The sequence below is a fragment of the Mustela lutreola genome, chromosome 6 (genome assembly GCF_030435805.1).
Source record: "Mustela lutreola isolate mMusLut2 chromosome 6, mMusLut2.pri, whole genome shotgun sequence".
In the NCBI taxonomy this organism is placed as follows: domain Eukaryota; kingdom Metazoa; phylum Chordata; class Mammalia; order Carnivora; family Mustelidae; genus Mustela; species Mustela lutreola.
In genome coordinates this window covers 102411384-102555562 of record NC_081295.1, presented here as the reverse complement: position 1 = coordinate 102555562, position 144179 = coordinate 102411384, and the positions used below count along the sequence as shown (strand labels likewise).

At 35.4% G+C, this 144179-nt stretch overlaps 1 protein-coding gene and 1 pseudogene across 2 annotated transcripts; both read left to right on the top strand.

The window, feature by feature from the left end:
* The first annotated feature begins 2569 nt into the window (after positions 1-2569).
* On the top strand, positions 2570-6853 carry LOC131834644 (small ribosomal subunit protein uS8-like; annotated as a pseudogene).
* Positions 6854-23668: 16815 nt separating this feature from the next.
* On the top strand, positions 23669-139345 carry BMP5 (bone morphogenetic protein 5). Of its 2 annotated transcripts, none has more exons than XM_059178289.1 (7): positions 23669-24881; positions 80960-81152; positions 99823-99971; positions 120775-120969; positions 132210-132286; positions 133606-133716; positions 137515-139345. In XM_059178289.1, the coding sequence occupies exons 1-7, from the start codon at positions 24392-24394 to the stop codon at positions 137662-137664; spliced, it is 1365 nt and encodes a 454-aa protein (XP_059034272.1). In that variant the 5' UTR covers positions 23669-24391; the 3' UTR covers positions 137665-139345. The 2 variants fall into 2 exon arrangements, with proteins under 2 accessions (XP_059034272.1, XP_059034274.1); XM_059178291.1 differs by lacking the exon at positions 137515-139345 and adding an exon at positions 136084-136819.
* The last annotated feature ends 4834 nt before the right edge of the window (positions 139346-144179 follow it).

The window sequence follows — 144179 nt, the reverse complement described above, 5'->3', positions numbered from 1 at the left end:
AAATGAGAAATAACCATGTTTCCATGGTATTGGAAATGGCATACTAGCGATCAAAAATCAAGACTGAAGTGAATTGTGGAAAATGAATGTTAAAGTTTTGCCCACCTGAGTGTATGGCTTAACATTATGACTTAAATTTGTTCAATTACAATATACTTCTTCATATTTTTCAAGAGGTTCCTTGTAAGCTTTAGGATAAAGGCTCAAAATTATAGCATGAAATCCAAGACCTTTTCAGATCTGGGTCATACTTACCTCTCCAGCTTTATCCTTGGCTACAGTCCTACCCTTCAATATTGCATCCTACCTTTCAATATGCATGTTTTTTTGTTTGTTTGTTTGTTTTGTTTTGTTTTGTTTACCTCTAGGACCCTGTATTTGCTCTTACATTTTCCTAGAACATTTTTCAGCCAAGGTCCATTTGGTTCTCATTAATTAATTCATTCATAAATATTCACCAAACAACTAACCATTTACATAGCATTATCTAGCACTGAAGTCCCCAAAATGAAAAAGCAAAAAATCCCTACTTTCAAGGAGCTCCTTATCTATTGGAGGAGACAGGCACAAGAGGTAAGGGTATTGATGGTAAGGATACTGACAGAAATATATCACAGGTGGTATCCCTGGAATTGAGGGAAAAGTTTGGGAAGGCTTTTCCTAAGAAGTGTACATATGAGAACAGCCCACAGTAGTCTCCTAATTTTTGATGGTCAGGAATTGCTTTCCTATGTTTAGAAAAAATTTTCCCCTTCTGTAGTTGACCCTGGTTCTTTCCAATGAAGGAGCTATCAATAATATTCTAAATGAGTATGGAGGTTTAAAGTAGGGAAATTTGGAAAGATAAAATGGTTTGAGCTCCACTGTGGCCCTGCTGAATCAAAATCTTCAGTTGGAGTCCAGGCAGTTTGATTTCAAAAAACAGTTCTAGAGGTCATAGTGATATACATACAAGGTCAAGTACTATTGTTAAATAATCTCAAAGAAAAATGAACAGGATCTCTTTTAGTCATTTGCATTTTGTTTAGAACACAGCAGCTTAGAAACCATCCTTTCAGAAATTCTTCTAGGATTATCTTAATTCTGAAATAGGCATCCACAACAATCTGAGCTAAGCTCTATCAAAATACACAAAATTGTGTACTTCTATCTTCTCCACTAGACCTAAAGGTAGAAACTATGTTATTTGCTAGGGGTAGAAGCTGCATCTTATATCTTGGTATTACCAGGCTTTCTATAGTATCAGAGTAGAGAACACTTAACAGATAATGACTAAAATGTAGAACACTTAACAGATTATGACTGTTTATGGTATAAAGGGAACTCGGATCTTGAAGGAGAACAAATAAATTTCATTTTGCATATATTGAGACCAAGGTGCCATGAGTTTATTGAGTTTTAAATACTCAACAACCAACTAGAAATGTGGGTCTTGAAGTGAGAAATAAGTCAGAACTAAAACTGTTAGTTGGGTAATAATCTTCAGCATGATATTAGTTGAAACTGTGAAAAATAGACCTTATCTGTTTGAGAAAAGTGAGTCTAAAAGATGACAAATCTCAAGAGTCTGGAGGAATATATATATAGAGACATATATACATATATATTACTTATGCATATATTATAGAAATCATAAGTATTACATATATGTATACATACATATATATTTAGGGGTGCAGTAGAAGATGAAAAAAACACATCAGAAGCTTTCAGAAATATACAAAGGGAAGCAGAATCAGTGGCATATAATCAAACAGATAAAAAAGTATCATGGTGAAATAATGAGTTGATGTTAAATACTGCAATTACAGTGTCAAATGCTGTTGTCAGAAAAGCCAAGAGTGGAGGAAATTCATTCTATAGTATAAATAGGATATCAGAGTTGACATGTAAAGAAAGAGTTTCAGCTCTACGTGGTGGGAACAAAACTTTAATACTGGCACTTGGCAAAATGCATAATGATAACTAAGTGGAAGTTTATATAGGAAAGAGAGTGAATGATAATTTGAGGGATTGATAGGTGAACACAAGAGTTTGTATTATGTTGAGACCAACATATATTTGGAAGGAAGGTCTATTTGTCCAACAGTTGACAAAGGCAGATGGTGGAAAATATTAAAAAGGGAATTGGTGGTGGAAGATGATCTTAGGCAAAGTAGGATATGGTATGGGATCATTCCAAGTGTAGGAGATGGGAGAGGTTCAAGGCAACTTTTTGCATGACAAAGTAAAGACAAAACGGATGAGGTTACAGAATCATTTTAAGATAGAAAGGGAATTAATTTCAGGTGTGTGAAGAGTTCTCAGTAAATTATGACATCAGCTGAAGAAGGTCTTAAATTGGGATGGGAGGTTGAGATGATCAGGTTAGCCTGGAAAAGCCACTGTAAAGATGTTTCTGTCAACAACCTGGTAATAGTAATAAATGCTTTGGGGTGTAGCGAGGATGGCCCAACTGCTATGGCATGACTCTGGCATACCAGGAGCACATTCAGCTGGGGGAGCACATTCAGCTGGCAGGACCCAAAGAAAGAAATCTGTGAGATGAGAACATTAAAAGTGGAAGGAGATGAGGAACTCAGATACTTTACGAAGGGTAGTTTGGAAGCACGTGATTATTTGGACTGTGATGGGTAAGACGACAGTGAGCAAATGCTTTGAGAAATACAGTATAGCGATCAGAGGTAAAGGTCGGAATAATAGGTTTAGTAGCTGTGAGGGTAACAGTAAAATACCCATTAACAGGCAATAGTAGTGAAAGGAGACTACTTTTGTTGTTTAATGAGTATCTTTTCATGTTTTCACTCCTCTAGTGGCCTGTATGGAAGTGTTATCATTAGATTCTGTGTGATTCCTAGACTTTTTGATTTCATAAGCCAATAAAATTTCTAATTGTACTGATATAAATTTGCCAGCTTTCAAAATTTTTATGTATTTTTGACAATTAAGGACAATAAAAAAGTCCCTGCCATCTGCTAACACTATAATGTGCTAACATAAAGTGTACTTTCATATTATAAAAACGCAAGAAAGGCAAAATCTCAGAATAAAAAAATAAAAGTGGTCTTTCTCAAGAAAGCACATCTTGCAATTACAGTAATGCCTATTCTTAAATTGATTTACACATGCATATGCATCTATTCATCTATCAATTTATTGATCTATATTTTTGTTTCATGATTTCCGTAGCTCCTTAGCTGTTTTATTTTGTCATAAAAACCTTGCTATGGACTGATTCTAGACTGATAACCAAGAAACCCTGGGTTTCTTGAAAGTGGTATTTCATACAAATTCCTTGGGAATGGGCATAATTTCAATGCAGAGGTATATTCCAGAAAAGGAATCCAAGTAGAAGGATCAGCAGAGTAAACGTCCTGTGGCAAGAGAGAGTATGGCCAGTTTGAGGAGCTGAAATCATGGGACATGACTGAAAGGCCAAGGCTGGCTTAAGATGAAAATGTAGAACCGAGTCTGAAAGGAGAGTAAGGAGTCGGGGGAGAGGTTGAAGGGGAAGTGACCAGAATGTTTTCTTCTCATTGACTGCTCACCTCCTGCACCACTAGCTACCTTCTCTGACCACTCTGGGAATTTATATGGTGGGAAGTAGTGGAGTGTAGGGAGTTCAGTAGTATCCAGAATTCATGTTCACTCAGGACCTCGGAATGCCTCTTTAGTTGGAAATAAGGTATTTGTAGGAGTATTTCATCATAATGAGGTCATACTGGCTAAATCTAATATGACTAGTATCCTTATTAGAAGAAGTGAGACAGATACACGATGGAGAAAACTGTGTGAGGGGGGCGGGAGATATTGGAGGGATACATGTGCACACCAAGGAATGCTGAGGATTACTGACAACCAGGAGAAGCTGGAAGAGGCAAAGAAGGCTCCTCCCCCTACAGACTTTAGAGAGAGTAATGGCCTTGATTTTAGACCTCTAGCCTTCAGGACTGTGTGGTGTGCATTGTTATAAACCACCCGGTTGGAGGTAATCTGTTATGGCAGCCTTAGGTAACTACTGTAGGAAGCTAAGAGCAGTAGGTTGCAAGTTTCCATGTGCTTGCTTCCTATTCTCTGGGCCTATAGATGTTCAACATGGACCCTTTATTTTTGAAAAGCACATTTGTGGATTATTTAGGCCTGCTGTTACTGTCCATCACCAGGGTCACTTACTATCTTGATGTAAGTGGTGCTTTCACTTGTGGTTTCTTTCTTTTGTAGGCTCTAAGAGCCTGGGGTGGCTTTTAAGTTCTACTGACCTTAGCCAGGTCATTCCTTAGGTAGCCTTTGTGGTCTGGGCTCTAACACAGCTCAGCACTCTGACTCTCCCTGTTCTGTGGCCCAGATCTGGTCTACAGAAAACCCACAAAATATCTTTTGCTTTATATCAACTTCTGGGAATACAGGCCCATCTCAACTCAGCCACCACTCTTTGCCCATCCTGAGAGGGGTTAGCCTGCAGTTTCTTGCTTTTATGTTTTCTAGATCATAGTAGTGTAAGGGCCTATTTAGCCAGAGCAGCCCCACCTCAGTTGAACAGCCATTTTGTTGTTTATGCAGTAAAACTTAAATTGACCCTGACCCCTACCCCCAAGGGGAACTTATTTAAAAGCAAGTCAGAAAACCAGTCCCAGGTTACAAAGCCCAAATACAAGGGTGGATCAGGTCAGGTAGAGATAACAGCCCAAATGCAGGGATGAGTCGGGTCAGGTGGAGACATCCAATCAGTAAAGCGTACATACTGTCTCCCTAGCTACCAAGGAGTGTGGGCCCCGTCTTTGGGGGGCCAATTCTCACCAAGGTGATAGGCTAGTGCAAGTGTCTACTATGGGTTGAATTGTAGTTCAATTGGCCACCCGTGTATGACCTAGCATGACTGTAGCTTTCTCTGTGTATTGCAATTTCATTGGCAACCTGTGTGTGGCCAGGCTCAATCACATGGCCTTTGCTTTATAAAAGTTAGTCTGTGAGGCAGGGAGGGGTTGCGCTCTCTGTAAGAGGCAGCCCTGACCAGTCTGTTTGACAGTCGGTTTGATTCTTGATGCTTGGCGCGAAATTTTCAAGCTTTGCTTGACCTTCGCTTTATATCAGTCTCGCTCCTTTGACCATGGACCCATTATTGGGGGACCCAACACTGGGGATCCAACAGTAGAAGACCAGCAACTGTAACTCTCAGCTTTAAGGCATACAGGACTATGTTCTCTGAGGGGACTCCCTGAAATTCTTGTAATTAAGTTTGATGTTAGAGGCAGACACCCTCCCCAGTTTTCTCCCCAAAAAAGGAGGAGAAATTCACAACACACCAGCAGTTGTTTTTTTTTTTTTCAACTTTTGATCCTTGTTGATCCCTAAGGTAAGGGACTTATGGGATGTTTAACTTGTTTTTATAAACCTCCTTTGAGAATTTTTATATTTAGCACTTCTCATTGATGTCTGATCATCAACTTCTTATTGATATCTGCCATCTTAAGGTGTTGGTTAAAACTTCTGATCAACTTCTTGTTGATATCTGCCATCTTAAGGTGTTGGTTAAAACTTCCACCTTAGTTTTTTTTTTTTTCCTTTTGATCCATGTTTAATGTTTGCTTGTTCCTTAGACAGCTACTTCTGTAAGAGCAGACACTTTTTTTCTAACAAGTGTATTCTCAGTACCAACCTAAAAGCTTACCTTATGGTAGGACAATAAATAAATTATTTATGGTATGAATGAATGAATGCAATTATGGAATAAACATATTTCCCTGGTACTAAATTTTATTTTATTTTGTTTTTATTTTTTTAAAAAAATTTATTTATTTTAGAGAGAGAGAAAGAGAGTGTGTGTTAATAGGGACAGGGGCAGAAGGAGAGAATCCTTAGGTAGACTCCCTGCTAGTGTGTAGCCTGTCCTGGGGCTCTGTCTCATGACCCATGAGATCATGATCTGAGTGAAACCAAGAGTCAGATGCTTAACTGACTGAGCCACCCAGGCGCCTCCCTGGTACTAAATTTTAAAATAAAAATGTGATGTTTTAAATAGGGACATGTTTAGATGGAACAGTGTTTTCAACATTAGCTTTATAGAAGTTCTAAGCTAACATTCTAAGCTTACTTCATACCATATTTTTACATTAATTTTTAAAATTTTTATTAACATATAATGTATTATTTGCCGCAGGGGTAGAGGCCTGTGAATCGTCAGGCTTACACATTTCACAGCACTCTAGATTAAATTTTCTAAAGGAATATATGGATGGCATGTCCCTTAGATTATCTTTTTTAAATAGTTTGTTTCTTAGCCACTTTTTAATAGAGAAAACAGATTTGGGTACTAATTTCTTTGATGAATAAAAAATGTTGATATCTGGTACCCCTGGCTATAAAAATATATGTTTATAAAAAATAAAAAATTTTTAAAAAAGTAATAAATGCTTAAAACTCAAAAAAAAAAAAATGTTGATATCTGTAGCTCTTTCCACCATCTTTCTGCTCCATTATACTAGTGTGCATAAATGTGCTGGCAGATGCTTTCCCGAGCATTAACAATGCCATAAAGAGAGGCAGATGCCAGATTCTTATTAGGCCATAGTCCAGTTTCTAACTGTGATGTTGAATCTTGGTTACATGGGTGAATTTGATTGCCAATGATCACTAGCTGGGAAAATTGTTGTGAACCTCATGGACAGGTTAAACAAGTGTGAATTGTTCAGCCCTTGATTTGATGCACAACTCAAAGATTTAGAAAAATGGCAGAATAATCTGCGCCTGTCCTGCCAGTTTGGTTTTCCTTCCTGACAACCTCACTGGCATCATGGATCATGAAGAAACGAAACAAAAACACACAAGAGGGAAAATCTCGGGATTCTTTTTCTAGGAATATAATACATGCAAATAAGATGCTTCAGTTGAAAAAAATTGTTAATATCTCTAGAGCTGATCGATGGCAGACCCATATTCTTGAGAAACTGGATTATCAAGTATTGTTATTTAACATTCTAATATAAATGTTGAGATACTGATACCAATAATTTTCCTAAGTTAAAGGAAGTATTACTCACATAAGAATCAATTTAAATGCAATCTGTATCAAAATACCAAAAACATTTTTCAGAGAACTAGAACAAACAAAACAAAAATGTGTACGGAACCATAAAAGACCCTGAGTGGCCAAAGTAACCTTGAGAAAACAACAAAAACAACAACAACAAAACGACAGCAAAAAACCAAAGCTGGAGGTATCACAATTTCAGATTTCAAGACCACAAAGCCATAGTAATCAAAACATTATGATAACTGGCACAAAAATAGGTACATAGATCAATAGAACAGAATAAAGAGCCCAGCAAAAAACCTATGCTTGTATGGTCAATTTATGACAAAGGAGGCAAGAATACACAAAGGGGCAAAGACAATCTCTTCAATACATGGTTTTGAGAAAACTGGCTGGTTACATGAAAAAGAGCGAAATTGGATCACCGTCTTATACCACACACAAAAAACCCCTCAAAATTAAAGATCTAAATATGAGACCTGAAACAATAAAAATCCTAGAAGAGAGCACAGGCAGGAATTCCTCTGACATTGGACATCACAACATTTTTCTGGCTATGTCTGCCAAAATAAGGAAAACAAAAGCAAAAATAAACTATTGGGGATATATCAAAATAAAAAGCTTTTACACTGCAAAAGAAGCAATCAACAAAATAAAAAGGCAACCAATTGAATGGGAAAAGATATTTGCAAGTGATGAATCCAGTAAGTGGTTAATACTTAGAATATATAAGGAACTTATACAACTCAACACCAAATAAATAATCTGATTAAAAAATGGGCAGAGGACTTAAATAGGCATTTTTCCAAAGAAGATACAGAGTTTGCCAATAGACACATGAAAAGTGTTCAACATCACTTAACATCAGAGAAATGAAAATGAAAACCACAGTAAGATACCACCTCACACTTATCAAAATGATAAAATCAAAACCACAAAAAATAGCAAGTGTTGGTGAATATGTGAAAAAAAGGAACCCTTCCTTGTGCACTATGGGGAGTATAAATTGGTACAGCCATTGTGGAAAACAGTATGGAGGTTCCTCAAAATATCAAAAATAGAAATATCATGTGATCCAGTAATTCTACTATTGGGTATTTACTCAAAGAGATTGAAAACATTAATTCAAAAAGATATATGAACTGCTATGTTTTTGTATCATTACTTATAATAGTGTTTGATAGGTGAATGGATAAGGAAGATGTGATGCTTGTGTGTGTATATGGATGTATGTGTATAAACACACATGCACACATAAATGCACACATATCTATACTGGAGTATACTATAGCCATTAAAAGGATGAGATCATACCATTATGACAACATGGATGGACTTATAGGTATTATACTAGGTGAAATAAGTCAAACTAAGAAAGACAAATAGCCTATGTTTTCATTCATACATAGAATCTAAAACAACAAAAACAAATGAAATAACAGGCAAGCAGAATCAAATCCATAAATACAGAGAAAAAACTGATGGTTTCCAGAGAGATGAAGGATGGGCAAAATGGGGGAAGGGGATTGAGAGGTGTAAGATTTGTGTATGGAATGAATATGTCAAAAGAATAAAAGACACAGCATAAGTCAATGGTATTGTAATATCGTGATAGATGATAGCTACACTTACGGTAAGCATAGCATAACATTTAAAGAAGTTGAATCACTATGTTGTACACCTGAAACTGATTACATTGTATGTAACTAATGTATAATTTAATGTATTTAAACTAATGTATTAACTACTATATAAAACTAATGCATTAATTATACTGGAATAGAAAATTTAAAAAGAAGAAACTATCCATTGCTACATCATAATCTCCAAATTTAGAAGCTTAAGACAACAAACATTTATTATTTTATACTTTCTGTGGATCAAGAATGTGATCCCAGCATAAGGATATTCCCGTGGCTCAAGGTCTATCATGGGGCTGCAGCTGTTGGTGGTACCTGTTGGTTGAACCTGAGGTATCATCCAGTGGTTTGACGGAGATGGATGGAGGGGAGAGATTTACTCCAAGATCATTGATGTGATGTGGATAGGCCTCAGAAGATCTATGTCCAAGTTCACTCATGCAGGCTGTGTGAATGTCCTCACAATGGATGGTTGGTGTTTCACAGGAGAGCTAGACAGTGAGAAAGAGAGAGTAACCCAGATGGAAGCCACAATCCTTTTTAAACCTAATATTGGAAGAAAGATCCCATTACTTCTGTATATTATTCCTTAGAAGCAAGTCCATAACTTCAACCCACACTGAAGGTGGTGCTTATTCAAGGGCATGGATAGTTATTTCTGAGGCTGTCTATCATACTCATGATGACCTAAAGCAGAAGCTAGAATTTTCACAAACAATTCAAGTTTCTCCATTGTAGAATGTGTGAAAATTCTTAACTTTAGTAGTTTGAAATGCATGTTTACTATTAGACAACTTGAACATAAAAGTTTTTCTACAATTATTTCAAGCAATATTTGAGAGTATAATAGTAGTGGATATTAGGATAGTTTGTCTTGAAATTGGTTCATAAATATTACACTGAGACAAACACCCTAAGTTTGTTGAAGAGAAAGCTGCCATTATGTTTTGCAGAGATATCCACTGCTTCATTTTTATGTATCTTCTTCTTCTTCTTTTTTTTTTTTTTCTTGGTAGTATAGATGGGTAAGCTTCCTAGATCGTCTAGTTAAAATTTTCTTTCAGCTGTGTCCATTTGGTCATTTAAAATCACTCATTGATTTTTTAAAAATTTTAAATTTTTAAAATTTGTTTAAATTTTTTGTTTCTATTAATTTATTTTTCAAATCCTCCTTTTCCCCCCCAGTGTCCTGGTGTGTATGTGTTTAAATTGTGGTTTCTGGTTCTTTTGCTGTCTCTTTATTTTAAGCATAGTTTTGGGTTTTTTTTTTAAGATTTTATTTATTTGATAGAGATCACAAGTAGGCAGAGAGGCATGCAGAGAGAGAGGAGGAAGCAGGCTCTCCGCTGAGCAGAGAGCCTGATGCGGGGCTCGATCCCAGGACCCTGAGATCATGACCCAAACTGAAGGCAGACACTTTAACCCACTGAGACACCCAGGTGCCCTTTAAGCATAGTTTTTAAAATAGTCTATTTCAGATGATTTCATTGCCTCCAGTTTTGGGGTATGTTATACTACATGCTGTTTTATTTGATGACTCCTGCTTATGTTAGATCATTTCTTTGTATGGTTTGTAGTTTTGATTTTGAAGTTCTCTTCAATAAGGAGTTTACTGCCTGTTGGAATACTGTGGACTGTAAGTTGTTGAAGGGATGCTATGTACTCATAGCATGTGCTCATGTTTGTTCAGTTGGTTTAGGACTAGTTTTTAATTTGTTGACTTGAGGAGTCTACTACCACCCTGAAAGGCTACCATGAAGTCTTTGGCTTTCATCTTTAGAGGAGAATTTTATTTTTCCCCCTTATATCCTCAGGCTAAATTAAATATCCTTATTACTTCTCCAGACTTCCCTAGGTGTAGTGATGCTATTCCTCCCCTCTACCATTCAGGTGTCACTCTTCAAGTCTTTGGCTTTTTATAGGGAGTTCAGGTTCTACACATAACCTCATATAAGTCCCAAAGTCATGTTCATATCCCAAATGGACTTTTAATCTTCAACTCCGAGAAATGAGGCTTTTCCTGAGCCTGATAAACACTTGAATATCCGCTGTGTCACTTTACAGATCTCTAATTTTACATTTCTTCTTTGTTGCTGGAACCTAAGGTTTTCCACATCTTTTATTTAAACTCATATATATATATTTCTTATTAACTTGACTGTATGTTATTTATTGTTATTCTACTTTTATAGCCGAGGGGCTGTTTATCAGTAGAGTCAACCAGGTTGTGGGAACTGGACTGAAAAAAATTGTATAATTTGCTGTTCTACTAGTTCCTTTATTTACCTTATTTATTAAGGTGCTGTTTATTCTCCCACCCTTAATTTTCCTTGTTTTGTTTTGTCCCCAAACTTAGACATCATAACTTCAGATCTTGCCCTAAATGAAATCTATGCCTATATATAGCCCTTCATTTATTCTCACCTACCAATTACTCCTTATATGTGTCTAGGCACCTACTGTATTGTTTTTTTTTTTTTATCCTGTAATTTAAAACTATACATAGAACACTTCTGGGGTGGGAAGGCATAAATCCTTCTAGCTGAAAGAAATGCAATTAGTGCTTTGGGGAATTTGAGTGTGTCACTGTAAAATCCTGTTCTGTAAGGTATGGTTTGGTATAAAGAGAAGTAATAGAAATGTTTATGACAGAGCCCTAGGATATAAAAGTCCCTTTGTGTTTTTCATTTTGAGGTCATTATTCACCCTTCTTTACAAAATAAACAGGAAGAATTGTTTCCAGGTACTAAAGTTCAAAAGTTTGGGGAAAACCTTGCAAAATGAAAATTGAAATACTTAAATAATGATAACTGAGAAACAAAATTGAAAGATGGATACTTTCATATCAACAAAGATAGGGTTACTATTTCTAAAAGCAAGTATGTCCAGATATTTTCATTGAAAAACCCTACAGTAAATGTCTGCAACTTTACAATTTATGTAACCAAAAGGTGGCAGTGTTCCATTTGGTTTCCTTCGGAACCTCATTTGCTAGAGGTATGAATTTAGACAAGTACTCTGCCTCTAATTTGCTTTTAAAACAATATTGAGTAATACTGCTATTACCTCATGTGCCAAAAAAATAATTATGATTAAGAAGACAAATATATTTTGCAATAGGAGTTTGAAAGAATTAATTGTATCAAAACCTTAATTTGAACAGCCCCAAAAAAGACATTTCTAAAATCAGTATATGGGTGTTTCACATCTTAAAATATTTCCTCTGTTGTTAGATTATCTCTTTAGTGTTCTACTCTGTCTTGACTACTGATTGATATGTTTCATAACACTATGCAAGCATTGAATTATGTTCAGCTCTAAGTAATTAATGAGAGAAACAATGTGGGTTTTGTGTTCATAGCAGATAATACATTTTTATCAGTAAGAATAAAAGTTTTCTTCACAGAATAAATAAATATTTATGGCCATTGATTAGTAGGTTAGAGATCTACACAAATACGTAATTTTATCATGTTAGTGTGACAATGAAAGCTAAAATAAATGGCTGAAAAAGATTTCAATCCCCAATTTTAAATCTGGTCCAAAATCTTAAATGAAAGCTTACTTGAGGCAAAAATTCTTTTTTACAAGTATATCCTGGCAAGAACTGACCTAACAGTCAATTATTATAAACAAAGTCCAGGTTTCTTAATTAAAATACAAAATATTGGCTCGCCTGCTTAGCCTGAAAGAAGTTATGTCTTGAGGAGACTGCAATTATGGTGGCGCCTTCTAGTGCCACTGATGGTCAGGGCCTGTCAGTGTTTGTATAAAACCCCCCCTTTTTTTTTTTTTTTTTTTTTTTTTTCAGCTTTGCAACAGTGCTGTGGATTGTTACTTCATTAGCTCAAAATTGGCATAAAAATTCTAAAACAGAAGTTGAGGGATTTTGTTTTGAGTTTGGTCTGAACACTGAAAAAGTTTCATTTTTATTCTCATAAATGTGGGAAAAATAAACTCTTCCATTTATTCTGGTTACATTTTTGGACTTGGGGATTTAATCTCCATCTGCCTACTGTATATAAAAGTTAGAATTGGCTCTATTTGGCAAATAACACTAAATACAAATTAGTGGACCGTTCACGGCACTTTAAATTTTAAAACGACTTTTACAGAAAGTCTTTATGTGTTTGATAGCTATTTTTAGCGGCTGAACCAAAATTTGTTTTTATGACTGATTTTATCAAAATGAATAAAAACTCATTTTTCGGTTATCTGTGTTAGTGGTAAGGACTTCTTAAAGGGGTTTATTCATTCCTTTAAATCTCCTTTACCACCTAACCTAGGAAAAATGTCGTGTATAGAACAGGTTTGACTAGTTTTAATTTCATCTTTTCTATTCCCTCGCCATCCAATGGAACGAATGCAAATGACGGTGAAGCTGTCTCCCGTTGGTCAGTGAGAGGAAGAGAAAGAGTCATAAACTGATTGTTTTATCTTGGGCTCATATTACAGTTGTTTACTTCCGCATAGTATTCTCAAGACATCTGTAATAACGTGAAAAAGTAAAACCGTATCTCGTCATTTCCAGAAAACTACTGTTAAAAGCACATACTTCTAAATTCATATGTATTATAGTTTATCTGGTGAGTTTGGCTAGTGTTAATGGGTCCCATGGGCGTGAGAAAATGTCCTCCAGGAGATCAGCATTTTGACCTTTTGTGTTTTAAATTGCAGGATGAGTTTTGTTGAGTTGTGTTATCAATGTTAATAGCAGTCTGTGTGGACCCACAACGTGACTACATTTCTTAGACTTTAATACTATATTGGTAAAGTCATAAGATATGTGAATATTTACTAATGTTTCTTTTAAAAGTGGGTGTTATTTAGCTACAGGTAAATGCTTAGTAAATATGTTTTAAATAAATGAATGCGCATTAACTCTTGGACATCTATCTGCCAAACACTGTACTAGGCAGGGGGATATAATACATTAAAAAAAAAAAAAAAGTCCTGTCCTCTAGGAATTGGTCACTAAATAGTGAAATCGAATGGTACCTGGTGTTGTGCCAGGTCCTATGCTAAGTCTTTTCACATTTATTAACTCATTTAACCTCATAAAACCCTGTGTGGTAGGAACTGTTATTGTCCCCATTTTAAAGATTGGAAAACTGAGGTTGAGTGCAGTTACATAGCTACGATATAGGGAAGCCAGCATTTACGTTCAGTCTGGTTCCTGAGCACAGGCTCTTAGTCACTGTTTAATCTTGCCTCTCCAATTATAACATACCAATTAATTATTTCCCAAAATATGCTAGTTGAAGATCAGTCCTAGGATATGTTTTACCAAATACCAATCATTTCCTTAAATAAGTGACTCTGTGGTAAAGTTTGCTTGGAAAATATTGTGTACTACCACCACTGCCATTAAAATATCTTTATTTATTCTAAATGTGTACCAGCAAGCAAGTTCTTTGGACAGTCTTATAAAAATTGTTTAGTATTCCTCTCAGTGACAGTGTTCTGAATATTAAACTTGCCAAATGCTATCATAACAATTGCTTTGCATTTATGGAAGAATATTCATATAACAGTATTCTAGAATACATGTTAATATTATCCCAGTTTTGTTTTGTTTTGTTTTGTTTTTTAAGAGGGGCACTGCTGGGGGAGAGATAAAGAGAGAATCTTAAGCAATCTCCATGTCTAGCACTGAGTCTGATGGGGGGCTTGATTTCATGACATGAGCCGAAATCAAAAGTTGGATACCTAAATGAGACCCAGGCACCCCAATATCCCACTTTTTTTTTTTTTTTTTTTTTTTTTTTTTTTTTTTTTAGATTTTACTTATTTATGAGAGAGTGAGAGAGCATAAGCAGGGGACTCGGCAGAGGGAGAGGGAGAAGCAGGCTTACCACTGTGCAGGGAGTCCAGCCTGGGGCTCGATCCGAGGACTCCGGGATCATGACCTGAGCCTAAGGCAGACGCTCAACTCACTGAGCGACCCACGCGCCCACTCCCACTTTTTTAAGATGAAGAAGCTCAAGTGGAGGTGTTGAGTGTCCTTTCTTACATGTAACAAACTAGGCAGAACCAGAATTACTGCTTGAAACCACTCTGATCAAAATCCAATGCTGTACATTGTGAAAAGTCAATGTCCCCATAGTGGAATACATTTTTATAGGCATGACTATATGCTTTGGACCATCCTTTTTCCTTTTCATATGTTGCTTACTCAAGTCAAAGCTTAGCAATCTAATTCTTCCTCTCTTTTCACTCAGCAAGTTCAGATGTGGACTACCTGATTTACACTAATGAAAGACCTCAGGGTAGATGTGCGTTTAAAATATTCTTCCTTAAAAAAAAATAATAAAGTGTTCTTTCTTGTACAGTGGAGGAATAGTTAGTTAATGAAACTTATTCTTCTGCCACTGCAGTGGTCTACTACTACAAGAACAGATTTGAGATGGACTGATAGATACATAAGGAGGCAATATTACTACAGAGAGACATGCTTTATGATCCTCAAGATGTTAATAGATTGTGCATAAAGATGACAGCATGAAATTCCTGGCTTTGTCTAACTTGTCTATCTGTAGACATAACATCTGTAGACATAGCATTAGGGAATAATATTTTCGTGATAATTGTTAAGTGTTTTTCTCCCCATCAAGAGACTAAACAGGAATATAAACACTGAATTTCAGTGTATCAGTGAGGACCAACCGCTGGAGAAGCTTACAGGAATCCAAATTCTACTGCGACATGTGCTTATGATAATAAGCGACAAAACACACTGATTTTTATGAAACAGTTTCTCATACAGTCTGTCATTTTTTTTTTTAAGATTTTAGTTATTTATTTGACAGAAAGAGAGATCATAAGTAGGCAGAGAGGCAGGCAGAGAGATAGGGGGAAGCAGGCTCTCTGCTGAGCAGAGAGCCTGATGTGGCGCTTGATCCCAGGACCCTGAGATCATGACCTGAGCTGAAGGCAGAGGCTTAACCAACTGAGCCATCCAGGTGCCCCTCAGTCTGTCATTGTAATGGGTTCAACAACCCCATGGTGAGCTATTTTTCCCATTCACAGGTGAAGAAACTTAGATTAAGAAAAGTAACTCCATCCTGTTACTCTTAGTCACATGATTACAAGTGACTTTTCCAAGGTTATTCAGACAATAAGTGGCAAAATCAAGATATAAATCTAGTTTCCCGGTTGACATTCTTCGAGTACATGTTAAGTGATAAGGTGTAGTCAGTACCTACTAGAAGATTCAAGCATCCAATGACAAGGTTACTTGCAAGGAAAATAGTATACATGTTATAGGGCAATGAGTTATAAGCTGATATGCCATGATTTTACTGAATTTGTCCTTATAGGTGATTCTGATTCAGTATATTTAGATAATTCAATAATTATGTTTGGTAGAGGAATCACACCCATGTATTTTAGGGCTTATAGTTGTAGAATCAAGCACCCATTGACATCTATAGATTTAGAACAGAAAAAGCTCAGACTTGCCAAACTGTTCCAGAGTTCCATGGAAGTTGAGTTTTGCCACCTAGAGAGGGCATGAAAACTTGACCAGTTGTAAATGTTGACATCTGTATCATTCCGTTTAAGGGACATTATCAGATTGGTCTTTGTCCAATAAGTCTTTTTCAATGATTTAAGAAGCATGTTTGAAAATATATGGAAATGAGCAGCATATCCACATATGAGGAATTCGTGAATTACATTAGAAATTATAGGTGACTTCACTTAATTTTATTTACTTAAAACTGGTCAGAGGATAACATATAATTGATAAGCATTAATTCTAGAGAATTTTCTAGAAGTCTTAAAAGACATTTTAGAAGACAGTATTGAATGTTACTGCATGTTGGATTAGAGCCTCCTATTTAGAGAACTGTGTTTCATGCTAAGAATATAAAAATGTTGAGAGTAAAATGTTCATACTTTGGAATCAAGGTAATAATCCAGTATGCTAGGTGTGGACTAGCACCTGGATATAATTTCAGTTACAGATTAGGTTATTTATTTATTTTTTGTACTTTCAATGTAAGGCTGAATTTTAATATTTCATTAAATATTCATTAACATTGTTATTTTTTTGGCCATGAATGTTAAAAAGCAAATGCTTCAAAAGGATTTATATATGCATCTTAAAACACCAATCTAGTGTTGTGTTGATAAGCTACATATTTGCATCCATTTCTACAGAAGCAGTTTAAACATTAAATGCATTTATCGATGGGAATAGTATTATTGTACTGCAATTTGATGCTATCAATGCCTTGCTAATAAACATGCAGTGATAGAAAATGCAACTGTTCCAGAAGGAGGAAGAAAGAACTGGAGATTAGGAGGGGGAAGTAGGATTACCCTGAAGGAAGAGAGAGCTTGTGAAAGGTGAGAGATAAAGAAAACAGTTACACACTTGAAGAGAGTTCTAGATAAGAGACCTAGGAGGATAGTCTTTTGAAAATGGAGACACAGATAAAGAGTTTATTGTAAAATGGAGGAACAAAGATATCAAGAGAATACCAGGTTGCAGAAGTGAAAATCAATAGCGCTTAAATATAGAAAGTAAGTGGGGAACAAAGATGGAAAGGAGATTCAGTACAAGAGGGAACTTCAGAGGTACACATGCACACATGAGGTGCGTCCAAGCACGCACACGCATGCGCACAAACACACAGCCGTTTCTAAAAACCAAGAAGGTAGGAAAGTTTCCTAACTGAACATTTCCAGTGTAGGCAGGGAAGACACCAATGAGCTCAGGTGAGTGTTTTAGTTGAATTTAAAGAGTTATGTTGTTGTGGTTCACACTGTTACAACCCAAGATAGAGCTGCATGCAGGGGCGCCTGGGTGGCTCAGTGGGTTAAAGCCTTTGCCTTTTGCTCACGTCATGAACCCAGGGTCCTGGAATTGAGCCCCACATTGGGCCCTCTGCTGCGCAGGGAGCCGGCTTCCCTTCCTCTCTCTCTCTGCCTACTTGTGATCTCTGACTGTCAAATAAATAAACAAAATCTTTAAAAAGAAAGAAAGAAAGAAAAAACTGCAGCATAGAAGAGCCAAGAGGACCCTGTGATCACAGATGTCACTTTGAAGAATATATTCTTATTCCTTCTGTAATATAATAGCATTTTCTGTATTAGAAATGGAATTTTAAGCTCAGTGTCCAAATACAAATATCTAAGGAGGTTGTTCTAGAACAACTGACCTCTAAATTGGCAAGAGGAGGGATGGCATTTTATTATTGTAGTGGGTGCTGAATAAGCTGTACTTAGTGTCTAATGGATGCAAATGTTTTTGTGGATATAAGCATTGTGTATTTGTTTAAGGAATTTATTGCTTAGCAGCAATCAAGGAAAAATCAAAGGTCTTGTTCTAATTTGGAAACACTATTATTACACTGAAACATACTCTTATATGTGTGTAATGGTTTAGATATTTCTAAGACTATCTGTTAGTGGTTCTTAACTCTGGCTATGTATTAATCAGTACTAAAAAATACTGGCATCTGTGACTGTCCTCGAGTTATGATTTAATTAGTCTTTGTTGTGGCCCAGTCATTAGTATTTCTTAAAAATTCTACCCGTTCCCTTTTGTGATTGTAATGTGCAACTTGATTTGAAAAACTTTGCGTTAAAGGAATTTTATATGTTTATGACTTGAATATTGATAATGGTTGTCTGTCCTCCTCATTATCAGTTATATTTCTTCAGCATGTTATGTCTTAGGAAAAAGAGTTCATATCCTCTCATGTTACAGAATATTAATGGGTTTTGGGTGACAGATGCACACATTTTTTTCTGTTGCTAATGGACAATTTTTGTGATACAGTTGGAGTTAATTTATTAGGCTCTAAATTTATCCTGAACCTTTGGATGTGGATTCTGTGAAATATTGTCTGTTTTGTGGGGGGAAAAAATATGTTATGGATAAGTAGAGTCATTTATTTAAAAGCATTGCAGATAATAGTAAATAAGCTATCAAGGCAATTTTACATTAGATAATCTTTAAATTTCCTTCAGATTGTTTTATTGGACATATCATGACTAGCACCATTTATGTATTTTATTTTCCACTGAGGGTTAATTTGCTCTTCATGAGAATTATTGGGGTAAATTGACAGGTGTGCTCTTCCTTGAACTTTAACACTCCCACAGATTTTGCATCTGTCAGTATGCTGGTAAAGTTTTCATCTGCAAAAGTGTAAGCTATAGAAAGTATGAATTTAGGGATGCTTGGGTGATTTGGTCGGTTAAGAGTCTGTCTTCGGCTCAGGTCAGGGTCCCAGTGTCCCGGGATCAAGTCTCCTTGCTCAGGGGGGAGCCTGCTTCTCCCTCTGCCTGCCTCTGCTTGGGCTCTCCATCTCTCTGACAAATAAATAAATAAAATATTTTTTTAAAAAAACATGAATTTAGAAGCTTTTATTTTGGTATTCTCCAACTTGTCTTATCTAGTACCTTTCCCCATGTCCAGGCTTTTTCAGATCTCACCTCATCCCAGAGTTTCCTGGGTTTCTCAACTCTGTATATACCTGTTTAAGGCTTAGCAGGGGTGGTGTTAATGGTCACTTTCAGGGTCTCCAGCATTACAATATAGGCCATAAAAACAGAACCAAAAAAAAAAAAAAAAAAAAAACCAAACCCTAAAACAAAACAAATAAGCCATTGCAATTCAAAAGAATGAGGTATTAATTGACAGAAGTTGCTCTTTTGGGTCAAGGAGGACATTAATTCAATAGACAAAACCTAACCAGCTCTTGTTGTAATGATAGACTGAGGCATTTTGCAATTGTTAATGTAATGATGCTTTTCCTTCTAAGTCATTTTGATTGTCTAGTATTGACAGAAGTTTGTACTTCAATTTATAACTGGGAGGAGGCTCCTAATAAACCAATTTCTTCATGAAAGTAGTAACCTTTAGTGTATCAGGTGAGCCTACCTACTAAGAGATACAGTGATTGCTCAACTTATGTGCCTAATGAATCCTTATTCCTATGTTTCCAGAGAGCACTGTTTAAAAAAAAAAAATCTCTGGAATATTGTTCATCTTTGTTGAAAAATATGTTGGGTGACCTGTATTATTTGAGTTGTTAGTATGTACTGTTTGACTTTGGTGAACCAAGTAAATCAACCCCCTACTTTTACACAACATTCATTCTAGTTAATCTCTCAAAAAAGTTGGAAATAGCTTGATTAATAGCCACATATAAATAATTTTATGCTATTAAATCAATTGAAATGACAATGTATGATTATAAACTCTGAGGAGACAAGAGCTTTGTTTGAAGTTTTTGATATAGCTAAAGATAGAGCATACAGTAGTCACATAGTAAGCATTTAGTAACTATTCATCAAATGAATAAATAATTCCAAATGGTGGGGTATTGTGATGGAGTTCTTAAATTCTAAATTGCTCTGCCAATGAAGACATTCTTTCGTGGCTAACTACGTAACTAACTGCTTAATTGTCACCTAACTACTTAAAATATTCTGTCATTTGGTTGAGGGATAAAACATCTAATCTAATATCTTGACCAATTATTCTGAAGTCAGTCAATTGGGAGTCCATTTGTCAGATACAGTTCTTAGGCCTTTCATTAGTAGTGTTTGATTCAGAATAGTTAAAATGTTGGTTTGTTCTACCTTAAGTAACTATTAGGAAGCCTACTCTCATGAAATGATGCAAAACAACCTTAGGAATGTATAATAATACAAAGCATATTGAAAAAAATCCTCTTTTCACTTCAAAATATTCACTAATTTCATCATTTATTAAAAATAATACTAAATGTTGAATGCTTCTGGTGACTGTATTTTATTATTAATTTCCAAGTTTTCCTTAAAAGATATTCCTTAGACAAAAAAGTGTAGGCTGCCCATGATTGCAACCCGTTTCAGTTACTGCAGGCAAATCTAAGGCGGGGCGGGGGTGGGGGTGGGTGGTGGCATAGCACCATTATACCATACATAGCAGGACCACTGCTATATATGCCATATTCTCTCTTTTACATGTGCTATGTTTTCTTGGCTCAAAAAGAGTGAACTGAAGGCAGTTTAATATCACAGAAGCTGCTGTGTTCTGCCTGTGCATGTGTATTCACCAAGAAGATTCTAGAAGGAGATGTTTTCCCCGAAGACTCCCATTACTGGGAGTCTTTCCAATCTTCTCAGCAATCTCCTTTCCACCCTTTCTCCTCATGCCCTCCAACATGATCCAAGATAGCTGCTGCTTAAGGATTTTATGATTGCATTAACATTATTTTGGACTATTTTCCAAACTTGAAAGATAATTTAGGAATGCAGATATCATGTATATTAGGTATCTGTCTTTAACTGCAGTCATGTCTTTCACTGAGGAACTTTTGTTTCAAGGAGAAACCAGCAACGAAACCAGAGGTGAAATATAAAGACACTTCCAGAAAAAACAGATTTACAAATGTTTCAACTTTCTTTTGAACAAGTTTCTTCTGAAAGTTTGTCTCTTGGATGTCGGTGGTTTACATATTCGTGGACTAAATGCATCAAATTTTGGTGAGGAAAGAGAAAATGAACAGAAAAAATGACAGTGGAGATGTACCTCTTAGCTGGATTCAGTTGTCTCTGTACCCCACCGGAAGGTCACTCCCATTAGTATATAGCCCAGGCAAATATTACATTATGAGAGGTAGGTTTCTACGCAGGTTCCTCTTCTTGAAATGTAATTATCTTTAGGAACAATTCTTGAGATGCTTTGGGTGTTTCTCCAGTCCCAACTTCTTTCTCAGGATATATTTATTCAGTATGTTCAATGACTTATACAACTTTTAAATACATACTCTGAAATTTGGAATGTTTATACTTTGCAGTTACAGATACTTTGTCTTTCAAATTGCTCTCATGTATATAAATACACATCTACCTGGGAATCCAAATTATGTAGTAAAATACATTTAATTGAAAATGAATCTGGCTTTTCATTTGGTGGTTAGCATTTCCCCTTTATTCCTGGCAAGTTTTTTTCTTCTTTATTTTCTTTCTCTCATTGCACATGTTGATCCTTTTGAAAAATGAATGTTTGCCAAATCTAGTCTGAGTTGGAAGGGAAGGTGGGGGGAGGGTGGATACTAAAGATTCTGACCAGAAATACTGGCATCTGATTTCCAACACAGAAGTAGGCTATATATGCCTGGTTAAGTGGTTAAATCACAATGACACTGATTGATATTATAAATCATGCTTTGGGAAAATGAGTTTTTGTGACTTGTGACACCTAAACTCACTTTTATTTTTCATTTGTATCTTAGGGAAAAAAAAAAAAAAGAAGCATGTGTGGAAGATAATAAACGTTTCTTCCTCTAGTTTGGTCAATTTTTACTTGTAACTTTATACTGTACTCTAGAGACATGAAGCATGTTCAGAACCTTGATCATTTATTTAAAAATGTAGAGTAAAACTGTAGGCTTTAGTTGGGATTGGTTTTCTAAACAGAGAAAAAGGTTTTGGTTTTTGTTTTGTTCTTTTTTTTGGTCTCAACGTACTTGATTTGAATCCACAGCAATGACCAAAAATTCTTAGGTTAGTTTGGATAGGAAATAAACAACTTCAAGAAATATAGTGGTTTAAACTCTTTCTTATTGAAATAGTATCCCTTCACTTGCTAACAACCTGCACTATTACTCTTCATGTGATATCAGTTTTATAAAGGTGCTCCATGTATGTTGGTTCTTGGGTCTGCCACTGTGTGTCCGACATGGCTGCTAATAAAGGAATCTTCAGTAGGGCAAATATGAAACAGCATTGTCAAGTTTTGGGGCAGTGAATTTGTATAAGAAAAATGAGGCACACAGTAAGATTCTGCCAGCTCTTTCAGATATCTTGCCTTCACCAACAAACTGAAGACTTGTGAAAAATACGCCTTCGCTTTAGACACTCAGAGGAAATATTTAAAAAGAGATTAAACAAGAAACCAGGCGCCTCTAGGTAGAGTAAAAGAAAAACATTAAAATTTCATAATAGTTCTAGAATTTGCTCGATAAATCTACGCTGGTATCAGAATAATGTCCCAGACAATGAAAGTACTGTGAGCCCTAAGGTTAAGTGAGAGCTTGTAAGGAAAATTATAGCTGCACAAAAACAGTGTAGACTTCTAAATTTTAAAGGCATTAAACATAAAGGATAAACACATACTTTGCTCATTTCCTTGGATTAAGTATGGTATTTTAGAAAGGTGTGCACTTTCCCCATTATACCCATCAAATTTTGAAAATGCAAATTTCAATCTGCATGTAGTCATAGAGAATATTTGACTTGTGTTTATTTGCATGGGTTAAAACAAACCAAAATACTGAGTATAACTTATGGGAAAAATCTAATTTGTAAGTCTGTTTACATTTCAACTGAAATGTCTTAAGAGTTAAGAATCATGACACTGTATCTTGGGGTATTTGTCTTTCAACCGTAACTGACTTAATAAGAGAAATGGAAATATATTTTTCTGTTTAAAATTTTTGTATTTAAAGATCATTAAAGCTGGGCTATCTCATCATCATTATTAAATTACTATAACTACTGCTTTGGGAGCTAGAATATATTTACTGCTGATTACTTCTCTACTGTATTTTATTCTAAAAAGATCTGACTGTCATTAAGAAACAACAAATTAACTTCAATTTACAACTCTTCCTTTTATGTTTTAAGAAGTAAATTTTAATAACTCATAAAAGCTAGAAATAACCTCAAATATAGAACTGAGATTTATGTTAATTTAGCCACAACCTGAGACTTAATATAAGAGTGTATTAAATGTGTACTATGAAAAGAAAGATATAAAAGAGTACTCTATAAAACTGGTGGCAAAATTTTCAGTGTGCTGCTTAAAACTGGCTTTGCCCCCACCCCAGGACTTCTATGCCCCATGTATCACTGTGCTGTGTTAGATGCGTGGCTATAAAATTGTGAAAATGAAGACTTTTCTGGTAGCAAAAGGGTTAAGTTCTTTTTGCTTTACCAGTTTCAAATTACAATGAGAAGCCTCTTCTTTCCCAGCAGGGTTGTGCTTACATTACTCTTTAGATCTCCCTTGAAGAGGGCTGGTATATTTGTGCCTGCTGGAGGTGGAATTAACAGTTAGAACGAGAAAGGGATTGAATGGACTTACAGGAAGGTTTTCAAGTAAATTCAGGGAAACACATTTACTTGAATAGTACAACCTTGAGTCTTATTTTACACTAAGACGACACAAAAGATGTTAAAGTTATCACCAAGCTGCCGGACAAATATATATTCCAACACCAAGGTGCAGATCAGCATAGATCTGTGATTCAGAAATCAGGATTTGTCTTGGAAAGAGCTCAAGGGTTGAGAAGAACTCAAGAGCAAGTGAAGATAACTTTGGGAACTACAGTTTATCAGAAGATCAACTTTCCTTGATTCAAATACCAAAGGCCTGATTACCATAAATTCCTATAGGAATGCATAGGTCATCTGATCAAATAATTTTATCCGTCTTCTGCTACATCAATGCAGCAAAAACTCTTAACAACTGTGGATAATTGGAAATCCAAGTTTCAGCTTTCTTAGAAATAACTACTCTTGACATATTCCAAAATATTTAAAATAGGACAGGAAAATCAGTGAGCATATTATGTTCTGAAATGTCACTGTCATGAAGAATAGGTAAATTTGTTTTTTCAGCTACTGGGAAAACGCACCTCCTAGGAACTTAGATTTTTTTTTAAAGAGGACAAGAAGGACTAAAAATATCAACTTTTGCTTTTGGACAAAAATGCATCTGACTGTATTTCTACTTAGGAGTATTGTGGGTTTCCTCTGGAGCTGCTGGGTTCTAGTGGGTTATGCAAAAGGAGGTTTGGGAGACAATCATGTTCACTCCAGTTTTATTTATAGAAGACTACGGAACCACGAAAGACGGGAAATACAGAGGGAAATTCTCTCTATCTTGGGTTTGCCTCATAGACCCAGACCATTTTCACCTGGAAAACAAGCTTCCTCTGCACCTCTCTTTATGCTGGACCTATACAATGCTATGGCCAATGAAGAAAATCCCGAAGAGTCGGAATACTCAGTGAGGGCATCCCTGGCAGGAGAGACCAGAGGAGCAAGAAAAGGATACACAGCTTCTCCCAATGGGTACCCTCGCCGCATACAGTTATCTCGAACGACTCCTCTGACCACCCAGAGCCCACCTCTAGCCAGCCTACATGATACCAACTTTCTGAACGATGCTGACATGGTCATGAGCTTTGTCAATTTAGGTATGTTGTTCTTTTATTTGTTAAACGATGTTATTGCTAAGTGGAAGTTTTTCTAATAGTAAAGTAGCAGCCTGGTAGGTGGTCATGTTTATATAAAGTCATTTTCTGTAACTCTCTTCTCCAGCTTCTGTTTCCTTTCTCTCATTGATACAAGGTAAGATTTTGCTTTAGGCAACAAAGTCATACACACAGGTACATATATTTAATTTTTTAAATATGAAAAGCTAAAATTAAACACTTACAGTCAAGTAGATTTAGGTCCTTGAAATCTTGTTAAAATTTCAGTCATGCTTTAATGTGTGAATAAATAAGCAGTAGTCTACAAAAAAGGAAAATTTATGAGGATAGCTGTGCTATGGGCAAAAAAATAATAATACAAATAAGAAAGAAGTGTTTGTAGATTGAAAACTAAAGTGTCTTTTTGGAACATTTTTTTGTTAGCAATTTAACAAACATGTAAGTATACATTTATTTGCCACCTAAAAACTCTCATTTGGCCGAGTCAGTTATTGTGAAAATATCAACATACAATTAACTAAGATCAAATAATTCTGAAAAAGATTACTATCAAAGATTTTCAGGGAGAGATTCTGAAAGTGTGAAAAACACTTTGGAAAAGAAGCTTCAAATTAATATTTCTTAACTTCTTAATGATGAAACGGTATCATACCCATTTGATTGTTTCCAGAAGCAAGAGAAATATAAAACATGCTATGATGTTCTCTACTTATACAAAATCTTCCTCTTCCTTTAGGATAAAAAATGAATCAAAAACTTCTTTGATTAGCAGCATTATTAAAGAATACTTTTTAAAAAAATTATGTTTTACTCAAAGCTGGTATTTTTGTGGCAGATTTAAAATATTGACAATATCAAATGGTAAATTAGTGCCCAGTATTTCATCTCTTAAAAGTATTAAGGAGTTACCAATTTAGGGTGATTTCACAGGGCTGTATTTTTAAAAATGTTTTAGTAGAGGCTAAAGATGAAAATTCGCTATCTTCAGACATTCAAAAAAATAACATAGTATATAGTCAGTTTTGAAGACAAAATTTTATGAACAAATGTAATCAACTTGAAAGAATTAGAAACATTTTAATGTAAGAACTTTCAAAACTTTGTTTGAAAACTGCAATCTGTTTTGACTTAAAATTGACATGTTTTATTATACTTAATTAAAAACTTCCTTGTATAACATCTCAAAGAAAATAGTCTTTGAAAAGTCAGATAGCAACAAATCCAAATACATGAATGCTTTTATAAAACATGTTGCTTCATATGCTCTGTTCATTTGCTCTTCGCAATCCTAGCATGAAGGATAAGGTGCTTAATAAATCAAGTTTCGTGTTGCTAGAGACAGAGCTCTCATTATTATAAGTTTCTGTAAGTTATCATTGGTTGCCCTAATCAGGTGTCCTGGAGGCCTTTTCTTCTACATATAATTAACAGGTTTCATTTGGAACTTTCAAGCCATTGAAATATGGCTTAATTCTAAATTAGTTTGATTGCTTTTTCCTAGTATAAGTGATATGCAATGTGGCTCATGGGATATTTTACTTTGTTGCAATTTCTAAAGTATTATTCAGTAATTTAAAGGAGTTTTAATATTCTAACAGAAGAATTTCAATCTAGCATGATTTACATATGCATAAAAAATATCACTGAAAAAATTAGTTCCGGTCACCTAAAATCTGACAGGGCAGACTGTGTCATGTATTTTAAAAAACAATGGCTCAGCCATGAATCTCTTCTAAAATATATATTTTATTGAAATCAAATATTTTGATCACTCACAAAAGAAATATATTTGTTTTAGGAAGGAATTAAGTAGGATTTTTGAATCTGTATGCCATTACTTTTTAAACATTTACACAGAATAAGAAAACCAAAAACAATAATAAACAGTTTTAGTCAGTGACCTTTAGGGCCATTTTTATCATTAAGGTATACTTATATTTTTAAATCAATGAAGTTTTGGTTGTATTGTTTGGATTATAACAACAAAACAGTTTACTAACTATACCATGAAACACAATTATTTATTTTACTCTAGAGAAACAATATTAGATATAAACTTCAGAAGATATTTATTTTTATCATGCTTGAACTGCTGAATAGTGATTTATCCTCAATAATGAATTGTATTATTTTTTTCTCTATTTAATAATACAAACCTAAATGTCTCATGTGAAATTACTGACAAATTGATTCTGGTACTGAGATTTTCCTAGTAGCCTCTGAGGAAAATTGAACCACAACTTTATTTTAACCTTAGACTGTGCCTTCTAATATATCCAAAGCTTACAATCAAACACTACTTAGTAAAAGGTTTTAACTTATGTATTTCTTCCATAATAAAATAGGTCAAAGCAGACTTAGAAAAGGTTAAAGTGTAATATCATGATTAACTGCACTAAGAATGTCAGTGGTTCTTAATGTAACATTCATTAACAAATAGTATTTTTTTATGTTCTTAGAAGACTCAGGAGGATTTTGTTCATTTATTTATGTTAGAAACTTAAAAGATATGCATATTGTGGAAACTAAGGGCAAGTGATCAAATTAGCCATAAGCAAGGGATTTGTATTGAGGAAGTCACCTGGATATTTAAATATGTGAAAAGAATCTGTTGACAGTTCCCATAATAAGCTGAATTACACTAGAAAGATATGTCCTTTATATAAACACAAATCTGTGTCATTTTCAAGTCAAATGATGGATTTTCTAGAATTACCTTGTCATTCAGAAAGACATTTTTTTCTAATGTTAGTTTTGCTCATCAAGAGCAATTAAACTCTGAATCATTTAACAAAATAATCTATTTTTAAAAATTCCAGATGAGATTATTTTTTTTCATAAATGAAAAATAGATGAGAATTTCCTAAAAGAAAAAATAAAATGTGAATAAATTGCCTTAAGGCTGATGTAAACAACTAAACATGAAAACAAGCACCTTATTTTGACCTTTAAGTTGTTTAAGTGATTTGGGCACTCTGAAGAGACAAATATTAATTATTGTGTGAAGAGAAACTTTCCACTCTATTGGATTCATTATTTTTAGGCCAATTTTTTTCAGTGTCTAGTGTCCAGCTTTTGCAGGTTGACTCTTCCGCTTTGTCCCTAAAACTGTTGACTATTCCAGGCGTCCTTCTCAGTCAATACCATGTCATTTCATTGAGAACAAAAATATCTTTCTGGTAAATCTTTTCTTTTTTAACCATCTTTTTCAAAAATATTAAGGATTAGTTTATATATCAGATATCTATGCAAATAACAGGAAAGAAAGGAAAATCTGCAATTTTTAAATAAATCTGTTTACATTAAGATAAACATGTAGTGTATTTCTAAGATCTTTTACAATTTCGTTTGATTACTTGGCAATAGTACAATGAAAATGATACAACACTGTGGATGTTTTAGAGGAAAGCACAAAAAACAGTGAACACAGGAAATTTATTTTCATGGTGTTCCCTGTCTACATATATTTCTCTGATAAAGATGGAGGGGTTTTTTTGTTTTTCTGTTTTTTTAATGGTTTCTGGTCAGTTGACTTGGAGTCAAAAACTTCTTAGATATATTTTAAGAACATGTATTAATTCTAAGGGATAAAAGTACATGAATGTGTTGCTTGGATTTTTTTCGTATTTTATAACAACATATTTAGCATGATAAGATATGAAAGAGAAAAAAAATACTTTCAAAACTTTGAGTTAAACCTTTATCCTTTTACTTCCCCAAATCATTAAACTCTCCCAGTACTGGAAGAAAAAAATGGTTATGTTCTCGTTTGACAGGTTTGAAAGACATCATTGATATTTATTGTTGCTTTTGGCTGACTCGAGTGCCCAGTGGAGAGGAATTTATACACAGATCTACCTAAAGATGCCTATCTGTGTAGTCTCTCCAACAAGGTTATTAACACTTGTGTAACATAAACTTACCTATAAACACATGCAAGATTTTTTGGGGAGAGGGGGCAGTGATGGGAATGTTGACAAGAGGGTCTAAAACCATTATAGTACATATTCATAGATATGCCTGGAATAACAAATGCTAATATTGGGTGAAACAATACTTCTTTTACACCTTTAACTTTTGAGGAGAAAAGATGCTTGGGAGGGTGGAAATCTTTTTACTCTCTTCTTTAACAACCTTTTGCCTTCATGATTTTGACCCAAGGGATTCTTGTTCTTTAAAGCCGTATTATTGTCAAATGACAGGCATGGCTGCAGTGATAGGTATAATCATATAGTTTAATTAAAAGATTTTTCCTCCTGTTAATAGCCACTCACAGCCAGTTGTAAAATTTTATTCAGAATTAACACCTGGAACTGTGAAGGTATGATAACATAAATTCAGAGGGCATGGGGTGGCCTCACCCACTACTTCCAGTTCCCTCCTTTCATCCATTTTTTCAATATTGCCTCCCTCTCTCAGCCCCTCCCTTCCCATTACTTGGCCTTTCCTCTTTAGTTCGATGGTCTCTACCTCCAGGCTTTCTTGGCACTCCTCTCTTTCTGTCCCCACCCCTTCCTGGGGTCCGCTTTTGGTCCTTGTTTCTTCATAGCTGGAGGCTGAGATTAGCTGAAAATCAATTAGTTACAGCGTGATCATTTAGGTACAGTGTCCTGTTTCTCTGGAGTTGAGAAGGAAAAGGTTATGACGTGCCAATTGCAGCCTCCACCCATCAGGAGAAAAGCTCCCCGGGGCATCAGAACTTCTCTGGTTGTTGCCATCCTCTGGAACTGTTCCTCCACTGTCCCATGCTTCTTTGCCTCCTCACCTCTCCCTGAGGATCCCATTGACCGAACTTAATTGTTTTTGCCTTCCCTATTTTATTACATAATTAAAATCTAAAAGGGGAAATCTAAGGGAAAGTTAGAAAAAAGTAAGAAAAAACTGCAGCGCTGAACGAAGATGACGCACAAACATGCAGTTCTGTTCGTTTATGAAATGCTTTCGCTTACGTCATTTTTATTTCACACGCATGGCACATCCAGGGAGAGATTAATTCCTGTCTTGAAGTTGAGAAGAGAGGAGGACGAGGTAGGATAAAAGGATCAAGAGCAGAGAACAATGAGGAGGAGACAGAGACAGAAATAAAATACAAATTTTTTTAAAAAGCCCTTGGGAAAAAGAAAATGAATGAAATGAGTCCTCAGAGCCTGGTCTTGGGGTGTGCAGGTGGAGGGCGTGTTGGGAAATCCTCAGTCTACCTCACACTGACACAGCAGCTAATTCCACATCCCAACCACATCAGCTCCAGGGGAAAACCCTTTCATCCTTCCACCCGAAAATACCAAAGTGGGGAAAAAGGAGGGGGCCCTGTGTGTGTGTGCGTACAAGGAGCGTACAGACGAGCTACTCACATTTACAGTCATAAATAATGTAGTGGCTCAGCTTGAAAAAACCACAGGTTAAAGGAAGAGGCTTCCCTGACGCACGGAGAGGGGCTGAGATCAGAGGAGCCACTGAAAGGGTTGGAGCCAAACAATGAATCCCTTGTTCGAAGCCATATTTATGAGTGCTTCTTTGCACCTTAAGTTCATATTTTATTGGCTGGGCTGTGGGGTTTCCCCATTTGCTCATCTCTTAAAATAATACCCTTGGCTGAGATCTCCTTTAAAATGCACCAGTCAGCCCTGACAGATGGCTCGTTTATTTGGGGAAGAGGGGATGGTATTGTGATTTTTTTTTTTTTTTTTTTTGATGTCTGATTGGAATGTGTAAGGTCCAGTTGTGGATCTGAAAATGGTGACAGTAAGATAAAAATAATAACTGGAGTAGTTACCTGCCGTTCTCCGAGATGTCTGTAAGAGTCCACATAATCAGGTAGTCACTCTTGACTGGTAGGAGTTTTGTCTAAATTAATACAATTATAATGTCTAAATGAGTTAAAATGGTAAAATTATAATCTAAGAAAGTGAAAACAGAATCTATTGAAATGTGCGACGTTTAATATGAAGGGAAAAAAAGATCTCTGATTAGTCAGAAGGATCTCTAGTGGTTTTGGGAGAAGGAAAATGACAACAGCCCTCCATACCCAAGGAGAGGAAGGCAGTGAGCTGTGTAAACATTCTATTATAAAACTGAAAAAGCAAGACCTTGTCTGGTTCTAAATAATTTGATATAGAGACTAAACTAGGGTATGCGCTGTTTTATAATTTCTAAACACTGAGGATTCTTGTCTTCATGATGATGTGGCCTTTCGTTTTACTTTTTATAAGCTGCAAAATATTGGTGCCTGCAGGAGAAGAAACAACCCTGTATTTTAGAAATACGTGAATCTAATTAAATGATCTCTTCGTGTGTTTACTTCCTTCTGGAAGTAAATAACTTTTATTGTTCTTGTTGTTTCCCAGCTTTCCTTGAGTTGTTAGGAGTAAAGAAAAAAGATTGAGAAAGGCAAGAGAAGCAGATTTGAGTCTCATCTAGATTTTATTCAGAACTAAGAGGTCAAAAATCAGAGGATTTCTTAACATTTACAAACCTGTTCAGCTCTTCTTATGCTGTATGATATGAAAAATTCAATTTCGCTTGCTATGCGCAAGTGTTTCGTCCCTATTGTGACTTTGTGATTAGCCTTCCTATGTAGGAGACACTGTTATTGCCAGTCTTAAGTGCATGCCTATTGCGGCTTACATGGCTTCAGGATTTAATTATAGGTTAAATGTGATTGTGTTCCTTTCGGTGTTTCTATCGCAGAAGTAGAGTAGCAAAGAAGAAGCTCCAATGCCTGGATTGGAATCCCATATTCTACACCTTTTAGCAGTGTGACCTTGGGCAGGTTACTTAAATCCTCTCTGCGTCCCTGGTTCCTTACCTAAAACGTGCCAATAATGAGCATGCCTTCCTCTTTGGGGGTGGAGAGGATGAAATGAATGAATACACATGTAATTTTAAGAATAGCAGTTGGACATAGTGAGCCCTCAGCCAAGAGCTGTTAAACTGTTACCAGCGTTGCACTTATCCCAAGTCTGCTCTGGCATCTGCAAGAGTGGCCAAGTAGTCTGTGGAGCCCAGTGCAAAATAAAAATTTGGGGCCTCTTGTTCAAAAATTATCAAGCACTCCAGCCTAGTGGCAGCAGATCATAAGCTCAGGCATGAGGTCCTTCTGAGTGTGGGGCCTGTGCAACTGCCCAGGTGATCTTCCAGAGAAGCCAGCCCTGTGTATTTGATTACATGTTGTGACGGCAGAAACCATGCCCTATTCATCCTTTCTTATCCCCAGGGGTGGATCAGTGTCCCAGAAGGAAAGAGAGAGCATGTGCAAGCTGAATCATCTGAGGAGAGTTTACCTAATGCTGTAATGTTGATCATGCTGTGGGTAGAGCTTTCTGGCAAAATAAGGGATAATGCAGCTCCAGAACAACAGAGGAGCCTTCCAGCAGTCCTTCTGGGCAGGGAGCAGAAACCATTACCAGAAAACTCAGAGGAGAGCTGCGTGGGGAAGATATCCTGCCAGGAACTATGGCCTTTGTGAGAGGAATGCCATGCGGCCAACCCTTAAATACTCAGCAGGGAGGGAAACCAAGGACTAAATATTCAGTCTCTACTTTTCCGCCATGTTCTCTTCGGCACCAAAAGCCACAAGGCCCTAGAGGCTCCTGGTGGAGCTTATGGCAGTCAGCTTCCTGGTGCTGAGAGCAGAGGAGAGAAAAGTGGAGAGTGGTTCTCGAGGCACGAAATCGGTAAATGAATATTAAGTGTTTAGTCAATGGAAGTTCCAGAATCACCTCAGTTTCAGTGCAAGTTAGTTATATGTCTGTGTGTGTCCATGCATATGTGCACACATATGTTAACCTTTACCCTACTAATTTATTATAAAATTCAAGATATAATCATGATTTCGTGTAGGAGTTATTAACTTCACCAGTTGGTGAAGTGGCAGAATAGACATGATGTGTTGAAAAACTCTTAAATTGTATAGAGATCAGCAGGATCACATGATATATTAAAACTATTTTAGAACAAACTGAAATTAACAACAAAAACCAAAAATCCCGGGAGAAGCAGCTCTTGCAGATCCCATGACAAACCGTGGACTGCGAATAGAAGTCACAACCAGAAAACTCTGAATAGAAAGCACCAGTTCATGCAAATACACAGAGCAAATACCAAGAACAGATGATTTTTTCAATCTTCAGGTCTGCTCGTTCTCAATCTTATGTCTTCCTTCCGCAAGTGACCCATGACTGTGTGTTAAAGCGTTTTGAATTCCGGGTACAATCTGACGATCTCCTCTCCAGGGAATGTAACAGGCAGCAATGTCAGGATGAGGCAAATTGGGATTATTGTTGTTCTTTGCTACCCTCAATCTTTGGCAGCTTTCTTGGGACTCAAAGCCACCCCCCGCTCGGCCCCATCCTTGAATCACACACAAGCGCACAGGAGAACGGTGCCTTTCCCATATGGTCTACGTTCCCCTTCTAAGTGCTAAGGATGGCAATTTTAACCCAATTTTACATCTGTAATTACCACAAGCTGTGGAAGAGAGGGTTCAATTGGAAATTGTGTAGGCTCTTCTACAAATAACCTTGATGCAGACACTGAAGACTGACTTACTGAGGAAGAAGGAAGGTCGTCAATTAGATAGGCTTAATGGTTCCTGTCTTATAGATGTTTTTCTTTGCTCAGAGGGAACAGAGATCATTTAGTTCTTTAACTGTCTCCGTAGGGTGTAAGTGTAGGGGTTTGGGGATACCAGCTTTGCACACAGCTGCATATCCTTGAGCAAACTATGTCACTTTACTGGGACTGTTGCCTTCTCTGTCAAGTGGAGATCCTAATACAGAATTGTACTTAGGTGAGGTTAGAGGCCTGTAAGTCTCGTGAGAGAAGTACTCAATGCACAGCAGCCACTCTTGCTACAACCACTTGTACTAGAATTGAGTCTGTGGTGTTCTAGTGTCAGAAGAGATCAACACCCAGGCCGCCAGAAGGACAAATAAATCCTTGCTGGGATTGTGGAATATTATGCCCATGACTTTTCCTCTACCCAAAAGAAAGTGAACCCTTGAATTTCCTTGACTCTATCTTGGAGTTGGACTGTTGGTAGATTGCATTCCCTCATTCACGTATTCTGGAAAAAGAGGCCAGTCCTCGACAGAGCCTATAGGTAAGTGTGGGCCTTCCCTTTGAGCTCCCAAAGGCAACAGTTTCTGTGATGTACCACTCAGAGGGGCTTTTCATGTTACCTTTGCTCGGATTCTTTGAATGAACCCATGGTTTTACTTTAGTTCCAGATACTGCCTGTCCTATTTGTTTGTTATGGGGAAGTGGAAACTGATTGCGGCCAAAAGGATAATATACAATTTGAAAATATTTGGTTGTGAAGGCATGAGCACTCTCTAAAAGACCCTTTGAAAGAAGGAAAAAGTGTCTTGAGTTTTAATGCTAATTTTCATAAGTCAACTTTTTTTTAGTTTTAATTTTTTAAAAAGTTGATTTATGATGAAAATCTCGGTGAATAAACTCCTGAACTGTAAATAGAGAAGCCACTCTGTTCGAATGATCACTCAATCCAGGAAATTTTTATATTGTATGTAACTCAAATCATGTTTGAATTTATGTTTTTCTAATTTGAGTCAGTTCTTATTACTATTTGTGTTATCATAATTTTGTTTCTATTTAATACCATTTTTTAAGTATTTTGACTTTCCTAGACAGGGCTGTTTTGTTTTGTTTTCAGATGGCAGTCACATCTTTTTATTACTTTTCTTGAATTGCTTTCTGTTATAATATTTTGAAGCAGGATGGGAACTTATGGGTTTAATCAGAAAAATCGAACAAACGGCATACATGTTTACAATATACATATTGTAAAGTCATCACATTGACTTTTGATATTTTATAATACATTGAGTGAGGAAATCTAAATTTACTGGGTTTTTTTCATTATTTGATAGCATGCTGAAAGATGATCTAATATTTAATTGTGATGAGTAATGTTCTTAAAATATGGATTCTAACTATATATATATTTTATGATCTATTCAAATCAACATGTAAGATTTTTCTCTTCCATATTGCTGTGTCAAAACAGTTATCATTCTACTGTTAACAGTTACTCTGAGGAAGAATTTATCCAAATTAAGCAAACCATTATCATTCCAGCATGTGTGCATGTGATATATTTAAAGTATAAGACATTGTCACATCCGTAGCATTTAAATTATAGTATAATTGTAGCAGTAGTAATTAAAGCAACAAAAACAACAATAAATATAATTCTTGTGCCAGAAACTGGACTGAGTGATTTGCATATATTATGTCAATTAATTTGCATCTCAACTGTATGCATAAATATTTTGCTTCTCCTATTTTGTTGATGTGAAAATTGAGACGTGAGCAGAGATTCAATAACTTACAAAGGTCGCCCAACTGATAAATGGAAAAATCCATACTGGAACTGTAATCTGTCTGGCTACTAGGATTTAGCTTGGTAACCTACTTTTGAAAAAGGTGTAATTTTTAATCGCAATGACGATAATGGTTTATACTTCTGGAAAGCATCATTATGTACCTTATGTGGTTTTATCTGCATTGTCTAGCCCTCGTGGAAGTAGATACGATTCCACAGTTGACAGCTCTGGAAACTAGAGCTCTGAAAGGTTATCCATTCAGTTGTTTGACAAATAGAAACTGATTACCTACTATGGGGCCAGGCACTGTGCGAAAGACTGTGCCTGTTTCACTGCCAACATCACAAGGCAAGAGGAGCGAGGTCTAGACCCAGAATCCCTGGTTCTTGTGCCAGGATTTTTTTGCTCAATGTCACATACTTTGAAAAAATCCACACAAAAATTCCAGCACCCTATACAATTAAAAGCACTCACTGACATTATCTGCAAGAATGTGTTTTGTTATTTAAATAACCGTGTATAATGAACCTTCTGGGTATAGGGAAAATATTTTTTCAAATCTCAATCCCTTTACATTAATTTAAAATAAACAAACAAACAAATTAAAAATAAATAAAAGCCTGTTACCAGCGAACAGAACATTGGGAAGACTGTTAGTCCAAAAGGCATAGAACACAGATAGAACCCAGCTTCAGCAAAGCTTGGGGGCTCTTTCAGAAACCTGTATTTTTTAAGCTGTGGGTTTTTTTTTTTTTTTACTCATACGGAGGCTCTGGTGATTTTAAAGGTAGTATCTAAAAGCACTGTTTGCTTCCTGCACATTCCAGAGCATACATTGGGCTTAAGCACTCATCGTTTTTGTGTGTGTGTGTGTTGTACTGAGGAAAGAAGGGCAAAATGTCATAGAGTTTTTCAAAAAGAAGTTGTTTGATCTGGGCTCCATCTTGACCCCTGACCTTCACTTACTTCTTTGTTTGTGTGCTAACAAGGTTGTGTCCAGTGTTTACTTTGTTCCTGTACACACTGAACATGATGTGGATTCAAGCGATCCTCTGAGTCAGTGGAGACACATTTTCTAAAGTCAAAATGGGTAGAGAGTTCCAAGAATTGGTATAAAGACCTCTTTGCTTCCATTGCTTTGAATTTACTCAGGATATTAGCCATTAGGCAATTATTGCTTCACGTTTGACGGGATTATGAGGGAAAATGGATTAATATTTAATAGTGGGTTACTCTTCACCATCAGGCTGCTGGGTCTGTGGAGTAAATATTGCAGCAAAACACAGATCCAAGTCTGCTGGCCCGCCATCACGGGAATAATCATCATAGCTACAAAACACCAGATTCCCCAAGTGAAATACTAAGAAGAGGAGAAGAACTCGAGGCAGATCATGATGTCTGCTCTCCTTGAAATTCATGTCCCCCAGGTAGCCCATATCCAGGGCTTGGGAGGCGCCAGACAGGGCACTAACAGCATTTCAAGTGTTCACTCAATTAACTCTCACAACATGAGCCCAATCAGAGATGAGGAAAGTGACACCTGGTGATGTTAAGTCATTTGTCCCAAGTCCCACATCTCATAAGAGGAGGAACTGGATTCAGAGTCCAAGCTCTTCACTACTGTGCTGGGTCATCTTTGTGAATGCATTGGGGAGGGCTGTCACTGGGGCATTGTTTAACCTCCATGTAAAGTTCTATATATTTCCCCATCATTTCATGTATTGGGGTATTTTCACTTCATTGGTCATGTTTTATATTTTAGGGAAAAATTGTGAAATAGTGAGATTGCTAAGAGTCTTATCCCTGGAGGTGGGCTCTTCCAGGCCTTCCTCAGAACTGGGATGCTGTGGCCTTTGGAAAGAGGCAAATACTCACAATTCTCACAGGCAGAGGAACAGGCAGCACTCTGCAGACACCAGTGGTACCGACCCTGGAGCTTTGCAACCAACTGAGGGAAAAAGGAAATGTGATCTGTATTGATTTCCAACTTCAGAAGATAGACATGGCATGAAGAGGAGTTACACTTAGCAAAATGGAAGAGAGGCAGAATATCAAAGTTACAAACAGTAAAAGACCTCAAAAGCTGTCGTCGGAGACTGGTGCAAACCAATAGTGGGTTCATTTGGATGCTGGGCAACTACCAGTCTGCTGGCCAGTATGAAGGCCCCTGGAGTATGGTGTCCAGCCTTGAATAAATGTCCTTGGCCTACCTTTTCTGACCCAAGCCTGTATTGGCCAGATAATCTCATGAGAAGCCTGCTGAGTGAATGTTTGGGCTCCAGGACCCCCTACAACTTACAGATTAGGAAATTCCTCTTGCTGTAGGTAACCTTGGCTTTGTACTACTAGCTATGGCTGACATCTCCTCTGTGTTCTATCCAACACTGAGCCCTCCACGTTTAATACATATCTCTTAATCTGTGTAGCAGCTACAACTTGTGTGTGTTAAATGAGCTCACTCATTTCCCCGAACCACATGAACACTAAATACATTCTTTCTCCTCCTTGGGTGTATTATGAATTAGAGGCTAAGGCCTTGAGACAATTAATTTTTTTTTTTTCCCAAAAGGAAGCATTTTGGTTTGACAACATTTCTCAAAGCAAAGTGATGAAGCTTATGAAGATAATTCATTTTCAGCTCTCCTCAGCAATCAAGAGGAATTGTAAAAAGCAAGTATCATAGCTAACATGTCAACCTGTATCAAAACTCCTGACCATTAATCTCTGCTTTGCAAAGCAAGCCAAGTGGTAGCTGCAGAGTAAAGATGGACATTTAGGATGTCACCTGCTAGTCTGTGTAACAATTCTGTCTCTTTATCTCTTTCTCTATTTGGCTTTACCTGACCACACCTACACAACCTATGGATTGTAACATAAAAAGTATCAATGGTCTCAGTATTTGATTTTTAATTATTCAAACTGAGATGTGCTTAGGAAGACATGCGATAAAATGATTGCTCAGGAAGAGGTCAAAAATCATGTTTAATTTTAATTCATCTTCAATGACGATGACTAAACTAAGACTCACGTTGACTCATAATTATTTAAATCTCTTGGGCACGATCAGACTTCTTTGTCATTTTCTTAAATGTACTTTTTTAAATTTTTTAAAAGATTTAGTTATTTGAGACAGAGTGTGAACCAGTGGAGGGAGGAGCGAGGGGGGGGGGGGAATCCTTAAGCAAACTCGCTGCTGTGCACAGAGCCCCACACAGGGTTGTTTCTCACTACCTGTGAGATCATGACCTGAGCCAAAATCAAGAGTCTGCTGCTTAACTGACTGAGCCATACAGATGGCCTTCCTAAAGTATATTTCTTTGAAGGCATTGCCATGTCTTCTTAAGAGTTGTTATCTGAAATGTGATAGTCAAATCATTGTGGACTTTGCTGAGAAATGGTAATTAAATCAATTTCGATATTTCCAAGAGGAGACTTCTCAGTATCTTTATTGTGCTGATGAGCATTGTGAATCTCCACAAGGAGCAATGATCGTATGGTTTCACAAGCACGTTATGCTCTGGGACTCGCCTAACAGAGCACCATGGTGCCTAGTGTAATGGGGAGCTCATTCCGAGAAATGTTCTTGCATGTGGAAATACCAGTTCATAAAAGCCGTTTTGGAGATAGGGCAAGCAGGGCATTAAGATTATATATTTGTTGATTCTGTGGTTACTTTATATCCAGATTAAAATGAAGCAGGAGAAACATTTTAATTCCACAGTCTAGAACCAACCATTCTTCAAACTTTTATATATTTCCTTCTATACTTTAAAAAATCCATCTTTTTCATCAGGTTGAACAATGTTTGCATAATGTATTATACCCTTTGTTCTTTAAAAAGCTTTTTTTTTTTTTTAACCATTTAAGTATCACAAATATACAATGTTATATTAGTTTCAGGTACAGGATATGGTGATTTACAATTCTATACATTATGCAATGCTCAGTACAATAAGTACAGTTACTTTCTGTCAACATACACAGTTATTACAGTATTATTGACTGTCTTCCCTATGCTATATTTCTCATCTCCCTTGACTCAGTTATTTTATAACTGGTAGCTTGTACCTCTTAATCCCCTAACCTATTTCACCTATCCCCCCACACCTCACCCCTTTGGCAACCACCTGTTTAGAGATATATAGAAATATAGAGGTATTTCTGTATCTCTGAATCTGTTTTGTTTTGTAGATTCCACATATAAGCAAAACCATACAGTATTTGTCTTTCTCTGTCTTATTTCACTTAGCATAATACCCTCCAGGTCTTTCCATGTTGTCATAAATAGCAAGATTTCATTCTTTTGTGTGGCTGAGTAACACACCACATCTTCTTTATCATTCATCTGTCAATGGGCACTTATGTTGCTTCTATATCTTGGCTATTGCAAATAATGCTGCAATGAACATAGGGGTGCATGTATCTTTTTGAATTAGTGTTTGCATTTTCTTTGAATAAGTACCCCATGTGGAATTACTGGATCATATGGTGTTTCCATTTTTAACTTTTTGGGAACCTCCATACTGTTTTCTACAGTAGGTGGATTTACATAGGGAATTTCCATTCCCACCAACAGTGCAGCGGGGTTCCCTTTTCTCCACATCCTCACCAATAAGTTTTATTCCTTGTCTTTTTGATACTAGCCATTCTGACAGGTGTGAGGTAATACCTCATTGAGGTTTTGATTTGCATTTCCCTGATGATGAGTGATGTTGAGCATCTTTTCATGTGTCTGTTGGCCATAGGGGTCTTCTTTGGATAAACGTCTGTTCAAGTTGTCTGCCCATTTTTATTTGGATGTGTGTGTGTGTGAAGTTGTATAAATTCTTTACATATTTTATTTTTTATTATGCTCAGTGAAATATTTTAAATGTTAACCTCTTATTGGATAAGTCATTTGTGAATCTCTTCTCCCATTTTGTAAGTTGCCTTTTTGTTTTCTGGATGGTTTCTGTAGCTGTGTAAACCTTTTTATTTTGGTGAAGTCCCCATAGTCTATTTTTCATTTTGTTTCCTTTGCCTGAGGAAACATATTTGTAAATACGTTGTTAAGGCCTATGTCCAAGAGACTACTGCCATATTTTCTTTTAGGAGTTTTATGGTTTCAGGTCTCACCTTTTAGGTATTTAGTTCATTTTGAGTTTGTTTTTGTGTATGGTATAAGAAAATGGCCCAGTTTCATTCTTTTGCATGTAGCTGTCCAGTTTTCCCAGAGCCATTTATTGAACAGACTCTCTTTTTCACATTATATATTCTTGCCTCTTTTGTCTTTTTGTCCATAAGCATGAATTTATTTCTGGGTGCTTAGTTTTTCTTAATTTTTTAGTATATGATTTTTCTTGTTTATTCATTTGTTCTTTATGAGCATATTTTTGATGACAAATATTTCACCTCAATAATTCAGCATTTATATAAACATTCTCTCATTACAGGACATGAGTTTTTCCAGTTTTTACTATCATATACTCTGTTACAATGTTTATCTGTATATGTAAGTTTTGTAAACATCGCTGACATTTTCTGATCATTTTCTTAAAGTATGTTCTTAGAAAATGAATCATTCAATTATTGTTTTTTAAATCTCCTGAAATATATTACTAAATTGTTTTAGTAAATTTGTTTCTTTTACACATGCAACAGCAAGTAAATGCTAATGCTGTTTTTATCAAACTGAAACCTAAATTATATGATATGTTTATATTTTTAATAATCTAAAACTCATGTTTTTTAAAAAATTTATATTTCTTCTAAGAATCATGTTTTTTTTTTTTTTTTTTTTTTTTTTACATGTCTGTTATCCACTTATATTTTCTCTTTGGGAAGTTCTATGTTATTTTTGTTCATTTTTTAATTTGCCTTATTTCATGGTTGCTTATGCTTAGAAATCCCTCCTGTGACTAAATATTTAATAATTATTCACCTTTTTCCCATTTTTATGCTTGATTTTTTACTTTCCCTCTAACTTGTCATTTGCATATAACAGTCACATAAAAACATTTTCAAATACTTAAGAGTTTGTAAAATCTATCTCCCACATTCCATTTTAGAAAGAATTGCTTGAAGGCATGCCGTGGCAGATTACTGAAATAGAAATTAAGAAGAATGGGGAATTCCTGGTCTTTGAGGAGACCCAGTTTGAGAATTAAAATCAGCTGAGCAAATGGATTTGATCTAAATAAACTTATGCCCAAATGCTCTGTAATTTAATTATAAAACATACAGACACATGACCTAAGAACAATTGGAATGCTGAAGTGTCCCAAGTATCTCATAGATTATACTACTTTAAAGACTCATTTTGGGATTGCAGAGAAGGAGTACTAAATACATGCATGTATTATGTTTTAATGCACAAGCAATTACCAACATTTGGCCACAAATTACATCCCCCAGTTTAGTATCCAAGTTTGATTTTTGAGTCTGAGCCTTCATTGCTTATAATAAGCCCGAGATATTTCAGAATCACTTTTTTTTTTTTGTCATCTGCAATTATTGAGATGATCCCAATAATTGTGGAATATTCACAATCCAATTTCATCACCTTGACCTCTTTTGCACCTTCTAGGTTGAGAGGGATATCTGAGGTTATGGAAAAATCCCAGGGTACATCTGTGTATTTGTTAGAGTAAAATATGGTCTCTAAATTAATATTTATTTATTATACACATTCATCATTTTATCAACCTCTCTTGGCTTTGAAAAGTTTCTGTCATACCTAGTAACTTTTTGAGTTTTGACACTGTGACATGGTATAGTTTTGAAAAGACATTTCAGAAACAGAGATCCAAATTTAGATATGATAGTGTGCTAACTACAATAGTAATTGGACTGAAGTGACCATCAAATAATTAGATAAATTCTGAATCAAGGGATACAGACAGTGTCTGAGGGCTGTGCAAGTAGAAGAAAGCAGGGGTCGGAATTTTATGATAGCAAGCCTAGAATTCCAAGGAAAATAAATAACATGAAGCAGAACCAGTCACTATGATCACAAACCATATAAAACTCAACGAAGCTTCAGCCCTGTTCTTTATAAGGAAAGTGAGAAATCAAAATGCATAAAACATCCAATTCTGGAAGGATGAGTATAAGTTGGTAGAAACAAAATTGTTATATGAACTCCTACCACACATTTAAAACTGCATAGTAAAGCACATATACAAAAATAAAGTAATGATATACTTGAATAATGTAATACAGTTACATTAATTGACACATCTCAAGGATTGTACTTTGAAATATATTGATATGTGTCAGATGGCATAAAGATACACATTTTTTGAGAATCCATGGGATGTTTAGATAAATCACTAATCCTATGACATACAAATTCTAAAATATAAAAGTTATGGATAACCAGAAAGCACCTAAAACCATGTTTAGCATCATCTGTCATTAGGAAAATATTAATTAAAACTGCAGTAAGATACTGCTATGTGTCCTAGAAATGGCTAAGACGGAAAAATGAAAAAAATAAAAAATAAAAATACCAACCAGTGTTGACAAGGTTATAGAACTCTCATAAATTGTTGGCAGGTATGCAAAATAATAGGACTATTTAAAAAAAAAATCATGAGTTTCTTGTGCATTACACATACACTTGCCATTGTGATCCAGAAATCTCACTTGGAGATATTTACTCTAGAGCATTATCCTAGGTCACAGAAAAACCTATACATAAATGCCAATAAAAGCTCTCTTCATTATTACCCCAAAGCAGGAAGAATTAATTGTCTTCCAATAAATGAATGGTTAAACAAATTTTAGTGCATCCATTCAATGAAGTTCTCAACATATAAAGGAGAGAACCATTAATAAGTAGTTATATCTGTTTATCTAAAACAGATAAATCTAAAACACATTTGGCTAAGTGAGATATATCAGACCCAAAAGGCTACATATTGTATGGTTTCCTTGTATTAAATTCTGGATAAAACAAAACTCTAGAAATGGGGAACAGATGAGTGTTTTGCCATAGATTAAATGTAGGCAAGGAATTGACTACTAATGGAGCTTCAAGTCAGTGACAGAACCATTCTGTATTTTGATTGTGGTGGTGGTCACAGAACTCTGCATTTGTCAAAAGCCATAGATCAACTAGTATGTTTCATTTGTAAAAGTAAATTACAGGGAGAGCTTGGCTGGCTTAGTCTGTAAAGCATGAGACTCTTGATCTCAGGGTCCTGAGTTCAAGCCCCATGTTAGGTATAGAGCTTACTTAAAACAAAATTACAAAAATATAGGCATTTCATATGTCATAATTATAATTACATATTCATAAAATATAGATTAATAAATCTTTTGGCTAAATTAAGAGAGAAGTTAAATGTTTAAAGAATAAGATTTAGAAAATGCTATAATACATGAAAATGTATCAAAACAACAGTGGTTGCCAAAACTAAACTCTGTGGTAAATTCATGCCTTCAGAGCTTGTGTCCTAAAAGGAAAAATGGAAATATATACATAGATAAATAAATTAAGTATTCTAGGCTGGCTCAGTCATGATCCCAGGGCTTTGAGATGGAGCCCCAGGTCAGGCCCCCTGGTCAGCGGGGAGTCTGCTTCTCCCTCTCCCTCTGCCACTGTTCCTGCTCTCTCTCTCTTGCTCACTTTCTCTCAAATAAATAAATAAAATCTAAAAAATATATAATTAAGCATCTATTCAATTTACCCCATAAATCCTAAAAGAGTGACATATAGAAATAAAGACAAAATTACTGAATGAGAAAACAAACTGTAGAAGTAATTCATCTTAGAGCTGTTAATTCAGAAGACCAAATAACCAACAAGCTTCTGGCAAATATTAGCAAATAGAAAAGAAAAATAATACAAAGAGAAATAATATATAATTATAAATATTGATTTAACACTTTATAGATTACTACATTAACTCTATGCTAATCAGCTGAAAATCTTAATGAGCTACCTCAGCAATTGAGAAACATGAATAAGTGAACAACATTGGTAATTATTAAAAGTTTGCCCAAAACATTATTTTTTCAAAGGTTTGAAGCTTTGTCATTTGTGGATGGGTGGGAAAAAAAATGAAACAAAGTGAATGCTGCATAAACTGGCCCAGAATCCTAAAAATATGGCTATCTAGAAATTTTTAATAAATCAGCATACTTGGATAAGTAGATAGGAAAAAGAGAGAGCTCCTTTACCGCATGGCAGAAATCTTAATTAAAATTACTTGCAAATCAAATTTAAAAAATCCTGTGACAAAATCTTAATTAAAGTACTTGCAACATGAAAGTAAGTGTAACTTCAAATAGTCATTTAACTTTACCATTTTAGCTTGATCCTAGAAATGAAAGGATGATTTAGTATCAGGGAATCTGCTAATTCAATAAATTATATGATCTTAGTTGATGGCATACCTAGAAGGCTAGACACTCAGAATAGATCTTTTTAACATCTTGCTTCTCTCTGTGATGGATTATTTTCAGTAATAATTGTGAAATGAATCCAGTAAAATAAAACCACAAAAATACAGTAAAACTCTTTTATTGAATGACATATATATGTATACACACACAAACACACACACATATTAGTATATATGTATGTTTGCCAATAAAATGATTTAAAAATTACAATATAGGAAAAGAGATACTAAATTAACATTTATAAATCATATTAATGTATTTTTTGGAATAAAAATAGAGAAAAATACTGACCAATATCAACATGTTGGTCAAAGATAAAAAAATAACATTAGAGTTTCTGTTTTCAAGCTTTCTGCAAATGATTTTTTTAAAAAAAACTATCTTAATTATGTTTGGCAGCAGTAGAGTTATATTTGTCAATTTGTTTTCACTCCCACTTGATTGAAGAATAATTTCTATAAATTTTAATTTTGAGAAGTTCCATTTCATACAACAGACATGCAAATAGTTAAGGAAAGTCATAAACATATGGTTAAATCTATTTGAGATTCACAAAAATCCTATTTCACTTCTCTAGACATTACAACTCTATCCATCTGTGTTTCCTTGGATTACTTTTTCTATTGGCTTTCAAGTGTTGTCATGTTTGAAATATTTCTGCTGAAATATCTTCCCCAGAAAATTCATAATAAAATTCTGTTATTTGGTAAAAACATCTGAAGTTCATAATGGTTCAGAATCATTTGAGCTTGCTCTGGGTGCTAGTTGTGTCACCAAGTCATGTGGCACTACGTATTTCTGCATTTAAACAGATTAGGTATAAATAATGGAAGCACAGTGATTGTAAAGGAAAAATATAACTGAACTTAAGTTCTTACCCATGTGCATCGGGGTCGACTATCTAACCAACAGTTCTCCATATTAACCTCTACATAATACAGTGTTTATTAAGGGATAAATAATAAAAAATGTGCTAATTTAAAGTTTACATACATATTAGGAAAATACAACAGTAACAATGGCAACTTTTTTGAACTTTGATCAACACAAAATTATTTCTGGGAGGAATATTTTATCACTCACACTGTTTAGAGTTGTGGAGGTCTGGTGATAATAAGAAGCAGAGTGACTTAGGGTTGGTTGTGTTATTGTCTTTTAATGAATCCCTTTCTTTCCTGGCCCTGGTGTGGATTGCTTCAACTGCTTACTCTTGGGACACCAGTGGTCTTAATAGAAAGTTAATGGCACACAATAAGAAGTCAATCTTGATTTTGCTGGAGAGAGAAAGCTAGGAATGGAAAGATATTTTACTCACATGGCAAAGTCTATCACAAATTGACAGTACATATTTCAACACTAAAGACCTGTCTATTAAAACAAACAAACAAAAACAACTAAACAAGATGACAGCATCGTCATCAGTCATTAGCAGGTCTGGAAGTCCTGAAAAATGCAACAAGTCCAACCATATACAGTTAACCTTTTTGTTTACTTTGGGAACCTACTGAAATTGTACTAAAATACATCGGTTTGGCTAAATGAGCATACATAATTCTAAAACTAAAAACATACAGAGTTCTTGAATATAAACAACCAATTAAAAATCTGATGAGAAAATTACATCCCAATGACAGTGGAAAAACTAACATAAAGACATGAAAAGTTTAATTGGAACCCTTAGCAAGAACATGTACAACCTTTATGACTAAAACTTTACATAAATCAAAAAGCTTTAAATAAATTCAGAAGCAAACCATTTTCCAAGTGAGAAGAGAGTTGGAAAATATTGTCTTTGTAAATGAATATGGATTTACTATTATTCTGATTAAAACTCTTAACTGAATCTTTCTTGGATTTTGACCAAACATACTCAAGTTCATCTTGAAATGAAAATTAGCTAAGATCTAGTTGAAAAGAAAGTCTAGGAATCTTCTTATGAAATCTTAACATATATTGTAAGGCTTTATCAAGTATTACAACACATTATAATGAGGTAATCAAAGAAGCAATGCAATATTTGTATATAACGACATATATATCCATGAAACAGAATAGCTAAGAAAGAATAATTACTATGCACAATAATTTAGTATACAATAAATGTGTACTTATAAATAAAAGTGGCATTAATACTCATTTAATTAACTTTGTTTTGATAGATGACATCGTATTCATTGTATTTGTGTAGCATGATTTTCATATACGTAAATATTGTGGAATGATTGCCATAGTCTACTTGGTTAACCTCTGTCACCACATAGAGTTACTCTTTTTTGTGTATGTGCTAAGAGTTTTTAAGATCTACTCTATTAGCAAGTTTCAAATATACAATAGAGTATTTCAACTATAGTCATCATGTGGTGCAGGCTAATGTTTATTTCGAAGTATTCATTAGGGGAAAACTTCGACATTTAATGGAAATGGAAAAAATCTTGGAAAGAAGAGATAGTTTTTACTATATCACAAATGAGCATTTTTTCCACCTAAGAAGAATAGAATTAGAAGATAAATATCAATTGATTAAAAAAATTGTAAAAAACAATAAATAAAATATAAATGTTACAAATGTTACAAATTAAATGTATAATGAGCTTCTATAAATTAGCACAAGCACAAGGCAGGGAATATAATAGAGATATGGATCAAAGTACTGTTAAGGAATAAACAACCACTTATGTATGTGTTTTGAAAATCTATCACAAAATTCCCAGGAGGAAATGACCAGTTTTCTCCAGAGAACTTTTTCTCTGGGAATTTAATTGGTAGTGATTTTCTAGTTTTCTTTCTTGTATTTGCTACCAGTTTTCAAAATGGCATAGAATGATTATGTATTTTTATCATCAGAAATATATCTTATTAAAATACCTATACCAATTTACTTTCTGTATTTTATATAGGCTCCAGAATTTTCTGCATGCCTTTCACTCATTCTTATTGAGCAGCTATTATTTGCAGATCAAGATTTTTTATGTAGCCGGCTTCCTGAATTGGATCAACTTCAGTAGAGTTGAGGGTAGATAGATAAACAGAAAAAATTGCTGAATTTTCTTAGGAAGTGCTTGATACATTAAAAAAAAAGTTTATCCTTAAAGACTTTTTTTTTTGTAGTAGGAGGTATGAAAATCTGGGTCAATGCCTTTTTTTCTGCATTGACTGGAAAATTAATAGAATCTCCAACCCTCTTGTAGACTTATGCTCAAGGTATTTTTGTTCAATATGGTATTTTGCTCTTATATGCGCAAGATATTTTTACAATGAAATATACTTAAGGATCTGATATAGCCCAAACTTAAACAAAGAAGCCTTTTCATTCTTTTTAAGGCACATTTCCTTATGATTTACTAGAGGAAACAGGTAGAATTCTTCTATCAGATGCTTTCTATGACATCTGATCAGAGTATAAACAGCCATAACTAGTGTTTAAAATTAACAAGTACTTTTTGTAGTACTTGATCCTTTTATGTTGATTTTTATTTCTATCAAAATTATACATGCATATGTTTTAAAACATTACAAAGATTTTTTAAGAAAAATAAGAAGTACTCTCTATTTTCCAAGCCCACAGATTCCTTTGAATTTTGATGGCTTTGCTACCCATATTCCTCTCCAGAAATATTCTAATAATATTCCCTGGGGTTGGAGGCCTGTTTTCCATACCCCTTCCAGAAGTATTACCACCCCATACCTTCAAGGAGGAACTGGTTTTGGATCCCCTCCATAGTCTTGGGAAATCTTTCTGTTCCATCTTGTTTCTCCTATTTCCCCCAAAACAAACAAGCAAACAAACAAACAAACAACAACAACAAAAAACAGAAAGAGAAAGTATGGGACCCAAACCTCCTTAAGGAGTTTATAGCCTTTAGGAAAGGTTAAAACAATAACTCTGGTAATAACCTCCTAATACTAAATACCTACATGCTTTCCACAAAATGCTGGAGGGCTGTGTGTGCATTTTATCATTTAAACCACTCTATACCCTGTCAGGTGAGTCCTTTTTTTTTTGACTCGCCATCTATGGATGAAGAAGTCAGAGCTTGGAGAGGCTAAATAAATGTGGAAAGTCAGACAACTAATAAGAAGATGAAGTTGGAACTTATTCTACCAACCACCATATCAGACAGTTTTCAGCATTAGTAGATGCTAAATAAGTATTGAGCATGGATATTTAATGAAAGAATTTGTGATAACAGATACGTAGCTTATATGGCAGTGCTGTGGTCAAAAAATAAATTATTGTTGTGAGGGTTTTTGTTGAAAAACAGCATGATCACTGTGAGCAGAGAGACAAGGGTGATGGGAAACATGCACAGAATAAGGCTCACACTGGGTAAGGTTTATATTGTCAAGAATTTGGGACTGCAGGCTGATCTCTGTGGCATCGAGTAATGGCTTGAGTAGTGTGAGGATATAGGACCATGCATGTATGATTGGGATCCAGAGCTTCCGGTTATGGAGTTGTGAGGAGGAATGTTGGAAATGCATATATAAAGTAAATAATGCATATATATAATCTATAAATGAATAGACATATGCCTGAATGTATATATGTATATATGTGTGTGGTGTGTGTATGTGTGTATAGATATTTTCTGTAAAGTGAAAACGGTTAACTTTTTTGGCCATTAATGAATATTTTATTTTTTATTTTTTGTTTTTAACAAATATCCTTAATCTGTGAGCAACAAAATATTTTTTTCTTTATAGGCATTAACTCTTTTATTTGAATTTCTGATTAATTATGTTATGTAAAATACCTAACTTTTATATACTGCTTGCCATTTATCAGGCATGTTCTAAGCAATTTCTATCTGTTATCTCATTTAATCTTTAAAAAAGATTTTTAAGTGCTATTATAAATCCCATTTTATGAATAAATAAAATAAAATATACAAAATTTAAATAATTGGTCAAGGTTGTACAATTGGTAAAGGGCAGATGGGGTTTAAATCCAGGTTATCTGAAACATGGTGATGTATTAGAGATAAACCTGACATTTCGCTCTAGGTCAAAAGAATAAAAATACAGTCCCGGCAGATTTTGACAATTACTTTGTGTACCATGAGAGACTCCAAGATGTTCTTTGGCCTTAAGTTCAGAAGGAAACAAGTTGATAGGCCCACCAGAAAATGTACTGCAAGTTTAGACTTTATTAATAGATTATCAAAAGTAGGGTGGGGCAGCTGGGTAACCCAGTCCGTTAAGCTGCCAGCTCTTGATTTTGGCTCAGGTCATGATCTCAGGGTCCTGGAATCAAGACCTGTGATGGGCCTCACAATCTATGTGGAGTCTGCTTGAGATTCTCTCTCTCACCCTTTGCCCCTTCCCCTGCTCGCTCCCTTGCTCTCTCTGTCTCTCTCTCTAAAATATATTTTTTTAAAGTAGGGTGGAAATAATTCTATTCTTATTGTTGACCAGATCAATCTAGGATTGTTTTCATTAATTTCTAGTCCCCATGGTTTAAAAGACAGGTAGGGAAAATTCAGTAAGTTCACGTGGGGTGAATGTAGGTTGTGAGGGTCGTTATCCATCCATCACTTCTAGTCATTGTTATTGCAGTTTTCACCACTAGAATATGAACTCCATAAGAACAGGAACTTTGTCAGTTTTGTTTCTGGCCATACACCCAATCCCTAGAACTGTGTCTGGCCCATAGTGGGCTCATAATAGATATTTATTGAGGGAATAAATGATGACCATTTAGCCCAGAGAAGGGAAAATGCAGTGAGGTTAATTATTACCATCACAGATTTGAACTGAGTTTGTATAGAAGTGTGGTTAGACATAATCTGGAAGAGCCCTGAATGATTATCACATTCGAGCTCAAGGTGAGGAAGCATTTTGTAAGTATCCCAACCACGCAAAGATAAAATAGGCTCTTACAGGTAGTGTTCATTCCCTGCTACCAAAGGTACTCAAATAGTGTCTACGTAATTTCTGAGTTAAGATTGAGAGGGGATCGTGGGCAGACTAGATGCATTTTAAGAGCAGGATTAACTCCACATTCTTTCATGACCAAAAAAGAAGAGGAAAAAAATGACTCCAGCAGCATCCTTTGTCCCACTTGATGTGTGGCCCTTATTTAGAATCATAACATTTTGGGGTCGACAGACACTAGAGATCGTATAGAAAATGAAGTTGAAAACTAGGAAATGATATTATCCCCCTGCAACAAGCCCTCCATGGTCATCCACAGACCACAGCATAAAGTCCCAGCTCCTCAGTCATCAGCAAAATATTTATTAAGTTCCAACTACATACCAGGCACTGTTTTCAACCCTGGGGTCATAGCAGGAAATGAGATAAACAAGGACTTTCTTCTCCCTGTGATGCCATCCGCCATCTGGTAGCTGCACTTACGTATATGTGTATGAATGTATGTGTGTATATATTGAATTTATGAATAGTAGGAATATATTGGACCATGAGTAGCATGCCCATCAGCTAAACGTTGTGTATTCCTTAATGACAGAGATAGAGGATAAAATGTAGTGACTGGGACGCAGGGCTTTCTTTGTTTACAAATTCACATTCTTTTGGCCTTTGAGTGATTATACCAAAGTGACAGCAGTTGGTCAACCAGAAACCAGGAGTCAGCCGAATTTTTGCAGGATATTTATTCATACATTAGGGTGGTCTTCCAGGAAACAGAACAACAAACAGAACATTTTACAAGCAGTGTTATAGAAATATACACAAAGAAGCATTCTGGTTGAAAGTAGAAACTTTTAGCCTTACACAGGGATGTCTAAATGTAGCAGTTTTGACCCAGAAAGTAAATAGGAGTCTTTAGAAAGTTGCTTTAAAAATAAAGGTTTAAGAGTCAAACTGGCTATGTTCAAGTCATTTATCTTTATAAAAAATATTAACTGGAATATAATTAAAAGCACTTTTCATTGTAAATGTAAATGATCTCTAAAAAAACACTGTAATAGTGATGTGATTTGCCCTAGGAGTCCTTTCCAAATTTTGGAGTGCAGTCTTTAGTTTTAAAATATTATTTTAAAAGATTTTATTTATTTATTTGTCAGAGAGAGCACAAACAGGGGGAGCAGCAGACAGAGGGAGAAGCAGGCTCCCCACTGAGCAAGGAGCCAGATGTGGGACTCAGTCCCAAGACCCTGGGATCATGACCTGAGCCGAAGGCAGATACTTAAAGGACTGAGCCACCCAGGCGTCCACACATTCACAATATTGAGACATATCACTGATATTTTGTGAGTGGAGTATGAGACACCCAATAAACATTTCATACAATGAAGAATTTTCTGCATCTTAACACAAATTTCTTTTCTTTTTTTTTTTTTTAAAGATTTTTATTTATTTATTTGACAGAGAGAGGTCACAAGTAGGCAGAGAGGCAGGCAGAGAGAGAGGAGGAAGCAGGCTCCCTGCTGAGCAGAGAGCCTGATGTGGGACTTGATCCCAGGACCCTGAGATCATGACCTGAGCCGAAGGCAGCGGCTTAACCCACTGAGCCACCCAGGTGCCCTTAACACAAATTTCTGATCCCCTATCAGACATGTCCTGTAGATGAAAAACTCAAACCTGGATTCTAACCCCATTTGACATCAAAATACAAAATACATTTACATTTTTACATAGATTGGCTTCTTCATTAGTATATTTATTTTATTTTTATTTATTTTTATTTATTTTTAAGTATTTTATTTATTTGACACAGAGAGAGAAATCACAAGTAGGCAGAGAGGCAGGCAGAGAGAGAGAGAGGAGGAAGGCTCCGCGCGGATCAGAGAGCCTGACACGGGGCTTGATCCCAGGACCCTGGGATCTTAGGCCTTAACCCACTGAGCCACCCAGGCACCCCAGTATATTTATTTTTTATGTCAAATAATGATTCTAATTGCTTGTCTTTGTTGGGTTCCAAATGTTCCAAACATTCCAAAATGTTCCATTTTGATAATTACCAGGGTTGATGGCAGTGCATACATTTGAGGCTGTTGCATGCCGGGTGATGTGCCTTCTGATAGATTCTACTGGATAGATTAATTACTGTATCATATTGACTTTATTTTGATGTTTTGGAAACTATGAAGGTAGGTGGGATACAATATCTAAGAGTTTTATTTCAAGATAGAAAAGGACACATTACAACATATTTAGCATGAAATGAAACGTTGGGTCTGCCTGGGCAGTCATGCACGTAAATCCTGGGCCCCCTAAAGAAGACTACAGGGGCTCAGGTGCATTTTAGAATGTGATGACTGAACCCAGTTCCTGTATTTTCTTGCCGTGCAAACTTGGGCAGTAAATCTCTTTTTTTGGGGGGGGGGGCAGTAAATCTCTTGAGGCCTCTTAGTTCACATCTATAAAATAGGAATTGCAATTCTCACTAAGTGAGAAAGTAGAATTGTAGCTATACAGAGCTTGGGACAGATCTGGTCCAGAGTTAGGCCCTGGTGGTTGCTTTTTCTTTCCCTACTTTAGGCAAAGGATTTCACCTTGGAGCTACCTCTTAACTACAAATATTTACTTTCCTGATGTGAATATTATCAAAACAATATAATCTACCCACACCTAATTATAACATCAGTTAAGGCTTAAATGTAATATAATGGAAGAATAAAACATAATTTATTCTTAAATATTATATAGTTAAATATGTAATGAGTTGGGGTTTACTTCAGTAGATGAAATAATAAAATAGAAGCTTGTACCTTCTCGGAATGAAATATTGAACTTAAGACACGTAATATCAAAAGCCATTGTAGTAAAAAAACACACTGAAATAAGAGAGCTGACATTCAGGGGAATCTGAGCATATAAACTTGTGTTAGGGTAAGTAACGAGAGTAGTAAGTTAGGGTATAATGATGTTATGAGACTTTCAGGTTGCCATCTTTTCTAATCTCACTTTGGGCAGCATTTTTCTCTAATAATATAATGAGGACCAACAGAAACAACTATTGTGTGTCTTTGATAACATTCAACAAAATATTAACAAAATGAAAATTTTGTTACCAGTCAGTACTGGTATGTCCCTTCCCATTTTATTTACTATGGACATATCACATTTAAATTATACGTTGGCTACAGGACAGAGTATCAAGTAAATGATTCAATAATTTCAAGTCAGCACCTTTATTCCCCTTATGCTTCCCTCTCTATGTTGAACTTTTGTTGAATTACTCATATTTTCATGTAAGTTCTTGGGAAAACTTTTAGTATTACTGTGTACTAAAGAATAGCCAGTCTGTATTTATGAAGGTTTAGCTTGGTGGCCATTCAAAGGCAATGTGGGGCCTGAAAAAATTCTTCCCTGCGAGAAACTCTTGGGTTCCTCTTTCTGCTAAATGACTAAGCTCTGTACATTTCTCAAGCTCTCTGTAGGAACAGCATTGCTTCTTCTGAGATTTTCTGCATGTTAGAACATTGGGGATTCGGAGTGGAGTTGGGGAGGAGAGGGAACTGGATTTGCTGTCCTTCTTCCCAAATACATTGTTCTATAAAGGTAAGGGCATGAGGAACTAAAATAGCTGCTTAATGGTACAATATATGTTTTCCAAGAAGACTGACATGGGAAAATTTGATAAATGGAGCCTAAAGGCTTCATAGCTTATCTTCCAAGTTCGGGTGGGACAGAAGCACCACACCTTGCTCAGTGAATGACAGAAGACCAGTTCTTGCTTCCCTGTGTTTCTCTGAAAGTCTTCTTGCTGTGGTTTTATGATAGCTCAACCTCATATTTTAATCCAGGTAAATAGATTGGCTATTTAAGTAATTTTAAAGAACACTTTACTATCACCCATAGATCTGCCTAGTAAATTAAAAAAAAAAAAATCTTAAAGCTAGTGGGAGATGCTCATCTTTATAGTAGATGAAGTGTTGCATATTCACACATTCCATGGAAATCTCACCACCTTTTGATTATATCACTGTATCAAAGCTTCCAGACCATAATTTTGTTTCAAGAGTTGCTCCAAGGACCCATTTTAGGTTTAAGGTAAATTTTCTGCAGAGTGATTTAGTTACTCGCAGATGTCAAGTAATTTGTATGGTAAAATCATAGCTTGGAATAATTCATAAATTTTCATGTTTCTTTTTTATTGTCTCAGCATATCTGATTTGTTGTGAAACTCAAGTTTCTTGGCAAAAATATAAATCTCATTATAAATATCCATTGAAGTAAACATGACAGCTCTGTTTCTTATTATGTGCATGTGCAGTGTAAAGATATTAGCCATAAAATTTGGTGAATGTCCTCTAGGGGATTTCAGATTTTAGTATGTTTTAAATAACTTGGAGAATAGCATTTGTTTATAGTTTTTCATGTGTATAGGAAATAATAAATACAATTGACAGTAATGTACATGGTAAATTAAACTGAAGCTATATGATATATATATAAGGTGTCAGTTCTTGGCTTTTGAAATGATCTTAAAATGAATTTAATGTGTCAAAATCAATATTTCAAAATGTGCATTTTTTAGCTAAACATCTAAGTCTTTTAGAAAATATTTTGGTAGGTGTTAAACAGCATAGTTACTTTTTTCTTATATAAGTTTTTGTCTTGAATATTTTACTTGTTATGAAATCGTAAGTACTTTTCTGTATAATTTCAAAATTATGCTAGAGTTAAACTCTATGTTTGCTAGATTTTAAAGAGCAAGAAAGCAAATTTTCAGTAGATTATGTAATTTATAAAATTATTAATGAAAGCATTGGTATTCTATTTATCAAATACACATTGAATTTTAGTGATCTTCTATGACCTATTTTGGAGTCTGAAGTTTGGGGAGAAAATAGTGTAATCTGCTAATGTGTAGGTCTCACAAAATAACCCTAAAGAAATAAGTCTATTCTAAAAAGGAAATTTCTTCCAGTTTAAATATATGATATTAAAAGCGAGTTCACAAATATGCATAATCTGTTATAGCTATCACATGGCATAACTTCATGATCCTATATCTTCCCTCTGCTATAGTTTTTATTTTTTAATTGAAAAAAAACCCTTGCTGTCTTTAGATTGATATTTATAGGGAAGAAAACCTGACAATGTTTTTATTCCATTTTCCACATCAAAATTTGATTAATGAGGCACGATGACAGCAGCACAGTTAAAAGAATTGATAGATTACCAGTGGGCTGTCTCTAAATTCTGCTGCTTTTCCTTTTCTGACTGCAAAATCTTTCTGGGGGAGATAGCTTAATGGAATGGATGGAACAATCAACTTCCAGGCTCTTGCCGTGTTCAGATGCTTTATCCAAACGGTGGTGGAAGCTTCATTAAACTCAAAGCAACTCATCCTGTAGCACCAAAACTGATTGATATGTAGGCTTCTCCCTCAGTCCCTTTCCCTCAGAGTATATGTTGGTAGAGATGTGAAGGGAGCTGTTCATGGTCAAGTCTGACTTTTTGTGAGAACCCTGGGACTGATACTTATTTAAAATTTAAGAACAATTCCTTTGTAGTCAAACAAAAGTGCCATAATCTGAATTTTAAAATTATTCAGAGAATTCAAGTTTCTTTGCAGGATATTAAGGCTATTATTTAGGGCAGGATATTAAGAGTACCAATTCTGGAGTCAAGCAAACCTGACTTTGCATCTTGGCTCAGACAGTAGTGGAAAGCCTGGTTAACTCATTCAATATCCATTTATTAATTAAGTGAATACCATGGGCCAGAGATTGCATTTGATATGATACTATGCCAGATAAATCATTTCTGCTGTTTCAGATTAGTTAATTCAGACTACTCCACTGCACAATGTAATAATTCCTCCATCCTATAAAATAGTTATATAAAGCTTCACTTCAAAGCTAGTATTTAATTTTTCTTATCATTAGAAGAAAAAAAAATCCACCAATGTAGAATCTAAGCTATAACTTATTTCAATTTTTCCGTTATTAAAATTGAAATAATAAAACCCAAAAAACAAATGTAACAGATTCCATCAGTGTTCTCAAATTACCTTTAGGTAGTAACTTAACTTATTACAGATCCTTTTATCTAAAAGTATTTAAAGCTTATTTGGCTTTGACTATTCCTGATGATTGTGCTTGCAAAAGAGCCATCTAGTTCTTTAAAGAGATAGAGGCAGGGGAGCCTGGGTGGCTCAACTGGTTAAGCTCTGGCTTTGGCACAGATCATGACCTTGGGGTCCTAGGGTCAAGCCCCCTCTTCCTGCTATGAGCCCTCCAAGGAGCCCCCATGAGCCCAGAGCCTATCTCTACACTCATCATGGAGCCTGTCTCTCTCTCTCTCTCTCTCCCTCTTCCCCTTCCCCCAGCTCCTGTTCTCTCTCTTTCTCAAATAAGTCAATAAAATCTTAAAGAAAAAAAAGAGAGAGAGAGAGATAAAGGCAGGCTGATCAATGTGAAATCTAAGGGCCTATATGTTAGGGCTCTGCATGTACAGATTGAGACTCTGTGAGGCCTAGCAGAGAGCGTCAGCTCCAGGAATGACAAACAGATGGTCAAGTGATGGGACATGCAAGAGACCCACCCTACTCTAGTCCGGTAGGAGTGTGGAGAAATTGCTGTCTTTGGACATGCAGCTAGCAACTCAGAGAGGCCACACCTTAGAAGCAAGGATACGTAAGATAGGGTTTATAACTAGAAGTAAAGATAAACTAAAACAGATCTACTTTGAAAAAAAAATCGTAATTTATAGGAGTGTGGGTGGCTCAGTCGGTCAAGAGTCTTCCTTCAGCTCAGGTCATGATCTCAGTGTCCTGGGATAGAGTCCAGCATCAAGGTCCTTGCTCAGAGGAAAGTCGGCTACTCCTTGGCCTCTGCCCCGCCCCCTGCTCACGCTCTGTGTGTCTGTTTTTCTCTCCTCAAATAAATAAATGAATAAATATCTTAAAAAGAATAATTTTATATTAATGAAGGCTGACAGGATTAAAAGGATTAATCAGAAATTGTCTCTCAAAACAAATCTCAACAGATATTAAAGAATGAAAATGTACGAACTCTCTAAAATATAACATTCATAATCATGGCTAAAATAATGATGTACTCTAGAGGAATGAATGTGGAGATATTTCAAAGCAAGGCGACTTGCATTCTAAGAAACTCTAGAAGAAAATATTCAAGGTCAGGCGAATGATATTCACATTAAAAAGGACATCTACATAAAATCTCCAGTTAACATTATACTGGGAGATGAAATATTGAGATGAAATATCATCTCCCTCTGAGATAAAGAATAAGGTAGGGCCTCCTGGCTGGCTCGGTTGGTAGAGCACACAACCCTTAATCTATGGGTTGTGGGTTTAAGCACCATGTTAGGTATAGTGATTACTTAAAAATAAAATCTTTAAAAAGAAAAAAAAAGAATAAGATAAGAATATCTATGATTATTATTGTATTAGAGTACTTAGCCAGTAAAATACATCAGGAGAAATAAAAGATACAAAGACTTAAAAAGGAGAAGTAAAACACTTTATTTGCAGACAACATGTATATGTACAAAATCCTTTAAAAAGTTCTACACAATCACTAACAAAAATTAGTGGATTTAGCAAAGTCACAGCATAGAAAGTCAATATAATAATTGTAGTTTTATATCTTGGCATCAAATGATTGGAAATTAAAATTTTAAAACGCTGTTTACTATAGCATCAAAAATAAATTTAACAAAATATGTACAAGACCTTTGTACTAAAAACTAAAAAACATAACTGGAATAAATTAAAGAGATTTAAACAAATGGAGAGATAGATTGCCTTCATGATTTGAAAAGCAGCTAATTTATACATTTAATGCTAAGACAATTAATAAACCAACCATCTGGTGAGTGCTGTGAAGTGTGTAAACCTGGTGATTCACAGACCTGTACCCCTGGGGATAAAAATATATGTTTATAAAAAATAAAAAAAATTAAAGTCTAAAAAAAAAAAAAAAAGATCTAAATTGATAAACTGCCTTTAAAATGCATGTGGTTATGAAAAAGACCTGAAATAGACAAAGTAATCTCAGAAAAAGAAGAGCAAAGATGGAAGACTTGTGCTGTCTAGTTTCAGGATTTAGTATAAAGTTACAGTGATCAAGACAATGTGCTATTAGGGGGGCCTGGGTGGCTCAGTGGGTTAAAGCCTCTGCCTTCGGCTCAGGTCATGATCCCGGGGTCCTGGGATCAAGTCCCGCATCGGGCTCTCTGCTCAGCAGAGAGAGCCTGCTTCCCCCCACCCATTCCCCCATCTCTCTGCCTGCCTCTCTGTCTACTTGTGATTTCTGTCTGTCAAATAAATAAATAAAATCTTAAAAAAAAAAAAAAAAAGACAATGTGCCAATGGAGTAAGAACAGGCAGATAGAGCAATGGAAGAGTACGGAGAGTTCTGACATAAACGGGCAGAATTACATTCAAAGAGTTCTTGACTAAAGTGCCAAGGAGGAAAGGAAATTCAATGGGAAAGGAAAGTTTTCCCCACAAATGGTGCTGAAACAACTGGATAAATGTACTGAAAAAATGAACCTCAACTCCTCCCTCACACTCTACATGTAACCCGTGCGGCATCGTATAGATTCATAGCATGAATGAATTCATAGAGTCCATACAGATGGATCACAGAATTAAATGGAAAAAAAATGATAATGCTTTTACACCAAGATAGGACAATATCTTTATGACCCTGAAAGAACTAAATAACTTGTAACACTCTCTCCGTCCTTTTCTCTTTCTCTTTCTAGATAGATAAATCGAACTTCACCAACATGAAAAACTTCTCTTCATAACACACCACTAAGAAAATGAAAAGTAAAGTTGTACCCCAGAGTAAACATTATCAGTATACACATCCAGCCAAGGAGTTGCATTTAAAATGATTATTGTATTCCTACAAACAGTTAATAACAAGCTAAACCAATATCCAATAGTATATTAATGAGAAGACTGAATAGACACCTCAAAAACAACAATGGCAAAAAACATGAATATGTTTATGCATGTATTAGATGTTTATGAAAATGTATATAAATGGGAGAAACATGTGAAAGTATGGAATATCATTTGCTATTAAGGAAATGTAAACAAAATACACACTGACTAAAATAGCATAATTTTAAAAAAGCAGCTGATGTTAGTAAAGATGCAGAGCAGCTGGAACACTCATGAGTGGGAGTACAAAATGGTACAACTACTTTGGTACACTTTCTGGCAGTTTCTCAGAAAACTAAAAATGCATGCAAGATCAGCACCCCTGCTTCTAGGTATTTATTTAAGAGACATTTAAAAAAAATCTATGTTCACAAAAAGACTTCTACTAGAATATAAATAGTTTTATTCATAATATCTTATTTGAAATGACCCAAGTATCTGTCGATCAATAGATTTATCGATTCTAGGTAGGTTAAGATATATTTGAGACATTGAATAATACTTGAATAATACTTAGTATACTTAGAGAATGAACAGATACAAAACATGAATAGTTACAAAAACATGAATAAATGAATGAATCTCTAAGACATTTTGTTGAGTGAAAGAAGCCAGACATTTAAGCAAAACTAAGTTTTTAAGATAAGATTTTTAAGGTAAAATTGAAAGTAGTTATCTATGGTGACGGGGATTGATTGGAAAGGGACATGAGGGAACTGTCTAAAGCGAAGTAATTTATGTATATATTTTTTGAGGTAATTTATATTTTGACTGGAATGTTGGCTCTATGAGTATATTCATTTGTCGGAATTCATCAAACTATACAACTGCAGACCTTAAGATCTGTGCATCTCACTGTACAACAATTATATTTCACTTGAGAAACAGTTCCATTGGGGCATCTGGGTTGCTATGTTGGCTAAGCATCCAGCTCTTGATTTCAGCTCAGGTCATGATCTCAGGGTCATGAGATTGAACCCCACATGGGCCCCACATGGTCATGAGATTGAGTCCCACAGAGGATTATTTCCCTCTGTCCCTCTGCCCCCACACTTGTGTCTGTGTGTGTGTCCATGCACACACTTGCTCACTCTCTCTCAAAATAAAAAAATTCCATTAAAAAAACTTAAATATATGAATTTAAGCAATTAACTCCACGTTTTTTTACACCAATGTGAAAATAACCTTCTGGTTGCAAAATGCTTTGGTATAGGCAAAGTAAGCTAGAACATACTTCATGCATGTGTAGTGTATCAGTGTTGATGTATGTGTGTATACAGTATGTATGTGTCATGTATGCACACACACACATACAGATGATCCTTGCTTTTGCACTGTGCTGGGTTAACTGAAATTTGTGTCTGTCAACTGTGTCCTTGCTTTGCAAGCTTCTGGTTTCTGTGACATCTGAGACCATGGCGCAATAGGACAAAGTAAGGACACATTCCAATATGTACAAATTTCAGGTAACGTGGTACCATAGAAAGTGAGCCTGCTCTGTGTCTGGGGTGGGGGTAGGGGAGAAAGGAATGAGGGGAGTCATATTTTTAGGGTGTGGATGGCCTATAGCAGCCATTAGGAGGTTGTCATTTTACTATATTCTGAGTTTACTGGAATATTAGCAAACTTTACCCAATATCACTTTAGTTCTTAGCCCCTGCCAACATTTCAGTTGTTTATGAAGTGTTAGAGACTTAGAAAACTGCCACAAGAAATTTAAAAAATGAAGAAATACCTTATATGATGTGGGATATTTAATGTATCCTAAAAGCCATCTAGGAGTTAGACAGAAAGTTGAATATGTATCAGTGATTAAGTATGAAAACAAATGGTTTCTCTCCATGGTTTAATATTTTCCATATTTTTTATTTTAGAAAATATTTAAAACTGTCTACTTTAGAGAGTAAGTTTAAAAATCAGATGAATAATTATTAAAGTATCTCTGGTGAACAGATTATACAGGAAGAATTCAAATTTTATTGCCATAAATACCATGATCTTAATAAGATCTACTACTAGAAAAAGATTCCTAACACTTCATCTATTGGTGCATTTTTTTTTTCAAAAGAGTTCAATGTAATAGCACTCAGATATTTGCCCTCTCTGTGGTTTCTATATTACTATTTGTTAAAGCTTATTTTGAGTTGTGTGAAATTCCAAAATGCAATTAGAAGGAAAAAGGATTAAGAGGAATATGTATATATTCATAATTTATACAGTTTGAGAATACCCACAGAAGTTTTTAAAGTAGCTTTTAATGAGACAAATTAAAAAGACTGGAATGATTTAGCCCAAATTAAATATCCATCTTTCTCTCTCTATCCATCCATCATCTATCTAAAATAGTTGTATTTTGTACGATAAAGAACTATTTTAATACTTGTAGTTAGACAATTTTAAGGAGTTCTTCCCATGCTTTCAATACCAAAAAAGCACATTGGATAGAACTATACCTTAGAAATGTGAAGAACTTTGTATATAATTGATTAATTTTAGTTAATCAATTAATTTTAGTTAATCAATTAACTAAAATTAATCAATTAACTAAAATTAATCAACTATTTTAGTCAATTAGTTTTAGTTAATTTTAATTAAAAATTTAAGTTAAAATTTATTAAAATTAATTAAAATTTTAATTAAAATTAACTAAAACTAATTGACTAAAATAAAACTAATAACTAAAAATAAAATGAATTGACTAAACTTAATTTTAATTAAAATTTTAATTAATTAATTTTAATTTAATTTTAGTTGATTAACTATTAATTGATTATTGTGTTTAATTAATAAACACAGTATTTCTTCTGATTTTATTTTTTATATCCCCCACATTCCATATAAGAAATGTGTTTAAACTGTAATATGAGTAGGTATTTAAGATAGATCTATGAACTTCCTAATATTGATATTTCACACTGGACCAAGAAATTACAGAGGTACAGCGGGTGAGTCCAGAATTGTCTGCACTCTCTGGAACGTGTTAGTTGGCAAACCCCAGTGTGGAGGTAGGAGGGCAAACTAGATAATCTAGTTTGGTCTATCACAAGGTCTCCCCGTGATACCTACTTAGGTGTGTGTATGAGGGGTTTAATATCTCTAGATTTCGTCACGGCCATCTGGGAGTCTACAAAGTCAGTAGACAAAAATCTTATTCCTACTACTATTCATCACAAATTAGATTCACTCAGACTATCAAGTCAGATTTTTATGCCAGACAATGAGACTATTACTTCTAGCCCTCGATCCCTTTAGAGTGATGGGGGAAGATTTTTGTTTTTGAGATAGGCTCTCTATTCTTTGAAAAATAATTCTCATGTATTTACTCCTTCTTGATGTTAATAATTTTGTTGCAAAAATTCAGTAACCATCACTTTTAAAATTATTTTGAATTTTAATTATGGACTTTATTTAGTACTGAATTTAAAAACCCATTTATAGCCGTTAATTCATTACATGGCAAACTTTAAAGCTCAATAAATAACACCTGTAATTATTTATTAATAATTGTTTATTTTCTGCTGTTTTTATGAGTGTTTTTAGAATCTTGACCAAGTTCACACATCTATTAATTTTATTTTGTTTTGTCTTGAAACTGAGTCGTGTATCCTACATGTCAATAGATAAAGAAATGTTTTTTTTTTTTTTTTTTTTAAAGGTTTTGTTTACTTATTTGACAGAGAGACAGCGAGAGAGGGAAGACAAGCAGGGGGTTTGGGAGAGGGAGAAGCAGACTGCCTGATGCAGGACTCAGTGTGGGACTCAATCCCAGGACCCTGGGACCATGACCTGAGCAGAAGGCAGATGCCCAAGGACTGAGCCACCCAGGGGTCCTGATAATGAAGTGGTCTTATGAATCTCTTTAACATTTACTAAAGAAAGAACAAATTTAGTATTTAATGGTGCTAAGACCTAGTAAAAAACATACCAACAGTAGTGTAGGCTATATGCCTATTCTTCAGTTCTAAACCAGTGCTGTTTAACTTTAAATTTACTTCTCACTTTGGTTTTAAATTTAAATTGAAACTTTTTGTAACACTTTCCCCCCAAATAGTTTCTGACAGAAAATTCCTTTCTTAGTCCCCTGCCACTGAAGCGTTTTTCAAGTGTTACAAATCTGCTCTATCTGTTGCCTTTCCTCTTGAACACAATGAAGGCTATAGTTGGGATTCTAGAAGGGAAAAATGGGTTACTAGAAGTTGGACAGAATCCAAGCCTCAGCCAGAGAGATGGAAAAATAGAACTATATAACCCTGAGCCCTGAACAATGCAGTTTAGTCTTAAGCACAAAAAATAGTGTCTACAATATGTATTCTGTTCCCCCTTCACAACTGCAAGCTGATCACTTTGTATAAAATAAGTGCCACTAAATACGAAGATTTGCAATTTGAGTTTATTTGCAAGATAGTATGTTGTGTAAAGGTTAAAGCAACATTGCTTAACCAAGTCAATGTTTTCCTGTACGTGTGCATTTTAAATCAGTTAGGAAGTTTTGTCCCATCCGCGTTACTTGCTTTTGTAAGGTTTTGATGAAATCTTGAATTTTCTTACCTTTTTACTGTAGGGAGTTTGGTGGGGTGGGGGGGGGGGTGGGATTTGCGGAATGGGTCTTGGTTCTCCTGCAATTATATTTTAGATGGCATATTAAGTATAAAGTAAATGCTTCCCTGCAAATGGAGTTGTGTCGAAACTACTAAATAGAGATTTCTAGTCACAAAGAAAGTTACCTCAAACGAACTGCATCCTGAATTTTACACATTTGTTTGGTATATTATGAATCTGTTTCTGAAAGCTCATCTGTGCTGTCAATTTCACATGGTCTTTTATTTTAAAAATGTATCAGTGAGGGTACATAAATTGTGAATTTTACTTTTCTTGGAGAGTTGTATTCCCCATAACACACAATATAATATCTACCACATGCAAAGTTTCAACAACATGGTAGTTGATTGCATTTTTACAGACATAATCTCAGTGAATGGAATATAGACCTGAAAAAAAGAAATACATGGACCAGCGGAGTGTAAATTTTCCTTTGAGTCAATTCAGAATCTTAAAAAGATAAAGGCAGCCTTCCATGTTAGAGACAAGAGGCAAGCAATGTTAAACACCTGAGAATGTCATTTTACTTATCAGACTGATGTAGATAACATATACTTTTATTTAATTCTTTTCTCAGAATATAAATAGGAGTAAATGAAAGGCGGGATTCAAGGAGAGGGGAAGGAAGTACCTGTTCTTGAAATCTAGCCATTTTAAAATGGCTTTAAGAGAACCAACAATTTCACATTTTTTTTAATTTTTAAAAAAGATGTTATTCATTTATTTGACAGATGGAGATCACAAGTAGGCAGAGAGGCAGGCAGAGAGAGAGAGGGGAAGCAGGCTCCCTGCTGACAGAGAGCCTGATGTGGGGCTCGATCCCTGGACCCCGAGATCATGACCTGAGCTGAAGGCAAAGGCAGAGGCTTAACCCACTGAGCCACCCAGGCAGCCCGATAGTTTCATATTTTAACAAGCAAGATGTTTATTATTGATGGAAAAAAAAAAAAAGCTCTAATTTAATTAACTCTAATTTCATATTACTTTCTGCGATCTTTACTTTTTTCTAGAATCCAAACACCTCAGAGAGCAGTTAGCCAGTTGCCTATAGGAAAAGAACTTTCTTTACTTCCCCTGTCTCCCCTCTGTTCCCACCACTATTCTCTACCTAAAGTGGTGGCTGGAGGATAAACAGTCAAAAAAGTGCTAGCTGAAATTCTCTTCCATCTTTCACAAAATACATACTATATTAGACAAGATGTTATACACTTAGCATAATGTCACCTACTGTTTTGTAAGTGTTAGTTATTATAATCTCATAATCATTATCATTGATTCTCCAAACATTCTAACATTATTAATATCTAAGCTTCATAAATTCATTAGGATTTTATGACTAAATATAGAATATCCCATATGACTTTGAGTAAGAAGGAGATACACTATAGGTTCTAATTTCTGCACCATCATTAACATATTGAACACCACAGACTTTGCTTTATTCTTCTGAGGTTGCTCTTTTGCCTACATATTCTGACATCCCTTACTTGAATTCATTAAGAAATGAATATTAATGAGTTTGCCAGTTCCTTACTCTCTCAAATGCCTTCAGTGTCTTTTTCAAATGAATCCTGTTAACTGTTTCCATTATCATTGTTAGTTCTCGCCTGTTTAATGAAGAGTCATATCACTGTTTTCAGCTTTAGCATGTTTCCTTCAAAAGCAAAAAGGAACAAATATCGCTATAACTGGAAATATGCGAACCATATCATAGGAATGATATGGCTTTTATTGTCACTGTGTATTAGGAGCAATGTGGAGCAGACCACTCAGTGATGTTCATATGCTTTCAGGGTTACGCTTGATTTTCCCTTGAGATCACATATCAAGGGGTGAGAAAATAAAATGGAACTTGAAGGGTATTTTCTGTTTCTAAACAAGAGGAATTCATGGAATACTTAGATATGATTGTAGAAATAACACTAGCATTTTGCAGTGTCTAAACATCCCATACAGTACTCAATACCATGAGGATTACTGAAAATGCTCCCTAGCTTTAAATATTGCAAATCACTATGATTTGTTTGTAAGGGAAAGACATCCACAGGAAAAGTGAGAGACAGTAGACTTTTGAAATTTGTAAGAGCACTGAGGCAGAGCATACATATAAAATTTCAAAAAGAAATTTTGTAGCTTCTTGGAAAGTTTCCTAAGAGGTACCCTGATGGGGGCAGATCTCGATTTGAAACTGCTCTATGAATTACTACTGTATGCATGAACTTAGATACATTATTGTTTTCTTGATTGCATATTTTGTATTTTATCAGCTGTATTTCACATATAAGTAAACATAAAGCCAACTGCTATAAAAAGTAAAACAAAGCACCATGCTAGCTATTTAAGTAAAATGTTTAGGTAAATGTTTCCAGAAGTTGAGCTAAACACTCTGAATAAAATTGTGGTTTAGTTTGTTTGACATTTTTTAAAGGCCCCTTTTTGAGGAGATAGTGCCCTGGGAATTTGTTGCGGGGTGGGGTGGGGGGTTGGAGTGTAGCAAGGCCAGGTCAATTGAAACATAGTGAGAAGCTATGAGCTTTTCCATAGTCTCAACATCTAGGCCCACCATGGTCAGCAACCAGCTTTGAGAAATAAGTCAGAAAAAGAAAACAAAAGACAAAAAAACATTACTGTGAGAGGAAGTGACTATTCTCAGAGGACCCAGGCAGTGGGACTTTCAGGAGAGAGCAGGAACTTTATAAATATATGTTAAGAAAGCTACTTATAGGTACTAGTCTGGTTTGGGCTCACCTAGACTTTGTCAGGTTCAAAGAACAGTATTAATGGGAAATGCCGTCTTTGCAATGTTAGCCTTCATGTATGGTCCTATTGAGTCACACCTAAGATGGGCTGTTAACCTAGTGCCTGGAGCACAGCTGTCATCCTGAGATCTCCCTTCAAAATCATTCTGGAAATTATCTTTGGTTCTCTCGTGCTAAACCTCCTTTTTCCTATGGCCCATGCTTTCATTTTCTTTCTGGCTTACTTCCTCATTTTGGTGGTACAACTTGTATAGGACATTCCAAAGAAATTCTATTGGGAATCAGATTTTTAATATCTTCCATGTCTTAAAGTATCCTTATTATGCCTTCATATTTGATGGCTAATTTAGTTGAGTCTGGTATTGTAGGGTATAAATAACTTTTCATCATGATTTTGAAGGCATTTGCCCCTTTGGCTTCTAGATTACAGTGTTGTTTTTGAGCAGCTGGCATCCATTTTGATTCATGGTTTCCTACATATGTGATTTGTATTTTGTCACTGGGACCTCAGAGAATCTTTCTTCACAAAGCAGACATTTTCAGTCCTGAGACTGTTACGCTTTTTATCAGTGAACTGAATTAATTCTTCAATAATTTCCTCCCTTCCCTGCATCTCTCTTTATGGAATCATGACTATTGGGACCAGTTCTGGACTCATTCTTTTATTCCTCCTTTCTTTATTTAGTCTTCCTCTCCTGTTCTGTTTTGTACTCCTTTGACTTTGACTAATTGCTCTCCTTTCTGAAGAATTTTTCAACTTAATATTAATTTAATATTAATATTAATATTAATTTTTTCAATTTAATATTTCAAAGTGAGATTGATTTTAGCCTTATTTACAAGAGATATTTTAGCAATGACTATGTGTTTGTTTGTTTTACAGCATCTTCTGGTTTCATGAATATAATATCTCTTAGCTCTCAAAGGATATTATGGTAGCTTCTTAGTAGTGTTTTTTTTTTGTAAGTTCCTTCAAATTCCTCTTTTAGAGAGCTACTTTGTCTCTCTATTTAAAGGTAGAGAATTTCCTCAGATACCTAGTGATCTTTTTGTTTCCCTGCTTTTAGTCCATAGTGAGAGATTAAAAAGCTGATTAGAAGATTTTCACATATGGTGGAACTTGTCAGTATCATTTTCTCTTTATGATATTCTTGCTTTGCCATTTTGTGGAGACTTAGTCCTTCTTCTGGAATGGCCAGATTTCAAATGAGAGGACTCTTCAATTCTCTTGTCTGCAAGTTATAAGCCTGGCTGTCAAACATTATGGGAACCAAATAGGGGTAAGAGGCCTGGGAACTCAGCATTCAGTATTCTTAAGTTTGTCTGGTTTCTTTGTTTTCAGTATACTACCACATTCTCACTATACTACCAAACTCTCACTGTGTCTGTGGATACCACCATTTCCTCTTGCCAGAAAATTTCCAAACTGAGACCAAATGAGGAAGAGCAGTCACTGAGCAACGCAGATGTGGAGAGCAATCTAAGAGTCCACCTCCTTCCTAAACATCTAGTACTCAGGTGTCCTTATTTTTTTTTTTAATTTTTTTTAAAGATTTTATTTATTTGCTAGAGAGAGACAGTGACAGAGAGAACACAAGCAGGGGGAGGGGGAGAAGGATAAGCAGGCTTCCTGCTGAGCAGGGAACCTGATGTGGGGCTCGATCTCAGGACCCTGGGATCATGACCTGAGCTGAAGGCAGACATTTAACTGACTGAGCCACCCAGGTGCCCCAGGTGTCCTTATTTTAACCCCAAACTCATCCTACTCATTTCTGGAGGTACTAGATAGTATCAGTTCCTGATCTTTTAGAGTAATATGTGGTTTAAATAAGGTTGGTCTTTAGCTTTTCTCTTGCTGAATTTGGTTCTTTATGAAATAGTACATATAAGTTAGTTGGATGGATTATTAAATAATGAGGAACATGTCAAACTTTTAGCAACAAAAATATTAGGATACAGACCTTCTGATAATTGATATAAAGTTGGATTGGAGACTCAGGAAGTTGTTAAATTTGAACCTAAAATGAGACAGCCAGCCTTGGATCTCAGACTTATTGTTTCTTCCAGGTGTGCATCTTAAGAAACTTGGAAGGTTTGTATAGTTTGAACTCAAAACCAGATATTGCTCAATGATGAATTTTGCTCTGAGTTTTGTGGTTGACCCCAAATCCCAATACAAAGGAGAAGCCCAGGAGTGTGAAACCAGATCGACCAAAATATGAGACTGTTCCTATGAATACTCTGTGACCTGAGACCGCTAAGGGTCCCTTGGCTCTAGTTACAGTGTGGTCTCCTTCAATAAATGTGGAAAGATCGTATGATTTCTTTATTGATTTTGGCACCTGTTACATCTTTATTAAATCTAACACATGTTCTGAAGTAGGTCTCCAATTATAGAAAACATCTTTTAGTTCAATGTATAGATTCATCTAACACCATTTTAATAATGTGCTATAAAGAAATGTTAAGCAAGTTATGTACTATCTGTCAACGTACAGATGGATGAAATAAACTTTAACTTTCAAGGAAGATGTTAGACAAAAATAACAAATAAAAGCAGTTATAGTATTTATTTTTTGAACTGAAAAGTAACAAAAACAAAACATATTTTCGAAGGGAGCAACTGTTTTCAGTAATTTTGAAATAAGATTAAACAATTATGAACATGTTACCAAAGACTTGGTTATATATTTTATATATATATACAGTGGAAGAATGAAATTCTTAAGCATTTTTATAGAGAGGAAAATCAAAGAGAATATATGAATTATATTCAAAAACTAAATAAATCTGAACTTATAAAGTACATGAGTAATACCGGAAATTATTTTCTTATTTTTTTTTTTAGATTTTATTTATTTATTTGACACAAAGAGAGAGAGATCACAAGTAGGCAGAGATGCAGGCAGAAAGAGAAGGAAACAGGCTCCTCGCTGAGCAGAAAGCCTGATGCGGGGTTCGATCCCAGGACCCTGAGATCATGACCTGAACCAAGGCAGAGGCTTTAACCCACTCAGCCACCCAGGCGCCCCTGGAAATTATTTTCAATACAATTTTATTAATAACCATAAAATGAAAACAATGCTATTTAATTTTTCTATTACCTTTTTCTCCTTCCCCAAGAATAATATGTCCATTTAAGAATCATAGAGATTCTATTAGTTTAGCATATATTTTTAAGTTTTAAGATAGCTAGTAAAAACTGAAAAACAAATATATGGCATTGAGATTCTAACTTATCATTGTTTATTTGAATTCCTCAAAGAAGAAAGGGAAAAAAAGGAATATATTGTTAGGAATAATACTATATTGTAATATTGGCAGGAATCATTTAAGAATAAATGGTTGAAGGATTCTACTTTTGGCTAAGTTGGAGTAACAGGGTCTACATAATCTCCTTCCTGAAACAACCAACAACCCAAAAAGAGAACCAGAAGTTAACTATATATTCCTATATTCATTCATTCCACATGCATATTGAACACGTACTATGTGCCAGAGATTGAGGTAGGAATGGAATGTATGGCAATGAGCCAAGCAAAAGTGTTGCTGTTATCAAGTTTGAAATCTAGTGAGGGAGACAGAGAGCAAATAAACACTTCTTATGAAACAAACAGGGGCTACCAAGGCTCCTTATGGTCCTTGCCTAAACAGACAGATAGATAAGCTACCCTTATATTACCTAGAGTACGTGTGTAATATATTCTATATATCATTCTATTCCTTTTCTTAAAAACCTGTAAACTATGTAGTTATGTCTCTAATAGCCTTATATGTCATTAAATACAATCACATTTCTCTGTGACCTCTTTCCACCTACAAAAATTCACTGATGCAACCCATTTGGTGGCAGCAATTCAATTTGCTTTTGTTTCAGAAATGACAGACTGAAGCGCAGATTGAACTTGAGTGAACTCTATTAAAGGTATTGTATCAATTTAAAATCTAAAGCACTAAATTTGAGAAAGACATTTATATGTTCAGCTATAAAAATTCTCATGTCCTTCATACTCTGTAAACTCTGCTTTAAACTTCATTTTACCCCCGTAGAGAAATTCCAAACAAATTTATTCTGGTTTTTCTTTCTTCCCATTAAATATAATTCTTTTTTGCTGGATACAAGGTTTCTAAAATTCTCCGAAAGGAGCAATGAGTACATTAAAATTGTGATATGAAAAAAAATCATTATTATATAAATAAAGCTATGAAAACCCTGACAATTGTTTCACTTAGGGCGAGGGCCTTCAGTTTGACATAATGTGTACAATGAGATCAAAATTATCTCTTAATTATAACCAAAGGAAGTGAGAATAGATTTCAGGCTTGGGGAAGGGCTGTTGAAGGGATAATAGACTTTTGATGTCTGTCTTGTCACAGTAGCACAATAGCTAATTCCTGTGACTCCTGACCTTTTAGTGTCTCCTAACCAAGTATTGACATTAATCTACTGCTTATCTGTCACCCACCACATTGTATAGTTCCAGTCTCTGTTTTCAATTATCAGTCATTAGAGAAGGCACTGAGCAATTTCAGAAGAAAACTCTCTAAACCTTTGACCTGTTTTTGTCAGATAACCACAAGCATTCACTGTAGATAAACTATCATAGCGTTGTAGTCAAGATGTAAAGGAAGGTTCTTTGCCATATCCAACTTACTATAACCTCTGTCACCTTCGGATGGCTAAAAATCAACTGTTTTATTTTACTGATAGAACAGAAGAATTCACGAGGTCATTCAGTGAAATCTGGTGAGATTAGAATGGTTGACCTCTAGCTGCCAGGCAATCTATAAAACCCACAGATTTTTCTACTAAAGAAAACACAAGAACTAAATATTTACCAAGAGGTGATTATCAGACAGCTGTGCTTTTCTGTTGAGTTCTTATAGACAAACACAAACTTTTCTCAAATATTTGTACACAGCGTGATGGAAATCCATTATTTATATACTAAATATACACACTCATCATTAAATAATCACTCTTATTACACAAAGTGAATTAGACAGGTATTCTGTATTTACCCTAAATAGTTTTTGAAGTTAAATATTAATATTCAATCCACAAAAGATGAACATTTATTTTAAATTCCAACTCATAATTTCTTGTATAAAAAACTTCTTATAAAAACAATAACAAAATGTTTCCTGTGCTTTATGATGCATTGTTGTCCTCAGGGGGAAAAAATAACTAAGTGACTCTCAGACTCCCTTAAAAGAGAGGTGTCAGAATCAGTAAATTTGATTAGATTATGGGTAATATGTGAATGTCAAAATATGTACAATGTGTTTTCTACTTTACACATGTGAAATAGCCAAGCAAGGTATCAAGTAAATACAATTGTTTTCTATCCACTCTTGTAAAAATCTAGCTCTAGCCTGAAAGTTTTTAACTCCACTATAATGAATTTTAAAAACCCATAATATTAATCCCCTTTATTAAGATACCTATATTCCAGATACAGTGACATTTTGATAATCAAAAAGGCTGTGTTTTTTAGGACAGGTAGCAAATTTTCTATACTTAAATTTTATCTACCATTTCCCCATATACAAAGTTCTGTTTGGCACTTATGCAGGAATATAAAGATAAGAAACAAAACAAGAAAACAACGATATTTCTCTAAAATGTCTTACCCATGGGTGACATAATAATTACAATGAAAGTGGCAAGTATAGCTACCACTTTTTGAGAACGTGCTGTGTTCTGGACACTTACACTAAGACTCTCTGAAATATCATTTAACCTTTACCACACACTGGAGTAGACCATTTTATTATCTATCTCCATTTTAAAGATGGATAAATAAAGGCATAGGGATGTTGAATCACTTTCCTAATATCACACTCTTTACTAAGTTTGGTAAATCTAACTCTAGCCTGAAAGTTTTTAACTCCACTATAATGAATTTTAAAAACCCATAATTCAAGGTTTTCTTACTTCAAATCCAGCACAATTAATTATGTCATGTCCATTATCTAAAGGGAGGTACAGGAAAAAGTGTTATGGGGTCCTCAGCAGGAGAAATTATCATGGACAGAAATTTTCAAAGTAGTGTTTGTGGTATTAGAACTGGAGATTTTTTAAAAAGATTTTATTTATTAATTTGAGAGAGAGAAAGAGTATAAGTAGGGAGAGAAGCAGACTCCCCACTGAGTAGGGAGCCAGACACAGGGCTCCATCCCAGGACCCTGGGATCATGACCTGAGTCAAGGTGCCCTTGACTGCCTGCCTACTTGTGATCTCTCTCTGTCAAATAAATAAATAAAATCTTTAAAAAAAAAAAAAAAAAGGTGCCCTGGAACTGGGGATGTGAAGTAAAGTTGGATTTGAAGTTCTGAAAATGGGGAAAGCCTCTTAGAGAATAGGGTCAAGAAAACCATCAACTTAGGACAGGGAGAGGATTATTAAGGCATCATTAACTCTCCCAACTTTCTTTCAAAATTGAGTGTTGACTATATACTAGCCTGTGATATCGATTATAAAAATATAAGTTCCTGTCTTTAATTATTAGAAGACATAATGCACCCAAAGGGATGGGAAGAGTGGAAAATACTGATCCGTTCTCAGGAAACTGTTACTATTCCTCAGATCCCACTGCTGACCTCTTAGACTCCATATTGTGCAATGACAATGAACTATTTATTATTCACAACTTTGGCTATGGCCTTCAAATCTCTTTCCATTGAAATGAACCCTTTACTTGATGAAACTTCTTTGAGACCAAGCTCAAAATGATCTCCTCCTGCAGCCTCCTACATACAATGTGTTGTTCTTTACGTTTTTATACTGCCTTATATTACACACATCCCCCGTAGCCTCAACACAATTGTATCAAAATTGTACTTTTCCGTGTCTTTCTTTCTCATCCTGACCTCCTATCTCTTTTCTTCTTAGATCGCCTTAGCTCTTAGGATTTGGCCCATAGCAGTTATCCAATAAATATTTTGGGATTGAATAAAATGGAAAAGTAGCCCAGTAGCTATTTTTAGGATAACTAAGATGAGTATATGTGGAAGACAAGAAAAAGAAAAGCAGTCTTCTGACAGCCAGGGGATGGACTGCATCCAATAAGAGAGAAGGGGAAAAAAAATTGAAATATATTAATTTTATCAAATAAAAATGACTTAACATTGCTATTATAGTTTATTATTATACAATATATCCATTTTCATGCCAATGCTTAATCTGTAAAGCTATCATTATAGTAATCTAGATAACTACTGAGGGCTGAGTGCTGGGTTCCTCCAGTCTGAGGGCAAGTAGAACACACATCATTTTTTTAAAAAGATTTTATTTTTTATTTGACAGAGAGAGATCACAAGTAGGCAGAGAGGCAGGCAGAGAGAGAGAGAGGGAAGCAGGCTCCCTGCTGAGCAGAGAGCCCCATGCGGGACTCGATTCCAGGACCCTGAGATCATGACCTGAGCGAAAGGCAGTGGCTTAACCCACTGAGCCACCCAGGTGCCCTGAACACACATCATCTTTACCCCAGTTCCAAGCTCTCTTTGTACAAGATTGAATTGTGTTCCTAAGTCACTTATGTTTTTTAAAGCAAAATAACATTTAGATATTGGATGCTTAATTAAATTTTACAAATTTCAAAATTACATGTATTCAAAATTGATTCAGGAAACCAATTTGTTTAGCCATTTCATTAAAATATTTAAAGTATTTAGCCATCTCACCTTTGTTTTGAGATTTCCTTCTCTATAAAACTGAATTCAGGAAGCATTTATGAAAACAAGTAAAAGCATTTTAACTACAGAACATGTGAAAGCCAATTGAATTGTTCTTTGAAACAATAAGTTCAGGGAGATAGTTTTCTCTCCTTCAGGTCAAACCTGACTGTGATGTTAAGAGGCTCTTAGGGTTTTTGGAATCTGGAGTTTACCACACTCTCTGGAATGGTTATCCCTTCAAAGGAGCATGTGTGTGTGAGCTCACCAATCAATGAATACACCATTCTAGGACCAGTTTATGTTTCTCACTGGACTAGTCTGTGAAGGATGTCTTGTGAAGTGATACTTCTGGGTAGTCACATGTTATCTTTGCCTTTTTTCCTCCTTTTACTTTAAAATGCAACGCAGATAAGTAATAATTCTATGAGTAATCGCTTAATGATTTTTTGCACTCAGCAGCAAACCATGATCTGTACTCTTTCAACAGCTGGCAAGGCTCCTGGGAGGACACTATCTTTGCCCTGCAGCTACTGATTCTATTTGTGTCTTCCGTGTTATAGCCCTTGTGTGGGAGATTGAGACTGATTGCCCACGAATGCATCTCTTGAAGAGGGCAGATAAATCACTACAGAGATAAAACTACAATCCTCTGGCAATTAATTCTACTCTTCAGATATGGTAGACATGAAAATCTTTAATCGGAACATTTCCATCCAATCTCTACTAATGATAAAGACATTCAGAGAGGTGTCTGTTTGGGAGTGAGAGGGACTGCAATCAGTCATGAACTTCTGTTAAGTCATACCTCAGCAATAAAAGGGTCCCGTGTCTGTCTTTAAACACGAGAGGCTTAATCTTTGCGAAACGTTGGCGATTTAAAGCATTTAGAATGTAGTTTGGTGCTTCTGTTTCTTTTAACTGTTTCGTTGTACTGTCAGCCCATGAATCATAGAATGTGAATCTTTTGATTCACATTTTACCTCTTGGATGCTTTGATGTGGCCACTTTTTAGAACCAAATAATAATAATAAATTCTTGGTTCTGTCAGCATAGGGGAGCTTCTGGTTGCTCCAGGCAGTTCACGTAGATGCAAGTGTTTGGAATAGAAGACAACCTGCTTCCTAGAAGAGAATATTCACCACCATTGCTGTGATTGTGTTTTGAATGGTGAACTATCAATTTTGCTGAATTTTTGGTGGTTTCTCTGAGTCTGCATATATATATATATATATATATATATATATGCAGGAAAGCAACTGCTTTTAATTTTTGCAGAACACACTATTGACAGCCATCCTGTCACATTAAGTAAACAATCCTATGTTGGGAGATTTATTTAAATTTTACGGTGACATTCATTGGCGTACACCTAGCAATCTTCCAAACAAGCATGCATCCTAACTGGCAGTGGGAGAAGAGTGGGTGGCACTCGTATACTACTCTATGACGATTAGCAAAACATGGCCTATCGACCTTGTTAGATATGTAGGCAGATATGAAAATAGCAGTCTGGGCAGGTCCCTGTGTTCTCTTTTTAAATGCAATTTTCATAAGTGAATCGATCGATACAGATGTGCATTTTTAATCTACTTATGTGTGTTCCCAAACTCTCCTTTCCACTTCCCAGCAGAGAAAGGGCATCTGTGGTATGGGATAAAGGAAGGGTCTTCACTACAGAAAAGGGTCAACCTCCTGACCTGTGTAATTCTATCCCCTTGACCAATCTGGATCTGCTTTCAATGAGCAAAACCTCCTGCCTTCGTTTCTGTTTTTTTGTTTGTTTCTTGTTTGTCCAGTGATTAAGAGAGTCTTTTCTAGAACACAATAGAAATGTAATTATGATTTTATGGAGTGACATATTTTCACCTGGCAATACAGATTTTATTAGAAATGATAAAAATGATTGAGGAATCTTATGGCAGTTAGTGGGTTTAACAAATTCAACTTAAAGAGTGATTTGAGAGAACCAAATAGTTAATACAATATGAATTAAAAAAACAAAAATTGTATGTTTCTTATTTTTTTCTTGTTTATTTGTTTGTCTTTTAAGCTTCCCAAGTCATTTATAACTGCAGTGGGTTATAATACACTGCATATATGGTGAAACCATGCTTAATATGTACTCAAATCATCAGATATAAACACAGCAGGGATATCACCTATAAAAAGCTTACACTTAAATATATAAAACATGTCTGTATGTGCTTTTTCATCTATATTGGGAAGGTAGTTTTGGTAATAGGTCTGGTGAAGAAAATATCGGAATATAGAAAGATCCAGTTGGTCAGTTACATTTATTTTTAAATATGTTTGTAGTGAAAGGGTGATCTTGCATACTAATACAGATGTTACATAATATTAATTCACATTATAATTACAATAACATGCTTATTCATAAAAATTTCCTTAGAAAAGAAATTGCATCAATATTAAATAAGTGACTATAACATGACATTTACTACAATAAAGATTGGAGGGACTGAGTTCTAGAAGAATGAGCAGAATCCAGAACGTATGACATCTTCTGTAGAGTAGGAGCAACATAGAGGAAAATGAAAGCTTCAAAAGATCAACTTTGCTGAGTGAGAATGAGATAAAACAAACAAAACTACATCCAAGAAAAACAAACAGTGTTATGTTGTTGAGGACTTGGGAACTGAATTTTTTTTTTTATTTTATTTGTTTATTTGACACAGAGAGAGAGAGTGAAAGAGCACACAAGGAGGGGGAGCAGTAGAGGGAGAGGGAGCAGCAGGCTCCCCATTGAGCAGGGAGCCTGATGTGGGGCTCCATCCCAGGACCCTGGGATCATGACCTAAGCTGAAAGCAGATGCTTAACTGACTGAGTCACCCAGGCACCCTGGGAATTGAATTCTTGACTGTGGAATGAAATTTGTTCTCTCCCAATTATTCATAGTGGGCTTTTGGGCAAGTTATAGAAACTTAGAGACATAAGAAAGGTCTGAGATTAGATGAAGCATGTGCCAAACAAATGAGAGTTAGAGAAATTATTATGCCTTTCCTTGATAGGTAATGTGGCAGGACGGCACTTTGTGAAGAGACAAAATCAGATTTTCATCCAGTTATCCAGTCTTTGGTTCAGTATTTCTTAGACTTCTTTGGGTCAAGTGTTGTTTGTATTAGATGCTAATTAACCATTATTGATCAAGCCCTTATTCTCCACCTTTTTGCATACTGCTTGAGAAACATTGTATAAATATACTAGCTATGAACTAGTCTCTAAGTACAGAACAGTAGGATATCATTACGTAGGTGGTATGGACATTGAGCAAAGATTTATAATAAGCTTTAGAAGACAGACATCTGTTACCACCTAGCTGTCATCACCCAATTTCTTATTCTTAAATTAGGGGTATTAATATTTGACACCTCCCTAGCTTTGCTCTTTGAGGTAACTGAGATTACCTTGTGAATATTGGTGAGCATCATTAGGAGTGCATGGCTATATAAATACACATTTTATTCCATTATTCACTCCAACATGTCCCATGAAATTTACTAGTGCAATTATAATTCAAAGCAATAGGATATAGGAATTTGATTCACTAGACAAATCTGCACTGCAACTTTATTTTGTGTGGTATATTTAATATAGAATTTTATTAAACTCTTTGAAAATTTGCCCCCTTAAGGGGTTAGGTTAAATAGCCTGGATTAGAAAACTGAAATTTTAGAATAACAGCTGAAATTCTAGCTTTCCACCTTATTATACTAACATCTCACAGGGGATTCCAGAACAGTAGATGACTTTACATAATATGAATTCAGTACTTATTTGCATTATGCAGGTGCATGCTTTAGATTGGATCCTAACAAGCTCATGTCTCAGGCTTTATTTTGAGGACTGTAAGTTTGGGTTTTTTTTGGGGGAGGGGGTGTCTAAATTTCAAATATAAAATTGATAATGAAAAATCACACAGCAACTGTTATTTAGAATTTTAAATATTGATTTTCAGAACAGAAAAATGTATTTTTGATGGCTGGTTGGTGCATTTATGAAAAAATATGCAACTCCTCAAGCAGAGTCTGGAACAGGGCAATCTAGTCAAACACATAAACGTTTCTCCAGCAAAGTAATAAATATTTATATAAAGTATAAATAGAGACTTTAAGTTGCCTCAGATCAGCTAATTTCCAGTTCTTCTGCCAAATTAACTTGAAGCCAAATATTCATTTTTCAGAGCTTTTTGAATTTTCGGCTTGTGTATCTGGGATTTCAGATTTCATTCCTTGGTGGCCTCAAATGCTTCATTCATATTCTTGGGTATTTATTCTGTCTCTTCAGTTACTCATCTTCAATGTGAAGATAATAGTAGAACCTACCTCACTGGTTGTTACAAAGTATAATATGTTACTCTTAATACAATGCTTAAAACAGGACCAGAATATAATGAGGGCTATTTAAATTCTGTTTTATAATATCATCTACTTCATTCAAATCAGGATCAGAAAAGAACAGGTTTGCAGTGGATTAAATTCAGTCCACTGTAAACAAAAGCTGTGTCAAGTTTTAACACGACAAGTTTTAAGGCACTTTGCATTAGTAGATACCCAGTTTACAGGCATTTTCTACCCTTGCACTTTCCCTTTCACACAGCCGAGTTGGGAGAATGGGCAAACAGAGCCATGGGAGAGGTGTTCGTACCAGTGCCTTCTATTGACAATAGAAGTTTAGACAGAAAAGAGGCTTAAATTATGGACTAAAAAGCATCCTAAAAATGAGATTATCTTCCTTATTTAGGGAAAAGTTGATGGATGATCTCTCTGGGAGTAGACCTCTCTTAGGACCAAGATAGTGATATTAAAAAAAAAAAAAAAAATGACTCATATGAGGTGATGTCAGCCAGAGAGCCCAAGAGCACCATCCTTGCCAAGCTCCCAGGACAAAGTGCCCCCAGACGTAGCTTATATTTTTTTTTGCTGGCTTAGTTATGGGAGGTAGAGATGGAAATGAGTTCCTTGCTCTCCTAAACAACCTCCTACTCCTGGGGAAAATAAACTGAAGACTTTTTTTGAAGTATATAAGGCAACAAATCATGCATTTCTTTGTCACGAGCTTCCTCACAGACATGGAACCCATCTGGCTGAGGAACACAGAGTTCTAGCATCCTTGGCTTCCACAGTCATTCCTGGATGGTCATGACCCTCTTCTCTCTTCCTTAATATTAATCTTTCCCCTAGTTTAAGACCCCAGGTTTCAGATATTTATAGCAGTGTTGATATGATTTTAATGAACCCTCTCAAGATATTTTCATATTTTCATGCAATTTTTTCAACTTGTGAATTCATTTATTGAACTTAAAATTTTGATCTTCTTGTAACAAATTTTTGGCAATGAAACATCACTGAGAACGTGCACAAGTGCTATTACAGGCTGTAATTATGAGATACCTTGTGCAAAGTGCTTTGCAGTGAGACTTTTGTGATCCTGTCTTACAGTATCCTAGGCAATGGAGATTTTGAGAAAGCTACCAATATTGAGAAACATAACTCCATCAAATGATAGTGCAGTACTAAAAAAAAATGAGTCCTTTGAATAGGTAATTCCTTAAGAAGGCGTTTGGTGCCCAATGGCTATAGACTGTATGAAATGACACTCTATTTTACAAAGCCAGGTTATATAATAATATGCCTGACACTTACTGTCCTGAATTCTTCAACATTCCATCATGTTCCCAAGAGGAAAAGTTCTCTGACTTCATTTAGCAGGAAGGTTATTGAAGGGGGAAAATATGTTTCCCTGTATTTTGAGTAAGAACAGACAGATGTCTTTGGATGGCTTTATGCTGCACCATGGATAAGGAGGTTGTACTAAACAATCTATAAGAAGTAATAAAAGTGCTATTTTTTAAAATAAAAGAACATTTTATTTGCTAAAAGGAGAAAAAAAATTTCTGGGGAAGGCATTTTCGGAATACTCTTTCTTGTGAACATGAATTTGTTTTATTTACTTGACCTTTATAATGTCATAAACATGGTCCTTATGTGCCTGCAGTTTCTCATTCCTTCCTATTTTCCTCCCTCAGGTGTGCTAAATCTCATCCCTGACTTCACCTGGATCCCTGGGGGTTTCTATAACTTATTTCTAATTCCTGTATGAACCCTTCTGTGTTCTGGTACCTGATACATGTTAGTAATCATTTTACAACCTTTGCTTTTAAAAATATTTTTGGATAGCCTTTCTATTTAAGATCCAGGAATTCGTATGAAACCACAGAGGTTATATTGCTTCTGAACTAAAGGTTGTTGGCTTGTGGAATTTCCTTCCACTGGAAACATGTATGGGTCTGTGGCTCTAGTGTTTTTCCAGTATTATAATATCCTACTTGTTTGTTTTCATTTTCAAAGCTGGAGCATTTACTATTAATTTCCATATTTTATAAAGGACTAACTTTTTTCCTTCCCTTTTTTTTTTTCCTTCTTCAGTTGAAAGAGACAAAGATTTTTCTCACCAGCGAAGGCATTACAAAGAATTCCGGTTTGATCTGACTCAAATTCCTCATGGGGAAGCAGTCACAGCGGCTGAATTCCGAATATACAAGGACCAGAGCAATAGTCGATTTGAAAATGAAACAATTAAGATTAGCATATATCAAATCATCAAGGAATACACCAATAGGTAATGACTTTATATCTAACTTACTATGCAAACAAAGGCTAATTGTAGTAAAAATCACTGACAATCCATGTGACCTATCAAATCATCTTTTCTTTGGATGTAAAGACGTTGAAAGCCAGGTATAGACACATTGAAAGTAAGAGTGATTGATCTGAAATATGCCTTCCACATTACCTAGCTATTCCTTTCTCTTGACACCAATCTGTATACTAGATGGTCTCTTCCCAGGCCCCTTGTTTCATTTTGTAAATGAGAAAACTTCCATTTTAGTATGCACACATAAAATCGATAATTAGAATGATTTAAATAGCTTGGTGTTTTGTAAGTTAGAGAAGAATAGCTTTATTGCTCCCTGGCATGAATGTAAATTGCCTGTGTGTATATATGTGTATTTTGATATAAGGCATTACATTTGTAGCAGGTTCTGACCATTAACATTTATGTCTTCTGTCTGTAAAATGCTTAATTCAAAATGGAGCAAAAATGAACAGATAACCTGAAATACTAAATATATGGAAACTTCAGTTGATAATTACCGCAAATGAACTGTCAAACAGAAGAGTTGAAAAGAAAGCTTAGTAGAGTTCTCTGACCTTTTCCCCAGTGAAGAAGTCTCTTGGGTAACACCTTTATAGGTGATAAGCTACCTTTGTTGGACAGCTCTTCTGTTATCGTTGTTGTTGTTTATTTAACTCTTTTTTTTTTTTTGAAAGATTTTATTTATTTATTTGACAGGCAGAGATCACAAGCAAGCAGAGAGGCAGGCAGAGAGAGGGGTGGGGGCAGCTTCCCTGCTGAGCAGAAAGCCTGATGCAGGGCTGTATCCCAGGACCCTGGGATCATGACCTGAGCAGAATGCAGAGGCTTTAACCCAGCCGCCCAGGCGCCCCTGTTTGTTTTTTTTTTTTTAACTCTTAATTGATATGTCATATTCAGGTGAAATCTTTCTCCCATAGCTTGCAATCATTAGATCTAGATCTATCCTTTGGTGAAATGGTATGTCATTCTTTGATGAGATAGATATTTAAAGACAGCTATCTTTTCCCCTCCAGTGCTCCTCCCTCTCCTTGTTGAATATTTCTAGTCCCCGATGTTAAGATTTTTCTTGGTCTTTGAGAATGCCAGAGTTCCCAGTGGGTGCTCAATGGGACAATAGCCTCTCATAATGCTCAATGAAGAAAAAAGAATAAAAAGCTACTGAGATCAAATCTATTTGAAAATCCTACCTGTTAAACCATTCTCTAGGAAGTTCACAATGCACATCAGAATATTAAATTCTTAGGGGAACCTGGGTGGCTCAGTCATTAAGCTTCTGTCTTCGGTTCAGGACATGATCCCAGGGTCCTGGGATCAAGTCCCACATCAGACTCCCTGCTCAGCGGGGGGGCCTGCTTCTCCCTCTCCCACTCCTTTTGCTTGTGTTCCCTCTCACTGTGTTTCTCTCTCTCTGATAAATAAATAAAATTTTAAAAAAAAAAAGAATATTAAATTCTTAGAAAAGGTTTAGAGTAAAGAAACCTAGTCTTCCTCAAAATTATTTGACTATGAAATCTTTTTCTTTGGGTATATAATACTTAAAACCCATGAAACACTGTTTCAGCCAGACAGACTTTAATAAGTGCTGATCTTACTTGAAGAGCAGTAATTCCAAGGTAGATAAATCTTGTGTTCGTTTCTTAGCTCAAACATTTACTAGCTATTTGTCTATGGGTGGATTTTTGTTTAAATCTCAGTCCAGTGGTTTCATTTGTAAAATAAGTATACTAAATTTGCAGCGGTGGTCGTTGTTTTTGTCAGAGACAGAGCCTGGCATACCACATTGTTTTTTTAATACTAAATAATGATGGTGTCTTTAAAAATTAAGTGATGAGAGGGGGTGCCTGTGTGGCTCAGTCTGTTGAGCATCTATCTGCCTTCGGGTCCTGGGAACCTATGTAGTTGGGTTCTTAGATAGGAGTCTGCTTCTCCCTCTCCTTCTGCCCCTCCCCCTGCTTATGCTCTCTCTCTCTCAAATAAAAAGTTAAAAAAATAAGATTAAGTGATGATAAGGCACCTGGGTGGTTCCCTTGGTTAAGTGTCTGCCTTCAGCTCATGTCATTATCCCAGAGTCCAGGGATCCAGCCCTAAATAAAATATTATTTATTTAATAAAAATAATTCTTTTTAATAATAAAAATAATAATATATAAAAATAAAAATAATAAATAATAAAACAAAATAAATAAATAAAATAAAAATTAAAAATTTAAATAAAATAAATAAAATAAAAAAATAAAATAAAAAATAAAAATAATTATATATTATTTATTTAATAAAAATAAACTTTTATTTAAGTCTATTGTTGTATATGTTCAGGATATTATTTTTTAAAAATATTTAATTTATTTATTTGACAGACAGAGATCACAAGTAGGCAGAGGCAGGCAGAGAGAGAGAGAGGAGGAAGCAGGCTCCCCGCTGAGCAGAGAGCCCGATGCAGGGCTCCATCCCAGGATCCTGGGATTATGACCTGAGCCGAAGGCAGAGGCTTTAACCCACTGAGCCACCCAGGTGCCCCAGGATTTTTTTTTTTTTAAGATTTTTTTTATTTGGGGGCGCCTGGGTAGCTCAGTGGGTTAAGCCTCTGCCTTCGGCTCAGGTCGTGATCTCAGGGTCCTGGGATCGAGCCCCACATCGGGCTCTCTGTTCAGTGGGGAGCCTGCTTCCCCCTCTTACTCTGCTGCCTCTCTGCCTACTTGTGGTCTCTCTTTCTCTCTGTCCAATAAAAATAAATAAAATCTTAAAAAAAAAAGATTTTTTTTAATGTCAGAAAGAAAGCAAAAGCATGAAGAGCTGTAGGTAGAACAGGCAGAGCAGATAGAGGGAGAAGCAGGCTCCCTGCTGAGAAAGGAGCCTGATTCAGGACTTGATCCCAGGACCCGGGGATCATGACCTGAGCTGAAGGCAGGTGCTTAACTGACTGAGTCACCCAGGTGCCCCTGCTCAGGATATTTTTAAATGTTATCCACTGAACTAGCCATCCATTTCACTTTCTTTTACCTCTATTTTTTTTTTTTTTTAAGATTTTATTTATTTATTTGACAGAGAGAGTTCACAGTAGACAGATAGGCAGGCAGAGAGAGAGAGAGGGAAGCAGGCTCCCTGCTGAGCAGAGATCCCGATGCGGGACTCGATCCCAGGATCCTGAGATCATGACCTGAGCCGAAGGCAGCGGCTTAACCCACTGAGCCACCCAGGCGCCCTACATCTATTTTTTAAGTATGTGAACTGCATAATTTAAGACATAATAAAGATGATTTAAAAAAGGTCTACTAGAAGAGGCTATTGATAATAATTTATAGATTGATTCCTGATCAATCCATGCTCATCTTTATGAATAATACATGTGGGAATATTTATGGGTGTTGATGCTTAGCTTATCAGATTTCACAGTTTTGAGAATTTTAATTTCTTCAAACAACGAAACATTTGTTTATCTTGAAATTTTGGTAATTTTCTAATTATACCTGGTTTGAAAAACATTGCTCTGAGTGTTTCTACAACTGCATCTGCATGTTTTTTCAGTACTCTTGAGTATAATTTGGCTGTCTTTACTTATTTTAACATGTGTTTAGAGCTATTCTAAGATCCAAGATTTCCTAATATCCTTGATATTTTCCCTAAATCTTTGAGAAATGATTTCTAAAATCTAAAGTACATGTATATATTTGATTGATACTCTCTTGACTTGCCATTCTAAACTCTAAGATAGCATAGACTGCAAAGGTTTCTGTCCTTACTGAATAGCATTTATAAAAGTTCGGTTCAGTAAATTAAATTCCATGTCAGTTCAATTCACTTAAGTTGACATTCTTGAACTCTATCACGTATTGTTGCTGAATTGTCCTGTAGCTTTATGCTCTGCTTACTGTTTTCTGTGGGTTTTGTTTTTGCTAATATATATAGACTTTTTCCCAGTTATCTTTTTCAATCTCTGAAACATGCAAACTCACACACGTATACCCTACATTTCAGTTTTATATACTATTGATCAGCTGAAAGAATCTCTGGCAAAATGCTTTCCTTGTCTTTGAAATAGGCATTCATCCATTACTAGAGGCTCGTTAATCCAGTGTAAGAAAATGCCTTGTCTTTGTCATACATCCAGGACTCACTTTTTGCACTCCCCTCTTTGTTCAAAATATATATATGTAAGGGATGGTTGATATGGAAACAGCACATGTGCCTCTTAGAATATTTCAGGTTTCCATGTGGGATTTCAGCCACCTAGAAAATAGTGATGTATACCAATAAGAGCATGGATTTTGGAATTCCTCTATGGGGGAAACTGCTGTATATCTTAGGATCTCAAGTTTACAAATATGAAAAGAATAAAAACAATAATAAGTATTTCAGAACAGTAGAAGTATTGAGGTTGATTTGAGAAGAACTAGTGCTTATCACAGTATGAAGACTATAGCTGATACTTTATAAATACATTGGTCAGTATATATTCATATAACTCAGTAGGAGTATCTATTTTGTAAGGGTTTAGAGGATTATATCCATAGGGGAGCCGAAAGTAGGTGGTTATTACAGTAACAATAACTACCATCTAGGGATACCTGTTTTTATGTACAGATCAAGTAAATAATACGATGCCAGGTGCCTTTACTTAATAAAAAACCACCAGATATTTGATTCATAATAAAACAATTGGTACATTTTAAGTTTAATAATGAAATGAATATCACCTAACTTAACAGCAACATCATGGAAGCTATCTCTGAACTTGCGCCTGAAAGCATATATTAAACAAATAATCAAACTCTTCTTTGAAATACAGTTGAAGAGTGATGAAGATGAGAGACTAGTTATTTATGAATAACACAGAAATATCAGAGATGTAGACAAAATGGACAAAGATTCACATATAAATGTTTACTAGAGTATTATTATTTGCAATCACATAACTTGTTAAACAGAAAATGTCATACTTTACTTTATGGAAAATTGAGGTATTATACTTTATATAACAAGTAGAAATTGTCTGAGGGTTGCTGGGGGGAGGGGGGATGAGAAAAAGGGGGTGGAGTTATGGACATTGGGGAGGGTATGTGCTATGGTGAGTGCTGTGAAGTGTGTAAACCTGGCGATTCACAGAGCTGTACCCCTGGGGATATAAATATATTATATGGGTATAAAAAAAATAAAAATAAATAAAAATTTAAAAAAATTGATAACACTGGAAGGTTCTCAGACTATAACATTAATTGATTAAAGTATGGGGCATAACTATACTATTTTAAATAAATTCATATGGAAAATAGATCAGAAGAAAGCACTGTTTATTGCAGTCTTATGGGTTTGAAATTTTAATTCTTACCCTTTTGTGTACTTTCTAAATTTTTATAGCCAACATTGTTTTTACAATCAGAAACAAGTTTAATTATAGTTGAGACAAAGACAATAATGAAACAACCTCAAGCTACAGATTTCTTTACAAAATAGCCTTCCCAAGGTACTCTTGCCAGAGGTAGAGGTGGGCAAAAACCAAACCAAAACAAAACTGAGCAAAACACTAGCATTTAGCAGTAATTTCTCTTACTTTTAATTAGCCGCGGAAGTCACTTTTCCCCCACAGAAAATGAAGATAGCTAAGTAAATCTATACCTTTCCTTTCTACTAATGGGAAGTTATTGTGCCAACTGGGAACCTTGACTTTAAGTCTCTGAAAGTGAGGAGGAACAGATTAAAAGTACTTCATTATTACATCATGTCATCACAGGTCAAACAGAAAAAAAATTTAATTTTAAAAAGTACTTTTGAACTGGATGTTTTATGTACATGGTGAATCACCAAATTCTACTCCTGAAACCAGTATTACACTATATGTTAATTATCTAGACTTTAAATAAAAACTTTTAAAAAAGGTACTTTTGAAATACAATTAGCATTATATTTTGTTTAGTATTACTTATCTATGGCTTCATATATTTTTTAAATCAAGAACTAAAAGGGAAGTAGAAAAGAAAAAGAAGCTAACATTTCTGGCCATTTCCAAAGCTAGGGTCACCTCTTAAAATTTCTATGTAAAACTTCTATGTTCAGACTTGTGGGCTTTATTTTGCTTAATGTTTTGAATTAAACTCAGAATCAATTGAACTGTCAGTGTAGACCGTTCTTCAATACAGAGCATTCAACAATGCATCTATATATTTCACATACATAAAGCTCACTTTCCCTAATGTTATTATTGAGGAGGGTTGTGGTGGGGATGCTTAAGGCAACTCAGACTGATGTTTTGTAGCTATGTTGTATATTCAAGACATTGTCTAATCTATTAACCATCTAATATGTGACGTTTTAACAGTGTTAGGCAATGAAAGTTTTTTAAAAGACCCATTATGTCATCTCTTTCACATGTATTTATCTTAGTGAGACTTAAAAGTCTTAAAATAATATGTTCTAAAAATAATAATAATATGTTCTAGTTCTACCATCTCCCACTTCTCCCATTTGTTCCTACTCATATTTAAATGTGTGCAATTTAAAGGAGCGTTCTGATATTTATCCAGATTTTTATTTTTCTTGGTAACAAGTTAACACACTTTGCATCATTTCACTTATTTAGCCTTTTCATATAAGGCTGACAGCCCGACAGCCCCAGATTCTATATAGAAGGCCTTGCTCTTCGGTCACACCTCATATATCTGGCATTATTGGGAAATGAGGTTTCCACATGATTGAATTTTCCAGATAATTCAGCTGAGGTCGGCATGCTTTTGCCGAGCGCCTACCATGTAGCAAGCACAAGGGACATAAAGCCGAGTAAATAAAATCTCCAAAGCTCATAGCCTGGGGGCTAGGGGCTGTGGTGGGCCTGCCGCACACAGACTTTAATAACTATAATACAATGTGCTAAGCACTATGATGTAAGTATGCACTAAGTGTTGTGGAAACACAAATGAAGGGGAAATTAATTCTTCATGTGGGAAGGTGAAGGACCTTAAGGGAAGCCACTGAGAGGAGTACACCCTTGAGCTGGGCCTTTCAAGATGAGTAGAACTTTCTGTAGTTGGAGGGAGAGAGACATGGAGAGGGAGCGACAGAGAGACAGAAACAGAGAGAGGGGTGTGTCCTAGGAGAAATGTCCCTGAGGATTAAAACGTTTAAGTGTATAGAGAATTAAGTAATTCAAGTAAATTGAGGATTAAAATGTTTAAGTGTATAGAGAATTAAGTAATTCAAGTAAAACCATCAGTGCCGATATCACTGTTACTAAGAATAGCAGTCGGCAATTATCCATTCAATGGGCACTCACCATGGGTGTGAGTGCTGTCCTTGAATTAATTTTTTCACACACATATGTATGCATGTGCAAGTGTATGTACATGTATGTGCGTGTGTCTATGCACATGTACGCACACATGCATATGTATGTATAAATGTGCTATGCAGAACTCAACCTTTTCCTAATGTTCTGCTATGAATATGAATTTTTGTACTCCATTGTAAAAACATTTTAAGCTAGCCTGCTCGATGTCATTAGCCACCTTCACTACTTGGATATATTTAGTTGAGCTGTCATCATTCCAGTTCACAGTCAACTTCATATTTACATCATCTCCCCCGTCCTGTTTCGCTAAGATTTGTGATTCTTCTGTGGACATGCTTCAGAATGTACACTGACAATTTCCACTCAGGAAGATTTCTGGGCTCTTGAGAGCAGGAGAGCAGAGCAGGACGCACTGTGGCTGGAGCCATTCTCTCTACACAGGCCGGCACACAAGCACAGCTTGGCTCTCTTCGGTGTGCAGGGATGTGTGCCCCCTTTCCCTGGTTCTCAGTGAGGACAGTGTGGGCTCCAGGGAACATTTCGCAATGCCTGGAGACATTTTTGACGGTCGCAGTGGATGAGGGTGGGAGGGTGGAGCGCGAGTGGAGTCCGGTGGGTAGAAATGCTGGGATAGTGGGAGATGCAATTCAAACTCTACAGTGGACTTCTCCTCCACCCAACAGAGAGTGCCCTTGATGTCCACAATGCTGAGGTTGAGAAGTCCTGTTCTATTTAAAAATTTAAGCTATAAATTTAAAAAAAAAAAAAAGGGCATAAAGTGCTAGTCCATCAATTTTTTCTTTGACTAATTTCATATTTTGCATCCTAAGACTCATAGCACGGAAGAGCTTTTCAAGTTGTAAGAGCTCTAGGTGCGTGGCTTATTGATTAGGAGGCATTCAAAGTGGTTGGATGATCTGTAAAAGTCTTACTTCTTTGTTTCTTGGTGCATGAGGGGGCCTCCTGTGTGTATATATATCTCCAGTAGCACGTTTAGATTCTCTGCAGGGGAAAAATACAGGATGATATAATGCCAGGAAACCTGTTAAACATTAACAATATCTTAGCAATTAAAAAAAAACCAACAACTCTGCAGAAAGAAAACTGAATTTTCATAGTGAGAATTCAACTTGTTTTTCTATTTTCCCATGCTTGTCATTGAACTTCATCTAATATTATTTTACCAGTTTATATCTGCCCCCTTGAAATGTAAATACAACATTGAGTTAGATATTCTGAAAATTGATGTTCTGTGAGATTCATAGAATTTTATTATTTCACATTTGTTTTGGTAGAAAAAATATCAGCTGAAAATATCAGTCAGCTGACAGAGTCAAATTCTAACACTTTTAAGCTAATGTTGTTCCTGAAAGAAACTCTTGACAAAAATTCCAGAGAATATAATTTATTAAATTGTCCCTTGTTAACATGTTCCATACTAGAGTTGTACATTGGGCTCCTTAAATGTTGTTGTGATATATATGTCAAACGCCCAGAGAAAGACGTATGCTCGGTCCTTGGGTGGCTGTCATTGCATTTTTTTAGACTCGATAAGCTATTCAAAGGCATAGGGTGATGGAAGGAGGTGAAATACTTGTAACAGTAGAAATTTTCTAAAGACTGGGGAAGTCCTGCAGACTGTAAGGTTCATGTCTTATAGAAATAGACAAAGTTTATCTGTGTATCTTCCAGTCAATTTCTGAAAACTGTTCTTGACCAAGTTTAGGACTTGGTGGTTAGATTATAGAATGATTACACTCTTGGTTAACTACTTCTTCTCTCTATATATTATATAATATATAATGTATGTGTATATGTATATACACACATACACATGCATAAATAAATCTAACTGAAAACATATTGACCTGAAGAATATTTCTCTTTTGTTATCTCTTATTATTGATTATATAAATAATTTTATTTCCTTTTGATAAGTTTGCAACTTAATTTTTTCCCCTCTGATTTAGGGACAAAGATCCATTATGGATTATATGCATCAATAAATGTTACTAAGTTAAAGAGAATGAATGAATACCTATATCTAAAATTTGTAATTACAGGTTATTAAAGAACTTTTGCAGTAATAATTGCATAAATCACTTCTGATTCTAATTATGCCACCAAGCATAATATATACTACTTATTAATATAGATACTTACATGTGATAAATGTGTTTTGGTAAGAAAATAGTGATTGTTAAAAAAGAGAAAATAACAATTTTAGTTTGCATAGCATTTCTTATTTGTGCTTCCTTTCACCTCTGCAATATATTTTTGAGATAGATATTATTTTAATCTTTACTTAAAGAAAAAAAAAACAAGTTCAGAAAGATGACTTAAAGGGCATAATTATTCTAAGCAAAGCCAGTGTATAGCAAGTCATTGTTGAAATTAAACAGATACCAAATCCACCTACAACTATGTTTCTTTGCTTTATAAAGGTATACTTATAAAGAAGATCATTATAACTTTGCTTTAAATCCTCTCACTTTCTTATATTTATTCATCCCTCAACTCCTGCAATTTGATTCTCATAATTCCATTCTACTGATTATCCATCAACATCACCCACAAACAGCCTCTTTGTTACTAAATCTTACGGACACTTTTTCATTCTTTGATACTGCATACCACCTCCTATTTAATATGTGAAACATCCCAACTAGAGAACTGTATTAGTTTGCAAAAGCTACTGGAACAACTTACCAAAAATTCGAATGGCTTAATACAACAGAAATTTGTTTTCTAACAGTTTTGGAGGCCTGAAGTCCAAAGTCAGGGTTCTGCAAGGGCCACATTCCTTCCAAAACCTCTAAGAAAGGATCCTTTCCTGGTAGCCGCAGATATTCTTTGGCTCGTGTCAGCATAATTTCCATCTCTGCTTTTGTCTTTCTTTAGCTATCTTCCTTCTGAGTGTTTCTATCTGTGTCTCCTCTTATAAGGAGAGCAGCCGTCCTGGATTAGCCCCACCTGATGACCAAATCTCAACTTGATTACACTGTAAAGACCCTATTTTCATGACCCTAATAAGATCATATTTATAGGTGCCTGAGATTAAGACTTCAACATATCATTTTGAGGGACACAATTCAGTGCATAGCAGGGAGTATGTCAACTAATGTTGGGTAAGAGCAATAGAATCATATATGTGGTAAAGAATAAAGGACTTACAGTGATTTGTCTTTCTGCCATTGTGGGACCTGGTTAAAGAGTTCATGTGAGGCTGTTGCTTCTGCATCTGGTGATGGGTCTGAAGTTTGTAGTATAGGCAACTGGGAAGGGAAATGGTTGTGGGGTAGGAGAGCATGAAGAGAACTGACACCTGGGAGGATAAGCTGGAACTCCAAGGACATATTGGAAACCATTCTACGTCTCAGAAAGACTCAACTTCAATGATGTGAGTAAGCTGTAGGGTAAGCTGGTAAACTTCACAATGAGCTCCACATACCCCTCGTTTAGGATGTGGAGAAGGTGAATGGGATGACCTGGCAGGAGGAACAGTGGGCCAGGATCTGGAGAAACTGATGTTATTGGGATCCAATGGAAGCTGGAAAAGCACCAGATGCAGCTGCTCCCCACGATAAGGTGAGCCAGCAGATCAGCAGCAATGCATGTGAGCAGGAGGAAACCTGGCACTTTACCAGTCTTCCAAGCATAAACTTGGCTGCTGCTTCCCTTCAACTCCTGCACAGATTTCTTGTATGGTTAACCTTAACATAGACACAAACAGGGAAGAGAATTTGGGGAGGCTGGGTTTCAGTTTAGTTGATTTGACAAAGTATAAAACCACAGCAGTCCATCTTTGTCAAACTGACACCAACACATACATTCTATAACCATTCATACTTTCCAAAAATATAATAGGCAAATCATTCTCTGATTTTTTATCCATCTTTGGATGTTATTCAATACTTTTCTAACTGGGTCATATTTCCCATTTGATATCCTGTCACTTCAATACAAAATATGCAGTTAGCTACCATCAAAATTACTTATACTAGATGGGAAGGGAGAAAAAGAATTGGTTCATAGGGTACAAATACATTAATATCAAAATAAGAAAGGAATACTCATAACTGTTACAGCCCTCACTCTGTAACTAGTCACATGGTGGTAGTTGGTATTTATAATCTCCTTTTTCTGCTATGTAATCCATATCCTTTTTGTTTTCACCAACCACTACTGCCAGTCATTGGTCCTAATCTAGTGAGGTAAAAGAAATACTCATTCTAGAAGTGTCTGGGCCATTAGTAGTAATGACTGCATTGAGCTCTAGTTTTCCACTGACTTTTATCATAGGACATGGGAGAACTAAAGGGTGTTTCAGGTGAGGTCTTATATTTCAGACATGCTCCTTTCTCATACTGTGGTAGAATCAACCTAGTTTCCTCTTTGATACTTAAGGTTGATCAACCCGCATACTATAGCAGAGCTTTATCAGCTTGTTGATTCACTGGCCCGAAGAGCCCAAAGTAACCACATGGATGCCTCAATTTCTAACTTGAGATGGAACCACTGCTAAGCAGTGGTAGTGGTACCATTCTACTATTGGGAACTAAGAACTCTGGACCAACAGAGCCCAACATTTTGGGGCCAAGCAGCAACATTTTTGCTCATTGGATCAGAAAGAGTGAGTAAGAGGAGCCACTCCTGTGTCCACCCCTTGATTTCTAGACTCAAGAGACAGGGCTGTGACAGAAATAGTCGTATACTGGTTGCTGATATAAAGCATATAAATATTCCTGATGATATTAGTCCATTTGTACAAGATACTGATGACCAACTGGAGGCATAACAGTGTTCAAAGAGGCCATTTCCTTGTCCTATCAGGCCATCTGCTACAAGGCAATAGGTAACATAGTAAGACCAAAGAATTCCATGAGCACGAGTCCATTCTGCACTTCATTTGCTGTTAAATGAGCTTTTTGGTCAGAAGCAGCTTTGAAATTCCATGATAGTAAATAGGGTATTCTGTAATTTCATGGATAGTGATATTGACAGAAACCTTATAGGCAGAGAAAGAAAATTTGTATCCACAGTACCTATTCCAGTAAGAATCAGTACTGCTCTTCTATGATGTAAGTGACTCAATATAATTGACCAAATATAAGGTAGCTGTTTAATCCCTCTGGGGAATGATACCATAAGGATTTATTATAGGGATTTGACCTTATGCAACTGTGGAAGTTAGTTAACAGTCTATGTAAGGCTGTTGCTCTACATTTGATGCTGGGCCTAAGATCCTCTGAGAAGGCTGGAAGAAAAGATGAGTGAGTTGGGGAAAGGAAGGACAAAGTAGAACCTGAAACAATGATCTGGAAGGCATGAGGACAAATTGGAACCTATCTTCCAGCCTCCAATTTCAATGACGCAAATGATTTCCTTGCTATCAAATCTTTCCTCGTAGATATGTCCTCATGTCTGACCCTGGATTCAGAGAAATTGAACAAGAAGATTCACTGGAATCTGAAGGAGCCGCAGGCTCACCTGCTGCTCCACACCAAAAAGGTGAACCAGCAGATCTCGACAGTATGCCTAAGCTGTAATAACACTTGAACATGTGGAAGTCTTCCAAGCATAAATATGGCTACTACTTCACTTTCACTTTCCAAGTCTTACCTAAATTTCTTTTGTGGCCAACCCTACTCCAGAACCTTACAAGGTAGTTACAGTTTAGTTAAACCGATACAATATAAAACCCAAATTGGGAGTCAATATATGTTAAATTGAAAGAGTGAGTTAGTGAATGGATGGGTGAATGGCTTTACAAAATGTCTCAGGTCACTCCTTGGCTCAAATTCTACCATCTTGTTTGGGGTTGGTGGCTCCACTCAAACTTTTGGTATTCCAGTCCAAAAACAAGTTATCTTTTGGTATAAGGAAAACAGTCAAAATATAGTTGGGACTAAAGAGAGCTGCCATTATATAAAACAAAGTGTTCTGAAAATGAAATATGGAGAATTGAGATCTGCTCTCCCATTTGGCTGAGTAACCATAAGAAATAATTTGATCTCTCTTTAAATTTTCTCATCAATAAAATAACAGTTTGGCTCAGTAATTTATATCACACTTAGTTTTAGTATTCTTTGATCAATTTTTGTTACCTTCAGAGGTAGAATCCCAGACTAGTTATTTTCACATCAGATATTTTTCATCATAATTTTTAATTTAGTTTTAAAATAAGACTACTCCCTTTAGTCAGCTATTTAGACAGTAGAGAAAGTTAATATTTCCAACAATCAAAACTGCATTCATACTGGGCATGTCTGCATACTATATATGTCTGATCATACAGAGAACATATAATCATGATATGATCATATAAAGATGATATCTGTTTTACCCAAGTAAAAGATCCAAAAAATTGGAGAAATTGAATATTTATATAATGGATTTATTTATAAACATAGCTATATAATGAATGCAGTTAAATAATACAAAAAAGTTTACTCATATAATTATGTGTAAAATATTTATATAGTCATATTCCTTGTTTACTCTCAAAATATATATGTGAAAGCTTTTAAACTTTTTACATGCAGTTTGACATCATGTCTATCACAGTATTTTAGGTCATGTATCACAATACTACAAACCACATCATCTTCAGGTCCATCTGTACTGTCTGAAAAATAGCATTTTTTTCAATCTGTGTATGATGCTGGCATTGGAAGTAGTATGTTATCAAAAGCACCAGTAAATACACATTTTTTGTTATTATTGCTTATTTTTAAGCTTTTCTAGAAGGACAGATATTATATCCACAAAACAACTTCTGACTCTATGCTTATATAAGTGATTTTTAAGAGAGTGACTTACAACGACAACTACTGGATTTTTCAAGACAACACACCCAGGAAGAGTTACTGACTTTCCTTGTGTGTCTTCTTCTCTGCCTCCTTCTGATCCTCTCCTTCTTGCTCCCGCCCTCATTCTGATCCTTCCCTTATCATCGTTCTTCCTCCTTTCTTCTTCAGTTGTAACCAATTCTATTGCTACTGTCTCAAAGAACCCCCAAATAAACTTGACTCAGGTCATTTGATGGTAATGTGACTCCACAAATAAAACTTTCCCAAATTTCACAGGTCAAAATTAAACAATTTAGAGCTATCTGTGTTATAACACACCAAGTAAAACTTTACCTGTAATTTTCTTCTTGTGCATAAACAATGAATTTTGGAGCACTGAAAAAAATAAAATTAGATTTAAAAAAAAGATATTCAGATTATATTGCATTTGGTTTTTAAGGAGGGATTACCATACTATATTTTAAACATTGTAGAAACTGAGACAGGAATTCCTTAATTGTTCAAGCTCTGTCTGATCCCCAGATCCTTTTTATCTTTACACTGATATCTACATAAAGATGGTAAGATAAATTTTAGCTCTTCTGTTGTCACATTCTTAAATATATAACCTTCATTTTCTCATTCCATCAATCTATATTTTTGAGTTGTAAGTATGATGACAATTCAAAGCTTATTAAATTTTGGCTCCTGCTGTTCAGTCCTTAGTAAAGTACCTATGCTTCCTACCCTTCTGGTATTTTCAGACTCCCAAGGCACATATGCAAAACTCTTTCCTCTCTCAGTAAAATGAAAAGCACCCTTGCTAATCAATAACTACAGTCCACCAATTCCCATTACTAAACATGTTTAAGCCTTTGGACATGATTAAAGTAAACTGTAAATGTGTGTGTGTGTGTGTGTGTGTGTGTGTATACACATACACATACATATTATTCACCTTTGAGTAACTATTTTTAATATATTTATATATTTCACATGTAAGAAGTCTATATGCATGCTATGAATCCTTTATCTGTTAAGTATAACTCTGTACTTAACACTTGCATGATGACTTCATTTAGCTATATAAGAAATTGTTATGCTGATTTATATCATAGTCTAGACAAATGTTCAAATTCTTTCTGAAAAAGAAAAAACACAAATTTTAGTAATGATGAATTATTTTAATCAATTTAAGTTTACTTTGACATATTTGTTTTTTAAAACATTTCAATGTTGATAATTATAACATAAACATGGAACATTCACATCTAGGATAATTTCTGCTTGTAAAAAAATATTTTAAAATAGTCTTATGGGTTGAACTGTGCTCCGTCTCTCCCCCAAATCATATATTGAAGTCTGAGCCTCCAGGACCTCAGCATGTGACCTTATTTGGAGATAGGATCTTTAAAGAGATAATTAAATTAAAACAAGGCAATTAGGGCATCCTAATAAAAAGGGAAAATTTGGACCCGGAGACACATGGAGGGAAGATGATATGAAGACACAAGGAAAAGATGAACAGCTACAAGAGACAGTGACAGGTCTAGAACAGATACTTCCCTCATCACTCTCAAAAGAACCAGCCCTACCTACTCCTTGATTTGGACTTCCAGCCCCCAGAACTGTGAGACAATAAATTTCTGTTATTTAAGCCACTCAGTCTATGTTACTTTGTGATGGCAGCCTTAGAAAACTAATACAATATCACTGTGAAACATTTGCTTATACTCATCCATGTAAATGGACTCTATTGCCTTTGCTAGAATGTAGATTTTAATTTCAGTTTCATTGTTATGATTGTAAACAATATACAGAAATTTTATTATGGATTTATTTCTGCTACAAGTAAATATATTTTGCTACATATCTATTTTTTTCTCTACTGCATTCCTTTTAAATTAATTAATATTTTAAAATATCTTTTATTAGGTATTTCAAGAATTTCTATAAAAATATCAGGTAAAAATAGTAAGATGAGATAACTTTAACAGGTTTATTTTATACTGTTCATTGGACATAGTATTTCTACTATTTCCAGTGATATAAGTTCCATTTTTAGTGGAGTAATTTTGTACTTCAAAAGAAATCACATCTAATTTTCTACAAAATGGGTAGGGATTTATTTTTAAGAGACTTCTATGAAAGGAACTACATGAGTGAAAATTGCAGAATTGTTACCGTTGTGTTGATTAATAATAGACTTCAGTCTTCCAAAGTGTATTCTGTTGCTTGTGGGTAATACAGAAGAACTTCTAGAAGAGGAGAGAGGAAAAATTAAAGAAAAGAATTTATCAGTCAAAAATAAAATAGCTTTGGTCAGGAATAGAAACCATGGAGCAATTGCAAACAATTGAAACTTTTCAGAGGGGGGGCTAGAAATGTATGGATTTTTCAAACCACACCATCTGCTTAGATTAACCTTCCGATGAATTGCAAGTTGTATCTCTGAAATTCAGATATTTAGGGCTTGCTTGAATCTTTTGGCTGACACTTTTTCTAAATATATCCATTAAAACTGAAACCATTTTCTACACAGACATGCTTGAAAATTTGGGTAACTGGATGTCGATAGTTTGGGGATTTTTTTTTTTCTGGAAAAATACCACAATCTCAAAATAATAGAAAATATTACCTGGGTAACTAATTATAGATACTTGTTACTTAGTGGAAATTGTTCTCAAATTTTACCTCTTTGTTCTTTTTTGTTCTTCAAGTGTTTGTTTATTTCAGGCCAAGGGTGGCATTATAAACTCTGCAGACTTCAGTAGAACATTTATGTCATATTTCAAATTGAAAGTAGGCTTGACAGCAGGGTAGCACTTGAGTATTTTCCAAGCTACAGGGTGACTCCTTCTGTTTCAGAGCCCGATAATGTAATTAAATTATTCCAATATTATAGTTTCAAAAGATATTTACCAAATATCTCAAGAATTTAAGGATAGTTTATATTTCTCAAAGTTTTGTTTACTTGATGAATTTTCACCTTAGGAAGAAGAGGGACAGTTTGACTGATATCCCTTCATAATATGAATAGAATGGGTCCTGAATATTCAAGTCAGAACTAATGGAATATTTTCATTGCGTTATAGTTTATGCTTACTATATGTCTTTGGTATCTCAAACTAAGTCCCATGTTAGATATGAAAAGATGTCTGTACCCCTCTTTTGGTAAACATTGTGATTAAAGCTGTGAAGGAGAATGAAATTTGCATCAATGGGATTAGGGTACCTGGATGATTTAAATAATCATAATGCCTTTATTTTAACTTCTCTAGGTTAGTGAAAGAATGAATAAATTAAGTTGAAATAAAGAGAATAAAGATGCAGCTTCTAAAATATTAAGAATCTCCACTCTGTTAAAAACAGTTAAATATTCGATGATAATAGAGTTTTCTTCTTAAATCATATATATGTGTACATATATATATATATATATATATATATACATAATTTGGTTTTACTCAAAATTTGCTTTTTACATTTTGTAAGCCACCTTTGAAGAGACTTGTGTGATGCAGCTAGATGGCAAATGCAGAATAGTATTTAACATGGGTGATTATGACATAGTTTTGCCTTTCCTCACATAAGTAATATGTCCTTAAACAGATTCAGCACAGTATCAAAGTCAGAAAAATATGTAATAGTGTATGTCTGTGCTACTTTGAAGAAGAGCTGCTGTAAGGATTAAATGTTGGGCATGTGTAACTTTTGGATCAAAGGCTGCCTGTAGTAAGGATATCATAAATTAAGCAGTTCACTATAACTCAACAAATATTCATACATTTGGAAATTTAATGCTATAGTTAAGATTAACAAATGTTAATCACAGTGACCCTGCAGAGACTATTCTCAAACATACGTGTTTGTAATCATAGCTGATGTTAAAGCAAGTCAGGATGTATCTGCTGCTCAATTTGTGGGATTCATCCTTTAGTCCAATGGTGTGGTCTGAGAGCCTCTCTTGGCCTCTGCTATCCATAGAGTAAATTTATAATCAAAATGGAAAATGAAATGAAAAATAAAGATATACATTATATAATGGGGAAAAAACAGGTATAATGAAAATGAAAAATAAGGGAAAATTATCTCTAAAGCAGATGCTTGCCTGCCCTTGCTCCATTGCTTTGGCCGTCCACATTCATCGAAATTAGAGTAGCCACTTTCCCATCCATTTCTACTCAGTTTGGTCCTTGCTAGTGAACTTGCCAGGAAGGGCTACTTATAGACAGGAGTTTCAGGGAACACTGATTGTCAGAGCCCAAATCTAGACCACTAAGTCAGTTTGTAAGGGCCAGCGAAGAGCAGGCAGATGGAAATTACTTTCAGATATTACTAATTTGCACCAGACTTGGGTTGTGGGCCCAACAATAAAATGTTCTGTATCTTATTACTCATCAATTGAGTCACTTGTTCCTCTTGTTCTTTAATTAACTTTTGTTATTTTTTTTATCTTTTATTATTTTAAAAAGTGCCTTTCGAATGTTTTCACTTAAGTATAGGAAATTATGGTCTTCGTTCACACTTTTAACTTTTTTTGTTGTTCTTTTTCTCCGTAGGGATGCAGATCTGTTCCTGTTAGACACAAGAAAGGCCCAAGCTTTAGATGTGGGTTGGCTTGTCTTCGATATCACTGTGACCAGCAATCATTGGGTAATTAATCCACAGAATAACTTGGGTTTACAACTCTGTGCAGAAATAGGAGATGGTAAGCAATGAATTTCAAATATTTTTTGTGACACTAGTTTTGACACATTGAGAATTATAGCTTTCTATATAATTTGACCAAGATAGAATAGATTGTTGTATACTTACGATGGGCAAGGTAGCATCTGCCATAGAATAGTGCAATATATTAATTAGTTAATTGGTTTATAAGCATATTTTCCCAACACACGTTTATTTTAAGAATTTGTAGTAGGCATAGAGGAGTAAAGAAGAATTAGATATTGTTTCTTGCTCTTAAGGAAAGAAGTTTTTAATCTAGTATTGAAGACCTGTGCACAAACAAGTAGAACTACAGTAATATAGTAGCTCCAAAAGAAAGCTATATACAAAGGGCTATGAATCTATGTCCTGGTTGTGATGGTAGTTATACAACTATGTAGTTTGTAAGAATTTATAAGCTGTGCATTGAAATAAATAAATATTATTATGTGTAAAATATATCTCAAAATAACTCAAAATAACAGTTACATATAATATATATATTATTGAACACAGCTTTATATATATATTATGTATATAGTATTATACAGTGGTGCTAGGAGAACAGGAAAAGGAGCTACTAATAATACAAGGGGAGAAGGGAAGATGGAGATAGAAAGAAGCACAAAATCCTGTAGAAAATATCATTGTTAGGTCTTAACATATTCCAATATTGGGTCAAAGACAACAGCTCCAGAATCACCTGTGGGGTGGAAGGGTTTTTAGGAAATCTTCATTTTGAAGACGCTCCAGAAATTATTCCTGTGCTCACAAGTATTCATTGAGCACCTGTGTGTGGTGTGCTTGGCTAGATGCTGGAGATAAAATGGTAAGGAAGTGCAGAAACGGCCCCCTGAGACTTTCAGTTGAGTGAGTCTCGAGTAGTGATCACTTAGTCATATTAGTGAAATTAGCCCAGTGGATTTACAAGTATAGAACTGTGAATGAGTCTGAACTACAGTCGTAAAGATCAGGAAGACGTGACTGGGGGAAAAAGTCAGGGGCAGGCATTTCAGACAAATGGAAGAGAATGGGCAAAGACTGTGGTGAAAGGGGTCTTTGCACATTCCAGCAGGAGGCCAGGGAAGCAAGGCCAGTTTACTCAGAGATTGCTGTCCTTTGGTCACTCAAAGAGTCCAAAAAGTTTAAATCCAAATCTGGACTTTCAAATAATTTAAAATTATATTTTTCATGATAAGAGAATAGAACATAATTTATTTAATGATTTGTGAGTACTTTTTATCTATTTAAAAGTAGACCTAATGGATTTACATTGTGCTCTTGCCCCACATCCTGCAATGTGAGTACCAGTCCCAGGGAAGGTAGTTTATAAAAGGATGATTAATTAGAGGGCATGCCTTATTTAAGCTTTACTGCCTATAGTTTTCTGCAGGCTCAGGCAATAGACACATTAGCTCTAGAGTTTGTCTTACTCCATCGTCTGCTGTATTACACTAAAGTTTAAATACAGAGTTAAGTAGAAGTTGGGTCTGACTTGGGTCTCTTGCAAAGGGGTTTATTGCTATAAGCAATAGGACCTCACAGTAGCATTGTTTTACCTCTATAACCAGATTTACAGCCTAAGAATAATACTATAACCAATGTTGGTACTCCAAGGATTGCATATATGAAATGAGGTTGACAGCTACAAATTAAATTTATTACAGAGTTCATCTAGTGAAAGCTTCATGCTTCAGATCTTGACCTAGAAAAATAGTTCTTGGTGTTATTGATGAGTTTCAGACATTTTCCCACTACATCTAGACTTTTCCGTAGATTTCAATTACAATGCTGAATTTTAATTTTTTTTACGAACAATTCAAATATTTTATATTATAAGCTATTTTCCAATTATGACTTTGAGATTACCATTAAGGATTTTCAGAGTTCAAGCATCATAAAGGAAGACAGAGAAAAGCCCATATTTAAATAATCTTGCAAGAATTCTTACAATGTTAAACTACTGTACATTTATGGTCAGAAATGTGACTGGGAAATCAGTACTGTGGGGGTGAGCAGTCGTTTCTTCCCTGGTATGTGGCCCAAACAAGAAAAATTAAATTAGTGGTGTGTGCTTCTCCCAGTCTTCTCCTTGGGGAGATGCTTGAAATGTTTAACTAAACAACTCAAGAGATCTGTGAAATATGATCAGCCTTTCATTCCCTACCCACTCATACCCCACTTGAAAATTCTGAAATTTCTCTCTTGTTTTTCATCTCTTCCCAAGAATATGTTATATTTTGGAGTTCCTTTCCCCTGATTTATTTCTCTTATATATTAATTTTACTTTAAATTATTTTGGTATTATTTATGGGGGGCATTGTGTTTGCTTTTGAACCTAAAATGAATATTTCACTTTTTTTTTTAAGACTTCCCAATCCTTTATTTAAGTGTTAGGTTGTCTATAGCCTTTGTTGCTTTTCTTTATCTCTTTAATATTGTCTGATATGAAAGTATTAAAATGGTTAAATATGTTAGGCAAGCTGGCTTTGTGCATTTCAGCAATACTTAAAACAGATTTTCACCAGAGCTGGAGCATATTTGGCCTTGAGAAATAAAGTAACCCCCCACCCCCGGCATCTTAGTTTTGTTAACTGCAACCTCATGGAGAATCTACTTGTGACATTTCTCCATAGATATGAATAACCAGATGCTTCAGCTTATTATTGCTTCATTCATTGCTACTGCTGATGTTCTCAACACGATATTGTGATAGTGCTTCAAACAGAGCAGACAAACCCAATTCTGCGTACATCCACTTGTTGATTATCTACTTATCCATTTGTCTGACATAAAATTATTGAGTACCTATACAGGGAAGACATGTTAAAGGGCAATATAATCTTAGAGATGGACATAGGTAGCTAATTTTAGAAAAAGTAAAGTACCCTAAATGCTAAAAATAGTGCTATCCTCAAGACACTCCAGGAAAATGGAAGAGAGAGGGTTAATTCCAAATGGGACAGAGCCTATAGGTCTGTGGTTCAGGTAACTTTTAATCCAGGTCAGTGGAATAAGATTTTTTTAAAAAATGGAGATGAGAAGAGAGAGAATTGTGGAAGTATGTGGAGTGGTGGTGAGATCAGGAAGAGGGAATTCATTCCTGGATGCGAAACAATGAGAGTAAATGCAGAGAATGGCAAAAATGGCATGGTATAGTCTGGAAAAAGTCAATAGTTCAGAGTCGGCTAGAGCAACTTTCACGTCTAAAATATGACTGCAGATTCTATTAGGAAAGTGATTTGGAGGCAAATCATGGAGGGAAAATGAAATCTCACTTATGTAGAATATATTCTTGCTGCTTGATCACACGTCATAAAAGAACCAGACCTGTGGCTTTACTCAATCACAGCAACACCATCGTGATTACACGTTTGAATGAATGTCAGTTTCATGAGGTCATAGGATGTGTATTGCTCCTTCACAGTCGCGCCCTCTGTGCTTGGTATAATGTAAGTTGTGGGTAGGCATTAAAAATGCGTATTGAATCATCACTGAATGAGTTTTCGATTTAAAAGACTTTTATACACCACCTGCCACTGAACACTTTACTCCTAGAAAACATTCCAAACTGTAACTTCTGGGTGATTATTAACCAAATCTGTTTGGTGTAACACAGGGGCAGAATTTTGTACCCACCTCACAGTAAAGCGGTTTCAGTCATAAGGTGAGAAAATCAATGATGTATATTATTAAATTTTGATTAACCTGCTCCTGCAAAAAAAAAAAAAAAAAGGAAAGAGGCTGAAGTTTGTATTTTGGAAATCAAAATATTGCTGAAATCAAAAGTTGCATGATGATTTGATGATTCTTCAGAGGAACTGAAAAAAAAAATACCAGTTTATGAAGTACTTTTTTTTAGAAATTTGACAAATGAACTGCTGTGGATTTGGCAGGAGAGTCTAAGGATATTCTATTGATTTTCTTTTTTCATACAGAATAATTCTCCAAGCTCCACATGTTTGTTTCAGCAAAATAAAGCAAACATATGAGGAGGCTAACCAAAAAGAAACACTGCTGCTTCTTAACTGTCAAATCTGGAGATTCCAGACAAGTGGTTGGATCCACTTGTGCAAAATCAGTTTCAAAGTTCTCAAGTGTTCTCTCATGGTTGGTTAATAAATCTCTGTGATTAGTTACTTTTTTTTTTTTAAAAGATTTTATTTATTTGTTTATTTGAGAGAGAGAGCATGAGAGAGGGTAGATCAGAGGGAAAAGTGGACTTCCCGCTGAGCAGGAAACCTGATGCAGGACTTGATTCTGGGACTCCAGGGTCATAACCTGAGCTAAAGGCAGTCACTTAACCAACTGAGCCACCCAGGCGCCCTAAGTACTCTTTTTTTTAAAGGTCTGTTTTATAATTTATTGTAAGATTTTCAGCTCACCAAATTCTAAAAAAATTATTAATTATCTGACTTATTAGGTCTTTATTAAGATTGATGATAAATCTATGGTATCATTATCCTTTATACACATATACATACACAGTTTATTACACAGATAGCAATTTAAGCTTTTAAGGCTTAGAATTTCCCTCCAAACACTATAATTTCCCACTGTTTGATGCTTTATATAGTTTAAACCTTCCAAGTAAATTAATTCTTTTTTCAAACTTGGGTTTATAGAATAATTAGAGATGGAAAAACAAAGAGTATTTTTGGGTTCATTAGAATGTCTTTTAAAAAATCCTATGTTTTCAGACATTTTAGGTTTGGCAATACTCAGATTGAATTTTGCCAATGACTTTTTTTCTTTTCTATTCAAACCCACTTATACGTCAAAGAAAATTCAATCCGTATGTTCCTGATTCATTTGTATTCAAGTCATCAAAATGTTGTTTTGTCAGACTATTGTTTAATGTCCAAGAAACATTATAAAGTTCTTTTTTTAAATAAAACTCTAATATCCGTTTTTCTTTGAATGAAGTTGTGGCATAATCTTTAAGCATATCAGGGTAAAAATTAAGATTTATAGATAGATATTTCAAAGTTTCACTTAATTTTATAGCCAAATCAAGAAAGCAGATTTCAGAGGTATTAAAGTTTCAATTTAAATTCCATTGTAATTGATACTTAAATATAAGATAAATAAACTTATTATTATTGTTACAGATAAGAGAATGTAAAGTTTTGATTCTTATTTTTTGATATTTAATTTAATTTAATTTAATTAAGGAGGATAAATAAAGACAATAAGTAGCTCCAATCTGGAAATACAAATTCTAAGAAGAAATAATTAGGAAAACTAGATTCAAATCTTGGCTCTGACAAGGTAGTTCATATTATAGTCATAGCATTAATAAAATCGGTATAATAGTAATAACTTGCAGGGACAGTGTGAGACTGTAAGATAGCAATAAAAGGTCTTTATGCTGAATATCAGGGTGAAGAGAACATACAGAGACTTTGCACTTATTCCAGGGGGGACTCATTTAATTTAGAATCAATTTCTTTTTTTTCTTTTCTTCCTTTTCTTCTTTCTTTCCTTTTTTTTTTTTCTTTTTTTTTTTTTTTTTTTTTTTTTTTGACTAAGGAGGTTGTACAGATGACTAGATGATTAGATGGGATTGGGAGGGAGACAAACCATAAGTGACTCTTAATCTCACAAAACAAACTGAGGGTTGCTGGGGGAAGGGGGGTTGGGAGAAGGGGGTGGGGTTATGGACATTGGGGAGGGTATGTGCTTTGGTGAGTGCTGTGAAGTGTGTAAACCTGGTGATTCACAGACCTGTACCCCTGGGGATAAAAATATATGTTTATTAAAAATTTAAAAAAAATTAAAAGAGTTTTAGATAAATTTGCAAATGATAGTCCACTGGAAAAAGGCAGGATTGTTGATATGTTCTTAAACGTCAAGTTGGCAGCACAATGTATAGACAGCTGTGTTATTAGGCTCATGTCTAATAACTTTGGCTAATAAAGTGATTATTGGTAGGAAACTTTTAGATTAGTCCTGTATGGGATGTGAAGTCAATAGAAATGAGCACTCAGAGACGAGGATCGTGACTGACTGATTGCTTACAGTGGTTAGATATTTATAGGTACCAGAGACTATCAAATTATCAGTACTTAATGTAGTACCTTTCTTGAGTCCCAATCATCTTATTCTTAGAAAACGTAGATATTTGGGGAATAACTAATTGTTTCAATGAAAATAAGGGAAATAAGCTTTTTGTCACTCGATAGGCTTATAAATGTAGGGATAACTGATTAAAGGCTGGTCTATTTTACCATCAGAATACATTTCCAGGAGTGCCTGGGTGGCTCACTTGGTTGAGCATCTGACTCTTGATTTCAGATCTGGTCATGATCTGAGAGTCCTGAGATCAAGTCCCGTCTCCAGCTTTGCATTTGGCTCTGAGTATGCTTGAGATTCTCTTTCTCCCTCTCCTTCTGCCCCTCCCCCCAGTGGGTGCACGGATGCGCAAGCTCTCTCTCTCCTTAAAATAAATAAATAAATCTTTAAAAAAGAAAAAGAAAAAATTTCCGACCCAAAGATGCTTTAGTATAAATTACTAGCATTTGGCTTCATAAGCTTATTAGCATCTAGATGGGTTCTTACAAAATTGTAGAATTACAAGCCATATTTTAATGTTTGTAGAAGATGTGGGTAAAGAAATATTGGTAGTCTTTGCTAAAGAGTCTTTTCTAAATATGTTATCCTGATATTTATAGCACATTGCGTAAAATCCCCACTATATATATGCCATTTTCTATAAACTAATCGGAAGATGGAAGGTATCTTATGAGTTCATTGGAAGAACATCAGAGAAGATCTTCCCGAAAAGTCAAGGAAACAAATCATTGTCCCACGCTAGGCAGTAGTTATATTTCCAGACATCATAAAGTGTCAAAATTAGAGCATTTTTTTCTGCTTGTTCATATACAAGTGTTTTCTCTGTTCTACTTTTAGAAATTACACATATCAGAACTTTTCTAAAAGCAAATTTAATCTATTATTTTCACCATTATTGTACAGACTTAAAAAAACACATTGACTTTACTTATTAGCACTATTAGATTGAAAGTGGGTATTTTTGAACTTTTATTGCCCAGGGTTCTAACATGTGGGTTTTTTGTTGTTGTTGTTTACTGCTTGAAATTGACAGCTGCCTCATGTACATTAATAATAAGGAATGGAATTAATCATTTTTTCCACAGCCTTGAGGTGTGTGCTAATTGCTCATTTTTCTTACTATGTGCAGAGTAATTTAACCTACTGATAAAAATCATCTTCAAAATTGCAGTGTCCTGTAATTTTTTTTAAATACACTGTGTTAAAAATTGGATTTTCCTAAAATTCCATGACATCTTTTGAATTACAGAATATATATCCCTTTTTTTTTTACTTTTCAAACTTCCAATTTTAAATTTTTTAAATTTAAACTTAATTAACATATAATATATTGTTAGTTTCAGAGGTAGAGATGGATGATTCATCAGTGTTGTATAATTCCCAGTACTTATTACATCACATGCCCTCCTTAATGTCATCACCCAGTTACTCCATCCCCTAACTCCCCTCCTCTCTAGCAACCCTCAGTTTGTTTCCTATAGTTTAGAGTCTCTTATGGTTTGTCTCCCTCTCTGATTTTGTCTTGTTTTATTTTTCCTCTCTTTCCCTAAGATTCTTTGTTTGTTTCTTAAATTCCACATATGAGTAAGGTTATATGCTAATTGTCTTCCTCTGGCTGATTTATTTCACCCAGCATAATACCCTCTAGTTACATCCAGAATATATATTCCTAATTAGGAAAATATATCCTAGTCCTCATGTCATTATATATTAAACAAACGTACAAGGTACTAAAGATTCATTTACCTTTGTGGAATGCGAGTATGTTTATGTGAGGCAATTGAAGAGTTCTTAATGTAATATCCGCTTAAATTTAATGTCCTGGAATCTGCTTTCTTAAAATGGAAATATTTGGTTATATAAGTTTGTTGTGTTACCCTTAGGATTCCTAGGACAGTCGTTTTTACCTCAGGGGAAAAATCTGTAAATTAAGCCCCTGTGTTGTCATATGACTATTTATCTGTGTCAAGGATCCGATGATCTATGTGGTTAGTTAATCTGAATATCAGCTGACATAGTGCTAATAAGTAGCAGAAGAAATTCAGAGATCAAGGGTGGTATTTTTCTTTTTGTCCTGCTGTTTTGACTGCAGTTTCCCATTATTTATCTAAGTTCAAAAAGTTGAATTATGTCTGCTTATCAGAGGATCTTTTAAACATTTTGAGATTTGATAATATTCTCTTCCCTTATCTGAACTTTATCTTATAAAGCAATTAAGTCACTTTTGTTCATAAAACCATATGGCTCCTGTTAGCTGAATTTATGATGATGACAATTGGTTTCAAATAAATAAATGAGTCTCCATATCCAAGAAATGGCAAGAATCACATATCTTGCTAAATGTTCTGAAAATAAGAAGGAACATATACTCCTATGATTTGTTCTAGGTAAATATTAGTATAAATGAAGTAGTTCTTTATGTATTGTTTAATGTTAAGGATAATTAGAGCATACTTGCTTGACTTTTAGATGAATATGTAAGAATAAATTAGGAAGATAGCTGAAGAATAGTTAATTTCAGATACTTACATAAATAAATAAGTAAAAATTGAACTTTTACTTCACAGTCCAGAAATTAAATCAATGTGGAAATTTAAAAAAGATAGCTGATTTAGGTACAAGGAAAAAAATGCCTAATAAACGGAAGTTGATGACTACAGAATAATTTGTACTATGAAAGAATGAGCTAAATATGACTGGAAGAATCCACCATTTATTTGACATTTTCTGTAGGCATCATGAGATTTCATGAAATAATTTATCAGGTAATTGTAATTTATGAGCTTAGATTTATACTTCAACCTTATACATATATAAATATTATGTTCAGAGAGGCTGCAGTGAATAGAAATGTGCCATCTTAAAGGAGCTCAATATTAAATAGTTGCATTCAAACCAAAACTCAAGATATATAAAATTAGAGATGGAGAAACTGGTAAGAGAAGCAAGAAATGTTAGACAGTTCATGAACTTTCTTTCTTTTGAGGTAACTGCGTGCATGCATGTGTGTGTGTGTGTGTGTGTGTATGTGTGTGTGTGTAGAGAAAATATTCAGTCATAAACACATTCTCAAGGAGTCATGGAGGAATCAGATATAAGTTCTTCGTTGATAATCTATAATTGTTAATTTCTAGAGTGGTCTTGTGACAGAATTTAGAAAGATTATACTTTCTTTTATGTTAAGGTCCACAGTAACATTTTCAGTATTGTAACAAAACATAAAACTTAATCTAAATTTTTCTAGAATATTTTCTTTAAAGTGGCTTCTATCATATTTCTACAGAATTTCAAAAACATTAAAACATAAGTTTATCTATGGCAGTGTATTAGTTTCTAAGAAACATGCTTTGTATGAATCAAGTCATGGAGTGATATTTATAAGATGGCTAAAAGAAACAACTGCATTGGTCATTTTATGTGAATGTTTCAGAAAAGTTCCCATTGAGAAGAATTCCATATCTTTTTTACCATATCTTTATGGTAAAAATAACTAGATGTCTATGAAAATAAATATGACATAATTTCTCTTGGGGTTTAAAAATCAGTATTGTTAATTTTCCAAACCCATGTAAGCTGTGACCTATGGGTTTTCTAACCCGTGTAATGCATTAAAGAACATCAGAGAACATATATCTTTCCTCTAGGCTTCAGAATTTTTTACTGTTTTCCCACTGCATAAAAATGAGCAAAATCATCAATAAGCCTTTCATGACCAGGATAACTTAACGTAAATATTGGAGCACTGGTAAATTTGTGCTTTGCTCAACCCAAGACGTTACTAATTCTCTTATTAGTCATATACAGTTTTCATAAACTATACTTCATGTATTTTCCAACTCACTCTATTTTTCAAAATTTACTTTCTATCTACATAAAAATCTGTTTTTTTCAAGATTTTATTTATTTATTTGACAGAGATCACAAGTAGGCAGAGAGGCAGGCAGAGAGAGAGAGGAGTAAGCAGGCTCCCCACCAAGCAGAGATCCCAACGTGGGGCTCGATCCCAGAACCCTGGGATCATGACCGAAGCTGAAGGGAGAGGCTCTAACCCACTGAGCCACCTAGGTGGCCCACAATCTGTTTTTTTAATATCCTGATTTTCACAGTGTTTTTTACTGACATCAATTATTCTTTCATGTTAATATTTTATTTTATTTAGTTCTTTATGATTAATCTGAGTTTTACTTCCTAGATACATCTTTAGTTCATTCTAGATAAATATTCAAACCATGTATTTGCTGTGATGGTCAATTGCAATAATATTAATAACTAATGGAAACTAACATTTACTGAGAGCTTACTGAATGCCAGGCATTTTGCTAGCTCTTTTTTTTTTTAAGATTTTATTTATTTATTTGACAGAGAGAAATTACAAGTACACTGAGAGGCAGGCAGAGAGAGAGAGAGAAGGAAGCAGGCTCCCTGCCAAGAAGAGAGCCTGATGTGGGGCTCGATCCCAGGACCCTGAGATCATGACCTGAGCCGAAGGCAGCGGCTTAACCCACTGAGCCACCCAGGCGCCCCATTTTGCTAGCTCTTTAATGTCTACTTTATCTTCACGATTATCCTATTTTATACATGAAGAAACTCAGCCTTAGAAAGATGAAGAATTTTGCCCATGAATCTAACAATGACTTATTTTCAGAGCCAGGTTTAATATACTATGATTTTCACAAATTATACGAATTTTGTACAAATTCTAAACTGAAAAAATAAATGTATTTTTGGAATTTCCAAATTTAAAAATACTATTAATAATGATCGTTATGGGACGAAGTTGAAGTTTGTGTTGGCTCTGTTGGGAGTCACTTTTGGGTTTTTGTATTTTCTGTCTGGAATTGAATTGTGATCTGCCCTACAAAAGGTAACAGCATTTTAACCATATTTTTTGTTTTCTAAATCTAACGACTTCAGCATTTCTTTCAGCCCCTTACATGATTATAGTTAATTAGATAAATTCATAAATTAAGAAGGTAACTTTTTCTCTGCCAGTGATTCACTTCAACATGTAATTAAATTAGCCAAATTTAATTTCTTTATTTTGAATTTAATAATGAACATCCCTTTCCCTTACATACAATGTCTTTCACTAATGTATTTTGATAGGTTCTCCTCCCATTTTCTCTCCCTTAATCCATATTCCCCATCATGGAATCCTCATATCCACCTCCCTCACCGCCCTTTTCAATTGCCAACGGGTGCTCAGGTTTGTGAAGCCAGGGTACAGCAAAGTCGCCCTGAGGCCAGTCAAGCATGCAATTTCCAGATTTATGAATTTACTATTTTATAAAAAGTTGGTGTGAAGTTAACCCTTTCTCCCATCTCACCTTCCCATCTTCCAGCATCAAAGCTGACAGTGAGCTGGTATTGTTTCAACCCTAAAGAGATCTTGGACTACCTGAATTGTGTTTTGGGAGCAACACATTGGGGTAATTCTTTCCTAAAAAATTTGAAGGAAAAAAAAATCCTTGGTCAATGAAAGATGTTTTTAATTGTTCATGTGTTTGTTTTGTTTTTTTTTTTTTCCCTGTAAGTTGAGCTTAATTGGGTGATGTGCTTTTCTAAAAACCTTGCCTTTTGACCAAAGTGATTAGAATGTAATTTGTAGATGTTTTAATTCTGCTGGAAATGAAGAATCATGATTCTGGTATCTTTTAAAATATTACATCTTTTTTTGATACCTATATTTTTTTCTCTGATCAGTATCCTGAATGGGCCTCTTGTAGCCTAATTTAGTCTTATATAAAAATTTGTAGAGAGAAAATGATTTTCTTTTATAAGTAGATATTGATTATGGAATATATTCAGTAATAAATGGAAAACCTTGAATATGCTTTTTTACCATGGCTCATATGTTTTAAAACTAGGTTTTAATGGCATTTTACTTTGTTTTAATGTATAGTATGTATACATTTCAGTGAGAGATACATGGTAATCATAATTTTCTTATCCAAATTTTAGCATCATAACTCAAAAACATACGTGAAGAAGAGTTTTGAAATCAATGATTTAAAGTAGGCAGAGACAAACAGGAGTTAGTTAGTCTTGCTTCATTATCTGGTGAAAGAAGTATTTTACCATTTTTTAGATTTCCCTTAATGAAAAGGGATATGGAAGTGTTTGGCTACATCTGTATTTCTGTTTTTGATTTTCCCTAATTCAGAACAGTAACTATGGATCACCGATCTTGCCAAACAAATGCCAATGTCAGGGACATATGCCAGTTTTTGTTGTTTGTTATATTCCCAATTCTAGACTCTAATTCTGGTTTAACTAATGATCTGAGGGGTAAATATTTTCATGGTAATATTGATTTAGGGCCATGAAAAATATGAGATTCTCCTTATTCTCACCATGCACTGGAGTTAACTATGTCTTTGCCATTTTTCGTTCCATTGTGAGTTTAACTTATTGCTGGTCTGTATTTTTCAAAGACATGTGTAAAAATAAGAGCAGGATGGGTTTTGCATTATGAGCAGAGAAAACAGTGGGAAGAAAAGAGAAGCTTCAGTTGCTATAAGGCATGCTCAAGCACCATGTTCTGTGCTGCTGAGAATTAAACTTCGGCACACTTGGCGTGGGCTCATGTGCAAGAGAGGAAAACCAAAAAAAAAAGAGACACAAAAGTGTAGGACAACCAGGGCCCATAGTTGTGTCATAAGAGGTGATCAAAATTTGTAGAGGAAAATACCTTGTGAGGGAAATTACATATTCCAGCTCCTTAAAAATGCATGCTAATTTCTCTGTAGTATGACAAGTTTTGATTTGAATGGAATATAAACTGAGGACATCACCTCAGTTCCATGGCTGGCAAGTCGTGTTGAATCCTTATTTTCTTGCTTACTAAGGAAAGTCCGACCTTGAACTTAACAAAAGCAGCGGCTATACCACTGTTCTTCCAGACACCATGTGTGTATCACTGACAGATCTGAGATGGATGGTTTTCCTCCAGTCTTCTCTAGGTAGAAAGCAGAAACTCAAGACAAAGCAACAGCCCCAACCAATCTTTTTTTTTTTTTTTTTTTTTTAAAGATTTTTATTTATTCTTCAGAGAGAGAGGGAGAGAGAGCGAGCACAGGCAGACAGAATGGCAGGCAGAGGCTGAGGGAGAAGCAGGCTCCCTGCTGAGCAAGGAGCCCAATGTGGGACTCAATCCCAGGACGCGGGGATCATGACCCGAGCTGAAGGCAGCTGCTTAACCAACTGAGCCACCCAGGCGTCCCAGCCCCAACCAATCTTTAACAAAGGGGTACACTATGTACTTAAAGGAATAGCAGACTACTTCAAGGTTCACAGGACTGAGTTAAAAATCTGATCCTTCTCTGAGTCTTATTTTATTCATTTTTAAAATGTAATCCTTGCCTTATTGTACAGAGTAAATACGAGGTAGATGAATCTTCAATAGATGGCAGCTGTTTTGTTGTTACAAGTATTGAATGAGTTAAGCTTCTCAATTTCCACTTTTCTTGATCCTTTGGGAGGGCATTCTTATTACTACTTTTGGGTACCTGTTATATTTATATGTGGAGGTATTTACATGATTTCTCTCTGAAGGAATATAGCTGATAGAAATATAAAAGATTTACTTAGGCTACGAAATCAGATGTTGCTGCTGAGGGTGACCAAAAGGTACCACTCTTGGGACCCAGTTGTTACTTTGTATGCGGATGGCTCAGAGGGATGCTTTTCCTCTGGGGAATGTCATGGCATCCTGGTGGTGTGACTGGTCATTTATGTGAGGCAGGCCAGTTTATATTTTTTGCCAGAGCCAGAGACATGAGAACCTGGTGAAGAAAAGTTCTGCTTTTGTTTCACTCAAATGTATGTTTTGTGATCCGGCATTCATATGTGAAGGGAAGAGTTAAATGCCAAATGTCTTTACTCTTCTTTTCCCCCTCAAACGTAGACACTGACGATAGCATATGTATTTGGTATCTTAGTATCAGTTCTTCACTGCAGATTTTGGAGAATATCTTTTGCTCTCTTCATTCTCTTTGATCAGGTGTCCGAATAAGATTCCTCTTCATGTTGGTGGTATGGACTAGCCCAAAGATTCTGGAAGTGGCTTGTGATCATTTCACAGGTTCATTTATCAAACTGAAAAGAAAGATCAAACCTTTAACAAGCCATGCTTTTCTGTTATGGTAATAATTCTTTTGAATCATATATAAGCTGGTCAAAAAGAGTGTTTCTTTTAGACACACATCAGTTTCTTAAGTAACTGTATTAAGTTTATTCCAAAGACCACTTTCACCTCCTAGAGATAAAATGAAGTGTGAAATTAAATTAATTTCACTGCTATCAAACACATTAAAATGAGTTTGAATTCTAAAAGCTTTTTTCACTGGTATCTTAACACATCAAAAAAGTTTTTAAAGACTCTGGGTGGATAGTCTGCTGAAACTCTGCCTTGTTAGAGTTTTACTTAAATCTATGATTTTAAAGGAAAGACGTGTGTGTGTGCACGCACGCATGTGCACACTTTTTTTATTTTTAAAAGGCACATAATAACTGGAAAAAAGGCTAAAAATAATTCACCCTTTTCATGGTTTTGTGAAAAGAATGTTTCTGCTTTCTTAAAATAAATGAGGACTGTAAGACCAACTGCTAACCAATCTTTTGGGAGCATGTGACAGATGATGTCTGTAAAGCTTGTAGGGTCTCAGGGGAAAGGCACTATATATAAAGCAAAGAGCTATTAAAAAGTAAGTGCTTACGTGAAGGTAAACTGCAGTTCCTAGTTTGAGATTCATATTTCCGCCAGCTGAAAACAAGGCCTGAGTCAGAGACATTTGTTGGGCTCGTCAGACCTGAGACAGTAAGCCTCCTCATCTCGGAATGATGTCCCATGGAAGGAGACCGATCGTTTCCATCACCTCAGCTCCACTCTTGGTGCAATAAAACACTCGAGCATTCTGGACGGCTTCCACAACTAGGCACAAACCTGGCCCTGATCCTTAACGGTTCTTGGTCCCTCTTTCCGTAGGCCCTCCTTCCTAGACTCTCTTGAGCTGCAGTTCTCAAGTTTTTGCATCCCCAGCCCATCATGCCTCTACTCACTGTGCCAATGCTTCTGACCAAATAATCTACTTTTTTCTTCTCATCTCCACCACTTTTTCAAGCTGCGGGGCACATTATAGTGCCTTCAACAAAATGTTTAGAAAAAATTTCAAGTCTTTAAAAGTTGTGGGTTTTTTGTTCTTTGTTGTTGTTGTTTTGAGAAAAGGAGGGGTCTGGGGGAGGAGCAGAGGGAGAGGGAGACAGAGAACCTTAAGGAGGCTCCATGCCCAGTGTAAAGCCTGATGCGGGGTTTGATGGCACGACCCGAAGATCATGACCTGAGCAGAAACAAGTCAGAGGCTTAACTGACTGAGGCACCCAGGCACCCCCAAACTTCAACTCTTTAAAAAATTTCTTCCTCCTTTAACTTCTTTAACTTTCAGTCATCTCAGGTATAGAGGAAAATGGAGTTCTTCTACTGCTGCTTTACCAGGAATGGTAACCACATTTCTTGTCTACAGATAATTTTCAACTCCTAGTTTATGTCACTGTGTCAGGATAGGGTTCTCAGTTGTCCTCTGTGGAGTTCAGTCCTCTGATGTGTCTTTTTACTATCAGCCACAGAGTCCTATCCTATTTGCATATATTATGACATTTGTCCTTTTGTTTTTCATACCTTTTCATAATGAGTGTATAATTATAAATATATAATATTTAATATAAAATTAAGCAGTTATTTTTAACTTACTCTTTTAAATGTCAGTATAAAAAAGAGAATGGGAACATCTAGCAAAGGCATTACATGCAGAGCCCAGCCTGTTAAACACAGTCTCAGGATTACTTTGAAGAATCAAAGATCTTACTACCTTGCATTCATTCTAAAGTTCAAAAGCTTTTCCAGAAGTCTCTTAACAATGAGTTTTCAGTATCACTGAAATAGTTTATAATCCCAGATTTTCCTTGCTTTTGATTGAGGTTATAAGCAATGGAAACCATCTTGAAAATAAGAAAGTTCTGAGCACAAACATAAAATTCTATTTGTGATACTTCAAATCTGTGTACTTATATCTGGCAATATGCCAGTGTTTTTACTATAAAACTAGAAACTATGGAAATGTTATCAAATTATAACAGAGTTGAAATTTATAGCTAGATTACAACCTGCTTAAGTTAATTTGAGTTTAAATGTATATGGAATTTAAATAGACAAAATCCTGTCTTCCCTGCATTCCTTAAAATCTGATATAAAGATGATTTAGTCTGTATTCTTAGTAGAGAATTCTGCACATTTTAAATCATCTGTTTCTAAAAAGGGTAAAATTCCAGTATAATTTAGAGTCACAGAAACTATAATTTAAGAGCACCAGAATCAAATTTAATCACAGATTGAAAATAAATGCAGATCAGAAGGGTATGTGGATTGGAAACAATGCACTGGTTTGTCTTCTATGAAATAGTCCATAAAGGATGCTGCAAGAGTCTTTTTCAAGATGAAGGATAGGTAATTTAGGCACAGGTTCCATCCCAGGTGTTTTGGGTTAAGCAGTCAATTACTGTGGGTTTACAGGAGGAAAAAAACTGGAATTTATGCAAACATCTCAGAGCGATATCAACGTTTAGACTGATAAATCCCCAAATGCATGTTTTTCAAACTGTGTATTCTGCAGGAAACTAAATGCTCATATTTGGAACCACTTATCCTTATAGTATCAACATGCCTCCAAAGAGCTGTTTTATGTCAGAGCCTCCTTTAATAACCCTATTTTTAAAGAAATAAACATTTTCAAAGTCACATTTTCCAAAAGGAATGGTCTGAAATGCAAAACCAGTAGGTTTGGGATAGATCTTTTGTTTGCCATTCTACCTTCGTGATGACTGTACATTTCAAATAGTTCGTTGTGCCCTTAGGCACATGTGAATACAATAACCTGACCCCCTTGCTTATACAAAGGCATGAGGGTCAGAGTGGCAGGTCTGGAAGTCTCCAATCTCCAGCTTCAGTTATGGCAAAATTGATCAAGTTAGAGCCCCAGACTCAGACATTTCCCTCTTGATTTTGGGGTGAAAAGTGTAATCATTTCTTCGGAAGATATCATCCTAAACCCATTTTTACTCACTCTGTAGTTAGTGAAACTGAGGAATAATATCCACATATATTTGCTGCTTAAATTTTCTCTTTTCCCTTACACACCCTGGGGCATTGTTTTGAATTTATTCTTTCCTGGGTTCTTTCCCGTGATGTTGTTCTATGCTCTGTGCTTGGTGAAATAAACCTAGCAATGTTCTGGCTATGCCTAGGCCTGCCTAAATCCTAAGGGGATGAAGCCTCAGCCCAAGCTCGTCCCCCTTCTATTTAATATTCTTTTCATTACTAGACCCCATTTCCATTTTCACCATATAGTCAATCTTTAATCCTTCTATAGCTATAGGTTTTAGTTAGAAATCAAATGTAAGGATCCCCTTTGAAAAATAAAACCACAGTGATACATACATACGTATAATTTTCCCAAATCAAAATGTTTTAGGTAAGGCTTCTTTATACATTTGCAATATCTAAAGCACACTGTACATTTAATAATAAAATTCAACATACTCAAATCAATTTTATAAAAGAGTCACTATTTTCAATACATGCAATATAGTCTTCCTGTTAACACTTTTAGCAAAAACAACTGCTCAGCCCTTCAGAAAGGCTTGGTCCTCGTAATCGGTACAGGTATATTGTGTCTGAAGGCACAGGAGCTCAAGACCAAGAGTGACTGAGCAAGCATTAACGTATGGAATCTTCATAGTCACCTCATTGCTGAAGTAAAAAGGAAACCAAAAGGAAACTTAATAATATCAAAAGTTATTTTAAAGGGAGTTCACGTTGGTTTGAAGACTACTTTGCTTCACACACAATATCCACCTTTGTAAAAACCAAGAAACCCATATTTGTACCATACACACATCTTTACAGTTTTCAGAACATAAACCTTTTAGAGCAGTATTATTTCTCCACAGATTAAAAATTACAGTATTGAAAGTCTTTAGAATGACAATAAAAGAAACTCTCTTGCAAACCCGGGGAAACTTGGAACTTTGCGTTAAGTGCTTGTTTTACTATAAAAGGGGCAGTGTGCGTTGTAATGAATGGAAAACTCACTTTACCTCTATTCCATTTGCGAACATCTTGTGGCAACCTATTTTAGTATTAGAGAGATCATATATTAAAAATGATTTCTGCAGTCATGGATGTACACAAGTAAAAATTTAGTTCCTGTTAAATTAACACTTCATTAAAAAATCAAAATAAAAGCTCAACAAATACATTTTATGTTGTACTCCAAGAGAGAAAAAAATTATTTTTGAAGAACAGATCGCCAGTTATTCTATTCCATAACAGTCAAGTTTCTCAGTTCTTTTTTTTTTTTTTTTCTCTTTCGCTGAGCTCTCTGTCACTGGAAACATCTTAAACCAATTTCAAGTGCTGCACCTGAATAAATATGTTGTAAAAGTGTTTATGTATTGAAGTGGGTCAGTTCAAGGTATGGTATTTGGCTGGAACTTCTAATTTCTCTTTTTACAGCAAAAGGGCTGCCAGAAGGAGGAAGTCTGAGCTGAATTAATACATTTGTTACAGTGGAAGTAGAATGGAAACTGCTCTGACCACAAATCAAACTGCCTCTTTCATTTATGCCAGTGATAGAGTTTTTCTAAGAAATATAGACTCTGGCAGAGAGCCACTGTAAGTTTGCATTTAAAAGAGAAACCTATATGCTTATTTGTTTAAGGTTTACTGCCTTGATTATTTGGAAGTTCTTTCTTCGGTAGGACTGGGTACAGTGGCGTTTGTGAGGCAGATCCCGCCCGTTTTAATAATTGTGGGAACCAAATAAATTTCCCCCAATACGTTGTAGGACAATTGATGAGGCCACGGATGCGGCTTGGATCAGTACACATGCTTCCTTTTTTTCCTTTTTTTAACCAATACCTCCACATTTTAAATGTCCTTTAAGGACCTCTGTGTCCCTCCCAACAGCTGCACAGCCTCACATGACACGGTCTCATTTTCTGACGGTAGAAGGTCTCTGCACAATACAAGTATACACAAAAGTGTTTATGCTGCCAAAATAAATTTTGTTAAGAGCAAGAGTTTATTTGCTAAAATGCCATTGATGCCGTTTCAAGGACTTGTTTTCCTTTTCTTGTTTCTAAGGTGGGTCAGGTCTTATAATGGACTGAGGTTACTCCACAGTCTTTACTGAATAAATATTTTAAGAAAACATGCACATCTCTCAGGGGGCAAGGCAGAGTCAATCATGCACATATTTCAAACCACATTATATATGACTCTTAAAAGATTGGTAACTTCTGTATCTAGAGTAGAAACTTTGCATGAGTTTTTAGTAATTCTCAACTAAATTTACAACCTAAGGTTAAATAGTTCATCCTCCTTGGGTGATTTTCATGGAACTAGCTATCAGCCAATGAGAGATATATATATCTCAGATAAAAATATATATAAATATATATATTTATAATATATAATATTATATAATATGAATAATAATATATAATATATAAACTATATGTGTATAATATAGCCACAGATATATATATATATTTTTTTAATTCAGTGTTTTTTTTTAATTAGGAGAACATAACTAGAGTGAATTGTAAAGAGGGGAAAATAGTAATACTTAACTTCTAGAGTATTTGTAGAACCAAATTAAATATTGCATGGCAAACACTTAGCAAAATACCTAGCACATACATAGCAAGTGCTCCAAATACCTTTGGCATTACTGTTAGTATTATTATTACTACACAATTGGAGAGGTTCTTTATTAACAAATACTTCTAGTCTCTAGGACACCTTGACTTCTAACGCATTGCTGTGCAGGCTCTGGTTGCAGTCATTCTCTGATACACAACCACATCAGCGGGCTCGGAAGGGTCTGGCATGCAGACTGGTTTAAAGACAAAAGTGAGTCTCCAAACTCACCTGGAACTTTTCTTTCATAGTCTCTAGGCTTGGTTAACAAGTTTCAAAATCTCTTCAGTAAACATTCAGGTGTATCCAAAACTCAGAGAGGGAGGAACTCTGAAATTGCCCTGATTACTTCAAAATACTTGGCATTGAGAAAGAACTGGAATGTAAAGCAAAACTCCATCTCCAGCAGGGCTTCTAGAATGACCTGTGATGTGAAGAGCTTTAAGTAGAGCATAGCTTTGTAAAGTTTGCTGAGCACAGGCCAGAGGTGAAGGGGATGGCTCTCAGCACTAATTAACACTTGAAAGGCTTGAAAAAGCTGAAGAAAGTAGAAACACCCAGCCAGCCATTCAGCTTTTATCACTTAGAGGAAAATTATAGAGTATTTAATGTAGAAGAGTCCATAGCTAATATTTTTGAAATTGTTATTTAATGTGGACATTTCCAGGCTGATGGTAATCAAGCCTTTCCGTCTGAAATATTGCTGACTTCCAGGTCTGAGAAGGATCAGTTAGTGAAGGCAGCCTGAGGGCCTTCTGTGGTGAAGAATGATGCAAAATGTAAGACCGAGCATGGATAATTGTCTGTACCGGCAAACTTTCCATGTTTATAAAAATCTTTGGCCTGCAAGGAAAACATTCTGATAATGTTTTCAAAAATAATGTTCCTTTTTCAAAGCACCCTCAGAATTCATTCACGTCAGGTAAACCTTCTTTCTTTCTCGTAAACCAAGTGCTTGCGCTTTCTGTTCCAGGACGCAGTATCAATGTAAAATCCGCGGGTCTTGTGGGAAGACACGGGCCTCAGTCCAAACAACCGTTCATGGTGGCCTTCTTCAAGGCAAGCGAGGTACTCCTTCGATCCGTGAGAGCCGCTAACAAACGGAAAAATCAAAACCGCAATAAATCCAGCTCTCATCAGGACTCCTCCAGAATGTCCAGCGTTGGAGGTAAGATTAAGCCGAAGCAACGGTTGTGCACAGAGAGTTATGGGGTCATATGTTGCAAATCAAGTAGCCACAGTAAATCTACCCTCTGGATATACCTTCGTTTGGTCTATTAAATCATCTGGCAATGTTTCGAACATCCTTAGAATGTTTCATCAGTGAATCACTCAGTAATTCATTTCAAAATAAGTATGACTTGCCTTTGTATGTTGAAAGATTCAGTTCAAATTAAAATCAAGCTGGAGGTAATAAAATTATGAAATGGCTACATCAACAAAGTCTAGTCAAAACTCAACTACACAACTCACTGAGCTGACTTCCCTGGGGCCTCTCAGACGTGGTTGGGCAACCAGGTAACTCAACAAAAAAAAGATTTCTTCAGTACTTAAGACGACAGATGTGAAGCATGCAGTTTCCATTCTCTCTGACAATAAAAGCAGCCGAGATTATATGGAAATTGAGGTACCATTTACATTTCCATTAATTATTTGGAAGACTATTATCTAGATAATCTGCTTTGTGTGTGTATATATACATACACACCTATGTATAAAACCTAGTAACAAAATATTACAGATGCACAATGATCCCAAAGTGCTTGCAATTTAATCCATCAACTGATAGAAAAGGAGATAAAAGTACAGTCGACCTGAATGAATCCAACTGCCAAAATCTGAAGTTACAGAATCATTTTATTTATACCAGTAAGTACCTTGTTTAGTTCAGGCTGCAAACAGACTTTCATAAGCTGTTCTTAGATGAAAATGATGGCTGTTTTATTCCAAGAAATTTTCTTTATCTCCAAAAAGTAAATCTGTTTGAAGGGGAAAATTTATCCTGGAACATCCCAACTTAGTACAATATGTTTGTTCATTTGAAAAATATGTGTTCTGTGTTAATGGCCACCATATGCAGTGTATTGCCAGGCCCAATGGATGTGCTGGTGAACAAAACAGACGTGATCCCTGCGTATGGTATTCAAGCAAATTAGAATGCTTTACCCTTCCAAAAAGACACATTCAGGCAGTATTTACCATTATTCCTGAAATCTTCATTCCGCCCCCCGCCGCTCCTGCCCCGGCACTTGAAACTGATAAATCATACTATAATTTTTTTATTACTCAAATATGTATGAATGGTTCTAAATAAAACTGTATACATATCTATATGTGTATGTGTGTGTGTATATATATATTTTGCATGCCCCTGGGACTTTCAGCAAAAATACCAAATTGGAATTCATTGGAATCTTCCTAAAATATGAGCACCAGGGCAATTGTATTAGAAGTCTATTTGATATATTTAGTAACAGAAATGAGGAAGATTTCTATATGAAATTACATTATACTGAATTACATGCTATATATAGAGTAATATTGTAAAGTAGTTTTCCTGAACAAATAAGTTTAACTGTATTTTTCATATGAAAGTAAAACATGATATTAGTGCCTTGTTACAAAGCTATTTTATAAAGATCTTCACAAGGTATTTAGCTTGGCAAAAATTATAATTGCTGAATATGAAAGATGGAGAAAAATAACTTTCTAAGACCTTTTCTTCCTTATAAATACTAGCCTGTCAAAGTTGTATATTTTTCTTTTCATGTAGAATGGTTCTGAAATTGGTTGAAATGTTTTTAATTTGATGTAACAGACTGCATTAAGAAAAAGGTTTGTTAAGCCATGAATAGAAGAGTGAATAATTTTTGAGGAAATTACAAAGGGAAAAGTGTAAGTCGCATACTTATTATTAGAGCGTCTAAGGACTGTGGCAATGGCGTTCCAGAGACTGAAATCATCAAAGTCCTTTTCCCTATTGGTGAACTCTATTTATCTTCTCTCACTAACCACCAGAAACAAATGTACTTCTATAACTAGAGATGAATAAAACACATGGAGCAGAAATCATGTAACTTTTCACCAGTTTCCTAACACCATTTAGAGTACAAAATTTATTCTACTGATATTTTCTTTTTAAAAAGTTTGTCATTGGCAGCCATTTCTGTGAAATAGGTGGTAGATAGTTTTGGAGCATGATCATATTTTGGTACTAAGAAAGAAAGTAGCTGGTTTGTGTCTATAAGACGTAACCTTTCAATAGGTAGTAATCAAGGAGCTGGGAAAAGGTCTCCAAGGATTTGGCCTAACAGACAGGGGTTTAAGGAAAGGGAATGCTAATATAAACAAAAAATTTGATACTTAGGAAACTTGAAATGCCAGTGAAATTTTAAAATTATTCAAATATAAATAATAAATGCTGTAATAGTACCAAGCCTTTATAATAAAATACTGTTTGAACACTACAGGGCTAAGAGAGAAGCCAGTGAGGGGGAAGAAAGTTGTATTAGATGTTTGCATGATTACATTTTTTTCTGTATGTGCCAAATGTCGAAAGTCTCAGTTCAGGAGAATTAAAATCCAGGTCATTTTTGCTTTCTGTACCCAATTTTTTCCCTATTTCAAAGAGTCTTACCTTCCAGCTTCTCAATGATCCTTTGTTCTTCTATACTCCTATGGAAAATCTTAGAACAATGTCTAGCACAAAATAGGAAATGGTTAAATAAATTAATGTATCCACTGAATGGAAAAAATGAAATTCTTCTTTCAGATGAATATGCACAGAAAAAGTGTCCCCAGATTTTTTGCAGAAACTGTCCCTCGTTGTTCCTCTTCAGATATTTGGCAAGGAGACTGAGCAAACACATTGTGTGAGATATTGCCTCTTTCATGAGGAGGCAGCACAGTGGATGTTTATTTGAATTTGGGTAGGGAGGAAAGGATATGGAGGTGATAGCTAATTTTTTAGTTAGCTTAAAAAGGCTTTAGGTACCTGGGTGATAAGGTCTTAAAGAACCTACTGAGAGCAAGATACTCTTCTAAGGACTAGATGAGTGCTGAAAAGAACAGAGTACTAAGAATTTGGAAGAATTAATAAGACAAACGGCAAATCCTGGTTTGCTGTAGAATTGTTTGTAAAGATTGCTGACTGTGTGCTGGATATTAGGGACTTTTGAAGGTGAATCCAATCCTTGGTGGCCCTGCCTGACACCATGTGATTTCTTAGGCCAAGTCTTTCCAAGAGTCATTAAAATGGAAACATTCTCTACTTACTCTCAACTCTGATAGGTAATGTCTTTTGCCTAATATAGACAATGTAAACTCATATCTCTTGGACAACCAGATGTTAATCAAAATCAGAAAGAATAATTATAACTACTTCTTTAGAATGTTTTATATCATATAATTAATACATATTTTCATTATTTAAAGATAATAAAATCATCAATAAAACTGAAGTTCTCTCTTGCACACCTAAATCCTTTTGTGATAGGTTACTTGGATACACTTATATCAACATAATACCTATACTCGCAAATCTTTACCTCCATATATGTATATATATTAAATATATATTTTGGAGAATGTATTTTATTATGTGTGTTTAATCACATAAATGATATATTGTATGTATTTTTAAGGACTTTTTTTTGACAGACAGAGATTACAGGTAGGCAGAGAGGCAGGCAGAGAGAGAGAGAGAGAGGAAGGGAAGCAGGTTCCCTGCTGAGCAGAAAGCCAGATGCGGGTCTTGAACCCAAGACTCTGGGATCATAACCTGAGCTGAAGGCAAAGGCTTTAACCCACTGAGCCAGCCAGGCACCCCTTTAAGGACTATTTTTTAAAGCAATTTTCTGTTCTCAACAAGATTGAGAGGAAAGTACAAAGATTTCCCAGGGGTGCCTGGGTGGCTCAGTGGTTTAGGCCTCTGCCTTCTGCTCAGGTCATGATCTCAGGTTCCTGGGATCGAGCCCCACATCGGGCTCTCTGCTCAGCAGGGAGCCTGCTTCCCCCTCTCTCTCTGCCTGCCTCTCTGCCTACTTGTGATCTCTCTCTGTCTATCAAATAAATAGATAAAAATCTTAAAAAAAAAAAAGATTTCCCATATACCCCTGTCTCACACTGCCTAGCCTCCCCCATTATCAACATTACTCATGAGAATAGTGCTTTCTTACTAAGGATGAATCACAAGGATGTATCTATAATTGTCCAAGTGCATAGTTTACATTAGGGTTCACTCTTGGTGTTTACATTCTGTGGGTTTAGACAAATATTTAATGACATGTATCCATCATTGTGGTATCATACAGAGTACTGCCCTCAAAACCCTCTTTCCTCTGGCTCTTCATCCCTCCCTCCCCTTAGCAACCACTGATCTTTTTATTATCCTCATGGTTTTGACTTACAGGAATATAATAGAGTTGGTTTTATGGATTTTTTTTAAACAATATAGCTCAGCCATCTTTCAAACTGAGTGACCTCATTCTTTTTAACTGTTGCAATATAGTCAACAGCGCTTGTATCAGAGTTTATTTGGTCACGCCACTCTTAAAAGACATTTTGGTTGTTTCCAAATAGGGGCTCTCAAGATGAAGGCTGAAGTGAAAATCTTACAAGGTGGCACATGTGAGAATGTTTCTGATCCACTTGATTTCTATAATAATTAACACTAAAAACTGTTATTTGTGCCCTGAATCCTACAAAAGTTTTGGAAATCCCTCCTAAAACAGCAATTTTGGTGTCTATATTATCTATTTGTATATTTATTTACCTATCATCTATTTCATTTTGTCATTTAGTCCTGGGTCCACTACTTACTATTTGTATAATGTTGGACAACATGTCACCTTTCCCTGCCTCCATGTCTTCATCTGTAAAGTGAGATATTAATAGTGTTTGCTCCCTAGGATGAGATTACATGAGTTGTGAGGATTAAATGAATTAATATGTGTAAAGAACTAAGAACAGTAGGGTATGTTTATTTCATGTTAGCCATTAACATTGTTACTTCTGAAATGAATTCATGTGGTTTGGTTTTTCAGAAATGGTACATAAAGAATTTAGACTCTTACAGCTGAGAAAAGTAGAACTTCTCTTCACAGAAAGTAACAATACTCCTGGTCACTTAATTGGAATTTCTTGGTCTTTGAGACTTCAGAAGAAAGAAGGATGTTCGAAATTTTAACTGATTTGGCCAATCTACCTGAGCAACTAATTATATAATATAAAATAAATGTATCAATAGACATTAATGCTTTGTGTCTCTTGCCAAGTCTCTGTCTAGAGAGAATCCTTAGAATATATCTGGGCATGATTTACTGTAAAAAAGATTTATTCAGTATTAAATAAGTACCCTTTGTGTAATATGCACAGTATTAACTATATACTGAGAAAAGATGGATAGCTGAGCATCTTGCTTCTTAAAAAAATACTCCCACAGACAATAGGAAAGACATGAGCGTTAGTAATTATTAAGAGGTCAATTCTATTAGAATAGGTTTAGAATACTGAATAATAGGAAAGATAGAGCACCTAAGCAGCCCTGGTTATGGCTCCAAAGACTTCATGAAGAACTTATGGAAAATGTCTATAAAGACATTTGGAGGGGTGGGTGAAACCATTGCAGACTGATGTGCAGTTACAGAGCCATGTACCCATGTTCAATAGCTGGGCATACAAGTTTTCTAGTGTGAGAGGTGTGAGAAAAGCTAGAAAAGTATGGAGGGACCAAATTATAAAGACTAGGGTATGCAATAGTATGTGGTGTCTTCATGCAGGCAATTGGAAAAAGGAGTGCCATAACCAGATAGACATTTTAAAAAGTTATATTTGACATCAGAGTGAAGGATGGGATGCCAAGGGAGGAAATTGAGAGCCCAAATAATGATTAGGAATCTAATCCAACACTCTAAGCAGTGAAGATTATAAATTGGAGAAAGGGGAAATGGAAACCAAAACATGTGAGTGAGACCAGCAGAGGGTGAGAAGACAGGACTCTGGATCTGGAGTGTCAAGAATAAGTGGACGGTATTAGGAAAAGACATGGATGTGAGCTCAGATGAAGCAAGGGACTTGACAGTACCATTGAAAATAAAACAACAACAACAAAATCAGCAATGCAGACTCCCATGGAAGTTTAGTCCTTTCATTATATGCAAGGAGAAAAAGCAATTCCATAAAAAAGACAAAGACTTATGGTCAGAGATGTAGGAGGGAGAGCAAGGGTGGACTGTTACCCTGTTACCCTAGGACAAAGTTACTGGAAGAGGATATTGAGGAAGAATGAGGTAACCAAGAGAGCAAAGGGCTTCCGACAGGTTATCTAGACTAGAAATCAGTTAGTGAGTGGACTTTGCGGACCAGTTGAATGGTAAGACATGAGAGAGGAAGAAAGAAAGTCAAGAAACTTACCAAATGTTCTTACTTGGGTCACTCGATGACAGGTGATCCTATTAACAAAGTAGCAAACATCTAAAGAGTGCAAGGTTTGTGGGCAAACCTTTTGTCAGTAAGCTCAAAGATGAGGATATTAGTTGGATCATCCTTGTAGGCACTTTGCTAACCAGAGTTAAGCAAACATACCAGATAGTTGTTGTTTTGTGGTATCTGTTCTACATCAGACATTTCTACACATAGACAAATACATATATTCATTAAAAACATCAATAAATGTAATTCCTAGTGGGTTGTACATTAATTCAAGCAAGGAATTCACTGGATATGGAAGATTGTGATTAAGATAGAATAGTAGTAGCATTTTTTTTCTCTTCCTTTTTTTTTTTTAATTTTTTATTTTTTATAAACATATATTTTTATCCCCAGGGGTACAGGTCTGTGAATCACCAGGTTTACACACTTCACAGCACTCACCAAAGCACATACCCTCCCCAATGTCCATAATCCCACCCCCTTCTCCCAAACCCCCTCCCCCCAGCAACCCTCAGTTTGTTTTGTGAGATTAAGAGCCATTTATGGTTTGTAGTAGTAGCATTTTAAGTCCTTCATCTTTAAAGGGATTGTTAGGTGCTTGGGGTTTATCATGAATTTCTCTACCCCCAGGGCCATATCAAAATTATTAATCAAAATCAAAACCAAATCAAAATCAAAACCAAATCAAAATTATTAATAGTCTATTATAGCATCATTCCTGCTTCTTTACCACTTATACCTTCATCTATTTGTCATTTCCACTTTCTATAAATTAGCAAAAATCCCCATGCCTAGGTGCTGTCTTCCTTTGTCTCCTTTTCCTGTTGGGAACTGATCATGAGAATGCTAACACCTCTTTTGTTTTTGAAACATGGTATCTCATTGTCTCTGACTTGTTTAAGCTTTTGACATGACAGTCTGTTTTGAATTTTCTTTTCTTTTCTTTTCTAAATATATCGACATTTCATCCCTTAAAGAAGCCAATCTTAGATTCAAAAAAATAAAAAATGAAATCCATATTATTATGTGGAGTTGTCTGGATTTAATTTTTTCCCCCTACTTCCTTGCTAAGCTAGCCCATGTCTATTTATTTGGTTGTCTGTTTTTCAGAGACTGGTGGACAGACCTTTGAACTGTTATGTAGAGTTCAGACTTTTTTGCAGGGGGGCACTTTTAACCTCTATGTAGTTTTTTTAGCAATTTTTTTTCTACAACAAAATAATGTCTTAAAAGTTTAACTAAGAAAAGGATTAAATTTGTACTGTTTAGAGAAATTGATCATAAAGAAGTTTACGTAAAGTATTTAACAAAACTTACAATATTTTGGCCCTGGTTTCCCATAGTGTTACCATTAAAAGACAAAATGAAGAAATGCTGCATTTAGAACATGGGCATTTTGGTTGAGGAATGTCAGCATGGTTTTCTAGAGTGCTTGTAGCACCAGAACATTTTAGTAATTTCTGTTAGAATTCTTCATTTGTAGGCAGGTTAATCTATGGTAGGTGGCATTATGTCCATTTCATGTTAATTTTCCAGGGGCTATCAATCACTATTTTTTAGAGATACATAAATTTCATTTCCTTGCCCCTCCTCCTTTAGTTTATTCTGCCAACCATTTATAGTAAACCTAACTGCAGACTTTGCTGGTTTGGGTACAACATTTACTTCACTCATCCATTAATTTTTATTTCTAACAGAATAAGCATATGGTCCTCATGCTCTATGAAATCAGACTCTTGGAATCAGATTCTGTTATAAATTTCATTGCTCATTACCTTTATGTGATGTTACATTATATACATCACTTAGTACGAAAAGCTGCATAGATGGAACAGATCTATTTTGACTTTAAGTTGTACTTTTTTTTATAAACATGGAATTCATATAACTATACACATAGTTTATGGCTTTTCATATATACATATATATATATATGTATGTATGTGTTATTGGCTACAATGTCTTTATTCATGTTCAGTGTTTTTAATTAAGACAAGGGTGAATGAATAAATATTCCCATTATTGTCTAATGCAGGGGCTGGTGAAGCAAGGCCCTATGGCCTATTTTTGTATGACCCAGTTACTAAGAATGGTTTTTACATTTTTAAACGTTTGAAAAAGACTCAGAGGGAGGATAACATTTTGTTTCCCATAGAAATAATATGAAAATCAAATTTTTAGCATCCAGAAGTAAAATTTTATTGGAATATAGTAATATCCATCCATTTACATAGTCTATGACTGCTTTCATGCTATAGTGGCAGAGTCATTGCAAGGGAAGACTCCACAGACTAAATACTTACTATCTTAAAAAAAAAAAAAAAAAAGTTTCCTGACCCTGGTCTAATGCATAGCTGACTTTTTTTTCCCCTCTAAATTTCAAAAAGTTTAATCAAATAATCAAACTAATACCAGCACCAATCATTTCTTTTCCCTAAAAGTGATACAGGGAATTTGTCCATTTCATGTTAATGTACTTAGTGTTACATATGCTTGTCCATTGCCTGGGCAAAATTAACTTCTTATGCTCGTCTGATCAGGGAAAAAGTTTGCCCAAAGAATAACAGTGAGGCACTCCAAATACATTCTCTTTCTCCATTTTCCATCATTAGCTACATATTTAATTTGTTTTAATGAAGCTAGTTGCAGAGCATAACTGTGGTGTAGAAGTAAAAACGTCTGAGTTCAAGACTTAATCATTATTTTGTTTTCAAGACAGAAATAAAGAATTACTTGAAGTAACTGTGAAAGGATGACAAGAGCCTCTAAAACAGGCTCCATGGATTTTTGATGTGCCTACGTTTTCATTAGAGGTTGAAGATAATTAAACTGGAAGATGACATCTTAGAACACACTACTCTGCCTAGTAAACTACTACATGGATTTGACAGAGATGACTGTAGGAGTGAATGTAGCAGTTATTCCTAGAGGAAAAAAAATAGTTGTCCTCTTTGAAAATAAGTTATTTTGCTGACTCCCTTACCTTATATTTTTTCCTCTTTCCTATTTTGTATTGGAAATAATAAAGATGGGTTAGCTTTTAGAATGCTATTTGTATAAAGTGTGAACAATACCAAAGAAGACAACAGAGATTTTCTATAAAGCTCTGTGTTTCTTTGGTATTACTTTAGTCCAGATGCAATATTGAGGCTCTCCATTAATCCTTAATTCTTTTTTTTTACTTTTTTTTTTTTTTTTTTAGAGTGAGCAAGAGCACAAGCGGGTGGGGGAGAGGCAGAAAGAGAGAGGGAGAGAGAGAGAATTTTAAGTAGGCTACACATAGCACAGAGTCTGATGCAGGCCTTGATTTTATAACACTGAGATCACCATCTGAGCTGAAACCAAGAGTTGGGTGCTTAACCCAGTGTGCCTCCCAGGCACTCCTATCCTTAATTCTTTCGCACAATTATAAAAGGTTATAGGTTTTTCAGATTATATTCTAACATATGTAAAGGAAATAATGTATTTCCTTCCCCTCAAGTCATTTGTGGAACACATTAGGGAATTCATTTACTAATTCCTCAAATATTTATTGAGTACCTACTATGTGTCAGAGACTATTTCTGAAACTTAGGATGTATCAGTAGACCAAACAGAACCAAATAAGATTTTTGACTTTGTAGTGCTGACACTCTAGAGGGAGGAAAAAGACAAGAAGCAATGCACATAATAAATGAGTAAAAGGCATAGCATATTAAAAAATAAGTGAAATGGAAAAAAATAAGAGCAAGGTAAGGGAGATCGAGAATACCATGGTGGGAGTTGTGATCTTAAATAGGGTAGTTAGTGAAGTCTTCATTGACAAGATGGAGCTTAAGTGAAAAGTTGAAGAAGCTGTATGTTAGATATATATATATATATATATATACAGATGTCTATATATATATATATATATGGAGAGAGAGAGAGAGAGAGAGAGAGAGAGAGAGAGGCTCTGAGATGGGAGGAAGCTACCTGGGTAGAAAACAAGGAGATGTCATGGCCAGAATGGAGTGAAGGAGAGGAAGAATAGTAGGAAATGAGTCAAAGAGGTAATGGGGTCAAATCAGAAAATCAGATAGGGCTTTGTAAACCATGGAGGTTAGTTCACTCTTAGTGATGCAGGGAAACCCAGTGGGACATTTTGCTGGGGAGTGATATAATTTGAGTTACTTGTTAGAAGGTCTACTTGATTGCTTTGTTGTGGATGAGCAAGGGCAGAAGCAAGGAGAATTAGCAATGAGAATATTGTGGTGATTCAGGGGAAAGATGATGGTGGTTTAGACCAGGACTAGTCATGGAGGTAGTAAGAATAGGTGGGTTTGGGACCTATTTGAAGGCAGAATGTGTAGGATTTCTTAAGAGCATGGATGTGAGTGTCAGAGAAAAAGAGCATATTTTAACGTTCTCTCTCTCTTTCTCTGTCTTTGCTGGGAAAGCTGTCATCAGTCAAAAATAGAAGGGCCTACATGTTGGACATGTTTTGGGGGAAAAATCAAAAGTTCAACTTTGAGTATTCTGAGTTTAATATATTTATTAAAATAAAATCAACTCTGTAAGGTCCCAATTGGTACTTTCCCAGTGTCTGCCTCATGGAAGATGTTAAAAACACATTGTGTGAGTATTTAATATGTATAAATATATTAAGTTCCTCTATAGTATGAATTACTTAGTAAATGAGGATTCATTGAGCAGCTAGTACTCAATGAATGGCAGGCATCAGATTAGTGCCCCATAAAACAGAGAGTCTAACCAAATTCTTATTAGAACCTTGCAAGGTAAATGATACTGACTCAACTTTACACAAGAAGAAACTCAGGACAAGTGATTTGCCTACTGTTCACCAAGTTAGCTAAGTGGCTCTAAGCTTTAAGATTCAAACTTGTATTTTGCAACATCAAAGACAGCTTCCACTTAATTTTATCAGTGATCTTGCAAAAGAAATAATAGGATAACTGTTAAGCTGCTGTTTGTTTAAAATCTGATTTTTATCTTCAGATTATAACACAAGTGAACAAAAACAAGCCTGTAAGAAGCATGAACTCTATGTGAGTTTCCGGGATCTGGGATGGCAGGTAAGAACTTAGGTGGTTCCTTTCTGTTTTATTATAAATCCGGAGTTACTTGTAATCTTTGTTAGTAATATTTCCAATACACTAACCAATGATTTTTGATGACTGTTCAGTACATGGGCAATCCGCATCATTTTTATTTTCCCATTATCCTACCACCACTGAAACATTATTATCAGAGTTTATAGTAAAAAACATCTATGCTGAAGAAGAAATGTAACCCAGTGATATTTTAGAAGGTGGGAAAAGGTGTTGTTGTTTAAATATCCTGAAGTTTTCATTCTAATACCAGTTTTTCAGATTAACTCGAGCAAGACCATTTGCCCCCCAGGTCTCAAACTCTAGGGCTAGGAAATAAAATCCTTGACTATAATGTCATAAAGAAGAGCCACAGGAAAAAAAATGTTTTTTCCCCTGAACCTAAGGGTATTATTGCTGTCTTTTCCATATGCTTCACAAACACGGTGAGAAGGAGGATTTAGTCAAAATAGTTTTTAATTTCCCTATGTATTGATAGTTTAAATTGTCTTTAGATAACATTATCCCATTACAATGGATTCACAGAATTGAATTTGGGCTATCTCATTGAAAAGTAATATTAAAATGTAAGCATTTTAAACTTTTATGATAAACCTTCAACACGATTCATTCAGTGAGTCTGCGTTCGGACCAAGTTTTACTTCATGAGGAAAAAAAATCAGGGCAACCATTCCATAAGCCAATTTTTTGGCTTCCCCCAAAATTTCATGTGCAGTTCTCAAGAATTTGCTCTAATTTGTTTCTTCTAAAGAGACTCTAAAGTTAACATGTGAATGAAAAGAAAAACAGCAAAAGGAACAAATATTAAAGCTCTCAGAGGTTGTCAGGTTTCTAAAACCAGGAATGAATTATTAAGGAGAAATGGGAATTATCTCAATTAAGTTTATTCTTCTTTTCCTTTCTGGTTCCCTTGAACTTTCCAGAGTTCATCATTTCCTGTTTAAACAATATTTACAATGCTACTTAATGATTATGGTTTTATTCATGAATACATGAATTAATGCATACTATGAATATCCTACATAGCAACCTCTTGGGAGGAATTACAGAGGGCAATTTCTTGTAAAAATACTTATACTTGTGTTGTAAACTTCAGCTTAAAAATAAATTAAATTAAGGGCTTGAGGGTAGCTATCTTGTGAGAATAATTGTTGGATGAAGAAGAGAAACCTAGCCAGACTAAATGTGGGTATTATTTCAGAATTACTTTATTTTTATTTTGATGATTTCTTTTATTCCTTTTCTTCTTTCTTTCTTTTTCTTTTTGTGTGTGTGCATTCTAGGATTGGATTATAGCACCCGAAGGATATGCTGCATTTTATTGTGATGGAGAATGTTCTTTTCCACTTAATGCCCACATGAATGCCACCAACCATGCCATAGTTCAGACTCTGGTATGCCTTTGTTTTTGTAGAATTGGAAATGGTTTATGATGCTAGCGTCATATAAATGTTATTTTAAAGGAAAACATCCATTTATAGCTGTAAATGCATTATTTTTTCTTTAAAATTTCCTTTGTACTTTTTTTTTTTCTTTTTAGAGCCAAAGTAATAATTGTGGGTATAGTCAAGAAATTCAGACTGGTTTAAAGAATAGTCCTGATTCCAGAATGGAGAAGACTTCAGCTAGGAAACTTGGAGTAACCACATGAAGTGGTCACTCTGCAGTGATTTCTTTGCTGTGCAATATGACTAACCACACAGGTTCCCAGGGGCTGTTTCTAACCTAGCAATTCATTAGAAACCATTGCAACAACATTGAATAATAGCCTTACTAAATTTCATCTGAGGGCTTTTACTCTAATTATTAAAGAATGTTCCACCACAATACTTTGGTATTATGAAACTTCTTCAAGTAGACTCTAAGTAGAAGATTCATTTCTATTTCATGATCTTTATTATATTTTTAATAATCTTTAAGGTGGAATTTCATCTTCATTTTTTCCTTTCCTCACTCTGGCATTCAGCAGTGATTTAATCTCTAATAACCTGGACTTATTTTTGTGAAAACAATAATGAAATGTTGATTTTGTGGTCTCTAAATGGTTATACTGTATTTAACGAGCTCATGAAACCTCTTGAGAGCCTGACACACCTGCCTTATGGTGTGTGACTTACTGATCTGGCAGAGGGACAGTCTCTGGAATACTAAGTGAGAGGCTCCTAAAAGGTGCAATAGATCATGTGATAAAATTCTGAATTAATATTTGGGTTAATAAGAACATTTTAACCATATGTCATCAAGAGAGAAGGAAAAGGATACGTTGTTTTAGATTCAAGACTTAGTGACAGGGGCGCCTGGGTGGCTCAGTGGGTTAAAGCCTCTGCCTTTGGCTCGGGTCGTGATCCAGGGGTCCTGGGATCGAGCGTCACGTCAGGCTCTCTGCTCGGCGGGGAGCCTGTTTCCCTGGCTCTCTGCCTGCCTCTCTGCCTGCTTGTGATCTCTGTCAAATAAATAAATAAAATATTAAAAAAAAAAAAAAGACTTAGTGACAGAAGTTGCTCTTTGGCAGATGCCAGTAGGAGGTCAATAGCCATGAGGAAAAAATAATCTATCTTTCTGGGTGAGTCTTGTTTATGATCAACAAAAAAATGGAACTACTAGAATTTGTGAGTTGACTCTTAAGGTTATTGTTTTGGAATTCATTTAAAGTTAAAGCTGATAAAAGCCTATGCCAGTTTTCTTCTGAATAAGGAATGGTATATATAAATTGGCAGATTAAATCCTTGAATGGCTTGATGTTTTCTGGTCTGGACATCATAGGTATTGGAGAAGAATTAGATACCAGAAAGGTGTGTCTATGGCAACTAGAGCATGGGTATTGTCAAAAACTTTGGAAATAACCTTGGAGTAAAGAGAAAGAGAGGTAAAACAAATACATGTTTTGAAAGGCAGTCATTTATAAATATTTTTCTTTTTATTCTTGACCGATGAGATTGCCTACTTCTGTGCCATATGCAAAAAATAGAGGAAATTCCTAGGGAAATTTTAAGATTTGTTATGCTTTCATATTTGCTATTCCTACAAATAGAAGTGCTTCTTGATGCAGGATATCATTTCTGGGGGTTGGGAAAAAGAATCTCTGTGAACCATAGCCAGCTATCCTTGCCTATGAGAATTCTATGATGACCCAAAATGCAATCACATAGAGAAAAATGCTGCTGTTTCGAGCCTTGAAAGAATCGCCATGATGCCTGTCTTTCTATAGGGTCAAAGCAATAGCCACTGTTAGCTTATAGAGGAATGACACTTTGTTTCTCAGAAAATTCTTTGCCTCTTTATATTGTCTTCTTAATGACTCAGAAAGCAGACTTCTGCTTCATTGAATTTGATACATTCTAATGTATCAAAGGCAGCCTCAGGCTGAGCAATGCTTAATTATTGAAAAAACTCTGTCAAAATACTCTTCCTCTCATTTTTCTTTTTATTTCTTATGAATATATAACCATGTATTATCAGCTTTTAGGGCTATAGTCTAGAAGGCAGTGTCAAAAAACAAACATTAAAAAAAATTTTTTTGACATGGACTTGGAACAAGTCCCTACTCTGCTTCACTATCCTGAGACATGGGACATAAGTCATTGCAAAACTTGAAGCATACATGGGAAGTTTGATTTTTTTTTTCCTGGAATTGTGCACTCTGTACGCTTGTTCTGTGAAGGACATGAAACAAGAAGACATGCTTGTTGCTAAAGGAAAGCATATTTATGACTAATATGTTTGAGAAACCAGTCAAGAACAATCCTTTTTTTTTTTTTCAGAATGATTGCTTTGTGAAGCTGCCAAGGCCATTGAAATAAGGGGTTATCAATCATGTATGTGTGGGTTATGGAAGATCAAGCTGATGAGGGACACAAGCCCGCATCTGAAATTTGTCGAAACTATCCAACTTTTAGTTTTGTGAGGTCCTAGGAAATTTCAAGTTCATGTCAGATCACCTCATTTTTCCTGCTGTTTCTGTCCACATGCCGGGCTCCTATATCATTTCAGCCAGAACATTGTGCAGCCAAAACTCTAAGAGGCTATATTTGCTTTTTGTGGATCCCTTAAGACTCATCAGTAGGACTTCCCATAAACTCCTTTGGGGGAAGGGCCAGGGTAGCTGAGTGGGAAAGGGGGAACCATGTACTGGCTTCTTGCTCAATGACTACAAATTACAGGCAGACTGCCAGTCTGATCAAAATGCGAACAAACTATGCTTAAGCATTTCACTTTCGGTGTACAGCTACCTTTTGAGGCTCTTGGAGGAGAGAGATTTTCAATTTGTAAACTATCTAGGCTCCTTGCTTCTGATTTAGCTGAACGTGCTTTTTGGCACTTGTCTAGGAGAGAAGAAAGCAAAAGGGTATTAATCTCCAGCCAGTTTGGTAAAAATTTCTGTAGAGAAGAGTTGAAATCATTGCTTTAAAATAAGTTTTGGATTATACCTGCAGTTCACTTTGCTGTGATTTTTATGTTTCCTTTATTGTGGAAAATTAAAAGTGTGTGTAACTTTTATGAGTTGTTGTTAATTGTCCTTTAAAAAATAATTCTTAGATTCAAATCTTTCTATAGTCTAATCGTGTCCCTTCATGAATTTGCATTTATAACTTCTGCATTTCTTATGAAGTAGATAGAAGGAGTCATTCTAACCAAAAGCAACTCAGTGCTAGTTGCCATGTTCTTTCCCCCAGAAAAATTTCCACTGAATATTCCATAGAAGGAGTTTTCCTTACTTGATAGAGAATTTTTGAAGGCCCCAACACATAATGTGAATGGGTGAGTTGAGTCTAGGTGTTCACGCCTAAAAATACATTCTTCCCTACCAGTCCCCATCCTCCACCCCAGCCACTGAACATAAATAGAAGAGTGATAGCTTAACGGTGTGTCTGATTGTGCAACAAGACAAGAATGTTATTTGAGGGCGCCTGGGTTGCTCAGTGGGTTAAAGCCTCTGCCTTCGGCTCAGGTCATGATCTCAGAGTCCTGGCATCGAGTCCTGCATCAGGCTTTCTGCTCAGCAGGGAGCCTGCTTCCCCTTCTTTCTTTGCCTGCCTCTATGCCTACTTGTGATCTCTTTCTTTGTCAAATAAATAAATAAGATCCTAAAAAGAAAAAAAAAAACACCAAGAATATTATTTGAAAGCTGTGGACAAAATGTCTATCTCATTTCTAAAAAAAAAAAAAAAAAAAAACATGTTTTTCTTTCCCAGGTTCATCTGATGTTTCCTGACCATGTACCAAAACCTTGCTGTGCTCCAACCAAGTTAAATGCCATCTCTGTGCTGTACTTTGATGACAGCTCCAATGTCATCTTGAAAAAATACAGAAATATGGTAGTGCGTTCGTGTGGCTGCCACTGATATTAAATAATATTGGTAATAAGAAAAAGATCTGTATTAAGGTTTAGGACTATAATAAAAAGTATGCTTTCACACAAGAAGGGAATTTCATAAAATTACTCTGGCTCATTTCATCTCTGTACCTATGTACAATATTGTGTATATAGTTACTTTTATTTATTTAAAGGTATATATTCTCCTTTGTGGATGCCTTAGCAATCAAATCTATTCTATAGGTCTATTGCACAATAGATAGTCCAGTGTAACTTTCAATGGTATATGCTAAGTCCAATTCAATTCCATGTCAACATTTTTCCTAATGTGATTTTTATATAATTTTCTGAAATTAGAACTCCTTTGTATGTTAATCACTGATAAAGGACATTGAATTCATTTGGCTATGTGGTACCTGTGAAAATGGATAGGTTGTTTATTTAGAAATAAAACTAAAAATAATAATAATAATAATAACAACAACCCAAACAAAAATGCTTGGATAAACACAATTTTTCTTTCAGAGTTTCCGCTACATTAGATAAAGTGAAATGTTGAACTGGATTTGAATAAATAAACAGTAGGCAGAACATAGAAGCTGAGAGATTACACATAATTGTTGTAACTATTTGCTTTAACAGCATTGATGTAACTGGAGGAGTGCGTTCCTTCTTGGATTGTGTACTATAGATTTTGCAAAGTGCTCAAAGCTTCAGGAATTCTGTGGAGACAGGCTTGAGCCTGTGTCCTTAACTTTCCAAGTTAACACTAAAATATTGTAGTACAACCTTCTTACCTCAAATAAATCATGTCTGCCTATTATCTAGAACACTACTGCTGCAGATTTTTTTTTTTTCAGATAAAAACAGTCCAAAATAAAGAAACATTTACATGCGCTCCACTTCTCTCCCCACAGACAAGAGTCATTGCATACATAAAACATAGTGGAGCGAAGATGCCGACAGAGCCATTTTCCTTAGCTCTGCTTTATGACTGAGTCTGCTGATTGATGTGATGCAAGGGATTTTATTTAGGGTAAAAGCACTGAAACTAAACTGAAGGAAATTACCAAAAATCCCGGAATGGCTCTGACAGAATTGCCATTTTGAAAGAACAGCTGAAATCCATTTTTCATATCTTTGAGAACGAGCTCAATGAAAACCTTGTTTTGTGAGGGGATTTCATAAACCTCCCTCCAAGCACAAATAATTCCAAACGGGAAGGTTCTGATGTGTGCATGTGCATGTGTATTCTTCCCCCTGAAATTAATTTATTTTCTTTCTTTGCCTTTTAAGGCTTTTCTTTAACACACACTAACTTTTGGAAGAATGACATTTAGATGGATTACTCACTCTTTGTCGTGGCTCTACAGTTAAGCTTATTTACAGCTCATCTAAAATATTCATAAAACCATTAATTAATCACCCCTTTGGACCTTTCAAGTAAAACTTGTATCAGAAATAGCTTCAGAAATATTATGGTCTCGCTTGTAATTCAGGTATATTACAATGTTGTTTGAGAATACAGTTTATCTCAAAGAAAATTTGATAATAACTATATTGAGGGTACATTAAGTAATATATTTTTAAATAAATAGTGTACCATTGTAAGAAAAAGAAATGGAAGTCTATTATATTATTCTTTAAATGTGCTGTTTAAATATATTTCTATATTTTAAAATATATTAAACTTGTGATGCTAGTTTCTACTGATTTGGCTCTTTATTTAAGAGGGACACAAAAATGTAAGTATGTCATAAGCTGAGATGCTAAGAATATCATCTGTAAAATGTTGGTGGGTTACATGATTCCTTATGTTCTTTTTAATTGCTGAAACTGGTTTTTGTGTTTTTAATAAATAATGCACTGTTAAATGGACAAAGCAACGATCCATGAATTAAGATTCTTCTTAATCTGCCCAAGCAGTAAAGAGATTTTTAAAATAGCAAAAATTATAGGGATGAAAAAATATCTCACTCGTTCGTTTTCCCTTGAGAGGAGGTATAATTGGCATCAGTATTTTCATTATTTTTCAGATTAGATACATGAATATATGTACATATATGCAATATGCTCAGTTAAATTATTCTCAAATAGCTATTAGCGTAAATTTGTACTATTACTTTAGCAATACTTAAGCTATTATCAGAAACCAGAATAATTTAGCTTGTTTTAACAGGAGCTAAACAACTCAGTGTTTTTTAGCTAGTTAGGTATTGGCTTTTTCTTTGTGTGTTAGTTTTAAAATTTCTTGCTTTATATGTATTTTGCCTTGTAAAGTGGCCCTCATTCTTTCTGAAAGTAGAAGGGTATAAATCACAAATACCAAGTTCTTAAGGCAAAAATAAATTGTCTATAGTGAACTAAAGAAATAAGAAAAACACGAGAAAGGAAAATCCAAAATTATTTTTTTCTCAAGAACTGTCTTTTTATAATCCCTATATCACCGTTGTCGAATCTGAGCCAGAGTCTACTGGCTACTCTGCAGTCTGGCAAGTATCATCTCCCAAGAAATTTACAATGAGTGATGTTTCTGATGCAGTTCCATTCAAGGCAGAAGAAATGCTCTTTCCCAAACACACGTCGCTGTCTCATAACTACTCAGTCAACTGCTCAATCTATCATCCAATTTCCACGTAGAGATTATCTGCAGTTCTAGGTTTTCTCCTTTGTATTTTATTTTATTTTTATTTTTTCTGCCTGGAAAGTTAGAACTTAGAACTGAAGATGCCTTTGCCGAAACATATCTGTTGTTATATATACATGTATACATCTGTACTTTATCAAGTTTGGTTACGATCATAATTGAGGAGAGAGTAGGAAATGTAACAGTCAATGCCAGTATTTATTCTAATTTAGACAGGAAAGTGACACTATATCCAAGTTAGCAATTTTTTTTTTCCAAGTTAGCAATTTAAAAAGAGCAAAAGTTCTGCAAAATTACCTCAACGTCGGTTGTAATATTTGTTAACACTTACTTGGAACATGGGTCTTTCAAAGACAGAAGAAACTGGATCAGATATAGCCTTAAAAAAAAAAAAAGGAAATTTCAGAAGTCTTAAAACAGGCATCTTCACCTTTGCATCTCAGTTTCCACTTTGCAGATGCAGCGTCTCTCATCATTCCTGAAAGGTCAACACATGTACCCAGTGGAGAGAAAATGGGTAGATGACTACAGCTGCTGGAGGTTATCTGTAGAAAGATGGGAGATAAAATACTGCATAAACAGTCCCTGGACCCAGCCGTTTGGAATAGAACCGAAGCTGAATGGTTAGTGAGGGGGGCAGTACTTCCCCCCCCCCCCCCAGTTCACTGTGGCTGCTACTATGTGGTGAAATGTAACACTTAAAAAGCTGGACTGTGTTTATTTTCCTGCAGATACTTATAGAAAGAGCCCAAACGAGGGAAATAATTCTCTATCTCAAGCCACAGGCCCGTAAGATGTCTTAGATTTTGTATCTTTATACTTTCTTCAATGATTCACATTTGCCTACATACATACACACACTTATAAATAAGTGTACTTTTATATGTTTTAAAGAAGAGGGATTAAAAACACAAATAAAAAATATTTTAAGTGAACCAACAGAACTTTGGGGAAAGAAAAATATAATACAATGGAGAGTTTGAGAGAACTTAAATTATATGAGGATCAAAGGGAATTCGAACATCCATTTAATCAGTATTCTGGAAAACTGGAGACAACTTTTTTTTCTTTTTAAGATCTTATTTATTCACATGACAGAGATCACAAGTAGGCAGAGAGGCAGGCAGAAAGAGAGGGGGAAGCAGGCTCCCCACAGAGCAGAGAGCCTGATGCCTGGCTGATCCCAGGACCCTGGCTAGGGTCCTGAGCCTCAAGACCTGAGCCGAAGGCAGAGGCTTTAACCACACTGAGCCACCCAGGTGCATGGAGACAGCTTTTAGGCTAACAGCTGACCTCTTTATCAGAGCTGGCTCCTCAATTGGCAAGTCAGTCAACAGGTAATGGCTATCTTCAGAATGCTAAGGGAAAGTAACTGTCAGATGGAATTCTATATCTAGCAAAACTATTCCAAACTTTAGGGCAAAACAAAAAAACATTCAAGTAAAACAGAGAGAATTTATCATCAACAGCAAAGGCTCTGCTAAAGGTTCTACTTCAGGAAGAAGGACAACCCCAAAAGGAAATGCCCGCAATAATGATGAGCAAGAAGATGGGAGACATGGGACTAGGCTGAAATAAATAATATGTCTCCTAATTGTAGTTTTAGAAATCAAGAGAATTAAACAGTATCAGATCAGGTTGAGAGTAAACCACAGTATCATTGCACGACGAAGGTAGATGGTAGGAAATCAGAAGCTTTGCATTTTACTTAATGATAATTAAATTAAACTCATTAACTTCAGAACACAAAGTAGTGTGTATTTTTTAAATCAGGATTGACAATATTTTTCTGTAAAGGATGTGATAATCAAATTTTAGGCTTGGGGTTTCTGTCCCAACTCCTCAACTCTGCTGCAGGAGCATGAAAGTGGCCATAGACAATATGCACGCTAATATGTGTAGCTGTATTCCAATAAGATTTTACTTAAAAAATGCGGTGGGTGAGGTTTGGCCCACTGTCAGTGTACTTTGCTGACCCACATTCTAAACTAGTAGAAGGGATAATTGTAATGTGGTAACATACAATCAATTCGACAAGACAAAAAAGAAGAAACGGGTTTCAAAAACATTTATGTTTTGGGGCACCTGGGTGGCTCAGTGGGTTAAAGTTTCTGCCTTCGGCTCGGGTCATGATCCCAGGGTGCTTGGATCGAGTCCCACATCGGGCTCTCTGCTCAGCGGGGAGCCTGCTTCCCCCTCTCTCTCTGCCTGCCTCTCTTCCTACTTGTGATCTCTGTCTGTCAAATAAATAAATGAAATCTTTTAAAAAAATTATGTTTTAAAATATATATGTGGTTTTAAAAAACATAGCATATATGGGAAATACAGCATATAATAAATCCATACATAGTCACATAATGTTCCATGTAAACAGACTGGAAAGATCACTACTGCCAGATTGGATTTAAGACAACTTCAACAGCTAGCAACGTTCTGTTCAAAAAAGGTATATCTAGAACTTTAAATCACAGGAAGGTTGAGAGTAAAAGGAAGTTTTATACCTGCAGAATACCCACCACAGGAAAACTGGGTTAATTATATTAACAAAGTATATTTACACTTTAATACAAACCAGCCATTACTGTTTTGAATATAAGGACATACTGTTGCCTGTTGATTTTTGGCACATTTTCTCATAAAATTGTTTCTAAAATAATTTTTTAAATTATATGTTTAAAATTAATAAAAAAGGACCTTATTTTGGCATTCAAAGTTATTCTCTTCTTAAGGTCTTTAAGACTCTGGTGATTTGAACCTATTTATTTTTTAGAGAGAGTGTGTGTGCATGTGGTGGAGGGTGGGGTGGGGGAGGGGGCAGAGGGCGAGAGGAAAGAGAATCTTAGCAAGGCAGGCTCCATGTCCAGTACAGAGCCCCTGGTGTGGCTCAGTTTCACAACACTGAAATCAGGACCTGAGCCTAAATCAGGAATCGGAGGCTCAAGGAATTGAGCCACCCAGGTCTCCAAGACTCTGAAGATTCGAAAATTACTTGTCTTTAAGATGAAAGTTTACAGTATTGTATTCAACAATGCATGTTGATGTCAGTGAGACACTCTGAGGTGATTCCACTTAGAAAACTAAATAAAGCGTATATGACAGAACAAGCACTTTTCCAAAGATGTTATCACAGAAGGAAGAATATTTGAAAAATCTTGGCTATGGAACATAATGGGTCCAATGAATCTCCTTTCACACCAACCTCCTAGGACTACTATTAGATGAAAGTAAAATATCTCCTGTATCCCCAGTACACTAATATACTTCTAAGCCTTGATAACATTTCTCTGTTCACTGGGAATACCCTCCTTAAATTCTTCCTGCTGATATTCTCCTGATTCCTGGAGTGACTTCTCATTTGCTATTTCCTTCAAAAAGACCTAATACACCAAACCAGATGTGTTTAATCCCTCTAATAAACCACTGCAACACTCCTGCTTCTGAGACACGCGTCACATTATGCCAGCTACTACAGTTATTTGGAAAATGAAGTGCTACGATACTCACTCATTTATTAATTCCCTAAATAGTATCATAAAGATCTTCTCATAGTTGATGTTCTATAAATTTGGAAATGAATAGAAGGTGGCTTAATTTATTATTTTAATGGAAAATAAAGAGCAAACATAAAAGGAATACTGTCAGGACGCCTGGGTGGCTCTGTGGGTTAAAGCCTCTGCCTTCACCTCAGGTCAAGATCCCAGGGTTCTAGGATCGAGCCCCGCAACGGGCTGTCTGCTCAGCAAGGAGCCTGCTTCCCCCTCTCTCTCTGCCTACTTGTGATCTCTGTCTGTGAAATAAATAAATAAAATATTTTTAAAAAAATAAAAAATAAATAAAAAATAAAAGGAATACTGTCGAAGCTGAGTGAGGAGACTCAATTTTTTATTTTATTTTAC

Coding starts and splice junctions, on each gene's coding strand:
- BMP5 (XM_059178289.1), top strand. CDS start 24,392: ATGCATCTGACTGTATTTCTACTTAGGAGTATTGTGGGTTTCCTCTGG. Junction 24,882..80,959: donor CATGAGCTTTGTCAATTTAG/GTATGTTGTTCT, acceptor TTCCTTCTTCAG/TTGAAAGAGACAAAGATTTT. Junction 120,970..132,209: donor CAGAATGTCCAGCGTTGGAG/GTAAGATTAAGC, acceptor TTTTATCTTCAG/ATTATAACACAAGTGAACAA.